A 144,179-nucleotide genomic window follows, 5' to 3' on the forward strand; every position below is an offset into this window, starting at 1 on the left:
GATTCAGTGAATTTTAATCTTTTGGAAAAAATCAAGTTTATACATAAAACTTTTCAGTTTTAGAATTTTAAATGAGATAATTTGAAAATTATCCCAGTTTTAAAAAAATAATTATAAGCAGCAAAAGATAGTCCAGTAATTTTTCTTTAATGAAGAGGCTGGAGCGATAGCACAGCGGTAGGGCGTTCACCTTACAAGCGGCCAACATGGCCGACCCGAGTTCGATTCCTCCGCCCCTCTCGGAGAGCCCGGCAAGCTACCGAGAGTATTCGATATGCCAGACACAGTAACAACAAAGTCTCCAATGGAGACGTTACTGGGCCCGCTCGAGCAAATCGACGATCAACGGGAGGGCCTTTAATGAGCTAGATGAATTTATTTGAAAGAAAATTACATGCTGAGAAGGAAGGTTATTATCTTTTTTTCACTTAATTCACTACTTCTATTTCAGGCTTAAGTTCAAGGAAATGAGGAAAAGAAATTTGTTCAAATTGGACAAGCAATCTGCAGCTTAGTGAAAATCTCACTATCCTTTGAAAATTCCTCACCTTCAGGTTTTTCTCCATTGAAAGAGTAAAACTGCATTGAAGCTGCACGAATGATGCTAATTAATATTTAATCAATGGTTGACCAAATGCCAACTGTGAACCTACCATGACCAAGACCAAGGAAACCTCATATATTGGTTTTCACAGCTAAAGTCTTCTGGGAATCATTTTTCAAATAGGTCTTTAAAATATTCCTAGTTTGGGGCCCGTAGTGATAGTACAGGGGATAGGGTGTTTGCCTTGCACGCGGCCGACCTGTGTTCAATTTCCGGCATCCCATATGGTCTCCCCAGCACTGCCAAGAGTAATTCTTGAGTGCAGAGGCAGGAGTAACTTCTGAGCATCGCTGGGTGTGACCCAAAAAGCAAAAAAAAATATATATATATATATATATTTCTAGTTTGAATAATCAGGCCTCTATCCTTTGCTTCTGTATTTAGGTGGAAAGGAAAAATCTACACGTAGACAAAACCCAAATATAATATCTCATTGAAGTATTGCATGTGTCAGAAAAAATGCTGAAAGTACACAAATAATTTTGCAATTTTACACTACCATGCCATTTAACCTGCTGTGGAGAAGCAGTCCTGCAGTACGTGAAGCTCTTCTATTTGTATCATTTCTTTTTTCACTCTTTCCTCATTGGCAATTGCCGCTTGTTCTCTAACCAGAATGACACAATCAGTCTCACAGCTAAAATTGCGTTCTTAGGTGTTGAAACTTAGTTATTCTCTATGACACTTTGTCTCTCCTAATTTTTCTTTTAAGTCTTCTTATGTTTGTATTTTCTCTCTTCCTCTCAAGCATCTTTATCTTATTCTATCTCATAGGAAGGGGCTTTGGAAGATGCGATTGGCTGGTCCCTGAGATGCAGAGTCTATCCAGGACATAATTAGAAATTGGGATTAAAGAGTGTGTAAAGACCCAAGGAGAGTAGTGACAAGAGCCAGGAAGATACTTCCACAGTTGGAAGCCTGCCTTATGAGCTGGGGGAGAAGGCAGCTGGGATGGAGAAAGGATCATTATGTCAATGATGGTTGGAGGAATCGTTCGGGATGGGAGACGTGTGCTGAAAGTAGATAAAATACCAAACATGATGTCCTCTCAGTATCTGTATTGCAAACCATAATGCCCAAAAGCAGAGAGTAAGAGGGAAATTGTCTGCCATAGAGGCAGGGTGAGGGGTGGGATGGGGGTGAGGGGGAAGAATTCTTGGAGACTTTGTTGTTAGAAAATGTGCAACTGGTGGAGGGTTGGGTGTTCGATCATTGTATGACTGACCGTCAAACATGAAATCTTTGTCACCGTATCTCATGGTTATTGAATTAAAAAAATGTATTTGTATCCAAAAAACCAAAATAAATAAATAAAGAGTGTAGAAAGAAAATGAGGGAAGAAGGGAGGGAGCTGAGAAGAATGAGAATGTGTGTGGTAGCACAGCAAGACAAAGACTTCAACCCAGTAAAGTGACCCCACTGGGAGCATGGGGGTTTAACCTTTTAAAGGTTGGTGAGTTCAAGTGGGGGTCAAGGTGTTTCTAGGTCCCCCATGGATCCGACTTTATCTGTGGAATGTCCCTAGAAGGAGAGCAGGACTTGGTCCAGGAGATTCTCTCCACCTGAACCTATTCCAGGCGCACAGATACGGTCAGTGGCTAGGAAAGAGGCCAGTCCTTCCTAAGTGGGTCTTGGTGACCCCGTCCAGTGCTCACTATAAGACAGAACTGGTTAAAATGAGTCTTTTTGCAAGGAAGGCTTAACAAAAACTCTGTATGAGAAAGTAATGACTTCCGCTATGAACTTTATTTTATTTTGTTTATTTATTATTTATTTTGTTGTTGTTTTTTGGGTCACACCCAGCGATGCACAGGGATTACTCCTGGCTCATGCACTCAGGAATTACTCCTGGTGCTTGGAGGACCAGGTGGGATGCTGGGAATCGAACCAGAGTCCCGCATGCAAGTCAAACGCCCTACCCACTGTGCTATAGCTCCAGCCCCCCACTATGAACTTTGGATAACGCCATGATAAATGACATGAGAACTTTGGAAAACAAATCAATGTGAGAGACTGAATTAGGCAAGAATAGGAGCAAAAAAAGAATGGGACGGGAATGAAAAGGATTAAGTGAGATAGTTTGAGGATGGCACATTCTGGAATTGGTACAATGAGAAATTCCTAATGGCATGGCATCCAAAAGGATCATAAGGACTTGGATGCCAAGGGCTGACTGAATGTTGTTGGGCTTCTTAAATGCTCCTCCTAACCTCCCTCATGATCTCGGACAAGATGACCACGCCAGTCCTGCCCACGCCCGCGCTGCAGTGCAGCCTTGTTCCTGACGCCCCATTCGCTCTCAATGGAACGACTATCTCCGAATGCAACAGCTATGTGTACCTAGGTCGAGAGGTCAACATGACAAATGACCTGGCACCCGAGCTGCGCAGGAGGAAGAGAGCGGCTTGGAACGCCTTCAAGAACGTCGAAGAAATAGCTAAGAGGACGAAGAACCTCCGGCTCCGGGCACATCTCTTTGATTCCACTGTTCTTCCTGCATTAACATATGCCTCAGAGACCTGGGCCCTACGCAAACAAGATGAGAACGCCATTCAGGTCTCCCAAAGAAGAATAGAAAGAGCTATGCTTGGAATATCACGTTTCACTCAAATGAGAGAACGAATCCGGAGTTCTGACATCCGCCGACGATCAAGGATCAGGGACGCTGTCTCATTTGCCAAGGTGTCGAAAATCAGATGGGCTGGTCACGTAATGAGATTTAAAGACGACCGTTGGACTAGAGCTGTTACTGATTGGATTCCACAGGATGTCAAGAGACCGCGTGGCCGCCCACCTACCAGATGGTCAGACTTCTTTGTCAAGATCATGAACGATCGGTTTGAGGCCCTCCATGTTCCCGGAGCGAAGAGATGCCATTGGGCTACACTAGCACGCGACAGGGACAAATGGAGACGTTACTGGCGCCCGCTCGAGCAAATCGACGACTAACAGGAAGTTAAGTGATTAAGTGATTAAGTGAACCTCCCTCAGCTCCACTTTTCCCACCAAACTCTTTACATTTACTTCTTTCACATGACTTATACCAATGCTACCATTTTAGTGAAGATTCACTGTCACTGTCACTGTCCTCTCGTTGTTCATCGATTTGCTCAAGCGGGCCCAGTAACATTGTGAAACTTATTGTTTCTGTGTTTGGCATATCGAATACGTCACAGGGATCTTGCCAGGCTTTGCCGTGCAGGCGCGATACTCTCCGTAGCTTGCCGGGCTCTCTGAGAGGGGCGGAGGAATCGAACTCCGGTCAGCAGTGTCGGCTGCGTGCAAGGCAAACGCCCTACCTGCTGTGCTATCGCTCCAGATTAAATAGACAAGTTTGAAGATTAATAGACAAATTTGGGATTCTAGAAAAGGAATAGATGGGGTAGGAACCATAGTGCAGAGGGGAGGGCATTTGCCTTGCATACAGCCGATCCAGGTTTGATGCCTGCACCCCATATGGTCCCTGGAGCACTTTCAGGAATGATCCCTAAGCGCAGAGCCAGAAATAAGCCCTGAGCACAGCCAGGTGTGGCCAAAAACAACCAAAATACAGAAAAAAGAGTGGGTGTACTTAGTGTCCATGAAAATAATAATAGAAATGGTAAATAACACTCTGAATAAAACTCAGGAAATTTTCCTTAAATCTTAGCAAATGTAAAGCAGTTAAATTTATGAATTTAATTTTTAAAAGGGCTGGAGTGATTGCACAGCGGATAGGGCCTTTGCCTTGCACCCGGCCGACTGGGGTTCTATTCCTCTGCCCCTCTCAGAGAGCCCTGCAAGCTACTGAGAGTATCTCGCTCGCACGGCAAAACTTGGCAAGCTACCCAAGATGTATTCGATATGTCAAAAACAGTAACAACAAGTCTCACAATTTATTGTGAGACATTACTGGTACCCGCTCGAGCAAATCGATGAACAACAGGAGAACAGTTCTACAGTGTTAATTTTTAAAAAATCTTAGCAAATGTAAAGTTTTTTATGCATATTAGCAAATTGTACAGATTTAATTAATTTAAAGATATTTGTTAATGGGCATGAGAGAATAAAATTTCTTTTGTAGCTAGCTAATTGCACAGCTCTATAACTGAAGATACAATTGTCGTGTTATCATAATGACGTGCTTTATTTAAACTAGTTCACTAAGAATTAATACAGGTAGCATGTATGTAGAAGGTTATAAATTAATTCCAAGGACTTTTTCTGAAGAGATAGAACAGCAGATAGGGCACTTGTCTGGCTCACAGACAACCAGGTTCCATCCCTAGCACAGTGTATGATCTCCTAAACCTCACCAGGAGTGAACCCTGAGCATGGAATCAGGAGTGAGCCCTGAGCATCTCTGGGTGTGTCCCTAAAGCACTGTCTGTCCTCCCATTGTTCATCGATTTTCTTGAGCGGGGCACCAGTAACATCTCCATTGTGAGACTTATTGTTATTGTTTTTGGCATATTGAATACATCACAGGTAGTTTGCCAGACTTTGTTGTGTAGGCAGAATACTCTTGGTAGTTTGCTGGGCTCTCTGAGAGGGGTGGAGGAATTGAACTCAGGTCGGCCGTGTGCAAGCCAAATACCCAAGGCCCAAGGCTTAGTTTATTTATTTATTTGTTATTTATTTATTTATTGCTTTTTGGGTCACACACGCCGATGTACAGGGGTTACTCCTGGCTCTGTACTCAGGAATTATCCCTGGCGGTGCTCAGGGGACCATATGGGATGCTGGGAATCGAATCCAGGTCGGCCGCATGCAAGGCAAATGCCCTATCCACTGTACCATCACTCCAGCACTAAGGCTTAGTTCAAAATTACTTTTATCAGCCAGGTCCTTCCTGACCACTAATCTAAGGTAGCTATAGTGTCAGCTTTATCAGAGCAAAAACATGGAAACTTTCAACAGGCAACCAGACATTTAAAATCTTATCTTTGAAACCCTCCAAGCCCAAAGACAATAGTGAAATATACTGAAAAAACTCAATGAAATGAACGCTTCCCCAAGAATACTTGATCCGGCTAAACTGTCACTCAAAATAGGAGGAACGATACACTTTTCCACGGATAAACAGCAGCTCAGGAACTTCATAGACTCAAAACCAAACCTAAAAGAAGGACTAAAGGGGCTACTGTAAGACAAGAAAAACCCCTACAAGCACAACAATCCCCTAAAACCTTATCTTTCCCCAAAGAATTCAAGTGTCAAGAGAACAGTCTGCCAACTTTTGTATTTCTACATCTACAAATAATGTCTTAAACACAGGAGGAAGCAATAAATTTGTGGAGCTGGTTAGAAGAAATAATGTTAAGATGTATCAACTTTATGACAAAGTTGGTACTGCCCCAGTTGCCAGGCATCATGAAAAATTTCATTTTGCAGCACCAGAAAATGATAGCAATTAACAAAGACTTGTGTTCTAATGGCATGACCTAAAAATCTTACTGATAAGACTTTTCTATTAGAACTTCCTTTCCGCACACAACTGCAGTGATAAAAATGTAAATGAACAAAGGTAAGAAATCCAAAGGTAAGAAAAAATAGGTAATAAAAAGAATAAAGAGGTAATCTTTTTTTAAAAAAATTTTCATAAGTGAGACATCATGAGGTACAGTTGTAGACTTAAAAATTTTTGTGCTTGGGTTTCGATTATACAATGATCAAATACCCATCCATCCGCCAGTGCCCATTTCCCACCACCACGAGTTCCAGTATCCCTCCCACCCCCATCCCCCCACCCCACCCTGCCTCTATGGCAGGGCATTCCATTTGGGTCTCTCTCTCTCTCTTCTTTTGGGTGCTGTGGTTTGCAAAAGAGACATTGAGTGGCAATCACGTTCGGTCTATAGTCTACTTTCAGCATGCTTCTCCCTTCCTGGGAGGATCCTCCCAACACCCTTTACTTGGTGCTCCCTTCTCTATCTGAGCTCCCTTTTCCCCTAGCGTGTGTGCCAACCCTGAGATTTTAGCAGCCTCTCCTTACTCGTCTTTCCTAATGCTGCCATACTGGAGGTTCTTTCAGGGTCGGGGGAATGAGGCCCGTTATTGATACTGCTTTTGGCATATCGAATACCCCACGAGGAGCTTGCCAGTCTCTGCAGTGCAGGGAGGATACTCATGGCAGCTTGCCAGGCTCACCGAGAGGCGCGGAGGAATCGAACCTGGCTCAGCCGGGCTGGCTGCGCGCAAGGCAAATGCCCTACCACTGTGCTATCGCTCCAGTTCAAAAGAAAGAAATAAAAGCAAAGAATTAGTGGCAGGATGTCTAGTATTAGAGGATACCCTCAAACTTTGACGTTCCTTTTCAAAAAGGTATTATTAGTAGGTATTTGATGCTTTGTTGGCAAATACCTCTTGATTTTTATCCATTTACCATCTTTTAGCTTTCTGAGAGTTTTTATTCACCTCCAAAGAGCTACTCAGCGCTTTCCCCCCTATATTCAGGGACTTTCTTCACAGCTACTCAGCCTTTTTTTATTACTATTATTAAAAAATTTTTTAATAGTGAGACATCATGAGGTACAGTTGCAGACTTACACATTTTTGTGCTTGGGTTTCAATTATACAATGATCAAATACCCATCCCTCCACCAATGGTCCATTTCCCACCACCACGGATCCCAGTATCCCTCCCACCCCCCATCCCACCCTGCCTCTGTGGCAGGGCATTCCCCTCTGTTTTCTCTGTACTTTTGGGTGTTGTGGTTTGCAAAAGAAACATTGAGTATCAGCCTTTTTTTTTTCTTCAACCATGAACTTTCTATCTCCGTGACTTTTTCCTACCTTGTGTTAGGGACAGGCCCAAAATGGACTACCACCAGAATTAATTTAGCTTAGCTTAATAGGAACCTGCATTGCAAAATAACTTGTTTTTCAAGGAACAGGTCTAGATAAGCTTTTTCAGATCCGCTTTATAGGAGCCTGCACTGCAAAATAACTGGTTTTTCTGCCCCTGAGCAAGGAATTCAGACACAGGTACTCGAAGGGTGGGGGTCAGACCAGATAACCGGATGTCTCTCACAAGACCCATGTTGCAAGACCCAGGACTGCCTTAAAAACCTGTCAGTTCCTAAGCTCTGACGCAAAATGCTGATCTTTAAACTATAGGCTAGGAAGTGATGTACCCTTAATTGGATTGGTTAGGAAAGCATATGTTGTTACAAATCTATTGGCTATGAAATGCGCGGGCTTTGCTGTAATGGCCAGTGAAGGCCTATATAAGATCCCCTTTGAAGAAGTTTGGGGTCTTGCCTCACCTAACTGACCTGCGTGTCTGTGTAGGCGGCTTGACCCTGGCTAGCCAGTCTTACGATAAACCTTGCTTGCTGTTTGCAGTCTCTGGAGTCTCTTTGTCGTTAAAGGGAGATCACGATCCGCGCCCTAACACCTTGTTCTATTCCAATACTCACAAGTGTCAGGTGAACAGGAGTCAAACCATGGATAAGTTTGGATGGATATCTCCAGGTTCAGAGTCTCCCCCATGGGGTTAGGACTGAGTTTTATTTACCAGCTGACGCACAGCCTTTGCTAGTGAATTCCAGTCTCACTAGAGCTTCGATCTTCAATTTCTGAGAGTCTTAGCTCTGCTTCGCTTCTAGGCAGATTTTCAGTAACAGATCCCGGGCCACAAGACTCACTCTTGGACAGGCTCAAGCACAAGCACACCTTTGTCTTCCTCTAGAACAGGCTTCCAGGCAACAACCCCGTTTCCTTGGCTTGCAGATCTCACCCGCCCCCTCCCCGCAGCTGTTCAGTGTCACAGGAGAAAGGTGAGCGCACCCAGGGTCCTTCCACAGAACTCAGCCTTAAATTGAGGCGAATCTACTGGCCGTTACGGCCTCCTGAAGTGCTGCTCACAGTTCTTCACAGGGTCTTTAAAGGAGTCACCATTGGGCCAAGTTCCTGCCTGCTGAACCCCTGGAAGCACTCAATCCCCACAGCTGCCTCTATGTCTCTAGTCTGGACTCCAGAGTCTCATGCTGAGTTCTGCAGAGACCCCAAACTGCTGACAATTTCAGGTACGCAGGGATATTTTTGCTGAGAATGCCCGACCTTCTCAGAGGGGCAGTGGGCGACTTTCCCCAATCTCCCCCTTACTTCCAGAAGCCACGCCCACATTCTACCACCTTCTAAGCTAGCTATCCAGTTAAATATTCTGAATTTTCTGAACAGCAAGGCCCCATTAGTGACTGCCTGACATCTCCAAACTCTACACTACTACCACCCCAGCAGGAGAAGAACAGATTGGATGGGAATGTGACAAAGACGCCAACTGAGCTCAACTAAAAAAACATTAACACAGAAGGCTCAGCTAGCAACAACAGCTTAGTAACAGGCAACCTCAGACAAGACTTATTGTACCCATGATGAGACAGAACAATTTTCACAGTTTCTTTTTACTGAAGTTTTATTGATTGATTGATTATTCCATTAGGCATTTAGTTGTAACGAGCAATAAAAAATAAACTATTGTAGGTCAGCCACGGGGGCAGGTGTTTCAAAAAATAGAGAGAGGGGTGAGGAAGGTGTCAGTGGTGATGGAATTTGTGTTCGAATGTTGAATGCCTGTAACATATGCAGCATGAACATCTTTGTAAACTATAAATAAAGTTGGGGCGAACAAGAAATAATCTATACCTTGGTTATATTTAAATGATTTACCTGTTGTTTCCTGTTACCTATATCATGTAGTACAGGCCCATTAGTCTCAGAAAGAGCAATTTGGGATTATTCACAAATAATTAATACATTCTTTTTTATACTTGATGTTATAGTGATAGCTCAGCGGTAGGGCATTTGCCTTGTGCACAGCCAGCCCGGCCAAGCCAGGTTTGATTCCTCCACCCCTCTTGGAGAGCCTGGCAAGCTACCTAGAGTACCTCGCCCACATGGCAAAGCCTGGCAGTCTACCTGTGACGTATTTGATGTGCCAAACACAGTAACAACAAGTCTCAAAATGGAGACGTTACTGGGCCTGCTCAAGCAAATCGATGAACAACAGGAGGACAGTGTTTGTTTTGTTTGCTTGTTATACATATAAATATGCTATGAAATAAGTCTTTTTCTGGCAAAGCCAAATTTTTTTTCAAGCTCTTAGAAATACACAGTTACAGATGATGATGGGGATAAAAGTAAACTTGAACACGAAAGAGTGTGTTATACCAGTGAAGTATGGCCACTGGGAGTTAGAGTGTTTTTTTGCAACTTGTATTTCATTGTTTCTGAAACCCTTGACTTTACTTACATCCTTCCAACTTATTTAATAGTACTTGCCAAATGCTATGTGTTCTCCAATTTGTTATTTTCTAAATTTGCTTGTTGACTATTTCTCTTACTTTGCTCATAACCCAATGTGTTCTTTAGATTTCTCTTTCTTCTGAAACTATGTTCTTTATCTTCTGTTTCTCTCTCGTGTTTATGTTTTTATAATGCTTCATCACTTGCCATTTTTAAAAGGTTTTATCTGCTCTTAGTCCCTTTTATCCTCCTCCTGCTCTTTATTTATTTTTTGATTCTAGCTTTTAGATTTATGTTCTCGGACTCTGATCCTGTGGGCAGCTGCCTGTTACTAAGCCCTCCCCCGACCCTCTTGGGTGCAGTCGGTCAAGATGCTCTCCTCGGTAACTGGTCACCGTGCCTGGCAGTCAGCATGTGACTGGTCACCTCGAGCAGAAATGTATTAAACTGATATGTGACCACATCAGAGTCACCTAAAAAACTGATTTCAGGAGATAAGGTAGCTAGAGAAGAGAAATAAAAGTGCCTGAACAAAAAACATATTGACCAGTGACATTACATTCGAAATGGTAAAATGGCCAAAGATGAGCTTAAACAGACACAATTCTATTGTCTGAGACTGTTTTATGAAATAATCTGGTGTTCATACTTAAGCTGTGATTTAATCTTTATATCTTGTGTAGAGCTTTATGTTTCTGTTCTCTGTTCTTCTCTAACATTCAAGATACTCAACACTAAAGGCATTCATTCCGTAGAAAACATATGGCATTCAGGAAACAACGTACAAAGCTACAAACACTACTAGGATTGTTACCTGGGTTATAAATTGATGTTGGCTATTTAAAAAAGATGGTATCCACAGTCTATGATATAATGTTCTACGTTCGGATCTTCACAAAATCAGAAACTAACTATTCTTATATAATTCCTTTCTGAATTAAAAAGTAAGGAATACAATTTGAGGAAATAGTGAAGAAACTATAAGGAAAAAGAAATTCTCTTTTGAATAATGAATGCATCTCCCTTTGAAGCCAATAATTATATATACTCCTGGAAACATAGAGCTGAAAGACAATCAAAGCAAAGGCAGTGGTTTCGAAAGCAGAATGCCTGCTCTGCCAACAAAGATTCTAAATTCAATGCTCAGTGACATGAAAAGTAAACACCACAGCCAGGTCTCTGTGTGGCGCTGAGTCATTGCAACAGAAACAGTGATGAGAAAGGAATTGATCATTGGAAATAAGAGAAACAAAGGGAAAACAACATGCCTCAGAAATATAATACTAAATGAAATAGATTAGGTGCAAGAATTACACATCGCATGATTCCACACATAAAAAATATCTAGAATAGGTAAATCTACTTATTCAGAAAGCAAATTCGTGGTTGTTAGGAGAGGAAAGAGGAGAATCAAGGAGTGATTACTTCTTGAGTATGGATTATTGGAGGGATTATGGAAACGTCTTGGTATTTCATGACACTGTGAATGAGGTGAATTAGCAGTACTAAATGTCCACTTCAAGTTGTCAACCAAAAGTAAAATTTTTCCTGACAATATATGGAAAGAAATCTTTATAAAATTAGTAAAAATATAAATTGTAAATGGGTAAAATTATGATTCAATATATTCTCTTGAGACTTTATCCATTATTTATTTATTTAACAAATATTGCTAGTCTTTTTTTTTTCCTTTTGAGGTCACACCCAGTGATACACAGGGGTTACTCCTGGCTCTGTACTCAGGAATTACTGCTGGTGGTGCTCAGGGAACCGTATGGGATGCTGGGAATTGAATCCAGGTTGGCCGATTGCAAGGCAAATGCCCTTCCCGTTGTGCAATCGCTCCCACTGTCACTGTCCTCCCATTGTTCATTGATTTTCTCGAGCAGGTTCAGTAACATTGTGAGACTTGTTACTGTGTTTGGCATATCGAATACGTCATGGGTAGCTTGCCAGGCTTTGCCATGCAGGCGAGATACTCGGTAGCTTGCTGGGCTCTCCGAGAGGGGCGGAGGTATCAAACTCTGGTTGGCTGTGTCAGCCGCGTGCAAGAAAAATGCCCTACCGCTGTGCTATCGCTCCAGCCCATGTCACTGGATTCTTCCATGGGAGCAAACATTTCCTAATTCTAAAGAAGTATTTTATTAGTCTTTTAAAAATAATCCTAGCCTATGTAAAATCTTTTTTCATGTAGTCCTAGACTTTAAGGAAAATTGTCAATGAATAGTTTACCCCAAGGATGAGTACGTTGAAACTGAAATCTATAGCAGCGTTTGGTTTAATACCCTCTCTAATTTAAAATTTCTTCATATTTATATTTTTTAAAAAATATTAAAATATTTAAATAATGACACTTGCACAAGTTTTAAATATTAAATACAGAGTCATGTTAAATGGTATATATAAGTACAATTGTGGTGTATTTTAAATGTGTTCCACTCTTTTTAGCCTTAGAAAATCAATATTACTTACATTTATTTTAGAACAGAATCTTGTTATAAATTTAATGTGACATAGAAGCTCAATAAATGAAACATAAAAATGTGGCTGGTTGGGGTTGGAGAGATAGCACAGCGGGTAGGGCATTTGCCTTGCAAGTGGCCAACACGGGTTCGATCCCCAGCATCTCATATGGTCCCCTGAGCACTGCCAGGAGTAACACCTGAGTGCATAGCCAGGAATAACCCCTGTGCATTGCCAAGTGTGACCCAAAAAGCAAAAAAAAAAAAAATGTGGCTGGTCAATTTAAAACTATCTCTCTTGACCTTCTGCTAGCGAACTTTAACCTTAGAATGCAATCTGAAAACCAGTACTTCAACCAGTTCAATATGTTTAATGACATTTCTTTCCCCTTATTTCTACATAATCTGTTGGTCTGATATACTACAGAAAAGAACAAATTGTTTACATTCAGGGATATGTATATTCAGGGATCCCTCCAACATACTTTAGGAAATTACTTCTGGTGATGTAATTTGTGATTTAACAGTCTTAAAAAGACCATGAATTGCAAAATGAAAGCAATATACCTTGCATGTAATTTTCTCTGTTAGGTTCTGGGTATTCTATATGGTTTGGACATTTTCAGTCTCTTAAATCCAGATCAGGTTAAATTAGGAACCTCCTTGCTGTTCCCTGTTTGTTTCTTCACACAGTTTCACAAATCACATGCCAGCTAATCTTTATCACTTCCAAACTCAATCTTGGGAAATGACCAGACGAAATATAGTTAATTATAGCAGGACAAGTCAGAGGCTGAATTCATTGATCTAATTACAGCTATCAGAGAGATTTCATGCTAGCAAGATGCATCGGGTCAAGGCTTAAAGAAGACAAAGATTGAGCTTATCATGTCACTTACACGACTATATGTCAAGGTGTCCGACATCTAGGCAATTCCATATTAATTAGGAATTCGTAGGTGCCGAGTGAGCTATTCTCCAGACCCTCAAATGCATCTGCATTCTGTAAAGCTTCTGTGTGACTCTTTCCAGAACACTATATACCAAGAATACGACAAATAATATTCCTTGGCGCCCATTTGGTTAAGGGTTAACCACAAATTCAGTTATTCAATATAGAGTTAGTGACTGTTTGCATGCCTTCTTCACACTTCTCTTAGTCCATGTTGAACATACCACTTTGGATAGCAGTTCTGGAAAAACTTATTTTGACAGGATAATGTTCATTTCATTTTCATTTCATCATCCTGTTAATCGTCGATTGCCTCGAGCAGGCCCCAGTAACGTCTCTTTCATCCTAGCCCTGAGATTATATTCACGGCTCTTTAGGAGAATGGGACCCATCATTGTTACTGGTATTTGGCATATTTGGTAGGCCACGGGGAGTTTGCCAGACTCTGCCCTGTGGGCAGGCTACATTCGATAGCCTGCAAGTTTGTCCAAAGTAGGAATGAGATAATAAGATGTCAATAAAAGATGTCCTGATAAGATGGTTCCGGGAGCTGGATTTTATAGTCTCTGAGTCTTGGCCGCTGATGGGATTACATGGCGCCAGGGGGCCAGGTGGTGGGTGTGACCCCCGCCTACTGGAATTTGGAGGATCTGGGTGGAAGATGCTCGACTCCAAATCGAGTAGGCTTGGAGGTCTCGGCCCCGGAACCCGCGTGGCTTTGTCCCTCTGCCAGTACCTTCAGGTGTGCGGAGAGTGGTCTCAGCATGGTGGTGGCTGGTCCTGGAGGTCTTCGGCTGCCGTAGCCCTGGTCGGGGCGGGGAGGAAAGCTCAACCCGCTCCCCTCCAAGGGACTCCGGGAAGGAACACCCAGGCGCGGGGGCAGAGACTGCACTTTTCTCGTCCGGGATCTCGTCTCTGCCCCCGCGCCTGGGTGTTCCTTCCCGGAGTCCCTTGGAGGGGAGCAGGTTGAGCTTTCCTCCCCGCCCCGACCAGGGCTACGGCAGCCGAAGACCTCCAGGACCAGCCACTCAGAGGATAATGTTATATAATAACATATTCTATCCCTTCTCTTCCATGCTATACCCCTCCTCTCATGCCATCGTCTTCACGGCAAATATACGTAGTAACTCTAGCCTATTCATTTTTGTTGCATGATTTTGGCAAAATGAAAACCCTAGACATTTTCCCATAGCAGAGTTGCTGAATTTTTGTGAGTGCATCGATTATGAACCCAGGTTCATGCTGTTTGGTGTTGGCAGAGTAGGTTTCCTTTGCTGGCTCTCCGACTTTCCCTGAGTCATCTCCAAATAGTTACGAGAGTCGGCACTCTGTGCCAGAAACGGTCTGTGCTCTGTGAGGTAGCTTCAGCAGAACAAAGGCAGCCCCTTTCCTGGTGACACTTACTCTTCCTTGGCGACTCTGAGGGAGGACCAGAATAGCAGCAGATCATCTCATCCCAGCTACTGTGAGCGGTAAGGGATGAAGTCACCAGATGAGGTAGAGAGATACGTGGACAGGGTGACTTTAGTTAGTGGTCTAGAGTGTCCTGCTCTCAGCAGGGGTGACATTTGAGTAGAGCCAGAGGGCAAAGCACTCAGGGAGGTCATCTCTACAGGAAGTGACTGAATCTGCAATAGAACAGGGCCTTTCAGGGGAGGAAATAAGGACAGTGAGCTCAGAGGGCCTCACAGAACACAGAGAGCATTTAGATACTCATTTGGTTGTTTGGGTCACTCCAGTGCTCATACTCTTGCTCAGGGCTGACTCCCGGTTATGTGCTTGGGGCTGACTCCTGGCTTTCTCCTCAGGGCTCACTCCTGGCTCTGCTCGGGGCTGTCTCCTGGCTTTGGGTTCAGGGCTGACTCCTGGCTCTGTGCTCAGGGCTCACTCCTAGCTCTGCACTCAGGGCTGACTCCTGGCACTGTGCTTGGGGCTTACTTGAGTGAGCTCTCTGCTCAGTCCTTGGGGATCATTGTTGGAAATGTCAAATCAAAGCAGGATTGGTTGCCTGCAAGAGAGAGCAGTGTCCAGGATGGAAATGTGGAAATTGTAGCTCATAAAAATGGGGAAAAAGGAACAAAAATAAGGCTTTCCCTATCAGAAAAACAAGTTACAGATCATCACAAGTGCAATATTGGAATGAACTCTGTGGCACTGAATTAGACTGACATCAGTACAAATGATTTCAAACATATCTATATGTAGTTATAAAAATAAACATGCACATATATGAATGACAAAATGTAATGTTAAGAGGGGCTTCTTTGTCTAAAAAGAATTGTGAATTGAAACCTATCATTTTGTTAGTGTACTGATTGTATCAGAAACTTCCAGTGTACTGTTTAGTAAAAATGGTTTTACAAAAGTTTTTTTTTTTTTTTTTTTTTTACAGAAGAGGTGAGAGGAAGTACAGATGTTTGGGAATTGAAATGTTTTGAAATTTTAATGTTTCTATGACCATATAAGTTCCTGTGTGCAAAAGAGAACATGTGTAAAAAGTAAACTTATTTTTTCTATTCTCACTGAAAAGAAGCCTTCCCCAGCTTTTCAGCTGAATAAACCAACAGCTTTATACATGCTGAAAAAAAAATAAATAAAAGAGGGGCTTCTGACTGGCAAAAAGGTTTACATAATTGAGGATTATTAAAACTCTTAGTAAAAAGAGAAAAATAGAGCAAGCATACATGTGCTCTCAAGGGGTTAAGTGATCTTATGTATCTTCCTTCACTCCCAGCACCAAGAGGGTCTAAAGGCTCTGCCTTGCTGATTGCCTGCAAGCCTATTTGGTTTTTGTTTTTTCTTTTTCAGTCACACCTGGCAATTCTCAGGGGTTCCTCCTGGCTCTGCACTCAGGAATTACTCCTGACGGTGCTCGGGGGACCCTATGGGATGCTGGAATCGAACCTGGGTCGGCTGCATGCAAGGCAAATGCCCTCCCCACTGTAATGTTGCTCCAGCCCCTGCAAGCCTGTCTGTATACTGACTTTTGTGCCTAAATGTGTTCTCTGGTGAAAAGAACCAGAACTCCTTGGAGAAGCCCTAGCTTCAGGGTTGCTGAGGCACAGGAGAGAAGTACAAGAGAAGACTCGGACAGCCTATGGAGCCAGGCTGCGTGGATAAGTAAAACTAAGGAAAAAAAATAGAATCGGGGGAGGGGGGCAGGGGCGACTGGATTAGACCCAACCTGGAAGCTTCTACTAGACAAAGTCACTTCTTAAAATTTCTTTGAGAGATTTAAGAACTAGTATGAGATAAGTTGTTTTATATCTTATTATCTAGTTCTTACTCTGGAGAACCTGGCAGGCTACCAAAAGTATCCTGCCCGCACAGCAGAGTCCGGCAAACTCCCCGTGGCATATTCAATATGCCAAAAACCAGTAACAAGGATGGGTCTTATTCTCCTGTCCCTGAAAGAGCCTCGAATGTGGCACTTTCTAAAATATCAGGACTAGGACCAAGGAGACGTTACTGGGGCCTACTCGAGGCAATCGATGAACAACAGGATGACAGTGATACAGTGAAGTTGCTTGCACAAGCACTGCCAGGGATCCCTCCTGAGGACAGAGACAGAGGCTGGAGGAAGGCAGGGAGGGTGGGAGGGTTGGTTGAACACAGCCTGGTGTGGGTCTGATTTCCCAGCCCACCGTTAGAAATTTTTTGTTTCTAAATAAATTTCGTTGTTTGTCATCAGCAAAGCCTGGCAAGCTCTCCGTGGCGTATTCGATATGCCAAACACAGTAACAAGTCTCAAAATGGAGACGTTACTGGGCCCCCTCGAGCAAATCAATGAACAATGGGTAGACAGTGACAGTGACAGTTATCAGCAAATGTTTGAATCGTAGGCTACTGTATATCATGTGTGTACCTAGCGTCACAGAAAGACCTCTCTGACCAAAAGGGAGGGTGAGTGAGAAACTTGAGAAACTCTGTTCTGAAGACTGGACAGTACCACATCCTGCTCACTGATGGTCAGAGCTCACACTCGCCATCTCACTTCCGGTCTGTTCCTTTGAAGCCTTTCATGCTTGACTTATGCTCAAGCTGATTTTCACTGAGAACATTTCCGTGCAGATTTCTACCTGTTTATCAAACACACACACACACACACACACACACACACACACACACACACACCACAGCTTTAAGCTTTGAAGAACTCTATGATTTTTGTATGGCTGCTACAACAAGTGTTAAAACGCCGTTGGTTTGAAAAACCAGAAGCAACTAGATGCTCTTGCTCCCCTCGAAGCCACTGGGCTGAAATCCAGTGGGGCGGTCTGACCCTACCCCTGCGGGCACTCAGGAGCACGGGGCTCCTGGTGTTCCTTGGCCTGTGGCCACACCATTTTGTGATCTCATCAGTTTCTCTTTTTTTTTTAATTTAATTTAATTTTTTAAATTGTTAGGTCACACTGATGATGCTCAGGGATTATTCCTAGCTCTGCACTCAGGAATCACTCCTGGCAGTGCTCAGGGGACTGGATGGGATGCCAGGGATTGAACCCAGGTTGGCCACGTGCAAGGCCAATGCCCTACCCACTGTGCTATCGCTCCAGCCCGATCTCATCAGTATTTATACAACCATTTCCCGTTGACAAATTTACAGGAAAGAAACTTAGTAAATTTTTACTGATCAACTTTATTAGTAAACAGAATCAGTAAAACTTCAATCCGTATTTTTTTAAGTGTGATGACACTTTCCCCCTGAAGCTGCTTTTTCCTCTCCAATTGTCACTTGAGAACTGTGAGGAGCCCTGTTACAGATGGGTTTCTGGGATAGTCTCCACACCACACCCTCACCAGACCCACAGGGTCTCTTCGCCACAGCTCCAGGCTTCCCTCGGGAAACACAGCTCTGTGGGCTGACTCTGGCTCTTGCTGCCATTGGCCATTTGCTTCCTCTTCTGTTTCTTTGCAACCCCCCTGAGACCACTTTTGCATAAATTAGACATCAGTGGCGTGCAGAGAATGAGGAATAAAGATCAAAATCATAAATTGTGCAGTTTTAGTTCAATAATCAGCTTAAACATTAGTATTCTTTCTCTTCCTCCTCTCCCTCCTCCTCCTCCTCCTCCTTCTCTTCCTCCTCCTCCTTCTCTTCCTCCTCCTCCTCCTCCTCCTCCTCTTCCTTCTTCTTCTCTTCCCCACCCTCCTCCTCCTTCTTCTCTTCCTCCTCCTCCTCCTTCTTCTTCTCCTAGTCCAGATGACTCTGCATTTGGGTGCCTTGGCGCCTAGGAACTCTTGCTGGTGCCTTGCAAGATGATGATGATGATGATGTGTGTGTGTGTGTGTGTGTGTGTGTGTGTGTGTGTGTGTGTAATTGGGCCTGCCACCTGCAAAATGTGTTTACACCATCAAATTCTCTCTAACCTCTAAACATTATATTTTTTGGTGGTCATAGAGACAAAACCCATTTGCACTGCCAATTCGCAATTTTAAATACGAGATTAAAAATTTAGCATCTTTCGCTGAAGCGCTTCGATTGCATTTTGTAGGCCATTTTCCTGAGGATCCTGGGGAGTTTTATCTTGAAAGAAACAATGTTGAAAAATTTTGTATGAGCAGTGTTTCCGTGAGTTAGTAATTCAGAGAAACGGTATTTTCCATCAATCACCCCGGGGAGACAGAATTAAACGTTGTGGGGGGAGGGCGGAGAGATGAAATTGCTGTAGTGGCTATCCTGTGCATGACTGAGCTGGGCTTGATCCCCGGCTTTGCATCCCTGCCTGCTGTCGTCTCTGAGCACAGACGCAGGAGTAAATCCTGAGTACCACTGAGTGTAGCCCACCCACCCTATCCCCTCAAAAAAAAAAACCCCATAAAACAAGCAAACAAAAGAACAAAGCACTTTGTGGCCAGGTTCTTTTCTTCTAAAGGAAGAGTAAGCTGGTCGAGTTGTCTCCTTCCAGAACCTTGCCCCAAGCAGGCCAGCACACTGGTTTACCTTTTATTTGTACACATCGGGGTTCCTAGAGAGGAGCGGGGGATAGCGCCCTGCAGTAAATGAGTACATTGTACCAGAGAGGATGTAAGCACGGAAAAATCTCTGTTGTTCTTCAAGATCACTAACTTTCCCAAGTGTCACATCAATCCTATTCGGTGGTAAAAAACATGATACAGAGAAAAACACTCAAGTTCAAGTTGATTATTCACAGTTATACACAGTTATTCCAAGGAGAGAAGATCAGTATATCTTGTAAATAACTGGGTCGAGGCCAGCTGCTGTTTCAAAGGCTCATCTGTGCAGGCAGATCTGTTGAGGGATCTTTTCATATGTTCAACTCCTCCGTTACTGTATCACTGTCATCTCATTATGCACTGATTTACTCGAGCAGGTGCCAGTAACGTCTCTATTCCTCCCAGTCCTGCGATTTTAGCAGCCTCTTCCTACTCGTCTTTTCCCAACAATTGGAGGCTCTTTCAGGGTCAGGGGAATGAGACCTGTTGCCATTACTGTTTTGGGCATACCGAACACACCGTGGGGAGCTTGCCAGGCTCTGCCCGTGCTGGTGGGATACTCTCAGTAGCTTGTCAGGCTCTCTGAAAGGTATACATTTATATATTTTTCTCTATGATTTGTTGCCTACTGTCTGAACCCCATCAAATATGGCATGGTAATTATGGGTAAGAAGTGTCATACTCACTCACCCACCCCCCCTCTGGGGTGGCCTGAGTGAAAACAACCTGGCACAGAGTCTGGTGGCATGGCTATGGGGGCCTCATTTTATACTCCCATCTGAGAGGAGCAGCCTGAGTTCTGGAGGGTGGTGGATGAGGAGATTATCTGGTGCCAGCAAGGTGTGGCGTATGGGTGTGATCCCTGAGTCACTGGAGACTGGGGGAAGCAGGCAGAGGATCTCTGTTCCCGGGTCCCATTGAGTCCAGAGTTCAAGGTCATAAAATTCCGCATTATTTGGGTCCGTGGAACTTCATTCATGCGTGAGGCTCGGCCTGAGCGTCCGGAAAGCGGCCTGGAGTGTGGCAGTGGTTGGGTAGTGGAGGTTGGCTTCTGGGAACGGATCCTTTGTCTGAAAGATGAGGTTTGACAAATTCAGATTCTTTTTTTTTTCATTTCATCATCCTGTTATTCGTCGATTGCCTCGAGCAGGCCCCAGTAACGTCTCTTTCATCCTAGCCGTGAGATTATATTCAAGGCTATTTAGAAGAATGAGACCCATCATTGTTACTGGTATTTGGCATATTTGGTACGCCACGGGGAGTTTGCCAGACTCTGCCCTGTGGGCAGGCTACATTCGATAGCCTGCAAGTTTGTCCAAAATAGGAATGAGACAATAAGATGTCATAAAAAAAAGTTCTGATGAGATGTTGCGCGGCCGCGAATGTGGCCGTGCGGTTCCGGGATCTGGATTTTATAGTCTCTGAGTCTTGGCCGCTGATGGGATTACATGGCGCCAGGGGGCCAGGTGGTGGGTGTGACCCCCGCCTACTGGAATTTGGAGGATCTGGGTGGAAGATGCTCGACTCCAATTCGAGTAGGCTTGGAGGTCTCGGCCCTGGAACCCGCGTGGCTTTGTCCCTCTGCCAGTACCTTCATGTGTGCGGAGAGTGGTCTCAGCATGGTGGCGGCTGGTCCTGGAGGTCTTCAGCTGCCGGAGCCTTGGTCGGGGCGGGGAGGAAAGCTCAACCCGCTCCCCTCCAAGGGACCCCGGGAAGGAACACCCAGGCGCGGGGGCAGAAGACTGCACTGTTCTCTCAGATTCTAATTGCTGATTTTATATTTCAGGATAGCTGTAGCTTCTTCTACGTTTAGCAACACCTATTTATGATCATTGGATTCAAAGCACTATTTCCTGCTCACTCCATAATGCTCCTATTTTTCATTTTCTGGTACTATGCATTTATCTCATCAAAAATCCATTGCTCAGTTGAAAATTCTCTTTTGTAAAGTTCCTATAGAAGAACAGTGATCCTTTTTTAAAAGCTATGGTTCATAGATTTTTAGTGCTTTTTAAGTTTCAAATAAAAATTATCACTGTATCACTGTCATCCTGTTGTTCGTCGATTGCCTTGAGCAGGCCCCAGTAACGTCTCCTTCGTCCTAGCCCTGAGATTTTAAGAAGTGCCACATTCGAGGCTCTTTCAGGGTCAGGAGAATGAGCCCCATCATTGTTACTGGTTTTTGGCATATTGAATACACCACAGGGAGTTTGCCAGACTCTGCCGCATGGGCAGGATACTTTTGGTACCTTGCCAGATTCTCCAGAGTAAGAACTAGATAATAAGATGCTTCCAGGAGCAGGGTTTTATAGTCTCTGGGTCTTGGCTGTTGATGGGATTACACGGTGCGGCTGGGGGCAGTTGGTGGGTGTAACGCCTACATACTGGAAGATGGGAGATATGGGTGGAGGAGGTCCAGTCCCAATCTGAGCAGGCTTGGAGATCTACACCCCAGATCCCGCACATCTGGGTTTCTCTGCCGTGAGGCTTACATAAAAAAAAAAATTAAAACCACGTGCCACATTTACTCAAGAATTAAATCTCACGTGTGAGGCTCATCCCAATGTGTGGAGAGTGGTCTTAAGCACGGCTGTGGCTGGAATCATGTGTAGGATATATGTATTTAGAATACCTTCCTTTTAGTATACTTTCTGCTTTATTCCTGTGAGTTTTGCAATAGACCTGTGATTAGTTTTACTGTTGGACAGAATTTCAAAAATTTCTATTAGATACACCAGATAATCTCCTCATCCACCACCCTCCATATAACTCACATAAAACTTGGGAAACATTTTAAGGTTCAGTTTCAATTACATAATTAAGCAGCCATATGAATTAAACTGTTTTGAAACACTCATTTTATTAAATAACATTAGTTTTAAGTTAATGAAGCTTTTGAATCAGAAATCATTCATAAATATTTTAATGAGTAGTGTGTGTTAACCCAACATCATGCATTAGAGAGAATTTTGATGTCACACTTAGTTTATATCCTTGCTTCCTCTGGCCTCTCCTTCATACCAGATATAAATATAGTTTCAGAAGTTTCTGGGGTTTAGTAGAAAACAATAACTACCTGCCAGGCTTCTTTGAGGTTTCAAATTTTTTATATGTAAGATAGTTTCATATGCTGTTGTTCTAAGATGCAACCTTTTAAACATTTACCAAATGTTTTCATTCTGAACTATAGTAGGATTCAGTGTAGTTTCTTGGGATACTAAATATATTCACCCAAACATTCTTTTTTTGCTATAGAATAAATCAAATTATATAAAAAATAAGTGTTATAAAGTACCATTCAGGAGACAGATGGATGCTCTCAATTGTACTTTGCAAATGACGCTCAAGTACTGAGTAATTTTTAGTTGCTTTTTGAGAAATGAAAGTAAATGCACATGCTGTCAATATGACAATGTTAACTAAAATTGTACTTCCAAAAAGCTGTTTTTGAAAAGAAAATCAAACTCAATTTCAACAATTCTGGTGCCACGTTTACTCAAGAATTAAATCTCATGCATTTTTCATGGTGTTGTTTTAAATAAATGGGGCTTCCTTGGAAATGTTAACCGCAAGCATTCCAGATACCGCACAAGCAAAGAATAAGCCTCATTTAACGCAGTAACATAGGCTGGATAAGAGAGGGAGGACACACAATCAGGTGTGTCCAATACAACGCTCCGGTCCAACAGTGTAGAAGTTGACAGCTTGCTGATATCAGCAAGTAGAGGGGCAAATGATTGGTCCGACGCTTGCATAGGGGAGCAAATGATTGGTCCAACGCTCAGTGAGAGGCAGCCATCATGCTGTGTGGAGATCAAAACACAGAGAAAAATTTCTTGTTAGGCTATTAGGTTTTAGGCAATGGGTGGAAGTGCGTTGTCAGCACTTTTTGATATTCTCTTGAGTAGAGAAAGCAAATTGCTTGGTTGGAAAGTAGAATTACGCATCTCTCATGAACTTACTATGAGAAATTATTCCTATATTCTGTTACTCTTAACAAAAAACCCCCACAATTAGTATTTTCCAATACAGGAAACACTTGTAAAAATTTACTTGGTGGCACAAATAAATCACGTAATATATGTAAAGTAATATCAACTTTTGTATCATCTCTTCTAAGGAAATTCATTCTGTTGTAGTGTTTATTGCTATTGATAAAATTTAAATGATATAAATATAGATATAATGGCATCAAATTATTTTACTAACATAATTAAGAAATATATCAATGTTTTATTAACTTATATTAGCATACTATAAGGGCTGGAGCGATAGCACAGCGGTAGGGCGTTCGCCTTACAAGCAGCCAACATGGCCGACCCGAGTTCGATTCCTCTGCCCCTCTCGGAGAGCCCGGCAAGCTACCGAGAGTATTCGATATGCCAGACACAGTAACAACAAAGTCTCCAATGGAGACGTTACTGGGCCCGCTCGAGCAAATCGACGATCAACGGGAGGGCCTTTACCTTTACCTTTACCTATATTAGCACACGAGTTGCTATAGTTGCATTAACTCACATAAAACTGCACAGCGGGTAGGGCGTTCGCCTTACAAGCGGCCAACATGGCTGACCCGAGTTCGATTCCTCCGCCCCTCTCAGAGAGCCCGGCAAGCTACTGAGAGTATTCGATATGCCAGACACAGTAACAACAAAGTCTCCAATGGAGATGTTACTGGGCCCGCTCGAGCAAATCGACGATCAACGGGAGGGCCTTTAATTTATATATGTATATAATTTATATATGTATGTAATATATAATTTATATATGTGTTCCATGAGATATGTCATTAGTAAGTATATATTGGGCCAGAGAGATAGTACACCAGGTGAAGGACCAGCTTTGCATACAGATAACTCTGTTACAGATAACTCAGGATGAATCCCTGGCGCCACACATGGTTTCCTGAGCATTGTCAGGAGTGATCCCTGAGCTCAGAACCAGAATTGAGACCTGAGCAAGAATATATCATTAAGCTACTTTTCTGTTTAAATTAGTTCCTTCATTTTAATTCATTGATCATTCTTTGAGTTTGTTGAATCCTTTTCTGTTTGGGGGACACATCTGGCCATGCTCACGGTTTACTCCTGTCTCTGCACTTGGGACTCTCCTGGTGGGCTCAAGGAACCATATGGGATGCCAGGAATTGAACCCAGGTCAGATGCCTGCAAGACAAATGCCCTCCCTGCTGTACAATTCCTCTCACCCTAAGTTTATTGAATCTCTTTTTCCAGTGATTTTCTAAGTTCAGTGGATATCAAGATAATTATTGCTCTGAGATCATCCGCAGGCAGTGTTGAAAGCTATGATGTCACATAATCTCTCTCTGTCCACTGATGGGACTGAACTTCTATGATGTTTGGTCATTCCTGGCGGGAGTTTTGGTAGGTAATGTTGAAGTTCCAAGCTGTAGGTGATCCCTGAAACAATCTTTCTCTCCCATTCACAGCATCAGTCCCAGATGCCTTGTGCTTCCTAAATGTTTGCAAGACCAAACTTTTGATGGTGGCTTTTATTTGTGTTTGTGTTTACCTGAATCATAACAGTGGATTGGTGACACCAGCACCTGCCTCCTCACTGGTACGGCAGGTGTGGCTGGCTCCTCTCTGTCCCTGTGTCCCACTGCTGGAGTCTAATAGAGGATGTGGCACCATAGTCTAACTGACGTGGGCTGGAGACCTTGGTCACATATACCTAATTATGGTCATTTAGCAAGCTGATCTTTGCGGTCGTGGGAAAAACATTTGTACTTCTCACTATTAATAAGGGGTTGGCGCCTCCGACTAAGTGTCTGCTGTGTTGGGCTCCCACGCAGGGTGTGGTGGGATGCAGGTCCCAGTTACTTTCTCGGGAATGACTGCTCCGAGCTGGGTCTGGTGGCCGATGCAGCCTATTGTGCTGGGGACGTCCGGCTCAATTTCTCCCAGGGACACAGTTGGTTCAGGCACGAGACAAGTCTTATTGGGTCCTTTGTGCTCAGTTTCTCTGACTTAGCTTGGAGGGTGTACCTGCTGTGCCCACTTTAGGGTAGCATCCTTCAGAACTGGGCTGGCTGCAGTGCCAATGTCAGATTGCCCCAAGGTGGAGCAGACACCGTGAGCGTCCTGGGCAGAACAGGGCTTCCACCCCTGCTGAGCAAACCCGGGATGGCAACCCTGCCGGGAAGGGCCCAGCTCAGAACTGGGCACTCCCGTCAGGTCTCACCTTGAGTCCATTTAACAGGAGACTCAGCTTGAAGACGCCTGAGCTCCAGCTCCTGAATCTCGTCCTATGATAGCCAAAATTCTCAGCACCTGAGAGGGCCCAGGGGGGCTGTGGAGGACCAGAGCAGCACCAGGGCTGAGACTTCTCCCTTTGGGGCAGGCAGCCTCTTGCTCCCGCTGGAGGGGGGTGGAGGGCGTGTTTGACCCAGCAAGAACCTGCATCCAACAGATATTCTGCACGTCCTTTGCATTCAGCTTCTTCTTGGCACTTCCTGTCTGGTACAGGCTGGCTGGCCCCTCACCCTCTCAACCTCTGTTCTCCCTTCCCCATCACACCTCCGGGCCGGGTCTTCCTGTGGCGCTGTCTTCACTGGTGAGACTGGCTGAGGCTTCCTGATGGGGTAGCTTTTCACTCCACTGGACCGGCTCAGTGAGACCCTCCAGGATGCTGAGTTCACTTCCCGTCTGATGCTTTCTCTGGGTTGATGCCCCAGACACCCACCTGGAACTTCTCCTGATTGGTCATCCTGGGTAGACCTGCCCCATTTCTGTTTTTCAATCCTGGGATTCTTCTCATTTTTTCCCCCTCTGTAGCAACTCTGCCTCACTGTACATACTAAACACTAGTGGGTTTTTTGGTAATTAAAAGTACTATGTTTATACACACACACACACACACACACACACACACACATATATATATATATATATATGCATCGTTTTAGAAATCTTTCCTTATTGAAACAATTTCAGTCATTTGCAAAACTATATTTGATTTTTTGGGGGAATCAATGCACTTTTTTATTCAAGATCACTGTAATTTTAATTATGGTAGTCTAATTGTAGGAGGTTGTAAATTTGAAACAAGAAGAAGAGAGTCTGACCAGATGTTCTATGTGACATGTGATTTCATCTGAGTCAATCAAGCGTTCATCATGCTTAATTTCCATCAGTTGAAGTGTACTGATTTTCAATAATGTGAGCACTGGACACTAAAAAAAATTGATACCTAAAATAATTTTTTAACTGGGTAATTTTTTAATACAGCATCCAATTTACCTCATGGATTTCTTCTGTCTCTATTATGAATAATTTTTATTTAGTTGTGTATCATTTTCAAATCATTTTAAAATCATCTGCATATTTTGTCACATCACAAATATTTAATCTAAGTAGGTAAAATGTCACCTTTGCTTAAATTGGATGCAATTTGTATATAATATCATCAAGTTAGTTTTTTTGAAATTTGCCGTGCAGATGGCAGTTTAATTTCATTTATAGCTACAGGATACTTTTCATATAAAAATACAATTTAAACCTATTTCAGTAACAACATTGAATACATACTATATAGCCCTTTTTGGACAATGTTTGAATTACTTCTAACCAGAAAAGACGAAACAAACATTTAAAGGGGACAAAGGAAGACGAAATGCTATAATGCATGTATTCTTTCACTGATATTTTATTCCAGTGTGTGAAAGAGAGGGATATCTGACTGCTCCCCTTTGGCGGCTCGGTGGCCGCCATCTGCCAGAGGCCATTGGACAGTCAGGTTTGGGTCCACAGTCACGAGACACGTGGGGCCTCGTGGGATGGGAGTGGAGGCGGCCCTTCCTCCCTGTCCCAGTGAGACCCCGAGTCCCCACCCATGAACAGCCTCTCTGGCTCCCGATCAAGCTGCTTAACGGCCATGATCCCAGAGATTCAGGAACAAATCTCGGAACCCAGCAGGTTTTGGCAGAAATCCCTCCGGATTTAAGTGTTAAAATTTTGAAATTTCAAAATCACGTGGCTACTACTGCAGCCACGTGACATTGTATGTTATTAATAACCAGCAGTAGAAAACAAATTGTCTACTGTTGCCTTTTCAGCAGATCTGAGAGTTCAGGTAAAATCCCAAATAATAATGGTGGGTCTGGTGTCAAAATATTGAATGTAATCAAAGTAGAGAGATACTGTGGAAATCATCTGCCCCACAGGTAGGGGGAGGGCGTGGGATGGGGGTATACTGGGGTTGTTGGGGATGGAGAATGGGCACTGGTGAAGGGACGGGTGTTTCATTGTATGACCGAGACTTAGATCCGAAAGCGTTGTGACTGCTCTCACGGTGATTCAATAATTAAAATTATAAAAAATGAAAAAAAAGAAAGAAAGGGATAATTGAGGAGAAAGCAGGAGAGAGATCAGTGATTGAAGCTTGAAGGAAGAAGAAAGTAGCATGAGGGAGTGGAGGAATGAGGCAGGAATGAGGCAGGAAGGGCTCCGTTGGCGTGGGGCCTGGCTTTGCGCCAAGTAGAATTCCGTGTATGTGACATTCTACACAGCACTACTGCTCGGCCTTTCTCTTTTTCCCTTTCTTTCCCCTTCCCCCTTCCTCTTTCCTTTCCTCCCTCCTCCCATCCTCTCTCCCTTCCTTTCTCCTCCTTTCCTCTCTTCTTCCTCCTGTCTGGATTTTAAGTCAAGTCCGGAGGTGCTCAGGGCCTACTCCTGACTGCACTCAGGGGTCAGTCCTGGCATGGCCGGGGCCCCTATAGGGTGCTGGGGTTTGAGCCCGGTCAGCCTCACATGAGGCAAGTTCTCAGCCAGCTGTATATGGCTCCGGCCCCTCTGAATTACGGCTGAAGCTTGAGGCTTGTGGTTTCCATCTAACATGCATCCAATATCCTCCCAGGCACACAGTGTCAGAACTGAGCTGAGCTGAACTGCCAAACACCCTCCTTCATAATATTGAGAGCCTCCAAAATTTTCTGGGAACTCTAACTGAATATAAAGTAAAGGCCCTCCCGTCGATCATCGATTTGCTCGAGCGGGCCCAGTAACGTCGCCATTGGAGACTTCGTTGTTACTGTGTTTGGCATATCGAATACGTCATGGGGAGCTTGCCAGGCTCTGCCGTGCGGGCGAGATACTCTCGGTAGCTTGCTGGGCTCTCCTAGAGGGGCGGAGGAATCGAACTCGGCTCGGCCATGTTGGCTGTGTGCAAGGCAAACGCTCTACCGCTATGCTATCGCTCCAGCCCAACTAACTGAATATAAGTTGTTTTTTTTGGGGGTGGGGGGGGGTGGGGCGAGGGGTGTTGTTCACACCCAGCTGTGTTCAGGACTCACTCCTGGCTCTGAGCAAAGACATCACTCCTGTCAGTGCTTCGGGGAAAATGTGGTGTGGAAGGGATCGAACCTGGAACCTGGGGACGTTCTGAGCTGTTAACTCTCTCACGGGTCTTTCTCTTCCTTTCCCTTTGCTATTTCTGTATTTAGACGATCCCTCTTGCTGTTACCCATTATTTTATATTCTTTTCCCGTCCTTCTACTTACCTTTTCTTTCACAAACTCTTCATCGTAGTTGATAGCTCGTATTTTGCCCTCAAGGGTAACTCTTTCAATTTCTTTTTTATGAATTCTTTTATGCTCTGGATCAAGTATTCTTTAAGCTGCTTGAATTTCTCTTTCAGTGATTCCTTAATTCCCACTGCTGTTGTATGGAGTACTGATCTGAGATCCACCTCGACCAGAACGGAGGATTCTGATGAACTCAAAGACCTACTCTCAATTGATTCCTGTCTATAATAATAAACTTTATTCTAGTTTAAGTAACATGGTTACATAACATTAACCCATATAACTTTCATCCGATCACAACTTCATTGCCACGAAAGTACCCAAGAACCTTCATACTCAAGCAAAACAACAACAAAAAAAACTACATTTTTTAAAATGTAAATTTTTTTCAAGCCAATTCTAATCTACCTTTTCTTCACTCTCTCCACCACCCCTCCAATTGCCTTCTGATGTCAGTTTTGTAATCAATCACGGTCCGGTATCACGGTCCTCCCGTTGTTCATCGATTTGCTCGAGCGGGCCCAGTAACGTCTCCATTGGAGACTTTGTTGTTACTGTGTTTGGCATATCGAGTACATCACGGGTAGCTTGCCAGGCTCTGCCGTGCGGGCGAGATACTCTCGGTAGCTTGCAACGAATTAATAATCTCCTTTCTCTTGCTTTATTCCTGTATGTGAGAGAGATCCAACCTGGCATTTATCCTCCCTCTGACTTTCTTTATTCTGATGCCCTTGAGTGCCATCCACGTTGCAGCAAATGCCAAGATTTTATCCATTCTTATAGCTGAGTAGTAGCCTATTGTGTGTATGTCAAACAATAGGCTGATCTGGCATTGGGCATTTGGGTTGTTTCCATTAGATATCACATTGTAATTGTATAAATCATGAAAAAAATTCATAAGTCTTTAGATTTGTTAGAGATTTGAATAGCGTCTTTAATGTGAGTTAAATGAATCTCACTAGGATTTTTCTAAATTTCTAAAATCTAATTGATGAATTTAAGACATTTCATTCTTTCCATATTCCCAGTAAGTTCTCTTCATTACTAATTTAGTTTTCTTTCAGTAGCGACAGTGCCAGTAAATTTATGGTTAGGCAGGTGGTACCTGAATTCCTGAAATATTGAGGTTTTCTAAATATATCTTAGTCTGCTTGATTTTTAGAAGAGTGCAAAATTAGTTTTCCGATGCCAATATGCTTCCAGTTGTGTCTGTCGCATATATTTTTCAATTTTAAAAAATATGGATTCTCAATCTCAATGAGTAAAAACATTAACACAGAAGGCTCAGTTAGCACCAAGCAGTCCAGTAAATCCTCAATGACTTCAGCTCCACCATTGTGAGATATAACAATTATCAAAATTGACTTTATTGATCTAAGTTTTGATAATTCCTTGTGGCTTTGCATTGTGACAAATAATATTAGATAACTCTGTTGGTGCCTGCTAAGGTGGCAGGTTGGGGTGGGTGGTGGATGAGAGACTGGGACAGGGATGGAGGGGAAGGGCACACTACTGGTGGGACTGGGTGTTGGAACATTGAGTGTGAGAGACAACTGGATTATGAACAGTTTGGTAAATCCTTGGAGTGATAGCACAGCAGTAAGATGTTTGCCTTGCATGCAGCCAACATGGCTGACCCAAGTTCGATTCCTCCCCCCTTCTCAGAGAGCCCGGCAAGCTACTGAGAGTATCTCGCCCCCACGGCAAAGCCTGGCAAGCTTCCCATGTTGTATTCCATATGCCAAATACAGTAACAACAAAGTCTCCAATGGAGACGTTACTGGGCCCGCTCAAGCAAATCGATGAACAATGGCAGGACAGTGACAATTGGTAAATCCTAGAATTATAATACCTTTTAAAAAATTAAAATATGGGTTCTTCTGTCATGCCAACAATGTATATAGGCAAATAAATGTTTTGTTGTTTATGATGCTAAAAATGATGATGAAATTTTTGTTGACTTAAACATCTCCTACTTTGCAGATGTAATATGGGAAAACAGAAGGTAAATTTATAGAGAAATGTAAAGATTGTTCTAACTTTTTACTTCCACAGCCATGCCTAAAACCACTCTCCACACCAACTGCCCCTGGCAGCGTGTAATCCCATCACCGGCCAAGAACCAGAGAGTATAAAACCCAGCTCCCGGAAGAGAACAGCACAGAGTCTCCTGCCTCTGTGCCTGGCTGTCCTCACCAGGGCCCCTTGGAAGAGAGCGGAGTGAGTTTCCCTCCCCGCCCCGAGCAGAGCCCCGGCAGCTGAAGACCACCGGTCCCAGCCACAGCCATGCCTAAGACCACTCTCCACACGTTCGAACGAGCCTCACCCATGAAGGAACCGGCAGAGGAACCCAGATGTGTGGGACCCGGGGCGTAGATCTCCAAGCCTGCTCATATTGGGACTGGGCCTCCTCCACCCAGGTCCCCCATCTCCCAGTATGTAGGCATTACACTCATCAACTGCGCCCAGCACCACGTAATCCCATCAACGGCCAAGACCCAGAAACTATAAAACTCAGCTCCCAGAAGGGCGCGGCCACATCTTCTTATCTAGTTCTTACTCTGGAGAACCTGGCAGGCAACCAAAAGTATCCTGCCCACATGGCAGAGTCTGGCAAACTCCCCGTGGTGTAGTCAATATACCAAAAACCAGTAACAATGATGGGTCTCATTCTTCTGACCCTGAAAGAGGCTCCAATATGGCACTTTCTAAAATCTCAGGGTTAGGATGAAGGAGACATTACTGGTGCCTGCTCGAGGAAATAGATGAACAACAGGATGACAGTGATTTACTTCAACTTATTGTATGGCATGAATTCATATTTTGGTTAAGCAAGGAATTTTATGATAGGTCAAGATTCATGATGACTTGATAATGTGCAGACTATTTAAGGAAATAAAGCATATAAAATATTTTGATTCAAAGAATTAAAGAGAAGATTCAGAAAGGGCCATAAAAGTTCTCCTTTCATTGCAAGATTACTCTGACAGTTACATGTGGACATATGTAAGAAACAAATAATATTTTCTCTTATCATTTGGTTTATAAGAAGCAACTGTCTTTTTAAAAGAAGCTGTAGCACTGTAGTACTGTCCTCCCCTTGTTCATCGATTTGCTCAAATGGGCCCAGTAACGTCTCCACTGTGAGACTTGTTACTGTGTTTGGCATATTGAACATGTCACAGGTAGCTTTCCAGGCTTTGCTGTGCGGGCGAGATACTCTCGGTAGCTTGCCAGGCTCTCCGAGAGGGTCGGAAGAGTAGAACCCGGCTTCTTACATATATCTTCTAACAAATTACTATCATCCTTAACTTACAGATTTCAGAGATGAGAAAATAGACATGCCTTTTTAAAAAATTTAGCTATTTTATTGAAGCACTGTGGCATAGACCCTTACAAAGCTGTTCATGATTGGATTCCCATCACACAGTGTTCCAACACCCATCCCTCCACCAGTGTACATTTCCCAGCACCAGTGTCCTCAGGTTCCTCCTATGACAGGAGGTTTTCTTCTCTGTCTCTGTCTCTCTGTCTCTGTCTCTGTGTCTCTGTCTCTGTCTCTGTCTCTCTCTTTCTCTCTCTCACTTTCTCTCTCTCTCCTTTTTGGGCATTGTGGTTTACAATATTGTTACCGAAAGGTTATCAAGAATATTCCTTACCTACTTTTAACCCTCAGATCTTGTCCAGTGTGATCATTCCGAGCTGTTATTTAGAGATACCTTTTTGTTGGGTTGGGTTTGAGCCACACCTGACAGTGCTTACTCCACACCCTGCGCCCTGCGCCTTACTCCTGGACTGTGCTTAGGAATCACTCCTGGTGGGCTCAGGGGGACCCTCTGGGTGCCTGGGATGGAACTTCAACCACATACAGGGCAAGCACCTCCCTGATGTACCAATATTTCTCTGGCCCCAGACGTGACTTCTTTATACCTAATCTGCACAATCAAGTGCTTTCAGAGAAATGACAGCAGCAGCAATAATAAATAAAAAGTAAATTTAAAAAATGTTAATTATTTGTTATTGCCCAAGTCCTGGTAAGAGGAACACAGTGAGTCAGTTTCTTTATTAGAGGCTAAAGAGAGCAGAGTCCAGTCGTACAAGCCATCGGTGTGCCATGCAGCATACTGGAAATACAGAGGTCTTGGGTATGTTACTTATCTGGATAGAACAATGTGGAACCACCTAGAGCTAGAATTTTCAATGGATCGATTTTTTAACCCATGGAAATAGTGTTTTAAAATATTATAAATATTCATAGATTGAACACTTGATATCTGGAAAATGTTTTGACTAAAACATGAGGCAATGAGTAAAAGTAATAAAAGCTTCCAATTTTGGATTTTTTCCAGAGTTTGGGATTGTTTAATGAGGATGTCAGCTGAGAGGAATGAGCGCTATTTTGTTGTTCTCTCGAAGCACAAACACAGAGTGGCTCGTTGAGGTTCTCACTGAGCTGCGAAAAAAGCTCTCAGGGGAAGAGCTTCATAACACTCCTTGACTTATTTATGAAAAGCTCTGGGCGTGAAGCTAGTGGGGCAGCAAATCTCTCTCCTCAGAGGGGGCGGGCGGGCCTGTCCTTTCTGCTTCCATTGTGTCCTATGCCTGCCTTGCGTTTGCAAGCGACAGGCTGTTGTGAAAGACAAGGAAATCACATAAAAAGTGCCATCAATAAAGTCCAAAAACACTACTGGTGTCTAATGTGAAAAATATGACACTAATAAGCCACAACAATAAAAAAAAAGTCATCAAACTGTCAGTTCAGGAAGAGCACTCAAGGAAGTAGAGCATCTGGTTTCTTGGGATCTGCCCTGGCACTGCTGGTGTCTGTGTGGGATCTGCCTCAGTCCTGGCTGGGTACAGTCAAAATCTCCCCTTCCCCCAAATGCTACCAACTCTTCTACCCGTATTCTTTGGAAATGGTTAAATGTACAGGACAAAAACTGTGTGTTACGTGGCACTGTATAGCACTGTCCTCATGTTGTTCATTGATTTGCTCAAGCAGGCACCAGTAACATCTCCATTGTGAGACTTGTTGTTACTGTTTATGGCATATGGAATACGTCACAGGGAGCTTGTTAGACTTTGCCATGGGGACCCAGTACTCTCGGTAGCTTCCCAGGCTCTCCAAGAGGATGGGCTTGAGTGATAGCACAGTGGGTAGGGCATTTGCCTTGTATGCGGCTGACCCAGCCAACCCAGATTCGATTCCTCCACTCCTCTTGGAGAGCCCAGCAAGCTACCGAGAGTATTCCGCCTGCACAGCAAAGCCTGGCAAGCTCCACGTGTTGTATTCAATATGCCAAACACAGTAACAACAATCTCACACTTGAGACGTTGCTGGGCCCGCTTGAGCAAATCAATGAACAATGGAAGGACAATGTGTTACATACAATTATATATACATAAACACATAGATATATGTACATACATATGAAATTAACTAATATCATACTTATATTTGTATTCGATATTTATATTTCTGTTATATATCTAAAATAAATATCATATTTATATTAGCTATATCTCAGATAAATTAAAAACAAAGTCATTTGTATATATACTACATTGACTATATAATGGATATAAGTGGTAGATTTATGTGAGACCTTTTTTTAAATTTGTTTTTGAGCCACATCAGCTGTGTTCAGGATCTATTCCTGTCTCTCTGCTCAGGGATCACTCCTGGTTGGCCTTGAGGGACAATCTGAGATGCCCAGGATCAAACCTTGGTCAGTCAAGCATAAGGCAAGTGGCAAACTTGTTTCATCTTTTTGGCTCCTACTTATTTGAAATTTAACTGATTATCTACATGTTTGAAGTTCATTTGATACAGTAAATTTTGTATTTTGAAGTAAAAGAATAGCAGCAACAAATTCTCCTCCAAGATGATTAAATAAGCTAGTCAGCCCAAAATTAGTGTGACTTATTTTAATGTTTTCTCTAATTGAGATAAAATGGACAGATAACATTATGCTAGTTCTAGTTGTATAAGATAGCAATTTGATGATCATTTATTTTTGATTTGTCATTGCGTTATAACAGGGCGGAGCGATAGCACAGCGGGTAGGGCATTTGCCTTGCATGTGGCTGACCTGGGTTAGATTTCTCTGTCCCTCTCAGAGAGCCCAGCAAGCTACCGAGAGTATCCCACCCACACGGCAGAGCCTGGCAAGCTCCTCGTGGCTTATTCGATATGCCAAACACAGTAACAACAAGTCTCACAATGGAGACATTACCGGTGCCTGCTCGAGCAAATTGATGAACAGCTGGAGGACAGTGCTACAGTGCATTGCATTATAATAGTATGGAATTTGAGATATTTCATGTCACACTTCTATATATGAAATACCACAGCTACCATGAAAGTTGCAACATCAGTCCACCACAAAAAGAACCACCATTCATCCCACCCACCCTCCCATCCCTCTGGGACCTACCACAGTTTTTACTGAGTCTAGGAATTAGATTTTTGTTGCAGTTTCCAGTTAATTTGCTTTAGTCATTCAAATTCCACATATAATTGAAATCTTCTGCTAACAGTCTTTCACTTCTTACATACTTCACTTAACATAATCACATCAAGACCCAGTCCTAAATGTCCAAACGATAGTATCCTTTTCTTCCAAAATGAGTGTTGACAGATAAATAGGAGTAAGAAAAGGAAATTTAGGCACACAGGTTTTGAATACATAGTGCCTCAATTTTGGCGTCATCCAAAACTGGTCATTGAATTTTGGCCAGAGATGCGAAAAAGTAGGTATTAAAGAAGTGTTTCCCATCTTCACAAACGCTGCATGGTTTTATAGGTAGTCAGTGCCAATGCAATTCTGTTAATTGTGTTTCAGTTGCAGTATATATGTACAGGATTCTTTGGTATTTATTTATATTAATTTTATATACAATAGCCCAGTCTGTTAAAAACTATTAATGAATATCTGGATATGAATTTGTGTTCGGCAGCTGGGTGATACTTCAGGATGCCTCTTCAGAAATGTGCTAAGCAAGTGGAATTTGTAAAATTATGCATTCTCTGAAGGGGAAATAAAGATAATCCCGGTGTTTTATTTTTCTTTTTTGGGTTTTGGGAGTTACATCTGGTGATGCTCAGACCTTAATCCTAATGGTACTTGGGGAATACCACCCGTGGGGTGAAGGGTCAAACTGGGGCTGGCTGTGTGGGGTAACTCCTGAGTGCAGAACCAGGAGTAACCCCTGTGCATCGCCAGGGTATGTGAACTTATTTATAGATAAGTTCACAAAAACATAAAAGTTGCTTCGATACTGTTTGACTATTGGTGTAGTAATTTACAAACTAATTGGTATTTTAAAAAAATATGAAAAGAAAAAGGTGTATTAAAATTCCAAACATTTCAACAACCAGAGAACCATTTTATGCTAGGGTTTCTTTAGGATTTGATTTCAAAATCAGTAAAGAAATGACAAATACGGTAGAATGATTTACTTCCTTCTGTTTTGCTAATATTAAAGACAGTTGAAATTATTGGACAGTATCCAATATGAAATAGGACAAGTGTGCTGGGAAGTTTAAGATTTTATTTAATTAGTGATTCTCCCAATAAATAAATTTAAAATAAAAGACTAATGTAATTTTAAACCGTCAAAACTTTCCAAATATTTTTTAAAATGACACATTCACACATCACTGAATTGAATTGTCAGCCATCCATTCTCCACTTCTCAATTTCTAGCTCAGATTCCTCTTGCTATTTGAGTCTAGTGAAGGGAATCTAGGATATGAAGGAGGACCCAGCTACTTCAGCTCAACGTCAGAGAATATGGAGGGTAATGTTAAAGATATAACACTGTATTGTACATTTTAATGTTGCTTATAGAAACTTGCAAGGCTCTAATTGCAACAAAAATGCAATTGTGAAATGTAGAAGTTAAGAAATTATTGTGGTAATCATTTCATAACATTTTAAACCATCATGCAATACACTTAAAACTCAGACAATCTTATGTCAGTCATATGTGAAAAATGCTTCCCAGTTTCCTGTAAGAATGGTCAAGGCTCATTCATCTATTATCTTAATTATTCTTCCACTTAATTTTTATGAGATACATATGATGCAGTGTGTTTATTCATTTTTATTGCTTGCCAGTCCTCTGTTGTATTTGTGTACACACATACACACACACACCCACACACACCGTATATATTGTAGTTGGTTTAGTCTATTCTCAGTCATTGAGTATTAGACTAGTTCCTAGTTTTTTTACTATTAAAAACTGTAAATCTCATGCTGGAGAGATACTATAGTGGGTAGGGCTTTTGCCTCACAAATAGCCAATGTAGGTTTGATCCCAGACTATATATTTACCTTATATAGTCTTCCAAGTTCCACCAGGAATGGCTCCTGAGTGCAGTCAGGACTAAGCCCTGAACATTGCAGGTAGAGCCCCAAAACAAAACAAAACAAAACAAAAACAAAATAAAGAAGTTGAAAACAAAAATAGTCTGATGAAGCCCAATCATTACATAATAGGCAGATAGTACTTGAGGACAAAAAAATAAGGACAAAGAAATAAAAATGAATATTAAGGGGAAAAGGAAGCTCAGATAGAGAAGAGAGCACCAAATAAAGGGTGTTGTGAGGATCCTCCCAGGGTGGGAGAAGCATGCTGAAAGTAGACTATAGACTAAACATGATTGCCACTCAATGCCTCTCTTGCAAAACACAGTACCCAAAGGGAGAGAGAGAGAACAAAAGGGAATGCCCTGCCACAGAGACAGGGTGGGATGGGAGGATGGGTGTGGGAGGGATACTGGGATCCATGGTGGTGGAAAATGGCACTGGTGGAGGGATGGGTACTTGATCATTGTATAACTGAAACCCAAGCACAAAAATTTATAAGTCTATAACCGTACCTCATGGTGTTTCACTAATAAAAAAAATAAAAATAAAATAAATGAATATTAAACAGACACTTTTCCAGAGAAGACACATAGATTGCCAATAGGCACATGAAAAAAATGCTGATTGTGACTTATTGTTAAGGAAATGGAATCATAGTAACAATGAGATAACCTCTCAGACCTTTGAGAATAACTGTTGGGGAACAGTTTTCCCCTCAACGGCACCTGGACACGTTGTGCACCAGGACCAGGCAGACGTGGGGTGAAGGATGACGGGAGCCCAGAGAAACACCCTCTGAGAGCTGCTGATGGCTGTTCACTTTATTGCCAAATACACACACATATTTTATAGGGGGCCTCGGCTTAAGAGGATGGTTCAATCACAGAAAGTTTAGCATTCTTGACCTCTCCAACTCTGCTTTGCGCTGGTCCAATCCCAATCAAGAATAGATGCTGCAGTTAGGATGACCTGCGAAGCATACGTAACAGTTTCTGTGTCTAGGGCTCATGTGACCAGGAGGTCGAGTGAGGCTCAAGGCTGAACACCCGGTGCTGGATGATACCCTGTTCTTGCCAACTTTGCCCAGATACTCCCTCTTGTGAGGCTTTGCTTCTGGGCTGCTTTGCAAGGTCTTATCTGCAACAGTGTCTATCACCATGCTCCACAAATTACCTACATCACGAAGACCAGAAACAGCAAACGGGGATGTGGAGAAATAGGAACACCCATTTATTGCTGGAAATGTAAGCTGGTTCAGCCTTTAGGGAGAACAGTAAGTATGTTTCACACAAAAAAAATAAAGATAAACTACCGCGATATGCAGCAATTCCACTCGTAGTTATCTTCCACAAGAACATAAGCACTCTAATTTTAAAGAAATAGGCACACCTCTGTTTATTGAAGCACTCTTTATACTACTCAAGATTTGGAAACAATTCAAGTGCATAATGACAGATTAGTATATAAAAATGTGTTTATCCAAACAACGCAGTATTACTCAGCTGCATGAAAAGATGAAGTTTTCAATTTCTTCCAATACAAAATGAAATGGAGGAGATCTTGCTAATCAAAATATGCCAAACAAAACACAAACACTGTCCTTCCATTGTTCATCGATTTGCTTGAGTGGGCCCAGTAATGTCTCCATTTTTTGAGACTTGTTGTTACTGTGTTTGGCATATTGAATACGTCATGAGTAGCTTGCCAGGCTTTGCTGTGCGGGCAAGATACTCTCGGTAGCTTGCCGGGATCTCTGAGAGGGGCGGAGGAGTTGAACCAGGCTCGGCCGGGCTGGCTGCGTGCAAGAGAAACACCCTACCACTGTGCTATATGTCAGAATGAGAAAAATAAATTCATGATGATCTCACTTATAGGTAGATATAAAGATGAAGAGCAAGAGAATAGACTATCTCCAGTGAAAACATATTTGTAGACTCTGACAATAGAACCGAACTTACCTATTTACAGTGCAGATGGTGTGACGGGGATTGGAAGGGCAGGATTTTACAGACTATGGTGGAGAGTTATTGACATTTTGATGGTATAACATATACAACATTGTACTTTTTCTTTTCTTTTTGTTTTGTTTGGGGGGCGGGGGCATACACAGTGGTTCTCAAGGCTTACTCTTGGCTCTACACTCAGGACTCAGGGATCACTCCTGGCAATGCTCAGGGGACCGTAAATGACACCTGTGATCGAAATTAGATCAACTGCATACAAGGCAAATACTCTACCACTGTACTATCGCTCCAGCTATACTTCTTAAACCTAGGAACCGTTATACTCTCATAAACTAATTTTACCTCAAAACAAAAATAATTTAAAATATTTTTTTGTCCATGGAGAAATTTATTTAATTTGTGAATTTGGGACATATACACAGGCGTAAAAGAAGATAAGTTTTTATAGGAAATATTATAGCAAACTGCCAACATTGTGTGATTATAAAATAATATTCACTTTATATTGAAATAATAATATTAAATAAAGAAAAATAGGAAGGAGTCTGCTAACAAATGCAACTTGTCTGTTCCAGTTTTAGAATAGAGAGTTTCTTCTTCTTCAGGCTGTCTAAAAGATGTCAAATGATTTAATGAAATTTATGTCTTATTCAGATTTAAAAAAATTGGTTCTAAGCTCATTTAGAAAAACTAAAACAGAGCAGATGTGCATGCAAAGATACATAAAAATTCTACCTGCTTATCAGCAAAAGTGTAATCTCTCTTTCATAGAAATTTATGTACGATATAACAGATAACCACTGAATGTAGTAACAGGGGGGAATTTGGCTGGAATTGTTCCCTTCACAAGTCTCAACCACACTTCCTGCCCGTAATTTAATTCTAATAAGGCATCTCCAGTCAAAACCCGATCACAGTGTGTATCACTGTTAATATTCTCAGACTCAAATGTAAGCTTGTCTACTCCATCAACCACCAAAAACCCAGAGACGTGAGCGCTGAATGACTCAATGGTATACTTAAACACATACACCCCAAGATAAGGAACTCTGAATTTTCCAGTTCTTGGAGTGTAGGAAGCTCCATAATTGACATCCAAATTATTAAACAGGATAGGACCAGGTGTCGTCATTCCATACGTATGAGATGCAAAAAATGCAACCATGGGTGCATATCTGTAAGATCCTTTGGAAAAATCTGTTAGAGAAGAAAAATGCAGTTAATTTTCTTGTCTTTACATCATGAAATATTTTCGTATATGCTTATCACTTTTTTACATAAAGAATTAGTAAAAATTCAATGGTTCTTCATCACCTTAGCAGGGAAGTGTGTTCGTCAATTTTGGGGGGCTTTTACCCCCATGTCTGAGTTCCTAAAACCTCTGTCTTTCCATTAAAATCTGGCTAGGATATTAATAGCACTTGGTGCCTCCTTCATAGTTAGGCATCAAAGATTAATTTGTAAGTTGCTTTGATCTCCAGAGATCAAGAAATTTAAAGTGCTCTCGTGATTATGATGGTATGCCAGAAAGCTTTAAGGGCCCTTGCAGGAATTAAAGTTGACATGATGTAGAGACAATTTTTCCAGTACATTGTCAAACATTCCAAGAGTCTAAATTGGGAAATAAATCTATATGCATTATAGGAAAGTAAACAAAAACAATTTTCAATGTAACTAATGCCAAATTATTTACAAAAGATGATTTTAAAGTAAGCTAAAAATTACTCTTCACTATGTAGCATTTTTATTAAGAAATGCCCCACACACAATGAGGTATCACCTCACACCACAGAGGCTGGCCCATATCCACAAGAACAAAAGCAACCGGTGCTGGCGCGGATGTGGTGAGAAAGGGACACTCCTTCACTGTTGGTGGGAATGCCGACTGGTTCAGCCCTTCTGGAAAACGGTATGGATGATTCTCAATGGTGGTGGAAAATGGGCACTGGTGGAGGGATGGGTGTTTGATCATTGTATAATCGAAACCAAAGCACAAAAAATTGTAAATCTACAACTGTACCTCATGGTGTTTCACTAATAAAAAAAAAACTAGAAATTGAGCTCCCATTTGACCCAGCAATACCACTCCTGGGAATATATCCCAGAGAGGCAAAAAAGTATAGCCGAAGTGACATCTGCAATTGTCTGTTTATTGCAGCACTCTTTACAATAGCCAGAATCTGGAAAAAACCTGAGTGCCCAAGAACAGATGACTGGTTGAAGAAACTCTGGCACATTTACACAATGGAGTACTATGTAGCTATTAGAAAAGACGAAGTCATGAAGTTTACATATAAGTGGTACTACATGGAAAGTATCATGTTAAGCGAAATGACTCAGAAAGAAAGGGATAGACATAGAAAGATTGCATTCATCTGGGGAACATAAAGTAACAAAATAGGAAACTAACACCCAAGTATGGCAGAGATTAGTATCAGGAATTTTACTCAATGACCCGGAGGACAACCACACATGTTAGGGGAAGGGGGAGCTCAGAAAGAGAAGGGAACACCAAATAAAGGGTGTTGGGAGGATCCGCCCATGATGGGAGAGCATGCTGAGGGTAGACTGTCGACCAAGCATGATTGCCACTCAATGCCTCTTTTGCAGACCATGGCACTCAAAAGGAGAGAGAGGGAAATGCCCTGCCACAGAGGCAGGGTAGGATGGGGGCTGGGGGGGAGGGGATGCTGGGATCCGTGGTGGTGGGAAATGCGCACTGGTGGAGGGATGGGAGTTTGATCATTGTATAATCGAAACCCAAGCACAAAAATGTGTAAGTCTACAACTGTACCTCATGGTGCCTCACTATTAAAAAAAAATAAATATATATAAAAAAAAGAAATGCCCCACAGATTTTTTTTGTCATAAATGACAGACTGTTAAAATACTACACATGTTTTATTTTATAAAAATTAGGTACGATTCAGGAGGATTACTCCATGGCTTAGAGAACAGCCGGGCATTCTAGGGGAAAGGGCAGCTCAGATAGAGAAGGGAGCGCCAAATAAAGGATGTTTGGAGGATCCTCCCAGGAGGGGAGATGCATGTTGAAAGTAGACCATGGACCGAACATGATTGCCACTCAATGCCTCTTTTGCAAACCACAACACCCAAAAGGAGAGAGAGAACAAAAGGGAATGCCCTGCCACAGAGGCAGGGTGGGATGGGGGGATGGGTGTGGGAGGGATACTGGGATCCATGGTGCTGGAAAATGGGCACTATGGAGGGATGGGTACTTGATCATTGTATAACTGAAACCCAAGCACAAAAATTTGTAAGTCTACAAATGTACCTCATGGTGTTTCACTAATAAAAATATATAAAAAAAATTAGGTACGATTATTTCTTGAAGTAAATCTCTAGTATCTTATGAAATTATGAAAGATATTTAAAAAACAATGTATTATGAAAAAATTTAGTACGTTTAGTAAATTATGAAAAATCAATAACCAGCAAAGGTATCTTATTCTCATCAATACATCTGAGAATATTGTAGCAATATATGGCCAACCTTCATGGAAAACATACAACTAAGCACTTATTAAAGAAGCACATCTAGTATGAATCAAACTATGCTCAGTTGTTGGAGAAGAGTTTATAAAGTTGTGCGTCTATGTGTTTTCATTTGCGGTGCACCAAAATAAATAAATAAATAAAAAAGCTGGGAAATGGGGACTAAACAATAAACTTCCTCTATAATACTATCATTGAAAATTTTTGAAAACGTGTACACCAATTAATTTTCTTGTCCAAAAGACATTTCGAGGCCAGAGAGATGATAGTATAGCTGGTAATGCACTTGTGTTGCAAATGTGTCAACCCAGTTCAGTGGCCTGAAAGGTACTAAAATTCAGAAGCAAGGTGAATTCTTCCATTGGTCCAGAGTCAGCCCTCATGTTTTAATAAGCCCATATATCTATTTATGACTCTTCTCAAAAATGATTTCCGTGCGTGCTGGTGAGGGAGTCTCAGCGTGCTTGTGGGTCCCACCTGGTGCCAGCGCGTTGCCCTCCACCAGCTTGACTGTGCACTGCTCGCCCGAGAAAGGATGTCGGCAGGCGCAGGTGAAGCCGATTCTCCCGTTGATGCACGTGCCTCCGTTCTGACACGGGGACCTGCTGCAGTCCGAATTCTCATCCAGCACTGAGGAGAAAAGGGGGAAGATCGTAAAGGAGATGCGTCTCTTGCAGAAGGAAAGGAAGAACATCACGTTGGAAGTAAGACAAAAATAGAGCCCCAAACTCAAGTTGCCCGCCAATGTCATTGAGTACCAAATGGGCTCAAATACCCAATGGGCTCAAATACCCAATGTGCTCTTTCTGCAGAATTACAGAGAAGCAGGACAAGAGAAAAAAAAAAACAGTATTAAATAGTGAAGAACTCTTGGACTTTGACCATGAAATCAAGGTTAGGAAGCAAAGGGCAGAAGAAGCAGGGGTATATGGAGGAGGGAGAGTGACTAGAGGTGGGGCAGGGGTGTGGGGAGGAGGGAGAGTAATTAGAGGAGAGGCAAGGGTGTGGGGAGGAGGGAGAGTGATTAGAAGAGAGGCAGGGGTATGGGGAGGAGGGAGAGTGACTGACTAGAGGTGGGGCAGGGGAGTGGGGAGGAGGGAGATTGGCTAGAGGCGGGGCAGGGGCGTGGGGAGGAGGGAGAGTGACTAGAGGTGGGGCAGGGGTGTGGGGAGGACGGAGAGTGAGGTGAGGTTGGGCCAGTGCTGAAAGGTCTTTGGCGTTTGTGAAGGTGCAGTAACTTTTTACACCAAAATCACAAAACAGCAGCTGGTTAATAGTGCTGTAACCATGCTATAAAAGTTTAAGAAGTCATAACAAATATTTGGGGTGTGAGTGACACCCAGGAATGCTCAGAGGCTACTCTTGATTCTGTGCTCAGGGCTCACGCCTTGAGGGTGATCTCAAAGCACCATATGTGGTGACAGGGATGGAACCCATCTCACTGGTATCTACCACCCCAACCCCTAAACTAAAATTTTAGACACAAAGGAAAGTAACTAAAGTGGATCGGGGACGTGGTTTCGCAGTAGGTAAGTTGATTACTTATCTCTGGAACTGATCTCAGAACCACACATACAATAAAATAGAATAAAATAAAATCAAAGCACGAGATTGGAGACGGACTACAGTGGTAAGGCTTGAACCTGACCCAGGTTTGGTCCCCGGCACTCCCGGTGATCCCTTAAGCCCTCCAGGAGAGATCCCTGAGCACTGAGCCAGGAGTAAATCGTGTTTTCCAAACAAACCAAAGAAACACTGGAGAAAGAAAATGCCTGTTCATTATATGGCGCTAAGATCATTGAATATTCAACAAAGCATATATTCCATAGTTACAAAATATTAAATTAAAAGATATGATTATATTACAATGAAATAAATGGAAATCTTTGTGTGCTTCAATATTTTAAGCTCTTTTAAAGTATAGCAAAATAAAATTTGAAAATAATCCTGACGCTTGACCGCCTAAGAATTAAAATTCTCTTGAAGTAAAGCACCACTGTCAAAATTCAAATATATGCTATATTAAGAGAAGCTATTAATGTGAGAAACTATCGTGTTCAATGATCTAATGATTAATAGTTGAAATACTGAAAGCTCTAAAAACACCCCAAATAAGTGATTTATTTAAAAAAAAAGGGCAAATGGCATGAGCTAGCAAATCTTTGAACAAAGACAGAAAAAGTACACTAAATTTTTTAAGACAGCCAATCTCACTACTAATTAAAGAATCATAAATTGTCAAATAGAAATATTTTTACATCTGGTGTCAGCATAAAGTTGTACAATGAGATAAAATGAGATAAAATGTGTATTCTTATGCAAAGTTAGACTTTAAGTTAGAATTTTATTTTATTTTATTTTATTTTGCTTTTTGGGTCACACCTGGCGATGCACAGGGGTTACTCCTGGCTCTGCACTCAGGAGTTACTCCTGGCGGTGCTCAGGGGACCCTATGGGATGCTGGGAATCGAACCCGGGTTGGCCGCTTGCAAGGCAAACGCCCTACCCGCTGTGCTATCTCTCCAGCTCCCTAAGTTAGAATTTTAAAAATAGAACAATTCAATCACATATATCACATAAACAGAACAACGATGTTTATTTCCCTTGAGACATAAACGTTTCCTGGCATAATGCATGCTTATATATGCTCAGATAAGTATTAAAAAGTGTGCTTTAGGGGCCAAAGAGTCAACATAGGTGTGAAAGGCACTTGCTTTAAGTGCAGCCAGCCCCAATTCTATCCTTGGCACTACTTATGGTCTTTGAGCACTGAGTCAGGAGCAGTTCCTGACCAGAGAGAACCCTCTCCTCTATCCCAACAAAAGGGCAGTAACAACAGCACATCTGCTTGACCACATGCTCCTCGTTAGTGCAAGATTGTGGACCGTCATAGTGTACTTGTTAAGTGAATTACAGTATATTCCCACTGGGGAATCTTAGACCACGGCTAAAGGGTGAGAAAAATTCCCCAAACATTTGCTATGCATAGAACTGGTTCCAGGTCGCTTTTAAACACAGAATAAATTCATTTAGAAGACTTTCCATTATGAGTATGATTAAAAACATAGTACACACTTACATAAATACAGAGTGAATGTTGAAAGAAGACTTGCTGGCTATAATCACCACTAGGGTGCTGCCCAAGGGTAATTGTTTAGTTCGTGATTTGTTTTCCAAGTTGAGGTTGATGTTGAAATTTAGTGTTCGACTTTTCTTATCAAGAAGCAAGATCAGCAGTACAGGGTGTAAGGCATTTACAATGCATGCCGCTGACCCAGGTTCTATCCTCAATATCCCATATGGTCTCCTGAGCACGGCCAGGAGTAATTCCTGAGTGCAGAGCCAGGGAAACGTCCTGAACATCATCGGGGGTGGCCCAAAAGAACAACAACAACAACAAAAGATATATAAGTATTTCACATTCATCATACTTTATATTTTTGAAATTAAATTTACATTAAATGTGAAGGAACTGCATACCTGCAATTTTACCATTTTTTAAAAAAAATTGGTAAAGAAAATATTTTATTTATGTAATTAGATATTTCAGTATGCAACCTCTGAAATATTACATAATATATTTTCCACATTAACATGCATATGAAAAATGCTATGGGCATGGAATATCTTTTAAGAAATATTCAGAATGGCCCACATTTATTTAACATAATTTCTCAATCACGTGATACATTATTAAACCCTTCCACTTGCTCTTGCTATTATTATGAAACCTAGCTTTTACTTGCTAAATTTAAAATCTCTAAATGACTCATAGAAATTGCTCTCTATTATTCACAGAAATGTGAATTCTTTTTCCCGGGACTTTATCTTTTTTTCATAGCCTATGAATCTTGCATAATGATAAATTCACAGAATAGTTTTAATTGAAATGCTTCATTAAGAAAGCATCAACTGCATGCTGGAACTGGGGGCACACTGAATTATTTATGAGATCTTTCCTGGGAAATACATTTCTCAGATTGGTTTTATCATTTGTCTGATTCTACAGAAAGAGAGTCTTTTCCTACTATTTCCCTGACATTTACATTTTGTCCTTAGTTATTTGTGGGAAAGGGGGTCTTAATTATCTATATGACTGGACCTGACTTATTATCTTTCTATGGAAAGTCTTCTTTCTTTTATTCATATAGAATGTTTCGATCACCTCTTTCAGTGTTACTGCCATTTGTGAATTTATGCTTTATGTGTCATTAATAAAAATACTGAATGAATCGGTATGGAGCAGAACCCGATAATAGATGTACAAATAAGGATTGCTTCTGATTTATGACTTCAAACAATATGCTGTTATTTAATTAGTATCAATCTAATTTTTCACATCCCCTTCTGCGTATTTTGTATTTTTGTAATTACTAGCATAATTAAAACTGTTTAGGCACCTGGGTTTGGAGAGACAGCACAGTGCACCTGACTGGGTTCATTCCCCGGCATCCCATAGGGTCTCCTGTCTCCTGAGCACTGACAGGAGTAATTCCTGAGTGCAGATCCAGGAGTAACTGAGCATAAAACAAAACACCTTACAGAGGAGAGAATAACTGAAATTCTAATTAAAGTTCTAGTAGAGATTCAAATGGAAGAGGAGAGGAAAATAGGTTAGGAAAAGCGAAAACACTAAAAGAACTATCAGACAGTATTACAAAAGGTAATTATTAGAATAATGTGTATACCATCAGGTGAAAAGAGAGAACGGAAAGATAATTCCTAATCAAGAAAATAATAGCAGAGAACTTTGGAAACTGAAGGAAAGAACGACCCATTGCCCAGGTAACAGAGAGAACACCAAAGTTACTAAATGCAAAAAGACTTAGACCAAGACACATTAGAATTAAATCATTAAAAGTGATTTATTTAGAAATTTAAAGTTATATTTAAAGGTCCTAATAAAAGAAATAACACACAAAGGAACACAGTCAAGCTATCAAAACATTTCTCAGTAGAAACCCTAAGGGACAGAAGAAAATTGAGTGTCAGATTCACAGTTCTATTTTGGAGGGCTGCACACCCCGTAGTGCTCGGGGTTTACTCCTGGCCCTGTGCTCACGAATCAGTGCTGGCGGTGGTCAGGGGTCATATGAGATGTGAGAATCACCTCTAGCCCCAAATAACCACAGTTCTGAAAGATTAAAAAATTCCCAGCTAAAAAAACCCTTTTCTACAAAATCAACTAAGATAGAAAAATAAAGGATTTGCCCAATAAACAGAAACCCAGACCTAGATGGCTTTAGCAGACAATTCTACAAAACTTTCATAGAAGAATGCTATCCTGCTAATATTCACCCCAAAAACGCTCCAAGCAAGAACATTCCCTAGCAACTCAATGAGACCATCATCACGTTAGTTCCCAAACTAGGAAAGTACACCATGAAAGAAAATCACAGACCATTATCTCCCATGAACACAGATACAGAAATTCTTAGTTTTGACAAATAGAAACTTAGCTACACAACAGTGAATAATTTATTGTGACTAAGAGGTATTATATCAGGGATCTGAGGTTGGATCAACGTGCAGAAGGCAATTAATGTAACAGACCAGATCAACAAAATAGAAAGATTATATTATATACAGTTGGGCCACACAGAGCCTGCCTGGATTTGATCTCCAGCATCACAAGTGGTCCTTGAGTCCCATTATGAATAATCCCTGGGGGATAGAGCAATATTCCAGCGGGGAAGGCATTTGCCTTGTATATGGCCGACCAGGGTTCAATCCCCGAAATCCCATATGGTCCCCTGCACACCTCTAAGAGTGATCCCTGAGTGCAGAGCCAGGAGTAACTCCTGAACATCAAGGGATGTGACCCAAAAAGCAAATAAATAAATAAATAAATAAATAAAATCATTAAAAAAATAATCCCTGAGTGAACAGCAAGGAATAACCCCAAGTACAGCTGGGTGTGGGTCAACCTCTCCCCCACAAAAATTAATTTTTTTAAGAAAAACATGATTATAAAAACTCTCAATAAAGTGACGATTTCCTTGTTTTATGGAAATGATTATATAGCAACTATCTAGTTAAATCTTTGAAAAAATATAGACACTGCACATGGTTAGGTAAATTGCAACACAAGATAATCATTAATTTAATAATTAAAATATATGCGTATTATACCTTTGATGTTTGTAATATGTTTGTAACACAGGCATGTTATTCTGCTTTTATCAGTAGGACTTAGAAAAAAAAATAAATGTCTCTAAGCTAGAGAGATAGTATGGGGATTAAGGTGCTTGGCCGGCAAGCGAACATTCCAGGTTCAATCACTGTTAACACATTTGGTCTCTTGAGCACTGCTGGGAGTGACCCTTGAGCACAGAGACAGGAGCAATCCCTGAGCACTGCTGGGTCTGATACCACACCAAAACTAAATGGATAAATAAATAAGAGATGACTCATAACAAACAAATGGATTGCCAGGAACGACTTGAACCTTGGTCTTCTGACTCCAAATTCAGTGACACTAGTCATCACTGTTACCTCTGTACAGAGAAAAGAAATTATCAGATTTTTAAGAAAGAGATATAAAACAGTAGAGCACTACGCATACTTTCTCTTCTTTTAAAAAAATGCTCTATTTACATCAGTGATATTTTTAAAAGTTGCATCCTTTACATTACAAATATCTTCTAACAATGTATGATTTTTCTTCTCTTTTTTTTTCTCTTTGTCAGGGCTTGCTCCTGGGCCTGTGCTCAGGAATCACTCCTGGTGGTGCTTGGGTATCACTCAGGGTGTAAAGATTGAGCACCTGCTGACTGGGTGCAAGACAGGGCCTTCCCTCCTGGGTTATCTCTCTGGGCCCTGGATTATTTTAAGAGATATAGTTAATGGAACAATTACTAACAAAATAGATTTATGAAGTAGAAACGTGTTAACTATTGGGAAAATAATTCCAATAAATTTGTCTCAAAGCCAGAGACATATTCCCAGTAGGATGCTGAGACACTTCATGATGTCTGGCCTGGAGTCTTGTTGGAAGGCCAACAGCCACACCCCGTCTGCAGCATCAAAGCTGCCAACTGCTGCACAAAGAAAATCTTCAGAAGTAAAATACACTCTCTTAGTGGCTATTGGAATACTGTTTCCACACAAATCGATGATTTGGCAACTCTACCAGAACAACTCCTTCACACAGGGCGCCTCTGAGCAACCTTAATTAGCCTGATGAATATAGAAAGACTAAAAAGGAGGTGGTGGGACTGTGTCTGTCTCAGCATTCTGCCCTTCTACTGCATCCGTTTAAGGAAGATACTGTGAATTATTGATGGTGCCTTTCAATGACAACTGCCGACTGAATACATCACAGAATAGCTCAATTGGAAAGAGTCGCCTTTATGCCTTCATGGGTAGGGCAGAGCAGGTGACAGTGTTTAGATTTTTGAAAAAGGAAACCTTGAGTGTATCAAGCCACGGGGTAGGTTCAAGAGTGACCCAGTTCTGAAGGAGTCTGATGCTTGGCACTGAAGCAGAGGAAGGAAAGTCCCAACAGTTGGGAGGGGAGGGGACAGTCAAGGCCAGGCTGCTAGTAGGCCCCCCACAGACCCTTTCACATACTAACTCGGGATTTTAAGAAGGTGACTTTAGCTCCTCTCCTTAAAAATAAGAACAATGATAACTGTTCCAGAATGTATTGTTAAATGCAGTAACACTTAGGGTATAATTTGTATAGTGCCCAGGGTACAGTATTAAAAACAATATGTAAAAACAAGGGCTGGAGCGATAGCACAGTGGGTAGGACTTACATGCTGCCGACTCGGCCGACCCAGGTTTGATTCCTCTGCCCCTCTCAGAGAGCCCGGCAAGCTACTGAGAGTATCTTGCCCGCACCACAAAGCCTGGCAAGCTCCCTGTGACATATTCGATATGCAAAACACAGTAACAATTGTCACAATGGAGACGTTACTGGGCCTGCTCGAGCAAATCGATGAACAATGGGAGAACAGTGACAGTGACAAGATTAATTTAGAAAAACAACGTTTTAGTGGCTGTTGTGGTACTAATTCAGTTATTCCACAAGTCATAACAGCTGTAATATGAATATATTAATGTTGTGTAAACAAATATAGATCTATAATTCATTTTCAAAATATATAATGTTAGAGTGAAAGATTCGTTTAATAAAAAGTATTACCAACTTCTATATTTCCTATGTGAAGATCAAGGTTATTACAGTATTTCTAATACAACAAAAATTATAGGTCAAATGAAATAACCAAATTTAGCCAGTTTGTCAAGTGTTTCACCACTCGTATAATATTAGCTAGCAAGGAAAATAGTTTATTTTGCTAGTCACTTTTTCTAACAGTAGCAAAACTACTCAAGTCTTCTGGTTGGACTGCCTTATCTAGAATTTAGAGATATCGTTGTTTAGCTATTCAGTGAGGATCATCAGACATCAGCCCCCTCATGTGCTGTTTAATTATGGCTACTTAAAAGGGCCCCAACATTTATTCTTGGTCTTGTCTATCAAGAAAAATTTGTAAGTCTACAACTGTACCTCATGGTGTCTCACTAACAAAAATTTAAAAAAAAAAAGAAAGAATATCTATCTCCATACGTGAAACTAAGCCAATGATCTTTATTAACCTGACATGGCTATTGGTTATCTAAATGAAATAAAAGGTTTTAAAACTTTTAATTATTTATGTTTTTAGGTTGGCTATAAAATTCTACTTATGCGCTATAAAGAAACAGAACATGATTCTATAAGGCATAATTGGAACAAATCATTAAGGCCGAGTTATTAGCATATTAACTCCAATGTCTATTCCGTTGCTATAAAAGTACCTAGGTGCCATTATGAGCTCCTGATATGCGTTCTTTTTACTACGAGAGCTTAGTACTTCTAATGTCCTATTAAACCTTTAATTTCAATTAATTTTGAAACAATTTAAATTTTAAGCTTACTACATACATTCAGGTTTGGTTTTTTTTTGGTTGTTGTTTAGGATAAAAATATGACATGGTATGGTGGAGTTGGTGTTTGAGCACACATGCTGTGGAGCTTAACTAAAACTAATTTTCACTGTTCACAGGAAGACAAAGGATTAAAATAGTGTGAGGAAAACTCCATTATGTTTCCTTTAAAATATTATTATAAGAATATCTGGTATCGACAAACCTACTTTCTCTTGGAAATACATAAGTTTAACTGATTTGTCTTATGTGGAAATATTATTCCCCTGGATTTAGATTAATGTGGAGGAAAAAAATATACTGTCTTAGAAGCATCTATGGTCAGCTTTGACCCTTCTGGACAAGCCCTTGTTCTCTCTTGACTACACATCTTTCACTTTTTCTCTCCTCACATCATTCTCAACTTTTTCTTCCAAAAAAAACTCTTCTGACAAAATAAATAGAAACGTAAACAGTCAAGAGGTATTTCAGTTCTGATTAAATATTGCTATGATTTTTTAAACGATAGAAGTAGCCACTGTAAGTACAGTCCTCCCATTCTTCATCGATTTGCTCGAGAGGGCACCAGCATCATCTTCACTGTGAGACTTGTTGTTACATTTTTGGCATATCGAATACGCCACAGGGAGCTTGCCAGGCTCTGCCGTGTGGGCAGGATTCTCTCGGTAGCTTGCCAAGCTCTCCGAGAGGGACGGAGGAATCAAACCTGGGTCAGCCACGTGCAAGGTAAACGACCTACCCACTGTGCTATCGCTCCAGTCCAAATTATAGAAATATTGAAAATAAAACATGTGACACCCACCAGCCCTGCTCTTCAGATTCATGACTTAAATCTCTGAGAAGATGCCAGCCTGGCAGCTGTGGTTCATGGGCATGCTGCACTCCTCTATATCGGCTGAAAACTCTGGGGTGCCCTTGGAGAGGGAGGGGGGCTCTTTCTCCACCTGCCTGGCATCTGTGCCCATGTGCCACTGCTGCCATCAGACCAACAGCCTGTGGCCTAGCTTCACGGGTTCACTCAGAATCTCTGCTGACGAATCCTAGTCCTACAGGTCCTGAAACTCTGGATTGCGAGGCCCAGATACGTACAACTTCTGCAGGACTGAAATTGCACTAGGAGCGCACCAAAGTGAGTAAGAAAATAACGTAGAAGCCAACAAAAACAAGCAATAACACAGAAGGCTCAAGCAGCAATGGACAACTTAGTAAGTCCTCAGACAAAGATGAGATATAACAATTATCACAATTTTTTTTATGGAAGTACTATAGTCATTTGGTTGTAACAACGAATACAAAACAAATGATTGTGTGTCTGCTAAGGGGGGGAGGCTTGGGGTTGATGGGGAAAATGAAGAGAATAGTGGAGGGAAGGTCACTCAGGTGGTGGGTCTGGGGCTGGAACAACAAAAGCCCATGACAACTCTATTAGGAACAACTCTATAAACCATAGTATTTAAATAAAGTAAAAATAAATAAATAAAATGTGGAAAGTCACCATTTAGGATTATGATACCTCAGTCAAGAAACTGTCTGTAGCACTGTCCTCCCATTGTTCATCGATTTGCTCGAGCAGGCACCAGTTAACATCTCCATTGTGAGACTTGTCGATACTGTTTTTGGTATATCGAATCCGCCATGGGCAGCTTGTCAGGCTCTGCCATGCAGGCAGGATACTCTCGGTAGTTTGCCGGGCTCTCAGAGAGGGACGTAGGAATTGAACCTGGGTTGGCCATGTGCAAGGCAAACGCCCTACCCACTGAGCTATTGCTCCAGCCCATTTTTTATTAAAGGGATAACGTTTAATAGAATGCTGGAGAATACAGCCATTTCTTATAGTCAAGATGAGGTAGCTATTCTTTGCATTGTTAAAATATTATTTCATATTACTGATATGGCCAACACACTCATCGAAGCATTTCTTTAACCCAGATTGTTAGTACTCAGCATGCGCCATACAGAGTTGCTCTTTTCTCTCATGTTTATGCTCTCTGTTAAGGTTTATTTCCCTTATTCAAAGTCTTAGAATATTGTAGGTGTCTATCCTCCCGAAATGCTGCCTCAGGCTGTGAGCTGCCCACTGTGTTTTTTACAGGGATGCAGTTGATGACAGAATTTACTCATCGGATCAGTAAGATATCTATTGCCATAATGTCACTTAACAGAAAGGAACTGACATGTGGAGATCATCCTACTCAAGTTTTCACATTTACCAGAATAGGAGAAGCAGAACCATGATGTGTCATATCTCAGATCCACTATTTTTTTTTTTTGGTTTCTGTGTGTTTTACTTTGTTCACATCTGTCTCTGTTTCAACTTCCTCTTCCCTAGCTGTGTCTGGCACTGCTCTTGCCACGATCCATTTATTAATGTTCTTACTGGTTTTTCCAAATGTATTCCCCGTCCTCAGAGCATGGTTTTCTAAGACACAGTTTGATCATACTTGCTTCCAGTGTTCCGAGATCTTTACAAAATCAGACTGAAAGGTCTCAGTGCTATCACCTTCTTGTGCCTAGTCCCCCAATCCCAAAGCTGATGATATGAAGGAGGGCTTTTGAAAGGTGCCATGAGGGTAGAGATTTCAATACTTGGATTAATATTCACACAAAAGAGTTTCCAGAGAGATCCTTCGCCTCTTCTGCCGTGCCAGGCACTGGCTATGAATCAGGAAGAACATTCTCATCAGAAACATTCAGACTGGCACCAAGATTTTAGACTCTAGCCTCCAGATGGTGAGAAATAAATTTTGATTGTTTATAAGCTGCTCAATCAGTGATGTTTAGTTATAGTTAGAATGGACTAAGATGCTTTCGTTGCTATTCATGGTCTCCTAGGACCTAATCAATTCTAATTTCTGTTCACTTATGCATCATCATATAAATAGATATAAATTTAATTCCTATTGCATACCAAACATTTTTTAGGTAATGCAGTTGGGTCTTATTCATCAAGGAGCTCACTGGTAATTGATGTCTTTAATGATGTATGCAAAGAAAAACATCCTACGGGAGCAAATTTGATAGTTTTGTCATGATTCTGACAGAAAACAAAGGTTAAAAATATGTAGACAAATACTGTTTGTATTTTCAATACTTAACTTGATGTCTAAATTCAAAAGATAGAATCAGATTCCAATAATATATCACTGCTGTCTGAAGGACCTGAACACCGACATTCAATAAGCACTCTTATTTATGGTCTTGCTGAATAGTATAGATCTACAAAATATTATTTAAATTAAATTTATTTATATTAAATAAAAAGAGATTAATGGTGGCCGGGGGCTGGAGCGATAGCACAGCGGTAGGGCGTTTGCCTTGCGTGTAACCAGCCTGGCCGAGCCAGGTTCGATTCCTTCGCCCCTCTCGGAGAGCCCGGCAAGCTACCAAGAGTATCTCGCCCGCACTGCAAATCCTGGCAAGCTACCCATGGCGTATTCAATATGCCAGACGCAGTAACAAAAAGTCTCAAAAAAATGGAGATGTTACTGGGCCCGCTCGAGCAAATGGTGGCCGGAATGGTAGCACAGTGGTTAGGATGGTTACCTCGCACGCAGCCAACCTGGGTTCAATTCCTGGCATTCTATATGGTTCCCCAAGCACCACCAGGGATGATCCCTCCGTGCACAGTCAGAACTAATCCCTGAGCACTGCTGAGTGGGGCCCAAACCCAAAATAAATAAAGAAAATAAAAGGAAAGATTGAAAGTTATTGGAAGGAGTAGCTTACCAGGAAATTGAATGTCATTTGTGTTTCTTTGGGTCCGACCTGTTAAGATGGTAGTAAGATTCGCCGTTGATTTCTTAAGCGTGTTTGGTTTCTTCATGAACGGTTTGAATTGCTTTTGGAACTTGACAGGGTTGACGAGACCACTAGACAACGATCGATTTACATACCAGGTTAAATTAGATAGAACAACTTGAGTTTTCATTTCAATGACTGATTCCACAAATTCCCTCATATCTTTCTGGAAAAGTTGAATATCTGGTAGGGAGCCTCTTATCCACTCAGGGATGGTAGCATTCAGTTCTGATGTCTGTGCAGAAGCATCATGACACATCATCAGAGCTTCATGGACAGTTTTGTTAAGCAAAGAGAGATTAACTGAAAGGTAAATGGATTTTGCTTCCAGCGCCTTAAATCTGGAACTTAACACCTGCAGCTGAAGAGCCTGGTCTTTCTCTTTCGTAGCCTCACTGACTTTTTTAAGTGAAACATAATAAGGTATGAGCACTTTCGTCAATTTGGACTCAATGTCTTGTAATCTCGTTTCAAACCTAGTTGAATTCTTTGTGGCTGAGAGTACTATTTCCTCCAAATGACTCACATTTTGCTGATATTTTATCACCTGGGAAGTAGTTTCATTCAACAGTTGATAAATCTTTTGAAAACTGAACCCACTTAGTTTCTCATCTTTAGGAACGTCTGCAAGGGCTTTGGCAAGTTGCAAGATGAGATTGTATCGTTGATTGTCATTGATCAAAATCTGAATGGAATCATTCAGATGTTGGAATTGAGAAATAAATGTCAAAATCGTTTTCATATTTTGGTTACATTCATGATGAACCCCAGAATTAGTCTGTATTGTACTGAAAGTTTCTTTTAACACATAGTTATCTTGAACGAAATCAATAGCGTTATTCATAATTGTCATTGTTTTATTCAGACCATCTTCCATTTCTAAGGCATAGTCATTGATACGTCTGTCTAAGGAATCACTGCGACTCTGTACTTCACTTCTAAGCAAGTTGTGGTTTTTTGAAAGTTCTTTGAGATGAAAATTTAAAGTATTCACAGCACCAGTCAGATTGTCCAACTTTTTCCTTGTAACTGCATCTTCTTTTGATTGCCCGTTTGTTATTCTTTGTCTAAGAGATGGTCCTTGCTCAAGAAGAGGCTGAAGAATCTCCATATCATAAATCAAATCATTTATTTGCTCTTTCATTTTTTCCATCTTCTTGTCCATTGGGAAGACAACCTCAACCAAAGTTTGGTTTAAAACTTGTATGTTTTCTTCTGATTCCCTAATTTGCATTTCCAAATCACTTCTGTGCTTGGATAACTTGTTTTCCCATTCACTCCTGACAGATTCTTTCTTCATCTCCAAAGAGATGGTGAGGTTGTTAATCTTGCTGTCTTGGACCTGTATTTCATCAAACAGTTGTAACATCCTTAAGTCCTGCCTCTGTATCTTCTCATGTAGAGTAGACAAGTCCTCAGAGACATCACTGCCCACTGATTCAGTTCCCAGAACGCTCTTCTGAGCTGACACTTGTTCAGTTGATGAAAGATGATCATAACCCTCCTTCACTTCAGACAGTGTCTTATTGAATGATTCATAATACAAAATGCGCTGCAAATGTTCCTGTTCTAGAGCATTTTCTAGATGCATCTGTTTTGCTTCTAGTTCTTTCATAGGCTTCTCACATGTAAAATTCATTTCTTGTCTTATATTCACAACATGTTTCTTTAAATCTAGTATGTCGGTCAAAATTGGTTTATTTTCTTGCAGTATGAGAGACTTTTGCTGAACTTCTATTGAAACCAGGGATTCATTCACTTGTCGAATTGTTTGCCTTGTGCTTTCAAGTTCTTCTGATACCCGCGAAACAGTCTTGAAGAGTTGTGCCACAGTCTCTTGTATGTCAGTTTGAAAAGTTTTAAATTGTTCTTTCACTATGTCCTTTACTAGATCATTAAAACTTTTGGATTTTAGACCTAGGGAGACAGATAATAAACAAAATTGAGAAATTATTTTAATTATATATGAGTTCAGATGTCTTCTAGAAAGACACAAGCTTTTAGATCAAGCAATAATATGTAATCATAAATACATCTTGACTATACTTAAGAAAGTTGAAAAAATATTGTTACTCATAGAAGGTGATTACCTTCCTAATCCATATTGCTAAGAAGAAAAACTAATTTTGTGATGTAGATCATTAAACTATGGTTCTCTGGATAAAAGACAAGAAAAAACTTCTACTAACTTCAGTTAATAGACACAAATGGCATAATTCTAGATTGACTCTCTTGTATAAGAAGAAAAAACTCAGTGAATGGGGATATATTGCAGAGGGTAAGGCTCTTGCTTTGTAGGGGTCTAAATTGGGTTTGATCCTTGACACCCATATGGTGGTTTTCTCTGATACTTTGGGATCAAGGGCTAGAGCAGGTAGAATGTTTGCCTTGCACACGGCTGACCAGGGTTCGATTCCTCTGTCTCTCTCAGAGAGGCCGGCAAACTACCAAGAGTATTCTGCCCACATGGCAGAGCCAGGCAAGCTACCATGGCGTATTCAAATAAGCCAAAAACAGTATCAACAACATAATGACTACAATATGAAACAGTGATGTGAATGAAGCACTCTAAAATAAGAGGTTTTGTCATCACTAGATGAGTCCCTTCAAAAAGCAGGATTATTTGGGGAGAGGGGCACACCTGGTGGTACTCAGGGATTACTCCTGGCTCTGTACTCAGGAATTCCAGCAGGCAGTGCTTGGGGGATCATACGGGATGGCAGGGTTGGAACCCAGGTTGGTCTTGTGCAAGGCGAATGCCCTACCTGCTGTACAATCTCTCCTGCCCCTCAAAATTTATATTCTTAAAATATAAAAATTTATATTCTTAAAATATCAGCTTTGGGGGCTGGAGCGATAGTACATTGGGTAGGGTGTTTGCCTTGCCCACGGCTAACCCAGATTCAATTCCCAGCATCCCATATGGTCCCCCGAGCACCACCAGGAGTAATTCCTGAGTGCAAAGCCAGGAGTAACCCCTGTGCATTGCCATGTGTGACCCAAAAAGCAAAAAACAAAAATACAAAAACAAAAAACAAAAAAAAATCAGCTTTATGATTAAGGTGTTAGAAGTATTTGACATGCATGAAAAGCTTATAAGAACAATATTGAGAAGAGAAATTATACCCAGGAGAATGGAACATTGCTTTAATATCTTGTTATTAATTAATCTGGTACAAAATTGTATATATTGTTTAGATGGACAAATATTTCCCTAGAAATTCTAGGTCATAAAGATCAGTGCTGCTAAATGTAGAAAGAAGGAACATTGTATATCTAAGCCTAATTGAAATAAATATATTTGAAACTATAAAAAGCACAAGTGAAAATCAGTGAAATTATAGTGAAGCTATAAAAAGTACAAGTAAAAAATAAAATGTGAAGTTTCGGATACTAATCAATGACACAGAGCACAAAATTACTAAGGAGAAGCTAAACTAACTAGTCATAACTAACAAGTAGTATTCTGAAATAGTACTAGTTTTTGAAGCATCATGTCAGAAAGTTTCAAAGCATCTTTGTTTTGTTTGGGTGCTGCACGTGACTATGCTCAGTGCTTACTCCTGGCTCTGAGCTCAAGGATCTCTCCTGGCGGTGATCAGGGGACCAGATGGGCTGCTGGGATTGAACTTGGGTTGTCTGTGTTCAAGGCAAATGCTGAACCCACCATACTATTTCTCTAGCTCGAAAGTGTCTTTGTTTCATTAAATTCCCTTGGCAATTAACCAGTAAGGATTTATACCGCAAGCATTACTGAGTACTGAGCATTATATTTTTGGGTGTGTGTCGGGCTGAGGGAACAAAGCTGTGCTGTGCTCTGGTGATGTTTATGGGGACCACAGGATGCTGAGATGGAACCGGGGTGCTCGCATGCTTGTATCGTGTGAAGGTCAGGATAAAAATGACAGAATAAAAATGACACTGAAAGAGAGAACAGGGGCTGGAGCGATAGCACAGCGGGTAGGGCGTTTGCCTTGCATGCGGCTGAACCGGGTTCGATTCCCAGCATCCCATATGGTTCCCTGAGCACCGCCAGGGGTAATTCCTGAGCGCAGAGCCAGGAGTGACCCCTGTGCATTGCTGGGTGTGACCCAAAAAGAAAAAAAGAGAGAGAGAACAGTATAGGCTCCTGAAAAAAGAAATAAAGGGAAAAAAAGTAAACAATGAAAGCAAAAAGTAGTTGCTGCCCTGTAGTTAGAAAAACCTAGTCTGCAAAATAGAAAAATTAGGTTGGGCAAAATCACAATAATGTCTAAAATACATTAGACTATTTTTTATTTGGCTTTTTGGGTCACACCCCGTGATGCCCAGGGGTCACTCTTGGCTCTGCACTCAGGAATTACTCTGGCAGTGCTCACGGCACCATATGGGATGCTGGGAAATCCAACTCAGATTTATGTGCGAAGCAAATGCCCTCCCTGAACTATTGCTCCAGTCAACATCAGATTATTTTTAACAAGTTAAAAAACTCATTTCAGAAAAAAGAACCTTTTTAGATAAAAATCACTACACTTTGTTTAAAGAAATATTCATGATAGAAATGTATTTCACCATAATACATCAAAATGTTTTATTTAATAACTGAGATCACCATTTTAACTAAGTTTTATCTCAATGATAGTCATGTGTTTCTGCTTCTTGGGAAACAGAGTGTAATAATTGTGAGCTCATCAGAAATGCTTGCTATCAGGTTCATTGGCACATGGACATATGGCCGATTTAGAAAATTCAAGATCTTTTACGAGTTGGGACATTTGATTTTGCAGTTCCCATGGCTACTGGCAGAGAAGGAAGGATTTCTCACCTTGGATTAGAGGGTGAAGAAGGGATATCTGTGGTTTGCCAGAAAAGTGTTTTTCTGACTAGGTGAGAAGTTTCTGCTCAGAAGAATATTGGGATGCAAAATCAACTACCGAATAGGGAGGAGACAAAGACCAGACTGGAAGCTTTGGTGGGGATTGGTGGTGGAGGTTGGTGGGCATGTTGGTATTGATGGGTTGGTGCAATTCTGAACAACTAAACTACAGAGTTGAGCTCCCCTGGGGGTGGAGGAAATGAGAGGGACCCTGGGACAGGGTGAGAGGGTCCCTGGAAAAGGTGAGGGAAATAGGCACTCTGCTGGTGAATGCAGCGTTGGGGCAACTTATGCCTCAAACGGTCATTAACTATTGTAAATCACAGCACTTCAATAAAAATAGTGAAAAAAATTTAAAATTAAATAGCATTCTTAATTCTTAACAGTGAGCTCTCTGAATTTCATAACTGATTGTTTTTTCTTTATGTTTCAGGAAGAAACGTTGCTATTGACGGTCAGAATTGCTGGATTTTTTCTTTGTCAGTGCTAGATTTTCAGATAAAGCAACTGATAGGTTAATTCTCTCAAATTGTGCTTAAAAAGTTGCCAAACAAAATTTACTAAAGTAGTTTTAATAAATTATATATTATATCTATTTTATTTCTTTCTTCCACTGTTACTTCAGGGAAGTTATGTTCGCCAATGATTCCTGTGTATGAGCTCTGACCAGAGGACACAGGTTTATATGCACAATATGGTCTTTTAACAATGGCTTAATATCATCAATTTTTACATGATAAAAAAAAATCTTATTTTTGGGCTGGAGCAACAGCACAGCGGTAGGGCGTTTGCCTTGCAAGCTGCCAGCCCGGCCGAGCCAGGTTCGATTCCTCCACCCTTCTTGGAGAGCCGGGCAAGCTACCAAGAGTATCTCATCCACACGGCAAAGCCTGGCAAGCTCCCTGTGACATATTCAATATGCCAAACACAATAACAAGTCTTAAAATGGAGACGTTACTGGGCCTGCTTGAGCAAATCGATGAACAACTAAACTACAGAGGACAGTGCTTCTCAAAAAAAAAAAATTATAGTTTCTGGTGTGCTGTTATATGTTACAGAGACTTCCAACTTAAAAACAAAACAAAACAGGGGCTGGAGAGATAGCACAGCAGGTAGGGCGTTTGCCTTGCACGCAGCCGACCCAGGTTCAAATCCCAGCGTCCCATATGGTCCCCTGAGCACTGCCAGGAGTAACTCCTGAGTGCAGAGTCAGGAGTAACCCCTGTGTATTGCCAGGTGTGACCCAAAAAGAAAAAAAAAAGTCTACCTATAAACACCAAAGAAAAATAGGGCTAAAAATGTGAATGATAAAAAAAAAGTTGTACAGATGACATTTTATAAACATATAAAACGAAGCAAAAGAGATCAGTAATCCTGAAATTTGAAACATACAATAAATCCAATGAGTTGAAGAATAAACCCAATGAATCCTATGAAGCAAAGTTCCTGCCCAGAATAGGAAGTCCTAAAATCTTTTAGATAAAAAAAAAATCTTTCCAATTGAGATAGATTATCCTTCTAGAACATTTGCTGTTCCCCTTGTATTGATTTGCTGGAACTGCCTATCATCATACTGGGCCCTCCTCCCTTAGACTCTACGCCCTGGATCTTTGGAGCTGTGAGTACATTAGCTAATGTGGCAAAAAAGGCTTGGCTTTAGGGAAGTAACTTGAAGATTGTCCTGGTTATCTGGGGGTCGGAATGCTTTCAGCAGAACTTAAATAAGGAAGAGGAAGCCAGAAGCCAGCTTTGGAGACGCCCTGAAAACTCCCACGAGGAGGAAGAAGGTCCTGAAAAGGACCAAGGAATGCAGTGGCCTCCAGAGCCGGGGTGGACATCTACAGAACTGGGCTCTCAGACCTAACTGTAAGAAAATAAATTCTGAAAACTTCAAATTTTCAGGAAATATTCGATGACCCTCAAGAACCTCTGGAATGGGATAAATCATGCAGTCACCTTCTTTCCTTCCTTCCTTCCTTCCTTCCTTCCTTCCTTCCTTCCTTCCTTCCTTCCTTTCTTCCTTCCTTCCTGGGTTCTGGAATATATTTTATTATACTTCAAGAGCAAATTTCTGGAATAATAATGCTCAGATTTATCCTCGGTGATTCCTTCAATATAATTAAGATGTCCATGCATCTAGCTGCCTTAATAGTCACCCAGTTACTTCACCACTATTCCTCCTTATTTTGATTTTTATTGAAACACCAGGATTTACACTACTGTTAATGATAGTTTCACGCATATGATGCCCTCCCCAACACCCTTCACCAGTGTGTTCTTGAGCTATGAACCATAATCTAGCAGTTCAGCACAGCTCACTTTAACTACAAAGAAAATATGTCGGACTGTAACTAGGTACACAATGTGAATAAATCAGATGAGATACTAAAAACCTACTACAAAATAAAAATATCTAGAGTATTCGAATCATTTAAGATATTGAGTTGATTAAAAGTATCCTATGAGGAAAAAAATATCCTATGAGGGGTCAGAGTGATAGTATAGTGGCTAGGGCATTTGTCTTACATACAGCCAACCAGGATTCAATCCCTCCACATCCCACATGGTCCCCCAAGCCCAACAGAAGTACTTTCTGAGTTCAGAGCCAGAAGCAACCCCTGAGCATCACTGGGAGTGGCCCAGATCCCACCACTAAAAAAAATATCCTATGAAAAAATATGTTAGTTTTCTCTCGCCACCTCACTGCAGTGTGTACACAACATGTTTGAAGAAATGAGTCATTTGTCTTGTGTCTCAACTGAACGAATGATTTATTCTCCCTTTACCTTTCAGAAAATATTGAAATTCCCCGCCTTTGTCGTCGTTGATTTTTTCTTCCAGGGAAGAGTGTGTGTTCTTTACCTCACTCACGGCCAGGGAGATATTGTCGATCTTCTTCTGAAGAAGGTTCAGTTTTATTGCCTGGTGGCTCAGCTGCTCAGTAATTTTTTGTGTCACTGCTGTGTAAGAAGAGACAATGGTACAAATGAAATATAAGCCTGGTGAAAACTACTTGTTATCATGAAAGAATTCAAAGGTGCAAAACTCATGTTTGCACGATGTGTTTGAAAGTATACAAGTCATTGAGGAAATGGTGACATAGATTCTGTCCTGTGTATAGGCGCAGATTTATTTTGGTAAGTATTATAATATATTTGACTTTTAAAACATTTCAACTTTGCCCAAAATCTTCATAGTCTTTTTTCCGCTGATCTCAGTTACTGTGATACCCCCAACAGAGGAAACTAAGGGTCAGAATCCCAAGACAGGGCCAGGGTGGTAGCACACCAGGGAGGGCACTTGCCTTGCATACACCAACCCAGGTTCGATCCCCAGCATCCCTGATGGTCACTTGAGCACCATCAAGAGCACTTTCTGAGTGAAGAGATGGGAGTAACCCCTGAGCATCACCAGAGGTGTACCCTATTTTTCCCCCCAAAGAAAACCAAGATAATTTGCTGAGAATAAGAACTAAGGCCTCATCAGATTTCAAATCTGTTGCTTTAGCTAAATATTTGCAAATACATGTATATATGAATATACCTTAATATGCGTTATGAATCTATAGTTGTGCATATTCTGAAAACTTTTTTCCTTCCTAAGATTTTTCCTTTTCTTTTCTTTCCTTCCTTCTTACTTTCCTTCTTTTCTTTCTTTCTTTCTTTCTTTCTTTCTTTCTTTCTTTCTTTCTCTCTCTTTCTCTTTCTCTCTTTCTCTCTTTCTCTCTTTCTTTCTTTCTTTCTTTCTTTCTTTCTTTCTTTCTTTCTGTCTTTCTCTCTTTCTTTCTCTCTCTCTTTCTCCTTCCTTCCTTCCTTCCTTCCTTCCTTCCTTCCTTCCTTCCTTCCTTCCTTCTTTCTTTCTTTCTTTCTTTTTTGGCTTTAGGATCATACCCCGAAGTGCTCAGGGATTACTCCTGGCAGTGTCAGGGTATCATATCTGGTGCTGGGGTCAGTTGTCAGCTACATGAAAGGCAAGCACCTTACTTCTCTGGTCCCTGAGATTTTTTTTAAAAACGTGAGATAATGAGATTCAAAGTTTAGCTGGAATCACTTCATATGGCAATACTGGTTTTTGTGCTTTTAATAGGCACTTGAATATTTCAGAGCACCTTCTGAAATTTATAACACTGAATTCAAGTTCTTGAAAAATTAGGGGACAACACTAAAATAGATTCCCCTGCTTTGTAAAAGAGATCCCTTCATCAGGCTTCTTAATTTACTTGCCTTTATTTGCATAGCTAGCAAGAGATCACCATCAGATGATTTTTGCAGTAACTAACCTGACATTTCTAAGAGGCAGGTAAGAAGCGGTAAAGAATTTATGACGAGGCAGGTGAAAATATATGTGACACGCCCAATTTGGATCAACACAGATTCTTGCTGATTTTCTGAGTCATAGCTATTTTGCCTGGGCAGTGATCAATACCACTCATTTTTTTTTCCCAATGAGTCTGTGCCAAAGGGCCTCTGAGGTCCCTTACAAAGATCAGATCATCCTTTCTGTGTCGATTCCTTGGTGATTGCAGCCCTCGCAGGATAAAAGCTTGATTTTTATCTGAGAAACCTGTGATTTCCTAATGTGTTTTTATTCTCCTTCTGGAAACTTCTGCGCGCCCTTTAGCCTGGGCACCTGCAACTCCTCATGCAACAACCCAAGAAGACACGGAACTCCGTGGCTGTGCCCCCTTCAGACACTTGACAGCTACAGGACTTCTGTTTGGAAAATGGTCATTAGCGGCACTTGGCAATCCCTGGGGGGAGGATGGTGACAATGACAGTTGTGACCTGAGTCATCGCAGTCTTGCTGTCGCTGCTTCTCCTCCCTGGTCCCCTGGTCCACAGCTGCATGACTCTCTGCCTGGGCGCTGTGTATCAGCTGACGCTGTTCCTGGGCTGGACAGAAACAAAAGAGAAGGCGGTGAGGCAGCAGACCGCCCGGCCTCCCCCCAGCCCTGAGCCATCACGAGCTGACATTCATTTTCCTGGGCACCGAAGCATGATACTTTGCCATGATTGCAGAATGAGCAGCGCCAGCCACATCTGCATGGCAGCCCGCCACCACACTGGTGCTGGAAGGGCCAGCTTCTAATCTGTTTCAGGAAAAAAAAAAAAAAATATATATATATATATATATATATATTCAGTTCTCAGGTAGGTGAAAATGGATGGTAGTTTGGTGGGTCCCTGCAAACCCAAAGGCTGGAAGTGCCCGCATAATTGAGGAGGAACTCAAAAATCAGCCGTGTTAAGTGCAATTTCTGCTTTGGAAGTGAATTGTCACCCAAGTTGCTTGTTTAACAATGCAATTTCCAGCTGAGGCCGACTGGCAAATCAGGGAGAAAGAAGGACAGTTTCCTCCGGGAAGAACATCTGTTTGAGTCGTAAATGCTATTTAAATGAGTAGTTCCAAGATTTTAAAGAAAGGCGGGGGCTCAAAATGGAATGAAATGAGAGTAGGATGATCGGGCCGGGTCGGAGGGTCAGCACTGCATAAAAGCAGTGACATTTCAGAAAAATAGGAAATCAATGCATTCTCTTAAAGAATCGCTTCTCATGGTCCATGATTTATGTCATATTTTAAATGACGATGGAGAAAAAGTTACTGTGTCAAACAATTTGGAGGGAACATTTGTTTAAAAATATGGAAAACATTAAGTAACGCATGTCTAGAATTTGCAGATTTCTAATGAACAAATTAGTCCATTGAAGTTCGCATGTCAGAGAAAACAAGTGTTTAGTGCCTGGCTGTGTTTCAGCCCATGTGAAATTATGTGCCAATGAAACTGTCCTGCTGACACCTTTTGATTATGTTCCCCAAGGCGCATATGGCCGTGGTGATAACACTAACGTATGCCTACGCCATAGAAAATATATGTGGCATTAATTTGATTTAGTCTCTGTTGTAAGAGAATTTTGAAATTCCCTTCTTCAGGGTTTAAGCTAAAGTATTGAATTCCCATCCATATTCAAGGGTTTTTTTAAATGGTTTTGTTTTGATTTTTTTCTTCCACCATTTTATAGGAAGTTCTGTCTAATCGTTTATTTATTTGGTGGAAGAAAATAACCCACGGCCTAAGGAGAAGTATATCTAATTTTAGAAGCAGTGATAATTGGTTGAAATTGCTCACTTTGAACAAGCCCTAATAAAAGGTTCTCATAACCTAAATTTAAAAAACTCAAAAAAATTCTATTAAAAATTACACATTTTAATCAGCTTTCTTCCTTTGATATGGACGAAAGGGTTTTTATGGCAGCAAAAACTTACACCAACGGCAGCAAGTGGAGTGAAGGACAGTCTCAGAGCAGAATCAGTACTAACCAGGAGTGTTAAAAAGTATTTCTGGTGCCCCTTCTTGACTTCTCAGTTTTATGTGGGGATACTGCCCCCCATAGGGCCCAAATGCAGTACAGAGAATGGACCCAGGCTCAGCACCTTAACCCTGCGCTATCCCTCTGGCCCCCATGGAGCTGCTCAACTAAGCACTTTGGAGCAGTGAACTGTGTTTGCACAAGATCCTTGGCTGATTCACTGCACATCGCCATTGGAGAGCCAGCAAATCCTCTCTGGGCAGCTCCCACCCACCTCATTCCCTGTACCCCTTAACAGGGGAGGGTGTCTGGGATAGACTCTGTAAATATTCCCACAAAAGAAACCAGTGGGGTTAAGAGGGACCACAGTCCTTCCATTTTTCTGACCTCTTGCCTCTTTAGATCCAGAGAAAACAAAGAGAGCTGGTCTATTTAGCGTACATCTCTAAACCATTTGGAAGCGGTGTTTTGGTATAGGGAAAACAAACTTTCTCTTTGTGGCTGACAGATAGAGTCCTTCAGATTGAAATCTATTCAGGTTTCCTTTATTGTCATTAACATGTTACGGTTTTTTTTCCTTTTTCTGTTGGAGGAGTGATTTTTCAGCACTGTGTTTGTTCCGAAGCCCCTCTGGGAGAGTTTGTTTTCTTTCTATCAGCTTCCTTGGGGACTCGAACATGTGTACCTATCACTCCATAGCCTCTAATCTAATGGAGAAGTCACCAAGAGAGGCTGACGCAGTTCCCTATACTAATTCCCCTATCGGAGAGGGGCATCTGTATGTAAGTATAGTTCACATCAATAGAAAGCACACACCAATAATGGAAAGAAATTAATAAACTGTTTAGAAATTATTATGGTAATATGAAATAAATGAAATATGGTAATATAAAAATAAGTCATTTTCATTATGAGTTCTATGTTATGTAGTTCATAATATATGATCAATTATACACTAAATTAAGAAAATAGAATTTAATATATTCTTATTTATTGATCTTGATTTTATATTAATTGGCATTGCCAAATTAGGTGGTAAAGGTTTGAAGACAGCCTATGCCCCTTCTCAGCCAATTCTCATATAAAATCACACTATTATATTATAAAGAAATCATGCCTTCATCTCTTTATCAAATATGACATCTTGTATGTTTAATATAGAGATTTAAAAGTGTGTTTCATTGGTATCTTCCATTTGAGGAAACAGAGTCACAAACACACACAAACACATTCAGATCATTTGAAATCTTCTAGGATCAGACCTGGGTTTCTTTCATCAAATCACCTCTTTGTAACCTAGTTCAGGCAAGATCCTGAATGTCTAAGAAATGAAACAACGCGGTTCAGAGATAAAGTGTCAGTAAAAGGAACAGAGGATATGAAAAGCATTCAAGTATAGCTTTCTATTTATCTCAGGGCTAAAAGAATTTCAAATAATTTTTATTGACAGTCTGGGAAAGTGTTACTGCATTGTAAACAAGAGAATAGAAAATGAACTACTAGAGAAAACCAGCACATTATAAATATAAACGAAGAAACCCAGAAAAAGAAATTAAAATCAGTGACAAGTGGAAAAAAGGAAGTAAATCAAGTATACTGTCAGAAAGATCTGAAAGAGATAAAAAAGAAAATAGTGATTATTAACCAGAATAAAACATTGAAGTATTGATTAAAAACCATTTTGTTGTAACTTGCAGATAAACCCCACATATGAGGAAATCTTCTGCATAAAATTAAAGAATGAAAATTTCCCCATATTTTCCTTTTAAAAGACTGATTTCAAAGAAAATGTAAATCGCAAAAGACTTCAAAAGTTACGTGACAAAACTGACTTGATGACTGCACCTTGTTCTGTTTCCTCTTAGAGTTGTTTTGAAGTGGATTATTAGGGGCAAGGAAGGGAGAGAGAATTATAGCCCTTAAGACGAAGGACAAACTTGCAGGCTATCGAATGTAGCCTGCCCACAGGGCAGAGTCTGGCAAACTCCCCATGGCGTACCCAATATGCCAAATACCAGTAACAATGATGGGTCTCATTCTCCTAAAGAGCCTTGAATGTAATCTCAGGGCTAGGATGAAGGAGACATTACTGGGGCCTGCTCGAGGCAATCGACGATTAACAGGATGATTTGTGATTTGTGATTGATTTTGAAGACGAAGAAATAACCATGGCATATCACACAAAGATCCTTATAACTCAGTTGGCATTATTCACCTATTTTGTCTGCAATTCATCCCACGGGGTCCTTGTCAAGGTGGTTAACAACTTGAAGTACCCGTTTAACAAATCCAGCAGCTTCTGCTCTCTTTGCCCATCTGTGTGATGACTTGGGTTCAATACTGGCCTCTTCCCACTTTATTGCTGGAATTTACCTACCTGTGGAGAAAGTCCCAGTAGCTGGCAGCTTGGCTGACTCTCTTGGCTTTTCCACCTAACAATCTCTTCCCAAAAGCATTCTCTACCCACATGACTGCACATACTTGCCGTGTGCCTGGCAGTCTTATTTTGCTCTTTAGCAAATATCTTTGCTTTATTTCCTAAGGTATAGATTTCTCTTTTTCCTGCTCTTTCTGAGAACTAGGTGCTGGCATAGAAGGAGGTGTTTCTTTTTTTTTAATTTTTATTACTGAAATCCCATGAGGTACAGTTGTAGACTTACAAATTTTTGTGCTTGTGTTTCGATTATACAACGATCAAATACCCATCCCTCCACCGGTGCCCATTTTCCACCACCACAGATCCCAGTATCCCTCCCACCCCCATCCCCCCATCTCACCCTGACTCTGTGACAGGGAATTCCCTTTTGTTCTCTCTCCTTTTGGGTGTTGTGGTCTGCAAAAGAGGCATTGAGTGGCAATCATGTTCGGTCCATAGTCTACTTTCAACATGCATCTCCCCTCCTGGGAGGATCCTCCAACCACCCTTTATTTGGTGCTCCCTTCTCTATCCGAATGCCCAGCTGGCCTCTAAGCCATGGAGTAATCCAGAAGGAGGTGTTTCTTTAAGTGAAAAACTTTGAAGTATCTATCAACATAACATGAGGCTGAGTCCTAAGGACAGTAGATACATGGGACAGATAGATTGCTCCATAGCTGGAAGCCGGCCTCATGAGCAGAGGGGAGAAGGCAGCTGGAATAGAGAAGGGATCACTAAGAAAATGATGGCTGGAGGAATCGGTCGGGATGGGAGATGTGTGCAGAAAGTAGAAAATGGGCCAAACATGATAACCTCTCAGGGTCTGTATTGCAAACCATAATGACCAAAAGTTGAGCAAGAGTATGGAGAATATTGTCTGCCATGGAGGCAGGGGGAGGGTGGGAAAGGGGGGTATACCAGGAATATTGGTGGTGGGGAATGTGCACTTGTGGAGGGATGGGTGTTTGATCATTGTGTGATTGTAACCTAAGCATGAAAGTTTATAACTATCTCACAGTGATTCAATAAAATTAATTTAAAAAAAGGGGGAAAAACCCCAAAACTTTGAAGTATCTATTTGCACTTTAGATTTTTTTAAATGCAATATATTAAATTGTGTATTTTTTGATCTCCCCCTACCCCAATATCCCCGACACATTTCCCCTACTCTTCCCTGCCCTACAGATGATGGAAATGGGGTTCCAAGAGCAGCAAGCGGAGGAAGCAGAGTCCTGCCACGCCCCTGTTTCTGTTTCTCTCAATTACCCGGGTACTATCTGCGATTTTCACTCCAGGCCCTTGAAGCCTATAGAAGTAATTAATGGCAGCTCAGAAGTGAAGAAGCACCTGGCTGCCTTTAGACACCTTCCTGGGTGAGTGGGATAGACGCGTTTCCCGCTACAATTCCAAGGGGATAGTCAGCACAAACGTAAAGGGTCACTAAGATTTAACTCTTACATCAAAGAAGAAAGTTGGGTGCTTCCCAGGGACTGAAGGTGATTCCTTTTGCTTTTCTTAAGCTAACTGCATTGTAATTATACTGATTCACATGCTTCTAAGAGGTAAGGTTGTAACTCAAAATGGAGAATATTAGTCCCTCCTGGAAATAAATATAAGAAATAGCTTTTCTGGGGCTGGAGCAATAGCACAGCTGGTAGGGTGTTTGCCTTACACACGGCCAACCCAGGTTCAATTCCCAGCATCCCATATGGTCCCCCAAGCACCACCAGGGATAATTTCTGAGTGTAGAGCCAGGAGTAACCCCTGTGCATCGCCAGGTGTGACCCAAAAAGAAAAAAAATAGAAATAGATTTTTCTCCATTTAGAATGTTATAACTTTTGTTCATATCAGATTTTTAAGAATAATCCTTTCTTTTTCCCCTTTGGTTTGGACCACATCATATGATCTTTCTGATATGTAGAATCTGACTAAAACTGACTGAATATTCTAAAATAAATTTGCTGACAAGGTTTTTTTATTCTTCTCTAATATAATATGATTTGAACTGAGATGCCAGTGGTGCAAACCACAAATTTCCTTGATCTATTTCAGAACATTTTAGAGACATCTACTGGAAAAGTACATTATTGCAAATTTTATAAAGCATACCAGAAGTATGTTGCGACTGGCATTTCTAAAAATGTCTTGAATTTCATATCAAAAATGAGTTGCACTGTAGCACTGTCCTCCCATTGTTCGTCGATTTGCTCGAGCGGGCACCAGTAATGTCTCCATTGTGAGACTTGCTACTGTTTTTGGCATATTGAATACGCCACAGGGAGCTTGTCACGCTCTGCCATGCGGGCGGGGTACTCTTCATAGCTTGCCAGGCTCTCCTAGAGGGATGGGAGAATCGAACCCGGGTGAGCCACGTGCAAGTCAAACACCCTACCCGCTGTGCTATCGCTCCAGGCATTGATATGCATTGTCAATATCATTGTATCACTATATCACTGTCATCCTGTTGGTAGCATATTTATCTTATGGTGAAAATATGTTGCAAGGAAACTTGTAGAAATCCGGGTTTGAAACATCACGTTTTCTAAATGTTCTGTGAATAAAATCATGTCCCAATGTTGTAAGGGATGAGTATTGAAGTTGCTGTCCTGGTAGCTATAAATCCAGGTCATTTAAAATCTTGTGAGGATTCAGATGAGGTTTAAAGAGTTTATCAATCACAATGATTATTCCTGCCATATTTGGGGTGATTGTCACATGATACGGTATAGAATGTGATGTCACAGAAAACCTGGCAATTTTTTTCAAGAGATTAAAAGACTTGTGCAGTATAAAGTGAGAAGAAGGAGAAGGAGGAGGAGGAGGAGGAGGAGGAGGAGGAGGAGGAGGAGGAGGAGGAGGAGAAGGAGGAGGAGGAGGAGGAGGAGAAGGAAAAGAAGAAGAAGAAGAAGAAGAAGAAGAAGAAGAAGAAGAAGAAGAAGAAGAAGAAGAAGAAGAAGAAGAAGAAGGAGGAGGAGGAGGAGGAGGAGGAGGAGCAGGAGGAGGAGAAGAAGAAGAAGAAGAAGAAGAAGAAGAAGAAGAAGAAGAAGAAGAAGAAGAAGAAGAAGAAGAAGAAGAAGAAGAAGAAGGAAAAAAGAGACTTGACTTGTGATTGAGTATGAATTAGAAAGGAAAAGAATGTGTAACCCTCCCCCCACCCAACACACACACACAAAATACACAGAATAGACAAAAGAATAATAAAAGTCTCAGGGACAAAGGGACACAATGGCTATTGATGCCACCAGGGTAGCAATCGGACTAATAAAAAATTCAACAGCTTTCGTGCACTGTCATAAAGATGAAAAGTAGGATGGTCAGACTCGTACAGGAAACAACAGTCATCCCTGGAGGAGTCACAGCTGTACTGGAACTGAATGTACCACAGCGGGTACAAGGAGGGTGTTTCTGATGGGAGACGATCTGGAAATTTTTCCTTCCCCACGTCTCAAGAGGATAAGCACATCTTCACAGCAGTCTAATCAGAAGACAAGTCATCGACGGCTAGTTCTGATTAGAGCATCTTGACAGAGGGCATAACCATTTGGGGGGCACTTTTGTTAATAAAGAGTTAAGATCACGATCACGACCATCCTGCTATTCGTCGATTGCCTCGAGCAGGCCCCAGTAACGTCTCCTTCATCCTAGCCCTGAGATTTTTTTTAAAAAAGTGCCATATTCAAGGCTCTTTCAGGGTTAGGAGAATGAGACCCATCATTGTTACTGGTATTTGGCATATTGGGTACGCCACGGGGAGTTTGCCAGACTGACGTGTGAGCAGGTTACACTCGGTAGCTCGCCAGTTTGTCCAAAACCAGAACCAAAGAGTTAAGATAATGAGTCATAAATCTGACATCAAGGATACCCGCAGGTTGTTTCCAATTAGAACACAATTAGAACATTAAACAATCAAAGCCAGGCTATTTGGACTCCACTTAAGTATTTCATTTAATACCTGGAAGAAGGGGGGAGGGGGAAGCACACAGTAGATCGTCAAAACCATCAACGACTCTTGTTCCTTGTTTCTTTCATTTTAATGAAATTTGTCATGGCCCTCTACCCCCCTCATTTACACGTATCTATCACTGCAGAGATCAATAATTAATCAGTGGGTAAAAAGGTCAAAACATACGGCATGAACTCATGATGTGCTTTGCCCCTTCACATGTTTCATTCAGCCCTTTATATGGAATTGAGTACATGATAACATTTTAAATTTCTGGAAAGCAGGCACTTAAATATCTTAAAAATAGAATGAAGTTCATCTTTCTAAGGTAGCCCTTTATGCTAAAAGATGAATGTAAAAACTAATCTTATGCTTCAGACGGATTATTCTAAATATCATCAGAAAATTTAACTGCTAGAAAGACTAGAAATAAACATGCTTTACCCTGTGGTTATATCTGTGTACCTCATGAAAACCAAATGTGCTTTGAAGGAAAGATCATATTTACATTTTTAGGGGAATATGCCAATTTACCTTGTTCTAGATATTTTCGGCATAGATATTGTGTGTAATTGTTTAGCTGATTATCTAGTACATAACCATGTGACACTCTGAAATCTACTAAAGTTTTATAACATCTCTGAGATTTAGGCCATACTCAAAGCAAATAACATTGCAGTGTAATTATCCTACAGATTTGCATTGAATAAGCTGGAAGAACCATATATAATTTCCCTTACTGAGCCTCAAGGTTCCTGGAGGTTTGGTATTACAATTTTCTTTTTCTTAATGTGAATCATAATGGTTTCTTCACACTGACATTAATTTTTAATCACAGTCTCTTTCACTGCTGATTGAATTCCCCACCACTGCTAATGGACTTTCTTGTAATATTCATTCATTTAAGATGTATGCTGATGCCATATCTTATTTTTCAAAGGAAACCTGTTTAAAGTCAAAAGAAAAATAATAGTCACATGGATGTTAGGGCGCAGTGGGTTACCATGTATTTGATCAGTCTTGTGAACAGAAAACCTTAAAATCTTGGTAGAAATGATGGCTCTATTACAATATTTTTAGAAAGCAGAATTATTCATGCGCCATTTATATATTCTTTAATGTTGAATTGCACTCATAGGCATAATATTTCAAATAATTGAACTGGAGAAAAATCTAGACGGTAGTCTTATTTTTGCAAAGGGTTACTTCTCATGATAATTAAAAATATGCAATTAAGATTTTGACATCTTAATAAGACGTATCTCTAGAACAAAACATTAGAACAAAAATGATAATAGTCATATCTCCATTTGCTCATATAAAACCAACAAAAAAGTGGAAGAAATCAGAGAACAGTGTGTAGGATTTTAGGGGGCTATAACGGCAAATAAGAACCTTTCAAAAAGTTAACAGTTCCAATAGTTTGGTGGCATGTTCGTGAACCTTACTTCAAAAGAGAACATGCATTTATTTCTTCTCTGAAGTCAATTTTTCCTTCTTTAGAAGTTTCGTAGTTTTGATTATGATTATGACATTAGTCAGCACATACCTTTCATCTGACAGTTGTGACCACTGAAACCCGGGCAGCACTTCCATTCCAATGAGGTGACGATTTTATGTTGCATCTTATAGACAGGACTCGAGACCTGAGATCTAGAGACGAGAGAAATTCAGGGGAGGGACTGGAAAACTGTCTCTCATTAACTTAAAGTAATTGGGGAGATGCCTGAAATATAATAAATAGAAAGTATATCTCTTATGATGATGATATGACTTTCATTTATATTACTATTAAACTTAAATTCCTTTAAATATATATGTATAAATATATATATATATATATATTTTCCTTTTTGGGTCACACCCAGCGATGCTCAGGGGTTACTCCTGGCTCTGCACTCAGGAATTACTTCTGGCGGTGTTGGGGGACCATATGGGATGCTGGGAATTGAACCCAGGTCTGCTGCATGCAAGGCAAATGCCCTACCCGCTGTGCTATCACTCCGGCCCCCTAAATATATTTAAAAAATTAGGGATTTTATGTCTTTATACTTTTGGATTTTGTAACTTTACCTGTCATATTTTCTAATGATATTGTAGCTTTTCTCTTTATAATGCTTTTCACTAAGCGAATATTAAAAGGTGTTTTAATTTCAACATTGAAATAGTTAGCAAGGATAAAGTTTTTGCTTTGATTCTCAATATTTTCTTATACCCTAATGGTAATCTTTATAGACCTGCTTTTTATCCAATTCGGTACCAAACAACTTAAAACAAATCACTTATCAATGATTCTAATTGAAACGAAGATAACCTATCATTTTCAATCTGCATTTCTTTCTCTCCCAAGTTGTAAAATGATACTACATATGATTTCATATAGTATTTCTCAGGGAGAGAAAGAGAGGAGGGTGAAAAAGGGAAAGGGAGGGAGGGATGGAGGGAGGGAGAGAGAGAGAGATCTGAGAAAATATTATTTCAGGAGAGAAACCATAAAAGGTAAATGAAAATATTAAATTCTGAAGGTAAAACTTTATGACAAGTAGTGCATCTGCTAAATTGCAGACCGGGTATATGCTTTAAATTGTAAACATATTGGACCATATTATTTTTATACCCGTGACTTTAATTCTTAGCTAATATGGAATGGGTAGGTATTATCTTTATAATTCTCATATTAGTTCCATCAAGAAGTTATAATCATAGTGCTGATTTGTTGTTTAGGAGTGAGAAACAGAAAGATGAAAATACTTAGGTACTCTTAAAAGTGGTAGATATGATGTTTTAATACATACTCTGTGGGTTAATCTTTATTTTTATCTTAGGATTTGTCACATACACTTAAGTGGAGAAAGCAGTGCAGTGCTTCATGACTAGGATTGTTTATTGTGAGAAGAAAATGCATTATCATAGACTAGACTTAAGGATATCTGGATTTTATCTTCTTTAACTTGATGTGTAAGTATGTGTGAGGTTACTCCTAGATAAAAAAAAAAAAGATGAGCTGGGGCTGGAGCAATAGCACAGTGGGTAGGGTGTTTGCCTTGCACGCGGCCAACTTGGGTTTGATTCCCAGCATCCCATATGGTCTCCTGAGCACCGCCAGGGGTGATTCCTGAGTGCAGAGCCAGGAGTAACCCCTGTGCATCACTGGGTGTGACCCAAAAGGCAAAAAAAAAAAAATGAGCTATCCAATTCCTTCCAACTCTAAGAGTAGGCTAACCATTTATATGTGGTTTGCTTTTCGTGGTTTTCATTTCTTTTCGGTCCATTATATTCAATAAATAGCTCTGTCCGTAAAATATCATCTCAACTCAAGTAGCTAAAGATAAGCTGCTTTTTTTTTATATGTGGTATATGTGGCTTGGACACCAGATAGAATAAAAGATGACATACTGCTTAAGCACTGAGAAAGTGACTGAATGAAGAGACCCATATAAAAAGAGGTTAAAAGATGAGAATAGAAGACATACAATTCTGAACTGCTTGAAGAAAACGAAAGCTCGCCTTGAATCCAGAAGGTCAGAAATTGTAATCGAGAAACGTTTCATGACTGAAAAATTAAGAATTCGTTCCTTGTGTCATGTGTCCACAAGGAAATTGTCCCAAAGGGAGTAAATGAAAAAAAGGGAAGTGAGGATCAGGTCTCCCTAAGCCCTGGGCTGTGCTTATATCTCTGGACCACGCTCCTTACTTATCCCTCAAAGATAACAAAACACCTGGATTGAAGGTAGCCTTACTGCACACTGTTCTGGGCTGCCAAGGTGTCAGATTCACTGCCGGGCTTTTTCTGTCTGACAATTTGCTTAATATCCACATCATGTCCTGAATAACAATTTTAGTTTTTATTTAAGCTTCTTTTGAATCAGCATCTGTCCCTCGCTGAGCTACAGTGAATATATTCAGAGAATTTATCAATTGCTAAATCATATAGTCCAGGATAATTATGGAGGATTTTTTAAAGAAATGAAAGCCACGAGAAGCAATTAAAATAGACATTAGAAGAAAAATTCCACTCAAATGCTTTCCCATGCATAACTGCAATTAGAGCCTTGTTTTGTTACGGGTTTCTCTCTGTGCTATAGCATAGCCTATGCCCACAAAAAAAGAAGTCATTAATAAGATTTTAAGACTCTGTATAAATTTCACAGTGAATTAAAGGAAAGGATGGCTGATTAGGTTACAGGATAGGAGTAATTATAATAGTAAAAGTAAAAACAAGCATGAAGGTTGACATTTATTGAAGACTCACATAAGTCCCAGGCACCAGGCTAAGTAGATTACTGCTTTATTACATATTCTAAAACCTACCATGTGTATCATTAGTGTTGTTAGTGTCTGTCTTTAACTTTCTCAAGATCACTCATCTAGTTTGATAGGGTGACCTTCCTCTGACCTTACCATGCATATGTAACCGGGGGTGATTAATTTACTATATCATAGGTCATATATGGTTATGGTGAAAGCAGTGATTATTTCCAAGAAAAATATTTACCTCTGAGGGCAGGAGCCTCTGAGCCAGCCACAAGGTGCTTTTCCACTTGGAACATGTGTGACCTGGTGATCCAGTACCACCGTAGGAGACAATCGAGTGTGTACATAAGCACACCAGTTCCTAGGGGAGAAACACGCTTGGTTAGGAAAAAGTAACCATGAAGAGGAATTCTTTTTTTTTTTAAATTTTTATTAGTGAAATCCCATGAGATACAGTTGTAGACTTACAAATTTTTGTGCTTGGGTTTCAATTATACAATGATCGAGTACCCATCCCTCCACCAGTGCCCTTTCCACCACCATGGATCCCAGTATCCCTCCCACACCCATCCCCCATCCCACCCTGCCTCCGTGGCAGGGCATTCCCTTTTGTTCTCTCTCTCCTTTTGGGTGTTGTGGTCTGCAAAAGAGGCATTGAGTGGCAATCATGTTTGGTCTGTAGTCTACTTTCAACATGCATCTCCCCTCCTGGGAGAATCCTCCAAACACCCTTTATTTTTATTTATTTATTTATTTATTGAATCACCGTGGGAAAGGTTACAAAGCTTTCAGGTTTAGGTCTCAGTCATGCAAATATCAAACACATTTCCCTTTACCAATGCTTATTTTTTACCATGAAGAACCCAATAAAAACCCACCCCCCACCCCTCCCAGTCCCTGTGAGGCAGATGAATTCTAGTTAACACTCTATCGGCTTTTATTAGATTCATTGTTTCAATAAAAGATTCACCACTATTATTTAGAGTTTACCCCCCCCCCCCAATCAGACATGCTGAAAAAGCATTGTGAAGTGATTTGCTTTCTACAGCTGGGTTCAAGAATTAAATGTTGGTTTTGGATTTCTGCTATTTTACTTATTGACCCTGGAAGTATTTCTACTGAAAGTCAGATAGTTAAGAAATTGGTTTCTGTGCTCTGGAGTCGTGGCCGTGCTGGAGAGCCGCTAATGGGGGGCAACTAGTGTCCTCAGTAGGGCGTGAAGGGCGGACCGAAATGCCCCCCTTCCCATGAGGTTTTAGTTGCCCCCACACCACAGGCTCATACCTGCTGTCCACAAGGCTCCCATGCGGCTGCCATCTTTCTTTCCAGAGAGGAGAGGGTGACTGGGGCAACACCCTTTCCCCTCCGGACAGACATGATGGCCTGGATTAATGCATAGTCCATTCACTTTTCTGCTCCAAGCTGCTGGGTTCTGCATTAAGTCCTTGTGCTTCTGGGGCCGTGGCCGTGCTGGAGAGCCGCTCGCGGGGGGCAACTGGTGACCTCGGTAGGGCGTGAAGGATGGACCGGAACGCCCCCCTTCCCATGAGGTTTTAGTCGCCCCCACACCACAGGCTCATACCTGCTGTCCACAAGGCTCCCATGTGGCCGCCATCTTTCTTTCCAGAGGGAGGAGGGCAGAAGGGAGCAACACCCTTTCCCCTCCGGGCAGACATGATGGCCTAGATTAACGCACCAAACACCATTTATTTGGTGCTCCCTTCTCTATCTGAGCTGCCCAGTTCCCTAGAATGCCCACCTGGCCTCTAAGCTATGGAGTAAACCTCCTGGTACTTATCTTGGCTATTCTTGGGTATTAATCTCCTATTTTGTTACTTTATATCCCCCAGATGAATGCAATCTTTCTATGTCTATCCCTCTCTTTCGGACTCATTTCGCTTAGCATGATACTTTCCATGTAGTACCACTTGTGTGTAAATTTCATGACTTTATCTTTGAGGAATTCTTTTTATAAAAATTATTTCATAACCTTTCCCTCCAGAAGTTAGTTAGCATTTGCTTTGTAATATTTTGGACACTTAAGGACCTAATGTTCTTCTATGAATCCATCTGACTCAGTGATTAATCAGTCCAAAGCAGATAAACATCCAGTTTCTTGCAAAGGAGTTTTTTGAATGAAAAGATGAAATATTTGGTGCCATAAAGAGAAGTCAGTTGCATAAACAGAGTCTTTGGCACATTTTTTGAAAGCATGGTGGAATTTGAGGCCAAATGATGTGAAACAAAGAACTGGAAAACCAAGAAGAACTAAAAGAACTAGAAACCCCAAAGTATTGGCGACCCAATAAAAACAAAAAGATTCAAAATTGATAGAATTACAAAAAAAGGATGTTTTTAAAAATTAGGTTTCCCACGTAAATCCACTGATTATTCTAATAACAGAGAATGACTAACTTCAACAAATGCAGTTAAATAGCTAAACATTGGTGAATGATGAGAAAGCGGAGTGAGTAAGGGACAGAAAAAAAATTACCAGTCTATATACTCTGGGCTTTGAAAAAGAGAGATGGTTGATAGATGAATACTTTATGAATATATAAATATTATTTGTGAGACTAAGTCCACTTATTAAAATCCTAACCAGCAAAATAATTTCACATCTAACACAGTTGAGTAGGGGAAAAAGCAGGTCTGCAGGCTGTCTATGAGTCAAAGCAAACTTTGATCCAGAATAAATCAGATCTATAACCACAGCTAACAAGTACCTGGTAGGATTCAGAATGAAGTTTGTGCTGCTAATGAAATATTCTTATTAATGGGATATCAAGCAACATTTCAAAACCAAATTATCTTCCAAAATTAACTTTAAAGTAGAACATTAAGCTTAGAAGAATATCAGACAGTATAAAGGTGAATGGAGTGATCCTTTGCAAGCTTTTAGCTTAAATCAAGAAGTTGCGGTGCCTTCCCAGACCGATGACCATGGTTGGGAGAAGGCCATCGCTTTCCAGTGTTCCATTTTCCACATGGCTGTAACCCTTAAACTTCATCTGCATTTGGGATTCTCCTTAAGGGTCCTAACTCTGCTTGTGCACCAATATGGACTAAAAAAAAAGAAAGAAAGAAAGAAAGAAACTTGCATGATTTCTTGGATGTTCCAAATGAATAGTTTATTCTAGGAAAAAGGCAGAAAACATGTTCAGTTATTGATGAGCAAGAGATCAACTTTCAGAACTTGTAAAATAAGAGAGTTGGCGGCAGGTGAGGTAGCAAGGTGAGGTCAGGGAACTGTCTCACCGTGGCCCATCCAGGCTCCATCTCTTCCACGACATACGGTTCCTGAGGCCTGCCTGGAGCAATACCTGAGCACAGAGCCAGGAGTAAGCCCTGAAAACAGCAGGGTGTGGCCCCAAAGCCCCCCAAAGGGGGATATTTAATTTTCACTTACATAATTACATCTTGCAGATAATAAATGAAGGAAAGTGTAAATAATCAGGGTTTTTTTTTGGGGGGGGGAGGGACAGAACCAGTAGCGCCTGGGGTTCATGCCTGGCTTTATACCCAGGGGTCACTGCTGGTGGTGGTCAGGGGACCGTAGCCTGTGCCAGAGCACAAGCGCTCCCCAGCTGTGTGCAGGGCCAGCGAGCACCAACCCCCCTGGACCACCTTTCTGGCCCTCTTTAATTTTTGGGTCACACCCGGCGATGCAAAGGAGTTACTCCTGGTTCATGCACTCAGGAATTACTCCTGACGGTGCTCAGGGGACCATATGGGATGCTGGGAATTGAACCTGGGTCAGCTGCGTGCAAAGCAAACACCCTCCCCGCTGTGCTGGTTTATCTCCCACCCCCCCCCCCCCAGTGGCACTTTTACCCCATACTGACAATTAAATTCTTTAGAGGGTTCAGTCTCACAGGGAGTAAAGATTCATTTAAATAACTGAATTTAAAGACTACATCAAAAGAATTTGATTAAATTGTCCTTTGAAGCACACCCTGATCAGATCATGACCCAATAATACCCATTTTTAATCTGAACTGACAATGGTCTAAAGCAGAAAAAAAAAGCTAAATAATGACCAAAAGAAAGATGTTTTCTTTAAAAAATAAAGGACAGGGTGGGAGAGATAGCGCTGAAAGTAAGGTGCATGCCTTACCAACCTGGGTTTAACCCCAGGCACCACATACACTTCCCATGAGCACCTCCAGCACTGCTGGAGCACAGAGCCAGGAGTAAGCTCTGAGCACTGCTGGGTGAGCCCCCCAGAAAAAAAACAAAAAGAAGAGAGAGAAGGGAAGAAAGGAAGGAAAATCAGAAAAAAAGAAAAAGAAATAAGAGAGAAGAAAGAAAGAAAGAAAGAAAGAAAGAAAGAAAGAAAGAAAGAAAGAAAGAAGAAAGAGAAAGAAGGAAGGAAAGAAAGAAGAAAAGAAGAGAGGAAAAAACCCTAAGAATTGCTATCATCACTACAAAGCTCTTTATATTACAAATTAATAAATTTCATGTCATGCATTTTGTAAAAGACTCAGCCTAACTTTCCATACTGATAGCCTGAGTGTCAGGTCACTGATAATCTATCACGGAACTGACACAAGAACACAAAAACTGCAAATCCTGGGGATGCTCACTGAAATTAATGAGAAAATGGAATGCAATTTTTTCTCAGGAAGAGATTTCATGACTGGGTGGAGACTTGATTAATTGGAAAGTTTTAGGACTTCATTTCTTATAATTTCTTCATTTTGGTTTTGGTTTTGGGCAGCACCTGGCGATGCTCAGGGCTTACTCCTGGCTCTGCTCCTGGCAGGCTCAGGAGGCCATAAGGGGTGTCCTGAGTAGGTTGCTTGCAAGGAGAGTGCCCTACTCACTTTACTATTGCCCCAACCCTATTCTTATCATCATTTGTTGATATAACCTTAGGTATTCACAGAGGAATAAGAGGAAAATGGAACAGAATAGAGCAAACCTTGGGACTTCTAACAATTAGCACATTTTTATAGGGAAGATCTCTCTCTCTCTCTCTCTCTCTCTGATTTTATACCATACCTGATGATATTCATAAGTTGCTCCTGGTGGATCTGGAATTATAGCACAGTGGGTAGGGTGTTTGCCTTGCACGCAGCCAACCCAGGTTCGATTCCCAGCATCCCATATGGTCCCCCCGAGCACCGCCAGGAGTAATTCCTGAGTGAATGAGTAACTCCTGTGCATCACCGGGTGTGACCCAAAAAAGAAAAAAAAAAAAAGAAAGAAGTCGCTCTTGACTCTGTGCTCAGGGATCACTTCTGGCGGGTTCAAGGGCCTTATGGGAATCGAACCCAGGTTAGCCAAGAGCAAGACAAATGCCCTACCAACTGTACTATCAGTCCGGCCCTGCCTCTTTTTTTGATGGGGCAAATTTAAAAAATGTGACCCCAAACCAAAAATAGCTTCACCTGGATGATCTTAGTAAGTCATTCTTTGAACAACGTGTTATGTTTTTCCCTCTAACTATATAGTTCACTCCTTTTTAAAATTTTTTCCTTTTTTTGGCCTGGGGATGGGGTGGGGCAGACCTGGCAGTGTTCAATACTTACTCCTGGCTCTGTGCTCAGGGATCACTCCTGGCTGAGCTTGGGGACAATATAGGGTGCTGGGGATGGAACCCAGGTGGGCTGTGTGTGAGGTGAGGCAAGTGTCCTACCAGCTGTCCAATTGATCACGCTCCTCCTTTGTCAAATACTAGAAGATATTTTAAGTGGAAGGGAAGAATTTGTTTTCTAAAATAATCACATAAAACAAATTTTCAAAGTCAATCATACTCCGGTCATTTTCAGAGGAAATTTATGCTACTTTAATTTTCTGGTTAGTTGAAGCTAAAAGAAAAAAAAAAAAACTTTTACAGACCAACTTTTGCGATTAAAAATCTTGTCATCCAGCCTCATTGGTTTTGCTTTTCACACTGGGTACAGTGGGGTGAGTTCTGGTGCGAGGGGACTACAGATGCCCAGCGCTGCCATTCTTGGGCATGTGCAATGCCAGGCTGGTAGAGCTTTAGGGGACGCAGATGTGTGTGTCCCCATGCCAACGCGGGCACGGGTGTTGATACATCTCTACACCAAGTCTCATGGCCAGCGGCAGCACATTTTAATGAACTGCACTGAGCCAGGGATGTGGAACATATATAATTTATGAGCAATGATTCTTTAAGTTACTTTGGTGTATCCATGTTACCTAATTCTTGGTGGTTTTTTTTTCTTTTTGAGTCCCACCCAGCAATGCTCAGGGGTTACTCCTGGCTTTGCACTCAGGAATCACTCCTGGCGGTGCTTGGGGGACCCTATGGGATGCTGGGAATCGAACCCGGGTCGGCCGCATGCAAGGCAAACGCCCTCCCCACTGTGCTATTGCTCCAGCCCCTTGTTTTGGTTTTGACCTTTTCCCCACAGCACTCAGCGTTTACTCTTGGCTTTGTGCTCAGGATTAAATCTTTTTTTTTTTTTTTTTTTGCTTTTTGGGTCACACCCAGAGATGCTCAGGGGTCACTCCTGGCTCTTCACTCAGGAATCATTCCTGGTGGTGTTCAGGGGACCCTAAGGGATGCCAGGGATCAAACCCTGGTCGGCCGCGTGCAAGGCAAATGCCCTACCCACTGTGCTATTGCTCCAGCCCCAAAATTCACTCTTGACAGTGCTCAGGGGATGTATGTGTGTATGTTTGTGGCCCTGGGGATCCAACTGGACTCAACCTTACCCTTTGTGTATTATCTCGGGGGACCACTAACTTATTTATTTGCCCTGCCGATCACCACCCCCCCCCCCCACACACACACACACAAACAAACACACAAAACACACACCGACTTCTCTGATATCCAGGACAGTGCAAATTACTTCTATTCCAGTAGATGTCAGTCTTCTCCAGTGCTCAGACCGCAAAAACACTTAAAAGGCAGACTAACTGTGATGTTTTATGTTGTTTCTGTAAACAAATGCTTTTAACATGTTTTTTCCCAAATAGCAATTTTTTAAATAACACATTTTCCTGTCTAAAGGTAAAAACAGCGGGTGTGAAAATGGAAAAACTTTTCATTTAAACTTTATGCAAGCATACTCATTCAAACTTATATAAGTTCATTGTATAAACACTCAGTCACTTTTGGTATGTAAGCAAACTGAATCTTTATATATTCAGCAGTGATCTACTGTGTAGAGATAGCAAAAAAATAAAATCAAAGGAAGTTATTCGTAGGGAAAAAATGAGATGCAGAATATATTTGTTTATTATTGTCACTCGTAATAATGGAACAAATACATTTAATTCCAAAGGAAATTCTTTTAAAAATCACTCTTTAACATTAAAGGGTGTTTTCTGCAGGATTACTGTTGTTGTTCTGTGCTCAAACCACATGTTCAGGGCTTAACTCAGGGCCGTGATCAAGGATCACTTTTGCCGAATTCTAGGGACCACACTGGGTGCCCAGGATTGAACTTGGGTGAGCCACAAGCAAGCCATCTGTCCTATTCACTTTACTACATCCTTGGCATCATTCTCTGTAACTTTTTTTTAAGAATGTGAGGATAAGCCACTTCACATGCAATTATTATTATTATTATTATTATTATTATTATTAGTTTTTATGAGTCACACCTTGAGATGCACAGGGTTTACTCATGGCCCTGCACTCAGGAATTACTCCTAGCGGTGCTCAGTGGACCATATGGGATGCTGGGAATTGAACTCGGGTCGTCCACATGCAAGGCAAACGACCTCCCCACTGTGCTATCTCTCCGGCCCCTTTAGATGTATCTAGACCTTCTGAAAATAAAATTGCAGTGTGCATGTTAAGTATTGAATATTTGTGGATCATTTTCCCCAGATTGCAAAGGCTGGAGGTAAGACTGGCCTTTAGAAGAACAGTACAAGAGGGCAGAGCTTCGGAATAAGAGTCCAAAGGGGAGGGGCGTGCCTTGCACAGGCTGACTGGGTTTGATCCTCGGCCTCTGATATGGTCCCCTGAGCACTGCCAGGAGTGAGCCGGGAGCATCCCTGGTAGCCCCTCCCAAAGAAAAACCACTCACCCAAGATTAGTGCCCCATCAAAGAGACCCAGGCATCTTTTCAGACATAATGAGCGTAGAGACAAAACAGACAAGACTTTCATCCATCCTCAGACAAACTGCACTAGGATTTTCAGATTCTGGAGCTGCTAGAAACAAGTGTTGCTGTTTCTAAGTGGCTCAGTCTAGCGCCTTTCGTAACCAGCGACCTGAACAGGGTACAAGAATACATCAGATTTTTCACATCTGAAAATCTCCCTGTTGTTTATTGTCAACTAATTGAATAGTACGAAGGCAGAATTACTTTACCAATCTTTGCAATTTAAGAGTTAAAAATAGTTAGGTCTTTGGGGCTAGAGCAATAGCACAGTGGGGAGGGCGTTTGCCTTGCGCGTGGCTGACCCGGGTTCGATTCCCAGCATCCCATGTGGTCCCCTGAGCACTGCCAGGAGTAATTCCTGAGTGCATGAACCAGGAGTAACTCCTGTGCATCACCGGGTGTGACCCAAAAAGAAAAAAAAATAGTTAGGTCTTTTTATAAGTGTTCCACTGAAAGTATTGAGAACAGCTCATTTAGTTCAACTTGTCTATTTTGGGGGTTGTAGTTTCCTGTGGTTTGTTTTGTTTTGTTTTTGGTGTTTGGATCATATCTGGCAATGCTCATGGGTTATTTCTTGCTCTGTGCTCAGGAATTACTCCTGGGGGTGTTGGGTGGGATGCCAGGGGTTGAACCTAGGTCAGCCATATCCAAGGCAAACCCCATACACGCTGAGTTATTGCTCTGTATCAATAAAGCAGCCTGTCTGTACATAAAGCAAAATTATGTGGCTTTTTGAAAAATAAAAAGCAACTAAAATGATATATAGCACTGTAGCACTGTCCTCCGCTGTTCATCGATTTGCTGGAGCGAGTACCAGTAACGTCTCCATTGGAGACTTTGTTGTTACTGTGTCTGGCATATCGAATACGTCACTGGGAGCTTGCCAGGCTCTGCCGTGTGGGCGAGATACTTGCTGGGCTCTCGGAGAGGGGCGGAGGAATTGAACCCGGGTTGACCGCATTCAAGGCAAACGCTCTTCCTGCTGTGCTATCGCTCCAGTCCCAAAAGATATATTAAAAGAAATTATATTATCAGATAGCAAACATTTGTTCTGTTTTGTTTTCTACCTTTATTTATCTTCTGGCTTTTTTAAATCTGGCCCCACACCCAGAAGTGTTCCAGGCTTATTCTGGGCTCTGCACTCAGGGATCACCCCTCCTAGGGCTCAGGGGACCCTATGGGGTGCCCGGTTGGAATCCTACTTATCCGCATACAAGGCAAATGCCTTTCTCCCTTTACTATCTCTCCAACCCATTCTTCTGTCATTTTAAAGTAACATTTTGCCAGATTTTAACTATCCTAACCATTTTAACACTAAACAAAATGAAACAATAGAAGAAGTGAAAAAGTTGGGCTACCCCAAGTTTCTGCCTTACTCTCTTCCCATTAAAACACAACAAAACTGGGGCTGGAGAGATAGCACAGTAGGTAGGGCGTTTGCCTTGCACGCGGCCTACCCGGGTTCGATTCCCAGCATCCCATATGGTCCCCTGAGCACCGCCAGGAGTAACTCTTGAGTGCAGAGCCAGGAGGAACCCCTGTGCATCGCCATGTGTGACCCAAAAAGTAAAAAAAAAAAACTGTATTTCCCAAATAGATATCTGCAGTCTTGATTTCTGCTTTGAACTCTAAAAATAGACCCAATAATGGGTCATTTTTCTCAAAAAAATTTTTTTTTTATTTTTCTCAATTTTGTTGAGATACTTTCACAACTTTCCAAGGCTAAGAAAAGGATACTATTTACAAAACTGAGGTTTCTAGGGGCTCAAGTCCCGGCCCTGGCCCCCACCCCAAGGTTTCTAGGGCTCAACACAGTTACTGGAAGGTACCCTGAGGTGAGTGGTTTGGCTGCTTTATTCTCTGGGCCACGAGCAGTGTCAGGGCTGATTTCAGACTCTGGGAGGCTCAAGGGTTTGTTCTTGGTTCCAGCCCCGAGCCCAAGTGGCAGGCCAGGCCCCACCCACCAGACTTTTGCTCCTCCGCCCCTCTCAGAGAGCCCGGCAAGCTACCAACAGTATCTACCACATGGCAAAGCCTGGCAAGCTAACCCTGACGTATTCATATGCCAAACACAGTAACAAGAAGTCTCATGATGGAGATGTTACTGGGCCCTCTAGAGCAAATCCAGGAACAATGGGAGGACAGTGCTACAGTACTTTGTAGGAACCTATTTAGATGCAAACACTGAGCTCTTAGAGATGCAAAAGTGTGGCACTTCCAGGGGCTGGGTGGATGCCCTCAGGAAAGGGACTCTCTCAGAGATTTAAAAAGCTGTAAGAAGTCATGAAATTTACATACAAGTGGTACTACATGGAAAGTATCATGCTAAGCAAAATGAGTCAGAGAGAGAGAGACACAAAAAGATCGCATTCATCTGGGGGACATAAAGTAACAAAATAGATTAATAACCAAGAAGAGCCAAGGTCAGTACCAGGAGGATTACTCCATGGCTTAGAGGCCAGCCGGGCATTCTAGGGGAAAGGGCAGCTCAGATAGAGAAGGGAGCACCAAATAAAGGGTGTTTGGAGGATCCTTCCAGGATGGGAGATGCATGTTGAAAGTAGACTATAGACCGAACATGATTGCCACTCAATGCCTCTTTTACAGACCACAACACCCAAAAGGAGAGAGAGAACAAGCGGGAATGTCCTGCCACAGAGGCAGGGTGGGATGGGGGAACGGGGGTGGGAGGGATACTGGGATCCATGGTGGTGGAAAATGGGCACTGGTGGAGGGATGGGTATTTGATCATTATGTAATCAAAACCCAAGCACAAAAATTTGTAAGTCTACAACTGTACCTCATGGTGTTTCACTAATAAAAATTAAAAAAAAATTTAAAAAGGCTGTAAGAGTCTGACAAAGGCTGGACCCAAGACTCTTCCCTTGGGACAACACCCAGGTTAATGGCTCTGTCTATAGGAACCCCAGGACTAGGAGAAAATGCATCTCGAACCCATTCCCCAAACCCACTGGGCTTTGTCCTCTGAGATGAGTTGTTCTCTCTGGAACAGTATCCTTTCTCTCCCTGGGGCCGTGTCTCTCCCCTCTGACCTGGTTTTTCTGGAAAGAGAACTTTTTTGTTGGTTTGGTTTGGTTTTGTGGACACAACCAGCGATGCACAGGGGTTCCTCCTGACTCTGCACTCAAGAAGCACTCCTGGTGGTGTTCTGGGGACAATGTGGGATGCCGAGGATCAAACCGGGTCGACTGTTCACAGGGCGTTAAACACCCTACCTGCTGGACTATCGCTCCAGCCCAAAACAAAACTGTTGGACATCACTTTCTATCTCCTCCTGAAACTATTCTACGAGCGCAAAGGGTGGGGGTTAGGAAGAGGGATTCCTCGATGCCTGAGTCTCGTTGCTCACCCAGAACTCAGGAGGTGGGAACCAGTTCCCACACAGTGTAGACGCCAGCGCGGCTGGTGGGGACACTCAATCTGCCAGTGACTCACACGTCCCCAGCCTCACTGTGATGGGGACAGCAGGAAGGTGCTTCCTCTTTCCTCCTTTACTCACAGATGTTGGGCATTTGCCTTGCTGGTGGCCAACCTAGCTGACCTGAGTTCAGTTCCTTCACCCCTGTTGGAGAGCCCAGCAAGCTACCGAGAGTATCCCGCCCGCCTGGCAGAGCCTGACAAGCTCCCCGTGACGTACTCGATATGCCAAACACAGTAACAACAAGTCTCACAATGGAGATGTTACTGGTGCCCGCTCCAGCAAATCCATGAACCGCGGGGGAGGACAGTGACAGTGAACTAAACCACAGATTGAAGGGAGCTAGGAGGAAGAAGGAATGTCAAGGATGGACTGCAGATTCCTTCTTAGCATGCACCAAGCTGGTGGTGAAGGTTGAAGAACAGATATACCCGGCTAGGAACGTGGGAGACGTTAACAGCAGGTTGGCCAAGGTCACTCTTTGTTCATCCTGGGGAACACAGAGCCTCCTGGCCCTCTGCTGTTACTGGATAAGCTTCATGCCCAAGGTTTGCACCATTTTTGTTCAATATCGGTATTTGTGTGGACTGTTCCCCTCCAGGGCTTTAGTGAAGGATAAGATCCCCGAGGGCAGGACAGGTCTTTGCTACTGTTGTTTATAGGTTCATCCTGAACAACAGCAAAGTGGGAGCAGATGAGTTCTTCAGAAAATAAATGTTCAATGCACAGTTACGTTCAGCCTAGTTTCTTCTTTTTTATCCTGCCTGTTTTAAGTTGCTGGGTCACTAACCAACTGTCATTCTGCCAGAGAGCAAACCACAGCTCTGAGATATGCAAAAGTTCCTGCAATGCTAAAACAAGAAAGGGGACAAGATGAGACCAAAATATGCCAGAGAAATCATATATAATATAAATATTATACTATATATAATAATAATTTCTTCTAATAAGAATAACTATGAGGGCCTGAGAGGTAGTTTAGCAGGTAGGGCACTTGACCTTGCATATGGCTGACCAGGGTTCGAGCCCTGGCACAATGTATGACCTCTTGAGCACCACCAGGAGTGAGTCCTGAATGCAGAGTCAAAAGCACATCTTAGCAGACAGCTTGGTGGCCCAAAAACAGAAAGCAAAAAACAAAACCAGCAAATACACAACTATGAGATATCAAGAACAGTGAGAAAGATAATAACAACAAAAACATCACAAAGTTTATCCCCCATTAATTAGAGACGGGGCCATACTGGTAGTGTTCAGGGGCTGTCCCTATTTCCGGGTTTAGGAGCGACTCCTGGCAGTGCTCAGAGAACCTTACACAACACCAGGGATCAAACCCAGTTCAGCTGCACGCAAGGCAAGCACCAAAAGAAGGCTATACCCTGAACTATCTCTAGGGATCTCAATCAGTTTTCTTTAAAAGAGAGAAATGCAATGATTTATTTGGAAAAACATTCTTGACACGCCCACAAACCGATCTATGCTTACATTCTGCTTACTAATCTTTCACTGGGTGCCTTCTCGGAGACAGAGACTTTGCAAGCACAGAAAATATTTATTTCTCTATCTTCAAGGTCACATTTTCACTATAATTATCATACACTGTTGTCAGTGTAGTGGTAGCATTAAAGAGAACTGTGGTAACACAAGTGATACTTAAAGCCTGAGAAAATTTTTTGAATGCATTTTTATTAAGCGTGAAAGAAATGAATGAGAAGAAAAGAAGACTCTGGCTGGAGAGATAGCACAGCAGCTAGGGAGCTTGCCTTAAATGTGCCTGGCCCAGCTCGAGCGATAGCACAGTGGGTAGGGTGCTTGCCTTGCATGCAGCCGACCCAACAGATTCGGGTTCGATTCCTCCACCCCTCTTGGAGAGCCCGGCAAGCTACCGAGAGCATCTGCCCGCACGACAAAGCCTGGAGAGCTACCCGTGACGTATTCGAGATGCCAAACACCATGGAGCCAAACACCCAGTCTCACCATGGAGACGTTACTCGGCCCGCTCGAGGAAATCAATGAACAACAGGAGGACAGTGCTAGTGCTAGGTCCACCTTCAGCCCCAGACACTGCATATAGTTCCCTGGAGGCCTTCCAGGAGTGATCCCTGAGTACAAACCAGGAGTGACCCGTTGAGCACTGCTGGACGTGGCCTAACAACAAAAACCAGGAGAAGAGAAATGAAGAGAGGGCAGGGAGAGAAGCTCCAAGAGGCAGGCGAGGAACAGAGGCAGGAACCAAACAGCAGGGTGCAGTCAGAGAACTTTGACAGCACAGGGCCAAGAGGAAGATGAAGCTGCCGACACAGCAGGGGCCTGATGCCAGCCAGGCGGGATCCAGCTGGATGTGAGACTCATCTGCTGAAGAGACTCAGAAACTAGACAGTGAGCTCAGGGGTCAGGCTCGTTTGCCCACTTGGGTCCTAGGCTATTCCTGATGAAGGCGTGGGGAGGAGAGCGAGCTCCCTGATGCCAACCTCTCTGGGTTTAAATATTTACACTGGTATTTACTCATGAAGTGACCTTAGTTACTTAATCTTTCTGCAAAGAAATGATAACAGGGAAGATAGCTCAAAGGCCGGGAGCGGCCCCATTTGATTCAGCATCGCATAGACCCTAGAGAAACACCAGCCTAGGCAGGACTGAAACGGAGCAACACACCACTGATCCAGGGAACAGCAAACCATCAGGCCTGAGTCGTTGTTCATGGGTCTGTGGCTCTCGAGACACCCTTGGCATACTGGGGGAGCCCTCCTTCACCCCAAGAGTGCTAGAATCTTCCTAACGGAGTTACGGAAATGATTAGTCGCAATACGTATTTAGTTGAATGTGTGTATGTGTTCATCGTACTAACATCACCAAGAATTAACCCTACGAAGTATTTGTTACTAATCTTTTCAAATAAAGTGACAATATTAAAAAACAAAAACATAAACCTTCTTTGCATCAGCACTAGGTCCGGAAGAGTTAACTTTTCTCTAACACCATAATTAGTTGCATGGACATACTGAATAAGAAGTCTTAGACTTTATGGAGAAGATTACCAAAAGGGAATTTCAGACTGTCTCTCAAGATCTCAGCTTGGGGAATCTCTATGTGTGGTTGGTACTTGCATCTAAAATTAAGTTGGAGTTATTGGAAATTTCATGGGTAGAGTTCTGTTTGACAGCAGGTTACACCTTAAACATCTGTTTCCCCTGAGTATGTATGCAATTTGAAAACATCTGTCAGGTATGCTGGTGCTTTAGTTATGTGACATTATTTGGAAGCAAGAACTATTCTTATTTTGAAAATATCACCCATTTCTAGATCCTAGCAAGGTGCTGGGCACAAAATAAATATGAATAAGCAATCAGAAAGTAAACTGAGTGGGTTCTCAGATTTTGAGAACGAGACCCTTGAAGAAGCCAGCTAACATTTGAAATGAGTATTAGATTATTAACTACCAACCCTAAATGTAATTCTAAATGAACCTTTATACTTGCATTCTTCCCTTGTCGACAATAGTATTAGTAAAATAGTGAATAGGGAAAAATTCACTATTACTATAAATCACTTGTTTTACTATTTGACTCAAACTATATACTTCATATGTGCTATATGAAATTTGAGTGACATTTTTATTTGAATTGCCCCTTTTTTTAATCACATTTCTTATTTCATGAAAAACCTTTTGACAGATATCTCTAAACATTTCACAATAATTTCTCAAGTGCCCAAGAGTTAGATGTAATTGGTTTAAAAATGAAATGACAAACACTAACACAATGTGATGAACAGAAATGACTATTTGAGTGACTTAGGTTCTCAGTAATTGGCATTTGTTATTATTTTATAGACAAAAATCCTCTTATTTTTTAATGTGAGGTTTAAATTACATGAAAAATATCTGTTGTAGATAAAAATCTACCAATCTCAAGATAAACCTTTTCTAAATTTGTAGCATTTATTATGCAAATTGGGATTGTTTCAAATTCTACCCGGGGAATATGCTGTTTTAGCTTAATCAGATTTATTGACTTATTAAAAAGTTCCATCACCTTTAACTATGATAAGAATGGATTTGGAATAACTCAAATACACTGAAATGAACCTACATACTTGCATTCTTTCTTTGTCAACAATAGTTTTAGCACAACAGTGAATAGAGAAAAATTCACTGTTATTATAATTGACCTTTTTTTAATATAACTGGTATCAATGCTTACCTCAGTTGCTTAACTGAGCTATTACTATGCATCCTATAACTATTGTCCAATAGGCAAAAGGTACTTGAAAAGCATGGCTTTATAAAACTAAGCTGCTACTATTCTGAACATACAGAAAAATCTGAACATTAAAATAATAAGGAATTGCCCTGTGCTTTTCACAGGTGGTTTTTATTTGTGTTGTTTTGAAAGTCTTTTTGTTTAATGATGCTCTTTTAAGTGCCATTTCACTAGTAGTCTCCAACAATTATTCTGTGGAATTTTCTTGAACTTTGCATCAATATCCCTCTAAAAATTTCTTTCTTCCTATTCATCACCTTTATGATCACGGCAAAACTCAACATAACAATACTAGCAAAATTTGATTTCTTGTACATCGATTCTGTGAGATGTCTGCATCTAAACACATTCTGTTCATTTGAGTCTAATATTTCAACCCCACAAAGTTGATGCATTTTGTTGGTATTCTCTATATCAATATGTATTTTATATATCAGGAAACTAAGAAACTTCCACAGGTTTGAAGAGATCAATTGATTTGTTCAGTTACTGAGTTAAAAAGTTAACCAAGGCTGGATTCCAACCTAGCTCTTCTCGATATATGCTTGATAAATGTAGTTTCCTCAATATCAGGGGATCTCATTTTAAAAATCTGCTCAAGTCTCAATAATATCAGCATGTTTTTCCCTTTCACACTGTTGACACAGTTATGGGCACAATCGATTTACCCTTGAGTTGAATTACCTCTATAAACAATTACTGTGGTGATATGTCATTTGTTAGTGACTCTCTGTTACAAGTGCCTCTGAAAGTGACTTTGACTACTCCAATTAAAATAAAATTGCTGCCTTTTATTTGTTCATCTTTTCCCTATTAAACAAGGCAACACTTAATTATCTTGTCTAACTGGAATGCCATTCAATTTCATCTTGAGCATGAAATCATTTTCTGAAAGTGAGCTAGTTTAGCTGTGCGTGTGCTCCTTTCATAACCCGTATAGTTAGAGGGGAAAAGAGAAAAATAACGTGTCTTACTTTCCTCTAGTTGTTTCAAAACTGGATTTTTGAAAGTTGGTTCTTTGCCTTCCAGGGTTGTCTCCTCTGCTGAGGTAGGTTTCCCGTGGGGCTCGATTTCCCTGGCCTCCGGTTGAGTTGAGGGAGATGGCTTGTTGACTTGACTTTCTGGCAAAACTCTGAAGGAATTCCAACGTAGCATTAGAAAGGACAAGTGACTCTGCTCTGGGTGTCAACTGGGCACTAGGTTTGCTCAGAGGGGCAAGAGTCTTCACCTCTTCTTTCTTCCCTTGGAGGGTAAAAGTTTGGCTTCTCCTAGACTCAGGAGGTTCTTCAGTCTCAGTGGGAAGCAAAGTTGATTTTAGGAGATTGTCTTCAGAAGCTCTTTCCTCAGGAGGCTGGGTTGTCTCAGGTGTCATGATGTGAGTGGTTGGCAGCGTTTGGAGACTTTGATTCACGGTGTAAGAAGTTGAGGTTCCGTTCCTCTGGAAGTTTTTCTCCTCAGGTGTTGTAGTCCTAGTATGTGTGGTATTGTGAAGTCCCACACCTGCACTCCATAAACTAGAAAGCAGGACAAACAGCCTTGCCCCCTTCATCTTGGTAGTGTGAAGTCAAGTAGAATGTGTAACAGTCCTTCCAACCCTTTTGACAGTTGCTTCCACACTGAATCCACTAGGCAAGAACTTTGCCAATTGGAGATGTGTAGAGGAAACAGGTTTCTGTGTTTTGCAGTGGACTCAGGAAGTTTGATTTCCTGTTTCTGTAGGTTTTGTGTGATCTATGACCTCCGGTAGGATGGATCTATGGGTGCGGTGAAGGTTCTCTGACAGAGCTAAGGGCAAATTATTATCAGAACAATCTATTAGAAAAACATGAAGTAACTTTTCTCTCTTGTTTTAGGTATTGCTCATTTTGAAGGGAAACTGTCATATTGATGACAGAGAATATGGAATTTTGTTGGGATGGGCTGAACTGGGAAATTAACATTTTGTTCTTCTATAAGGATATTGTGAAAAAAATTTTGGGACACATTTCCACTCCCTCCCATCCAGAGAATAACTATTTGTTCAAAGGCATTTATGCATGCATATACATAAATAATAAAAACTTATTTTTGTGGTCTCTGCATTTTTATACATCACAGGTTGAGTTATTAAAAAGATAAATATGAAAAAGAAAGCTTAAACACCAGAATCAGTTTACATAGAAATTGTTTACTTTTGATTTTTGATGGCCTACAAACGTTTATTAAAATTTTACATTAACTTTAAAAATAAATAAATATGTGGTTATATTTTATAAATGTACTTTAGTTATAGGATTACTTGAAGCTAATCTTAATCGTCATGTTATAACAAAAAAGAAAAGTATAGGGGGTGGGAAGGATACTGGGATACGTGGTGGTGAGAAATGGGCACCGGTGGAGGGATGGGTATTTGATCATTGTATAACTGAAACCCAAGCACAAAAATGTGTAAATCTGCAACTGTACCTCATGATGTCTCACTATTAAAAAAATTTTAATAAAAAAACATAGTTTGGAAATAGAAAAAAAAAGAAAAGTATATGCAAAGGAATTATGTAGACATAAAAGGTACACACTTTGAGTTGTGCCCTCAGAACTTATACCAGAAACAATATTAAACAATATTAAAGAGTTAAAATAGAAATTTTTACTTCCTTTTTTTACCTAATCCTTACCTTGTCATGGTTGAGAGTAATTAGTATTTTACTACTAAGGGATAGTTGGAGAAAAGTGGAGTTACATAAAAAATAAATTAAAATAAAATCCTATATATAATACTTTTATTATATTTTTACTGAAGTATGACTATATAAGAGCTGTGAAAAGTAGGAAGTTAAATTGATCAAAGACTTTCATATTTGTCTTTCATTGTAGATATACTTCATGGGTTTTATGATCCTGCACTTCTAACAAATCTCTAATTCTTGGACTTTAATTAAGCTTTTCCAACCGAAAAAAAATAGTTCATAGGCGAGTCATTAAATACATAAATAACAAATTGTACAATTTCGTTCATGAATTAACTTTTTCTTTATTTAGCAATTATCCAGCCCCCTTATAAGCTTCAGCAAGGTGCTGATGCACATATCAGCACATATATTGCTGATTCTCAAATTGTTTTACTCCTCTATGTAATCTGAAAACTAATTCTGTGTAAATAACTTTTCTGGTAACTCCTGTGTTAGGCATTACACACTTGCTAAATATGCAGTTTTCTTTTAGAACCGGAAAATTAAAAAGCGTTTCTCTCCTGGCTTTGTATTATTGTAGGAATTACTCTAGTCCCTAATCCTGGGTCTAATTTATCTTTGAATTACTAACTACTTATTGGTAATTCTTTTCTTGGCATTCACATATAAGAACACCTCCTTGATGTCTAAGAAGGTACATAAGATAAGATGATTTAAACCAGAGATTTAAACCTTTTTCAAATGTATATGGGGTAATAGTTCCTTTTCAGGAAAAAAAAAAAAGTCAGTGTCCCAATAGAAATCCACCTTCTTTAAGTGAATCCAGGAAAGCAGCTCCAACTGCACCTGAGGCTACTCCTGCCCCTATTCCAGAGTCCTCAGGGTTGATCTCACCTACTTTGGGAAATCCAGTTTAAGCTAATGCATGCTAATCACCAGCAGCTCAGGCTCCCATTGGAAAGGAGAGCAAGGCCTCTGCTTTTCAGCTCTACCCCAGAACAATCTCAGCGTTTGGCATTCGTGAAAAAGGCGGAGACAATCCAGGCAGCAGGGCTTACTAAAAAGAGTAATGAAACTGCATGATTTTAATAACAGGTATAGAATTTAATAGTATTGCAAAAAATATTTTATAGGTTCTCGATCTGAAAAAGACAAAGGCAATTCATTTGGCTTAGAGCAAAATGGTAATTCAGAAAAAAACCAATTAAAATCTCTCTATATACTCTATAGTTTAAGTATCATCCCTTTCAATTTAGTTAAAAGAGATGCATGAGCATTCTGAAAACTTTGAGACACAAGTCAAATAATGACAACATAACTTTTTTTTAATTTTAAAATTTAGAGTTTATTCATTTCAATAGATCTTTATTTTATGCTGCTCAATTTATTTAGAAGGACTGTGTACTTTTCATTGTCATTATGCTATAGACATTTTGCTTTTTCCAAATGAATTCTTTCATTCTCTCTCTCTCTTTTTCTTCTTTTCTTTCTCAAAGAAATTTCTCTGAGAATGTATACTTCATTCTCAATACAAGTTCAATAGAACTTTGCTTAGAATTTGCGAATCATCTTCAGTAAAAGTGAGGATTAATTAGTCACACATGAAGCATGCTTAAATTTCTTATTGCTCTTGGGTGATTTCTTTTATTATTTAGATTCAAAAGCAAGTATTCCACTTCCACTCTACATCTCAGAGTTGATGGCATGAATTAGTATTCATGCCAAAAAATGGACTTAGACCTCAACTTGACACACATAACTTTTTTCCCCTTCTACAGTCTGATTGAAAAACAAAACGTGGACTCCTTTAGGACATTTAAGTGATAATGTGTTACTCATTGATCCGATAAGATAACAAATGCCTCTCAGTGGTAATGAAACTGACCTGAGCTAAGCTATTCATTTGACCTCCTGTAAAGTATTAGTCAGTGGTGACCTTGATTACTGCCATCCTCGCTTACAAGAGACTTTGTGATTAAAAGGCTAAAAGTTCCTTAGCTTATTATAAATCTACTAAGCTATCTTGCTGTTTTACTGCCCAGAGAACTTTCAGTTCACCTGATGGTTTTAAGTGAATGGAGAATTCTTTGATTGGAAAAACAGAATATCTATCTGTATTCCAGAAACAATCAGAGGTGAAAGTCTGAAATTCTTCCTGAGAACTTACTATTCGTCGAGAAAGAACTTAGAAAAATAATATTGATGGAATTCCTGCCTGAAGAATACATTGTCCTTTCTTCTAGCTACTCTAAAAACTATCCGAGGATTAAGGGTTGGAGAGATAGTACAATGGGTACATCATTTACTTTGCACCTGGCTGATTGGATCCTATCCTCAGTATTCCATAGGGTCCCCTAAGTACGTCGAGGAACAACTCCTGGGTGCAGAGGCAGGAGTGACCCCTGAGCATTTCTGGGTGTGAACCCAAAACTGAAAATAAATAAATATGTAAAATTAAAAATATCCTAGGATTATTATAAAATTAAAAATATCCTGTGCTTTCAGAATTGTTTTTATTCCTGGATGCCCCTGTTCTGGTATACCCCCATTTCCCATAGAATAATGTTTTATTAATTTTTATTTATTCACTTTTAAAAATTTTCTAAGAAACCATAAAATTCATGAGTCTATTCACTATAAATCTGGTATCATGAGTTTTTTTTATGTTGTTTTTATTGTATCATTAATATATAATGAATATGTTTATTGAATAATTTGTTTCTGGTGATGAAATGATCTATTTGTTTTATTCTTTTCACTTAAGATGCACATGCATTAATTTTGTATCCCAAGAATATGCAAATTTTTATTAAATTGAAATAAAGATAAATGCAAGCATAAATAAACTTAGGTTGAAGATTTCTCTGTAGATTATGTTCTGCATTACTTAAAAGCATTTTATAACTGTAAGATTTACCAGTCTTTGTAAAGTGTTAGTAGTATTTAGAAACTTGCACTAGATTAATACGAATTCTTAGCAGCTTCCTTTTCTCCCAAGACATTCTTAAAATAGTTTAAATATTTAAAACAAGATTTTATTTAACCCTTACTTATAAAGTAACACTGTAGGGCCAGAGAGACATATAATAGGTAAGGCTGGCTTTGCATGCAGTCAAGCAAGTTCAATCCTCAGCACCCCTAGGTCTAGGAATACCACAGGAAGTGACTCCTGAGCGCAGAGCCAGGCATAAGCCCTAAGTACCACTGGGTATAAACCCCGAAACAAAAATCTGCCCAATTATTTAAGCCTTTTTCAATTTTTTGTTAGTTAAGTAGTATTCAAAAGCTGTTCAATGTTTATGTGGATAAATGGAATTTATGAGCATACAGTAAAATGACTAAGAAGAAATAAAGAGAAAGAGATTGGTATGACTTTGATAAGCCATAAGAAGTGCTAGAAAATTTTAATTTGGCGTGTCATTTAATTTCCCCAATAATTCTAAATAACTATTCTATTTTATTTTACAAACAAGAAGATTAAGCTTAAAGGAATTAAATAGCCTCTTAGCATAATGCAGTGGTTATGAAAAGAACAAATATTTGTGCTAATTAACTTTGATAGTTTCCACTGTCTCCCAAAAAGAAATAGTAAGGAGCTGGAGCGATAGCACAGCAGGTAAGACGTTTGCCTTGCACGCGGCGGACCCCGGTTCGATTCCCAGCATTCCATATGTTCCCCTGAGCAGCATCAGGAGTAAATTCTGAGTGCATGAGCCAGGAGTAATCCCTGTGCATCACTGGGTGTGACCTCCCCCCCCGCCCCGCCCACAAACAAAAAAAAAGAAGAGAAATAGTAAAATAATAAGCATCTAAGGTTGCATTCACATAGAGAAGATCATTTTCAAGTTTTCTTACATTCATTTGTTTCAATTGCCTTAATTTTTTTTTACTTTGAAACAAAAATATGCATTGAAATATTGCTTAATTTAATGATTTCTATTGATTGGATCAAGTTGATTTAGAATCGGAGGGGAAATTTTGTGTCATTACACATTTGCTTTTGGTCTAATAATTCTTCCTCCCCCTTTAGGTGTCCTTTTCTATTTTTGTACACCATTGGAAGAGATAGTATTGCTTTATCCTTGACAACAAATTTGACTACTTGGCAACAGCGATGGCACAAATAAAAATCTTGAAACAACCAATCATAAAAAAATGGTTGGCCTAACCAGAACACCACAAAGGAGAGAGAGAGAGTAAAAGGGACTATGCCTGCTACAGAGACAGGGGGCAGTTGGGGACGGGGTAGGGTTGGTAGGAGAGAGACTGGGAATACTGGTGGTGGAGAATGGGCACTGGTGGAGGGGTGGGTACTCGATCATTGTGTGACTGAAACGTAATCACAAGCGTTTGTAAGTCTGTAACTATCTCACGGTGATTCATTAAAAATTTTTTAAAAATTTTAAAAATGGTTGGCTTAGAAAGAACACTTTTTAGGCAGCAGTAACTTCTTTACTCCCATTTAACACTAGAGGGATGGGCTGGAGCAACAGCAGAGCGGGTAGGGCGTTTGCCTTGCACGCGGCCGACCGGGGTTCAATTCCCAGCATCCCATATGGTCCCCCGAGCACCACCAGGAGTGATTCCTGAGAGCAAAGCCAGGAGTAACCCCTGAGCATTGCCGGGTGTGACCCAAAAAGCAAAAAATAAATAAACACTAGAGGGAAGACTGCTTTATTAATCCATCTCTGGCAGCTAAGCCTGGGTAGAGAGTACAGACTTCTACCTGACAACACGTCTCCACTCTGTTAGTCAGAGAAGTTTCTCTGCGGGCCTCACAGGACATTTCCCATCAGTCTTTTTTTTTTTTTCTATTTGGGTCACACCCGGCAATGCACAGGGGTTACTCCTGGCTCTGTACTCAGGAATTACTCCTGGTGGTGCTCAGGGGACCATATGGGATGCTGGGAATCGAACCCGGGTAGGCTGCATGCAAGGCAAACGCCCTACCTGCTGTGCTATTGCTCCAGTCCCTCCCCTCAGTCTTAACCACCAGACCCCTCCAAAGGCTGGAGCCAAGGCCAAGGATTGGATAGTTGTCTTCCACCATGAGGAAATCTAGGGGCAGGAAAGAACTCATCAGAAAAGTTGGAAAATTGAGTTTGCAGAGTAAAGGAAGAAATCTCTCATATGGTTTTAGTCAGGAGGTGATTCAACGCTCATCTTACCCCTGCGGAGGAGGAAAAACTCTCAAGCTAGGGTATGAGGATGACAAGGCAGCAGGAGGAGGTGCACTGTCACCAGGAAACTGGGACAATTTATACCGTCCTTGAAGCTCAGAGAAGAGGATGCCAGACCAGGAGGGGCCACACTCAAGGACAGAGGAAACAGCTGAGGTGGGGGGTAGGGGTGGTCAGAGGAAGGTTCCATAGTGTTGGTGGTGGGTCGCTTGTGTGGGGATGGAGATGAAACCCATCCCTCCTTCTTGGGAGAATTGCGCCTCCCAGTGAGCTTCCTATTTGGCCCTGCGACTTTGCCACACCCACAGTGTAGGGCTTTGTGATTTCAAGGATGCCTTTGCTCTAACAGGACAGTGGGATTGGTTTGTTTCAATAATTTTACAGGCTGGGCCGGAACTCACTGTCTCTACCCAAGAGTCAACGGGAAGTGTGCCTGGTTGGCTTGATAAAGAGGCCCATTTGGCTGGGGGAGCCTTATCCATTCTCGCAGAGAGCGGAAGGAACTTGTGGTTAGTCTGCTCCGGGCCTTCTCTGCTACAAACTCAAGGCAGCAACGGTTAGATCTTCATTTTCAAGTCTTCTTTCACACTAAGCGGGCGGTATTGCTGGAAACAGAAAAAGTAAACAACGCAAGGAAATAGTGAGTCCAGGAAAAAAATACATGCCAAATTTGGATAAAAACACCAAGCCCACTTTGTTATAGAAAATATTCTTATTACTGTTAGGGCCTAATGAAGTAGTTATAGACACTTTTTAAAGGACCTTTCCTGTTAATAATATTCCCCAAATCCAAAATCAATTTCTCATAGATGAAACATGTAAACTAAAGTCATGTTTAGTTCAGGAAGGGTTTTTTTTTTTGATCTTGGGATAGAGAATTATTTATTGGATAGCAGAAAGCATAAACCATAAAAATTGATATACTGAATCTTTTCAAAACTAAAAACTCCAGTTCATCTGAAACACAATTGAAAAAAAAATAGCAGCCATGCACTTGTACAAAAGGAAGTTCAATATTTGAGCAAATTACATATCTGGAATACAAAATAAATTCCGAGAGATTAATACAAAGGGAAAACAATCAAATTACCGAAAGCCTTGAATAACACAGTAAAATAAAACAGAAAAATGTCCAATGAACGCATGGAAAAATATTTTACGGTCTTGGTTTTTGGTTTCCTGCCTGTGCCCAAGGCATACCCCTGTCTCTGTGCTCAGAGGTCACTCCTGCAGGGCTCAGGGGACCATATGGGATGGCCAAGGATTGACCCTTTGGTCGCCTATAAGGCTAGCATCCTACTGGCCTTACTTTCACTCCAGACCTGGGGGGAAGGGCATTTTAAATTATTAGAACAACTGAGAAAAGTAAACTTATAATTAGATACCACTTGACAATCATTGGCCCTGAAATTATAATTTTAAATTCAGGGTATTTTTTTTGCTTAAATTAATGAAGGGCAATTCAGGTTATCTATTGATTTCTTCTTGAGAGCTTTTTGATAATTGATGTCTTCAAGGAATTGATGCGTTAGTCTGAGTTGTTGAAATCATTGGCAGGAAGCTGTCCAAAAAACTTTTCTCATTATCTGGTTCATATTTGTAGACTGCAAAAATGCCATATTTTTTATTTCTAAATTTTTCTACCAATTGTTCAAACTTCATTTTTATTATTTTATAATTTTTATTTTATTGTTCATTTCTTGCTTAGTCTGCATCTTGCATACACTTATCTCCCTCGCTTAATTTTTCTTTTATTGTGTGGGTACTTATTCTTGAAAAGTCCTCAGTTCATATATAGTTCCCCAACTTTTATGTCTCTCTTTCTCTCTCTCTGGTTTCATGTACTTCCAAGCTCAGTTTTAGATAGCATTGATGTGCAGAATTCTAAGATGACCCCAAAGATTTTGCCCCTGCATGGACTTGCCCTGTTTTTATCCGATGAGCCTGGAGAGAAACAAACCTCCTCACTACAGAGATTCAAACTAGGAAAAATATTGTTTTTTAAATATTCTTGATCTGGCCTTGAAGATGGAAGGGTTCATGTGACAAGGAACTTAAGCTTGGCCTCCCTCCAATAGTCCACAAAGTAAGGAGGACGCCAGTCCCAGGAGCACAAAGAAGTGATTCCGGCAGGATCCTGCCTTCAGAGACTAGCATCCCAGCGTGCAGGTTAGGACACCACCTATTCTTGATCTTATCTTTGCTTAAACTGAGTGTGGATCAATGTGCACGGACCCATGGAAAACAGTCATGGATGATTTGAAATTTGTTTCTCACTTTGGTCCATCTACACAATGGTGTACCATGTAGCTGTTAGAAAAGATGAAGTCATGAAATTTGCATGCAAGTGGTACTACACGGAAAGTATCATGCTAAGCTAAATGAGTCAGAAAGAGAGGGGTAGACAAAAAAGATTGCATTCATCTGGGGGACATAAGGTAGCAAAATAGGAGATTAATACCCAAGAATAGCCGAGATCAGTACCAGGAGGATTACTCCATGGCTTAGAGGCCAGCCGGACATTCTAGGGGAAAGCGCAGTTCAGATAGAGAAGGGAGCACCAAATAAAGGGTGTTGGGAGGATCCTCCCAGGAGGGGAGATGCATGTTGAAAGTAGACTATGGACTGAACATGATTGCCACTCAATGCCTCTTTTGAAAACCACAACACCCAAAAGGAGAGAGAGAACAGAGGGGAATGCCCTGCCACAGAGGCAGGTTGGGATGGGGGATGGGTGTGGGAGGGATACTGGGATCCGTGGTGGTTGAAAATGGGCACTGGTGGAGGGATGGGTACTTGATCATTGTATAACTGAAACCCAAGCACAAAATTTGTAAGTCTACAACTGTACCTCATGGTGTTTCACTAATAAAAATTAATAAAAAAAATTTGTTTTTCTCTTATAGTGACATTTATTTCATGTTAATTTAGTGTTAAGAGCATTAAATTAACACTTAAGATCTGGAAAAGTTAAAATGCAAACTATCGGTATCAATTGTAACTACAAAAAAGCATATATTCTTGTAACATACAAATCAATGCTGCATTTATATTATTTAGTAAAATTTTATATTAAATTATAACTAACTTTATATTGATCAAGATAATTTCCCATTGTGTCTACCCTTACAAGATTAATTTGAGCATTTGATTTAAATAAAATTTAATTTAAGATCTTTGATTTAAATAAAATGTTGAGTAATTTGCATTATTGAACTAGTTGGATAATTTAAAATAATTTTATTCTTCCAAATCCTAGGTATGTGTTTATATGTTACCATAGTTACATATTTATTTATAGTTGATTATCTTCATTGTTCAGAACTAAAGCTCTTCTCATCTTTAACATTTGTATACAAATTAAGGTGAAATATTTTTGAAGCTGAAACTTTCTTTTTTTATCTTCTATGTAAGCTATTGTATTACTTAAAAATAAAACCTGAACTTGCAACTAATAGTTGCAAGCTTTTATATGGATCCCTTTGTAACATTTAATGGACTGGAGTGATAGTACAGGGGTAGGGCATTTGCCTTGCACGCGGCCAACCCGGGTTCGATTCCTCCGTTCCTCTCAGAGAGCCCAGCAAGCTACCAAGAGTATCCCGCCCAAATGGCAGAGCCTGGCAAGCTCCCCGTGGCGTATTCGATATGCCAAAAACAGTAATAATAAGCCTCACAGTGAGACGTTACTGGTGCCCGCTTGAGCAAATCGATGAACAATGGGAGGACAGTGCTACGGTGCAGTGCTAACATTTAATAATTTCTAAGACATAAGACATGACATAAAAAGATGACATGCTGTTAAGTCCAAATTTAAATTTGGAAGTACAGCATGAATAAAGCATCATCTTTGTTTTTTGCTTTTTTTGATGTAACAGTAATGTGAGCCAAGATAGTTTTATTCCATTGTTCTTTGAAAATAATCCAACTTTCTGCTTACAAGAAATGCAATTTTGAGTCTAAACAACAGATGGCAGTATCAAATTCTAAATGACAGTTTTTAAAATTTGTCTTTCTCATTTTTTAATTATTCATAATGACTGCATACACCTCAGAAAATATGATTTTATCAACACTCAATCCTGAAGGAAAAATTTTTCTACTGTATTCAACAAAATACTGTTTGATTTAAATAAAATTTAATATTTAACAGCGCTTGAAAAGCACATCAGATTTCATATTAAAACAAATGAAACCGTGCTTACAACTGAATTGATTCACGCTAACAGGACTGAGGTGCTCCACTTGAAATTGAGGATAATCTCCTTTGAGCATCGGCAGAGACAAGAACCAGTTCCAGGGAGGTAAAAGAGTGAACTCAGCAGTCATTTGATGTCTGATGCCTGACAATCACCCTAATTCTGAAAAAATAAAACAATAAAATAAAGCGGATCAATTTTTCTTAAATTTTTTTCTCAAGAACTATACTTTTTATCAAGAATTATAAATAGTGACTTCCTTTGGCCAGAGTGATAGTCGGCAAATAAGGCTGACTGGGGTTGAATCCCTGACACCACACAGGTCTTTCTGAACTCGATGGGAGTGATCCCCGAGCACTGAGCTAGGAATAGGCCCTGAGCACCAGCCGTACGGCCCCCAAAACAAAAGCCAAATGTGATTTACATTTATCCTGGTTCTTAGAAAAGCATTTAATCATTCATTTTCCCATTTTATTACTCATTTTCAAATGCTTATTATACTAACCAAAATTTATTTTGAAACTGTTTCCATCTTCTTTCATATGAGTTTTCTGTTAGCTGCAAGAACAGACTTCAAAGAGCCTCTCACCGCGGTTTATGCTCTTAGCATTTCACTTTTCTACCAAACCGTTAAAATGGATTGCACAACTTTTTCATTTGCCTGGTAAACTGTAAATTTTACTTTGCTAACTCAGTAACCTGACGTGTAAAGATTTACTCATGGTCTATTTTCCTGAGACACAAAAGCCAAAAGCCTGAAGTGGGTTGTCCTCTGTTCTTGGGGGCCGGGTTGTGGGGGTGCAGAATTTCAGGGTGCCATTATCTTGAGAGATCTTATCACGCTTTCAAAATCAAACAGATAAGCTGTCATGAAACTCAGTAGGGGCTTAGGTTGAATGAGCGCCCTGATGGGTCTCAGCAAGATTAGAACATTCCGGATTTCAGCCAGAGAACCAGCCACAGAGAAGCTGCAGAAGTAGCAGACTTAATTGTTCACAGATGACAGATAAGTTTGTATATGAATGAAGAAAAAGAATTTTTTTTCCTTGAGAAAAACATAGAGATCTATTTCCATCTTTCCAATTTCCACATCTCATTGAACTGAGACTGCAAACAATACAAATAATGTAAAATAGCAACTCCTAAAAGAAAAAGTAATTTCTTGTGGAGAAATCAGCCAACAATGATTTCATCAGTTAAATGTGAAAATGGCAGCTCTGCTTCAGAGAGTTCTTTTTTTATTTTTATTTTTTTTTAAACCCAGCTCCAGGAAGTGACATCTTATTATCTCATTCTTACTTTGGACAACCTGGCAGGCTACCGAATGTAACCTGCCCACACGGCAGAGTCTGGCAAACTCCCCGTGGTGTACCCGATATGCCAAATACCAGTAACAATGATGGGTCTCATTCTCCTAACCCTGAAAGAGCCTTGAATATGGCCCTTTTTAAAATCTCAGGGCTGGGAAGGAGACATTACTGGTGCCCGAAGGAGGCAATCGACGAACAACAAAATGATCGTGATTGTGATCGTGATGTTTTAAAAAATTTTATTGAATCGCCATGAGATAGTTACAAGCTTTCATGTCTGGGTTACAGTCACACAATGATCAAACACCCATCCCTCCACCAGTGCACATTCCCCACCACCAATATCCTCGGTATAAACTCCCTTCCCCCCGTTCCCACTCTCCTCTGCCTCCATGGCAGAAAATATTCCCCATACTCTTTCTCTACTTTGGGGCATTAGGGTTTGCAATACAGATACTGAAAGGTTATCATGTTTGGTCCATTATCTACTTTCAGCACACATCTCCCATTCTGACAGATTCCTCAAGCCATCATTTTCTAGGTGTTCCCTTCCCTATTCCAACAGCCTTTTCCCCTTTGCTCATGAGGCAGCTTTCCACCTAGAACAGAGGGCTGGTTAAAGAAACTTTGTTACATCTACACAATGGAATACTATGCAGCTGTTAGGAGAGATAAGTCATGAAATTTGCTTATAAATGGATAGTCACGGAGCGTATCATGCTAAGTGAAATGAGTCAGAAAGAGAGAGTTCTCAAAGATCAAAGTTTATATAAATTCCTGCTCCTGCCTTCTCTAGTGGAAACGCATATCATCTTTTTCCAAAATGTCAGTGAGAACTCTGCCCTCCACACCTAATTAGAAAATAGAATGAAGAAATGTGAGAGAGAGAAAAGAAGAGGAAACAAAGACAGCAACTGTCTTTTTTTTAAAAAAATCCATTAATTTTTTTATGGAAAGGTTTTGCCTTTTTAAAAAAATTTTTATTAGTGAGACATCATGAGGTACAATTGTAGACTTACAAATTTTTGTGCTTGGGTTTCAATTATACAATGGTCAAATACCCATCCCTCCACCAGGGCCCATTTCCCACCACCATGGATCCCAGTATCCCTCTTTTAAGGTTGATTCTAGAAGCTCTCTTAGGACATTCATGTCAACATTTAACTAGTCAAAATTTATCTCATATCACACCAAACACCAAAAGAGGGATAGAAAATGTACCAAATGTACCTTTCTCTAGTCTTCCTGTGCAGTATCCTAGACTATTCATCAACATAGATACGCATACGATCAGATTAAAAAAATCACAGAGTGGACACAAACCTACATTTTCATCTGAGACTGGTTGCACAAATCCCTCTCTCTCATCCTCTCTTTTCTCTCTATTTTTGTATATGAATGTGTGTCAGTCTCTTGGCTGTGACAATCAAATTAATGACGATGATGGAATCTAAAATAAAGAAAATGTTTTATACTTGTTGTCATGGTAACCAGAATGATAGAAATGCATGTGTTATTTTCACAACATAAATGATAGATTTAGAGCCTTGTATTTAAAAAACATTGCTGCAGGGTTTGATTACTAGCCAGAGTACAAAGGAATATTTTTTTCCCACTTGGCAAAAAAAAAAAAAGGGAAAAACAAAACAGTTTTGACTAATTTGACAAATTTTAGCAGCTTTTTGACTTATTTGATTTGATTAAATTTCCATCTTTTCATGATGGGTAATTGGAAATAAAATACAAAAGCATAAACAGAAGAAATTTGAATGTATGGTTAAGTGACTTATAATTTTAATTTGCTATTTTCTAGCAGAGTTGAAAAAAATCTCCTCACTGCGTGTGAGCACAGAAATAGAATAGAGCCGGTTGCCATGTCCTTAGGTTCAAGGTAAAGTATTCAGCAATGTTGCGTCCGCACAGACTACAAAATGTTACAGTCCATAGGTACTGAAAAATGTTTAAAAAAATTTTTTTTGTTATTTCGTTTTGGGGTCACACCTGGCAATGCTCAGGGGCTACTCTGGGCTCTGTGCTCGGGGATTGATCACTCCTGGCAGGGGCGCAGGGAACCATATAGGGTGCCGTGGACAATACCCAGGTCAGCTGTGTGTGAAAAGCATGCAACTGACCGGCTGTTTGATTGCTCCAGCCCTGCTCCCCCCATAAAAATATTTTATCATTGCACAAACCCGTGAGATGTGCGTCGACAAGGTGCACATTTTTGACTTTTGTTCTTGAAAGACAAGAGTGTTTGACTTTTTTTTTTTTGGTTTTTGGGTCACACCCAGAGATGCTCAGGGGTTACTCCTGGCTCTGCACTCAGAAGTTACTCCTGGCAGTGCTCGGGGGACCATATGGGATGCTGGGAAGTGAACCCGGGTTGGCCACATGCAAGGCAAATGCCCTACCCACTGTGCTATCGCTCCAGCCCCAGAATGTTAGTCATTTTTAACCAAAGTTCATATTTTTCTTTTCTTTTTTTTTTGTTTTATTGCTTTTGGGGTCACATCCTGTGATGCACAGTGGTTACTCCTGGCTTTGCACTCAGGAATTACTCCTTGCAGTGCTCCGGGGACCATATGGGATGCTAGGAATCAAATCCGGGTAGGCTGCGTGCAAGGCAAACGCCCGACCCGCTGTACTCCAGCCCCAGAGTTGATATTTTTATCTTCCAATACCAAAATTTAAAAGATGTGCTTCTTTTAAAAATGCACCATGGTTGTACAAGATACAAAAATTAGGGAAAGCTGATAGGAACTCTTGATGCTTTGTATCCTTCTTTTGTAAGTGCTCATACTATTTCAAAATTAAAAACATTCAGGGGCCAGAGGGACAGTAGAGCAGATCGGGGCGCTCGCCACTAATGCAACTGACGCATGTCAGACCTCCATCAAGCCCCACCAAGAATGATCCCTGCATGCACCGCGAGGAGTAAGTACTGCGCACTGCCAGGTAGGGTCCCAAATTCACACAAACAGACAAAACATCCATAGAATACCCAGTCTTGGAATAGAACTCAAACTAAAAATAATTTTAGCGGGATGTGAGGGGTGGGTTTTAGGCCACGCCCTGCTGTGCTCAGGACTCCCTTCTGACTGTGCTCGGGTATCATTACTGGTGGTGCTGGGGTGGGGGGAGGGGCGGTTGTGAAGGGTGTTAGGGATCAAAGCAACGTTGAGTCAAGCAAGGACTCCACCGAGTGTGCTCTCTCTCTCCTATCTCCCTAGCCTTAATGCTTTACTGGATTTGTTGCTGACATTGATATTATTCACTGAATTTCTTTTTCTTTTTGGATCACACCTGGCGATGCACAGGGGTTACTCCTGGCTCTGCACTCAGGAGTTACTCCTGGCGGTGCTCAGGGGACCCTCTGGGATGCTGGGAATCGAACCTGGGATGGCCGCATGCAAGGAAACACCCTACCCGCTGTGCTATCTCTCCAGCTCCCTCACTAATATCATTATGTATAGGGAAAACTAGAAAATATTTACACTGGGAGAGTCAGCTCACTCCCCTTCATCCAGGCCCAGTGGTCCTGGAGTCAGCCCTCGTCCCCTGCCCATTCCCACATGGAGCTGCACTCGGTTTTAAAGCCAGGCACACCGCAGGGTCCTTGCCACAGTGCAGCTGGGCTCTGATGAAGTTCCAGTCTCTTGATAGCGCAGTGATGTGCCACTCTGGCAGTGCTCAGACCTGCCAACTCAGGATCATGGCTGATGCAGTGAGTTGAGCCTCCTGCAGCTGTGGGCAGTCAAGGCCAGTCCCTCTGGGGCCCCGGGCCTGTGATGGGGGTCAACTCGGAGCCTCGCAGCCATGCTCTGCCTTGGACGTACCTACAGCCAGTAGGGCACTTGCTTAGTTACCGCTTGTGTGATTCCTGGCATCCCTTACGGTTCACTGAGTCCGGTCAGAGAGATCTCGAGCACAGAGTCAGGTGTAAGCCCTGAGCAATGCTGGGTGTGTCCCCTCCCCCAAAAAAACAGACAAATATAACAATAATTTAAAAATTAAGTGCTATGCGTTAGCAGGTGTCTGCTCCAAAAACATAGCAGAGAACATAGCAGGAACATAACGTAAACCAGCATTCTAACTCACAGTTTAACACTAAAAATGCCTTTTTTTTCTGCAAAAAATGGTGCACAGGAAATGCTGGCTTCAGTTCATTACCACTTACTGAGTTCCTAATGCCTCCTCGACACCCAAGAACTAGCAGGTTTTTCTCTATGCACTAAATAGTGTGCACATATGCAGAGAAGAACACCATGCATACACACAATGTGTGTGTGTGTGTGTGTGTGTGTGTGTGTGTACACACATATGTATCACAGAGATGGTAATCAGAGACTACTAGCTTACCCATCCAAGCATGTCAGTGTTAAGGTAAACTTCTTAGATCAGGAAGGCTTGTTGTTGGCTTATCTGTTCGATTGTTTGTTTTGGGGTCACCCCTGACTTTCCTCAGGGTCACTCTGAGTCTTGCATTCAGAGGCCGGGGCTTGTGGAGACTTTATGCCACGCCGGGATTTGAACAAGGTCCTGGCTACTACCACATACATGCCACTCAAGCTTGTGGACCTTTGTACTCTCTCTCAGACGTCAGGAAATGTTGCTGTGTTATTTAGTTATTTCGTTTTTCAATGAGTGGTCTGGGGGCCGTGTCGGGCTGTTCTCTGGGCAGACTCAGCTTCTGAGCTAAAAGACCACGTAGGGTAGGGCTCAGGGAACCAGTTGTGGTGTCAGGAGTCAAACCACGTGGGCTGCATGGAGGTCAGCACCCTCCCCACTGTCCTACTTCTCTGTCCCAACAGAAACGGTTTGGGCAACAAGGAGAAACATAATCTACTTTAAAACCGCTGAGCCAGCAGGGGGCAGACACTCTTCCTGCTTGCACAGAGAGGAACCTCTTAGCTTGTTTTCCTGCAGTGTGTGTGAGGGCCCAGCAGCAGCTGGTTGACTTGGCTTCTGCCTTCACTTGACTCAGCTGACAAGTGCCCCATACCTGAGAAATGTCTAGTCCGGGGGAAGAAAATCAAAGGACTTTTTTGTATTGCCAGCAGTAAATAGTTGTTAAATTCCAAAGGAAGTATTTGAAAGGGGCGGAGGGAATCCTAATTCTAATGCAATGGCTCCTTTTTTTCATTACTTAGAAAAACTGAATTTTGGTTTCAGTGGGTAAAGATAATCTAATTTAGTCTTTAGCTTCAGATCACCTGATATGAGAAATCTAAATACTTGTACAGAAAGACTCATGCTGAATGTCTTAAACATCCCCCCAAACCATATAAAGTCTGTTTTGTTATCTTTGTAACATTGGCTCAAAACTATTTTAACATATATTTTCTTTTTCAAGTTAAAATATGTAGAGTATACCAAATGCATATGCCTCTATTACCTTACTAACTTTGTGTCATGACTTTTGTGATAATTTCTTAATGCTGTCGTTCTTAAAATGCAGAATAAGGAAAAAAAATTCCTCTTGAACAATAACTTCTCAGGAAAAAAAAATCTTCAGTCAATATCTCTGCCGAATCAAAAAATTAAATATATGTATTTTATAAATATATGCCTCTCAGAGAGCCCGGCAAGCTACCAAGAGTATCCCGCCAGCACGGGCAGAACCTGGCAAGCTCCCCATGGCATATTCAATATGCCAATACCAGAAACTATAACACGTCTCATTCCCTTGACTCTGAAAGAGCTGCCAATCGTTGGGAAAGACAAGTAAGGAGAGACCGCTAAAATCTCAGGGCTGGGAGGAATAGAGTTATTGGTGCCCACTTGAGTAATTCGATGATCATTGATGACAGTGATATATATATATATATATATACATATATACATATCACAACAATCACAACCATCCTGTTATTCGTCGATTGCCTCGAGCAGGCCCCAGTAATGTCTCCTTCGTCCTAGCCCTGAGTTTTTTTTTAAAAAGTGCCATATTTAAGGCTCTTTCAGAGTTAGGAGAATGAGACCCTTCATTGTTACTGGTATTTGGCATATTGGGTACGCCACGGGGAGTTTGCCAGACTCTGCCATGTGGGCAGGCTACATTCAGTAGCCTGCCAGTTTGTCCAAAGTAGGAATGAGATGATAAGATGTCGTGCGGCCGCTGGATCCTGGCCGTTGTTGGGGTTACACGGCAGTTGGTGGGTGTAACTGTCTAGCTACTGGCAGGTCCAGTCCCAAACCTTGCAGGCTTGGAGATCTCAGCCCCAGGTACCACACACCTGGGTTCCTCTGCCAGTTCTTTTATGCATGAGGCTCATGCAAGTGTGTGTAGAGTTGTCCCAGCATGGCCTTGGCTGGGGCCCGGAGTCTTCAGCTGTTTGGCCCTGGTGAGGACAGTCAGGCACAGGGTAGGAGACTCTGCCTTGTTCTCTTCCGGGAGCTTGGTGTGATAATCTCTGGATCCTGGCTGTTGTTGGGGTGTTGGGGTTACACGGCAGTTGGTGGGTGTAACTGTCTAGCTACTGGCAGGTCCAGTCCCAAACAGTGCAGGCTTGGAGATATCAGCCTCGGGTCCCCCCCCCACACACACACATATATATAGTCAAAGGCTGCTACATGGAGGGTGCATTGGTGGTAAATGGGGAGGGCTCAATGTGTAACAACTTCTGCCATCTTGTCATCAATCACAGCATCACAGAACCCATCCTCCAAGAGGCCTTGGGGATTCTGGAGCCGGGTCTCCCCACAGACCTGCCCTGGAACTTCAGCTTCTGCTATTGTGCATCTAACTCCCTTTGTTTAGGCACCATCTGGGTTTCCAGCTTCCTTCTCCCTGTCCTGCCAGTATCAGTGCCTCAGTCTTCACCTGTGTGTTTGGATTGATAGGGAAGCCTCTGCTGATAACCCCCTAGCAGCCGTAGGAGATGATCAATACTTCCTTCCCTTTTCCCCCCAAACCCCATGAAGATTTCTTTTATTTTTTTCCTTTGCTAAGATCTCAGTGTAATTTGGGTATGTCCAAGAATATTATTAAACAAACAACCTCTTCTGACTCTGTTTTGTAAACTGGATCCAAGTATTGGGATAATGTTGCTTAGCTTATCCAGAAATGTGTCTGTGTATCTGTGAACTTGGGCCATCAGGGGGGAGTTGGTCCTCTATCAAGCTCATTTCTTTCCCGGGATCAAATGGCTCTTTGATTTCTTCATTTCTCCCTTGTTCGTCTTGGTTATTGCTGACCATGCATGGGTAACTCAATGAGAAAATTACGGTAAGATCCCAGGTCAATTTCCAAAGGCAACGGGCAAGCTAGTTCTCTTCCTATCTCAAAAATTCCCCGAAGGTACTGAGTGTCCAAATGGATGTCATAAATCCCCTCCGAATTCAATTACTTAAGGGCAAGACAGGCAACGTTCAGTAAAGGACATAAAAGTGTCCCGGAGGAAGGCTGGAGACAGAACCAAGTCTCCGCCATGGGCCAGAAATGAACAGGAAGTGGAGAGGCTTCTTTTGGACATGAAGAAAAGAAACCTCAGGCTAATGAAGAATTGGGGGTTTGTCTATATACAACCTTAAGGATATTCATTATATGTTGTTAGGGAAACTCCGAGTTGCTACTCTTTCATGGTTGGGACAAAAGCTGCAAGGAAAGACACTGTGACAATGAGCTAAGAACAGGCCCAGGTTATGCTTCGAAACGCTTTCTCATTCTGAGACACGCGTGTTTTTATTTACTCTGAAATGAGAACTGATGCTATTAGTAGGAAAGATACATAACAATCGACACAGTAATATGGATGTGCTCCAATGGTCGCAGTTAGATATCATTGATGCTAAATAAACTCAAGAACAAAAATGACAGTGTTAAGAAATTGATGATAGGAAGAGAACACTAAAGAGTAACAAGAGACTGTCTCCCTGGGGAAGGGGTCTTGGAAGTCAAGTGTGAGTTCTCTGGCTCCCCCTCTGCATCAAAGAACACAAACAGGGAGCACGGGAGTGAGCACATTCATCAAACTATTTTACATCACAGGAAAAGCAGTGCGTGGCTGTGGTACTGGCTTTTTATCCTGCTGACCTAAGTTTGAGTATACTCGCATACTGACCCCCGAGCATTGTCAGGGCTGACGACTGAGCACAGAGCCTGTAGAAAACCCCGAGCATCGCCGGGTAATATCCCCAAACCAAAATATTGAGATATTTTATAAATTCTTTCTCCAGGGGATAATTCAGTGGCCCGAAATAACCTTCCCCTCTCCTTCCTTCCTTCCTTTTTTTTTTTTTTTTTGGCTGGAGTAAGAGACCTACCTACATATCTCTTAGGGTATGAATATACTGATGACTAGAATTGCTTTGTAATCATGAGATCGAAGCAAGTTTTGGAGAGGTTTGTTTCGTTGTTGTTAATTTTGGATTCCTCCTGGCTCTGTGCTCAGGGATGACTCCTGCCAGGACTGAAAGACCAATATGGGGTGTTCATATTGACCAATATGAACCCAGGTCAATCAGGGTCAAGGCATGTGCCCTACCCTCTGTATTATTTCTCCAGACCCCAATTTTAGAGAAACTGTGTGATTTTGCCTCCAGTTTTTATTAGTGACTGTGACATCAATCATTTCCATCCAGCCTATGAGACCCGTGGAAAGTCATGCCTCAATGAGAATTAGCCTCTGTGACCAGCAGAGAATAAGAAACCGAGTCAAGGTTCCACCTTTCGCTCTGTGGTTCAGAAGAATTGTGAGCACATTAATTGGTTCTTAATACAGGAGAAGCCGACAACCCTCGACTAGATAATAGGATTTCACACCTGGCCTCTCTGAACCCTTCTGTAGGGAAGACAGCAATTGGTTTTACTACATAGATTTAAGCTACTGTTATTGACTGGTTATCTCACTTGCCTAGAGTAATATATAAATCTGCAAATATTATCAGTTTAAAGTCTTGCAAGCATTTTCTGACATTTTAGTTATTCTAAATTGTGTGTGTGTGTGTGTGTGTGTGTGTGTGTGCATGTGTGTGTTACCCAAAGAATAAGGCTTTCCCTATGGGCATACATTTTTAAGGCTGATTAGTAAACAAACTGATCTAGACTGATCAGTCCGTGTCGAAATTTAGGATTTGGTGAGACGGGGAAGGGTGATGATGTCGTCACAAAGCTGTTGAATCCAAATGAGAGAAAATGATCGAGTACTTTTACCTGGAGTTATTCATTTGGGAATGACAAATTCAACCTTATTTTAAATACACTTTCTTTTTCTTTATTTTTTTTAAATAAATTATTACAGGGGCCAGAGCAATAGTCCAATGAGGTGGGTGCTTGCCTCACACCTGGTTGACAAGCGCCCCACAGCATCTCCTGGCCACTGGCAGGAATGATCCCTGATTCAGAGCCAGGTGTAAGCTCTGAGCACTACCGGGTGTGGTCTCCAAGCAAAACAAAACAAAATTAATACTAGAAGAAATTAGAACTAGAGACTATTCAGCATTTACTGAGAAGATTTCTGTAAATGGTCCTTCGTGATTTTGGTGGCTTAGTTTCTAGTGTCAAAGCCAGCATTCTGCAAGGAATAATCCTTCTGCCAGTCTCTCTCCACCCAGCATTCTCCCTAGATACCGTCTAGCACTCTGTCCTGTAAGAAGGCTCCTCTCTGAAGTCAACACTGAGTGTGAATTCAGGTCAAGTCTCCTTTCCACAGGCTAAGATTTTTAACACCTGCTCCCTCTGACACTTAAAATGTTATATCAGGTAAAAAAAATCACTGCAATATTTTAAAATTTGAAATATCAAAAAATTCAAGCTGTGTTTCCATAATGTAATAAATTCTGTTGTTTTTTACAATAAGCGATAGAAAATCATTTCTTGCTTGTAGGAACAAAAATAAGTGATGTGTGAGACTGCTAAGCTTTCAAACCACGGCTCGATTAAATCACAAAATCAGTTCAAAGAAGCATAAGACACTCATTTTAGTATACACAATTGCTTCCCCAAAGGGTTTAAGTTAAAATGTTCTCATTAAGTAACATTAAACAAAATGTTTGTTCAGATACAAATGAGAATGTAATTGGTATACTTAATTACAATCATCTGCTTTAATTTACAGTGCATGTCAACTTAAAAAATCAAACAGTTGACTATGAGATTTACCATTTTAAAACCATGAAAGGCGATGAATGTTACGGCAGTTGTTATGAATTTCTACTGGTCACTGAGTTGGCCAGATAGGAAATAGATAATTACATATATTTGATTAACTAATAAGCTCATCATTAACTATTTTAGGTGTCACCCAAGGTTGATACTCTAAAATTTTGTTTATTCAACATTTTTACTGTTAAAATAAGCTTTTTAATAATTTATACATTTTAAAAGAAAATGTTATGTAATTTTACTTTAATTGCAACAGAACGGTCTAATCTCTTCTGTCCAAATGGCTGAGTATATCAATTAATTTTTGATAGAGTCAGGAAATTAGGAACAAGAGTAGATTTTTCAACAAGGATAATTTAGGCATTGTTTCTACTGACACGGGGACCATGTGGATGGCGCTGATGTTCCCAGCCCATGAGATGCACCCCGCAGGGATGGCCTGGCTGAGTATTACTCAGGACAGGTCCTATTTTAATAAGGAATGGTTAAATCTAATTGAAACGGGTTGAACAAGGGGATAAGAAAGGCTCTTAAGTGCCGGTAACAGGAACCATCCCACCAAACTGGGTCATCAAAGCTCAGTGTGACTGTTGGCAGAACTCAGTCTCAGAGCTGGACTTGCCGAGTTGGTGTCTCCCCTTCTGAGACAGGATCCCAGCCGGACCCAGTTGAGAACTGTGACCAGACGCAGGAGGAACGGCCATTTCCGGCCTGATCCTGCAGATAGTTCCCGGGGAAGACCCACAGATGCCCACATCAGGGCAGCTTGGAAGACCAGCTGTGCATCCGAGCCCCGGTCCCTGAGAGAAAAGAGTGAAAAGATGGGCTTGGTCGTAGGCACTGTAGCTTTGTCTAATGGGCAGTGAAATTTCCAAAGGAACATCTTTGTCATTGTCAGTTTTGTTCTGTCATTCACTGATTCAGACACTGACAGGGGCTGGGGGCAACAGTACAGTGGGGTAAGGTGTTTGCCCCCCAGACCTGCCGGGAGTGATTCCTGAGCACAGAGCCAGGAGTCATCCCTGCTAATCACACAGCCACATGTGATCCCCAAACAAAACCAAACCAACAAACCCAGACACTCACTATTTTGCGATAATCTATAAAGAAAAAAAATTAAGTATCTGATGTTTATGTAAAGCTAGTTAATCCTCAGTACAATTTTTAACTTACTTTAGAAAGTCTCGATTGAAATATTAAACAGATGTTTCATTCTTATCTTTTGTTCAATAATCCAAACATAAGGACTTAGTTGTTTAATTGGCATCAATTCTTAAAAATTATTTTATTTATCAAAGCTCTAAAAGTTCACTAGTAAAATGTGCCTTCTATTCTAGGGCTTTATAAAAATTAATAAGTGAGATAGAATAGTTATTATTGCTATTGCCTACTGTACAAATGCTTTGTTGTGGAATTCATTCTTTGCAAATGATATCCTCGAACATCTTATTATCTCATTCTTACTTTGGACAAACCAGCAGGCTACCGAATGTAGCCCGCCCACACGGCAGAGTCTGGCAAACTCCCCGTGGCGTACCCGATATGCCAAATACCAGAAACATTGATGGGTCTCATTCTCCTAACCCTGAAAGAACCTTGAATAGGGCACTTTTTAAAAAATCTCAGGGCTAGGACGAAGGAGACGTTACTGGGGCCTGCTCGAGGCAATCGACGAACAACAGGATGGTCGTGATCCTGATCGTGATCCTCAAACACTAAATCAATGTCAATGCTAAGCTCCTGTATTTATTCTGGGCTATGACAGTGATTTGACCAGCATCTAATTCTTCATACTGTCATCCCTCATGAACCCCCAGCCTATGTGGTCATTTCTATGCCTTGTGCTTCTTTTCAGCAGTTTTGAGGGAATTTATTCCAAAGTTCCACTCACACCACAGTTTTGTCACTGAGTAGTGACACCAAATAGAGAATAAGGTATGGGCATATGTAATATACATGGTGTGTATAGAATATGAACATTCTATTGCAATTGCTCTGACCCCCCTACACCACTCACTCTCCCTCTTTTTTTTGTCTAAAAAGCCAGTGTACAAGGTGTTTGCCTTGCATGCAGTTGACCCAGGTTTGATCCCCAAGCCTCTCGGGATATAATACCTGAGTGCAGAGACAAATGGAAGCCCTGAGCACAACTAGTGTGTAGCCCTCAAAACCCCAGAATAAAAATTAATATTTTTTTATGTATAAAGTCGATAGCACAGAAGGTAGGGTGCTTGCCTTGCGGCTGACCTGGGTTCGATTCCTCCGCCCCTCTCGTAGAGCCCGGCAAGCTACTGAGAGTATCTCCCCTGCACGGCAAAAGCCTGGCAAGCTACCCATGACATATTGGATATGCCAAAAAAACAGTAACAACAAGTCTCAAAATTTGTTGTGAGACATTACTCGTGTCCACTCGAGCAAATCTATGAACAATGGGAGGACAGTGCTTTGTATAAAGTCATTGACCTTTTTGAAGAAAGAGAATTGAAGTAATACTATTTATATGATATTGGAGAAACTGTTGTTGGGGGTTCAAATTCAGGATTTTAAATACTATTTTTAGTTGCTAATATTTATTTTAAAATATTCACGGGGCTGGAGCAATAGCACAGCGGGTAGGGTGTTTGCCTTGCATGTAGCCGACCCAGGTTCGATTCCCAGCATCCCATATGGTACCCCGAGCACCACCAGGAGTGATTCCTGAGTGCATGAACCAGGAGTAACCCCTGTGCATAACCAGGTGTGACCTCAAAAAAATAGCAAAAAAATAAAAAATAAAATATTCACAACACCAATGTTTGCTCTATGTACCCTGCATCCTACAGAGAGCAAAGTCGATCCTTGCAAAGCAGAGGAGCACCTGGGGCTGCCTCATGTTCTTTATTTTCTGGCATATTTGGTCGAGAGTGGACAAAGAGATGAGTATAAATGATAAGCATATGTAGAATTTACCTAGTATATAAGATTGTTGACTTATAATGCTATGCACTTGAAGTTTGCGTAATTGTGCTAACCGATGTTACTTCAATTAAAAAAATGGAAAGAAAAGATGCTCTCTCCAAATAGGTGTATTTTAAATATTTGGAGGTTAGGACTTAAACATATTAATCTGAGAGGAAGACAGTTTATCCCATAACACTTGAGAAGTTTACTGGTTATTATGCCTTTATAAATGAATGTATACTATGGAACTTAAGATAGTGAGGGCAAAACTAATGTCCTGACAGGCTGCAACCAACATTAAGTCTCAACCAGGCCTCAGTTTCTGTTTCCCCAGAGCAGACTTGCAGTTTCTGGTAAACTCCCAATTGAGTAATTTGCCAAGATAAGGAATTGGGCAGTTGGGTCTGGCTGGTCATGAGGGGTCGCTGTACCCTCCTTAGAAACTGTTGCTAATCATTGCCTAATTGCTGACCACCAATGTAATAGGGCCGATGCTAAAAATAGACCAGTATATAAATATTTATTTTAAAATATTCACAGGGCTGGAGCAATAGCACAGCGGGTAGGGCGTTTGCCTTGCATGTAGTCGACCCAGGTTCGATTCCCAGCATCCCATATGGTACCCCGAGCACCTCTTCACTCTGAACCCTATAGAAACTGCTTGTGACTTGGATTCGGGGTCCCTGTCAAGACTCTACTGCATTGGATGAGGCTTCGACCCTAACTCGAGCTAGCAATAAAGTTCCTTTGCTTTTGCATTATCGTGTGTGGACTTGGTCTCTTTGCAACTGGGGATCTGAAACTTGGGCACAACAAGACAACAATGTTTTTTAAAAAACAACAATGTTTTTTAAAGAGTTATCATGAAAGAACAGAAATACAGAAAGAAAGGAAGGAAAGTCCTGGCTATATATATATATATATATATATATATATATATATATAGGCTTCTGTAACTAGATAGGACGTTTTGAGTTCTATCCTTTGTGCCTGCTGTCCTTTCTGCATTGCTATTCATTTCATCAGCAGTCTCAATGTCAATCATTTGTATACGGGATGTTTCCTCATCATGACTTTTCTAAATTCATGGGAAAAATAATTTGCATATTTGGCAAGGTGCAAATGCTTAACACCACTCTGACAATGACAGGATAATTCAAAAGGATTTCAGATGGGACTTGTCACAACACAACTGACTCTAATTAGAACTCTGAGAGGTAGAGTGTTTCTATGAATTAAGCTCTGTGAGGAAAGGTGTTCAATTAATTTTTTTAAGGGAAAAGAATGTGGAAGAACCCTGGTAAATTAGAACTGTAGTTATCATGAGAATATAAGTAAACAGACTAAATAACCAATGATCTTGTGGAAAAAAATCATACATAAAAAATGCCATGGATTTTGTTAGCTAATTATTATGAAGAAAAATCAATAGAACACATATTCTGAAACGCTCTCTTGCTTGGGTAGGCTCCTCTCTCTGGCCAGGACAAATGACTCATCTGGAACTTTCTCCTCAGAGAGCTGTCTCTGGGATGCAAAAGCCTTCCTCAACAGAGAGGCTCATGCTCCAGTGCTCTGCTCTGACATTTTGCAGGTCATTTTCAATTTCTGATAATACGAGATGGCCATGAGCCTCTACCCACTTCAGCTTAATTCTCTCTGTTCTGTTGCAAGATGCCTCCTGAAGCTTTTTGTACAGGGAAACCATGGCCCTAGCAAAACTCACATTCAAGGAGCTAAACTTCATGGGGCAAAACTTTATTATTTCTTTATTTATTTATTTGCTTTTTGGTCACAACCGGAGATGCACAGGGGTTACTCCTGGCTCATGTATTCAGGAATTACCCCTGGCAGTGCTCAGGGGACCATATGGGATGGTGGGAATCGAACCCGGGTCGGCCGTGTGCAAGACAAACGCCCTATCCGCTGTGCTATCACTCCAGCCCCAAAACTTTATTTTTTTTAACACAGCTAAAAAATGAGTTAAGTTAATAGAGTTATGATTAACTAAATGGGTACACATTGAAATATTTCAGTGACATTAGCGATGACTTCCAAGAAGAACCTGGTAGGACTAATACCAATAGATTGTTCCAGAAGCTATTCTCATAGAGCTCTCTTTAGTTATTTAATTATTATTTATTTAAAAAAAGCTTTATTGGAGTACATTTTTCATGCACGAATCACCAGAGAGCCCCTGTCCCTTTACTTGCATCCCAAGAATTCCTCCCAGCCCTCCCTTGGAAGTTCAGTTCCTAAAATGCAAACTATAAGTGTCTCATATCTTTAATGCTGGGGCTGGAGCGATAGCACAGCAGTAGGGCGTTTGCCTTACAAGCAGCCAACATTGCTGACCAGAGTTCGAGTCCTCTGCCCCTCTCGGAGAGCCCGGCAAGCTACTGAGAGTATCTCGCCTGCACGGCAGAGCCTGGCAAGCTACCCGTGACATATTCCATATGCCAAACACAGTAACAAGTCTCATGATGGAGACGTTGCTGGGCCCGCTTGAGCAAATCAATGAACAATGGAAGGACCGTGATCTTTAATGCTAAGACAATGGTAAACTGAAGCATTGGGAACGACTGTGTAACTTCCAATGGCTTCTTGATAAGATGTCAATTTTAATCAGTGTAAAATCTTCATATTTACCAAACTTTATAGTTAGTTGCATGGTTTGAAAAAAGAATCAAATCATTTATTTTAACTTTATTTTTGGAGGGAGCCATATCTGGTGGTGCCTAGGGCTGACTCCTGGCTCTGTGCTCAGGGATCAATGCTGGTGGTGTCTTGGAGCTCTTTCAGTGAGAGAAAGGGAAGGAAAAAAAAGTTGAGAAGAATTCTATTTTATTTTGATTCGTGGGCCACACCCAGCAGTACTGTGAGCTTGCTGTAGCTCTGAGCTCAGGAATCACTCCTAGTGGTACTTATTAATCACATGCCAATAAATACTATAGGTTTCATATGAGTACATGCATGTAGCTGTTATTGAACCTAGGTTGGCAAAAGCCCTTACAATTGCTCTGGCCTCAAGAAATTTTAATAGTTTTCAACTACTTTCATCTCTAACTTTTGACACTTCTAATTCATTTAAAATTTTCACCTCATGGAGTTCATGCCCAATTCAATCAGCTAATCAGTGACTGAATAAATAGCAGTACTCCTCACTGTCACTGTCCTCCCGTTCATCGATTTTCTCGAGCAGGCCCAGTAATGTCTCCATTGTGAGACTTCTTGTTACTGTGTTTGGCATATCCAAGACATCACGTGGAGCTTGCCAGGCTTTGCCATGTGGGTGAGATACTCTCGGTAGCTTGCCGGGCTCTCCGAGAGAGGCAGAGGAATCGAACTCGGGTTGACTGCGTGCAAGGCAAACGCCCTACCCGCTGTGCTATCGCTCCAGCAGTACTCCTACAATAAAAAATTTTAAAAATTTAAAAAAAATTTTTTCACCTCAGGGGCCAGAGCAATAGTACAGCAGAGAGGGAGATTGCCTTGCATGAGGTGGACCCCGGTTCGATCCCCGGCATTCCATATCGTCCCCTGAGCACCGCCAGGAGTCATTCCTGAGTGCAGAGCCAGGAGGAACACCTGAGCGTCACCAAGATGACCCAAAAAGGAAAAAAAAATTTGTTTTCACTTCTAACTTTTGATACTTCCAATTCATTAAAAATTGTTCACACTCATTTGAGATACATGCAGGGAGTTAGAGAGACAGCTGAGGAGTCAAGGTCTGTGCCTTGTCTGTGGCTCTCGAGGGTCTGACCCAGGGCATCTCCACCCTGCAGGTCCTGAGAACTGCCATGCAGGGCCTGGGTGCAAGGAGTCAGAGGAGCGCTGTGCCCTCAGGCCTGAGCACCCAAACCCAGCAACCCCCATGCCTAAGAACTGTCAGTGGGTGCCTCAGGACTCCTGAGCACTGTTTGGAAGATGCTCCCTCAAAAACTTATTAATCACATGCTGATAAACCCTATAGGTTTCATATGAGTACATGCATGTAGCTGTTATCCACAATGTATATATACGTATGTATATATATATGTGTGTGTGTATGAATGTGCAAAAATATATGCTGTATGTATATACTTGCGTACAAATTTTCCATACCAAGAAACGGTTCACTTATCTGCTTTAGCTTCACATTCTTATGGCAACCACTTCATGTGGTGCTGAAAAAAATTTATTTATAGGGAGGAGACGCAGCTGGTAGTTCTGAAGAGCCGCTCTCAGCTCTGTGCTGGGCTTCCTCCTGCTGGTAGCTGAGGGCTGAGTGCAGTGGATGGAACCTGAGACTCAAACGTTCAGAGCATGGGCTCAAGTTGAGCCATCCATCTCTCGGGCCCAGAGGTCCAAGTTTTATAGACAATGAATCCAGTGATTTGAAACCCATTAATTTGAACATTGGTATTAAATACAAGACACACTTGGGTCAACTTTGCTTTTATTTTTTTTTCCTGAATCTTTTGAATCTTTATTTTTTTTTTTTGACACTGGACTCAAACTGGCAGGCTACCGAATGTAACCTGCCCACATGGCAGAGTCTGGCAAACTCCCCGTGGCGTACCCAATATGCCAAATACCAGTAACAATGATGGGTCTCATTCTCCTAACTCTGAAAGAGCCTTGAATATGGCACTTTTTAAAAATCTCAGGGCTAGGACGAAGGAGACGTTACTGGGGCCTGCTCGAGGCAATTGACGAATAATAGGATGGTCGTGATCATAATTGTGACACTGGACTATTTTTTTAATGTTTTTCTGCCTAATTGGAGAAGTTTTGACAATCTGACTTCCTTCTAAAAAAAAAGAGGCAGCAGAAGAAGATTGTGGAAAAGCTTGAAAACAGATGCAATAAAAATAGTTTCGTAGAACAACATAAAACATGGAGTTAGATACTAATAGTCGCTAATTTTATTGACAGATTGTACTCAGCTGCTTTTTTTTGCTGAGAACCATATTTTTAATTCCTTACAGAAGCTGCATATTCCAAATAAAATATCTTCACTTCTACATGATGTGATTTAGAGATTGAAACAGATACTTTCTCTAAACGGTAGATAACAAATGGAGGCTCTGTAAGACTCTGTAATTAAGTTTATTTAGTACCACCGTTGATAATACTACTAGGTAGAATGGCAGGATCATTCTTCATGCTAACCAGGAATGAGAGGCTTTCTTTATCTCATCAATATGTTTTTGCCTTACAATTTTAGAGTCATTTAAGCTTCATAGACCTGAAATTACTTAACTATCAGTTTTGTCTGGCTTTTAAAAATCTTTCATTATCTTTCTTAGTATTATAAAACGCAGAGATGGAAGATGAAATCACAGCACATTTATCTTGGCACTTTCCTTTTACTAATATTGCATCTTTCTTTTTGGAATTCTTCCTTTGACTTATTGTTATTTAACAATCTTTTGACATATCAGAAGCTTGACATCACATCTTTACATCAGTGTATAAATTACCATCTTGCCACCACAGTTCAAGAAAAAAACCTTCCATCAAAAGACCCTTGGCTCATTTCTCGAACCCTGTCCCTACTTCTCCCTGGTGACAACCAAACTTTTCCCTGTGTCAAGGAGTTCATGGTGCTGTTTCTTGACTATTTGCTGTTGCTTTCTTATGGCCACGTTGGAGCATCATTCACATTTGTTCAGGAGAGTCCACAGCATGAGTAACTATAATTAACTGGGCTAGAAGAAAAGTTGGTTCATACTTAAAAATATATAGCTGCCTTTGGAAGTGTAGAAACAAAATAACTTGCCGATGGGGACAAATTAGAGATTATATTTTGAAAACTCTAACCTTCTTCATTGCTCTTAGTAACTCTTTAGTGTTGTTCTGCAGCTTGGCCTCAAGCTCACGCCTTTCTAAGACCTGTTATACCCCAACTGTAGGTGTTAGACTTTCTTCCCTCTGCCCACTGGGAATTGACAAAAAAAGCTGGCTAAGATCTTACCCCCACAATTTCCTTGCATTTAGTAAAGAAGAAAGAGCATACAGAGAAAAGTAACAGGTTTGCCGAGAATCAACATTACTAATCAAATCCCTTGTGTTCACACTAAATACGGAATATTATTCTAAGAGAATTAAGTATTTTGGCCACTTAAACACATGAAAGTGAGGCCAGAGGGATATTATAGCAGGTCCAGGGCCTGTCCTGTAAGAGGCCAACCTGGGTTTCACCCTGGCACTTTACAGGGTCCCCTGAGCCCTAGGGGTGACTCCTGAGTACAGAGCCAGGAGGAAGCTCTGAGCACAGCCAGCTGTGGTCCCCAAACAAAAACAAACAAATAAACAAGCTCACATGAAATTTATTCTTTCTCCAAACTTAATATTCAGTTCTGGTCAATGTCTTCATTTCTCTGGCAAAACCTTACTACACAAGGCCTAAGTAAAAAAAAAATCATATTTTAAAGGGGCACATAAAGTGTCTATATGAACCATGTACTTCAGAGCATGTCACTCTAGAGTTGGATTGGTGTATTAAACTCAAATAAGAAAATCTTACTAAAGAGTAGCAAAATGCCCAGATTTCATTTATCAAAGAGCAAACAAACATGTATAGAGTACAGATGATTTCAAATAGGCTAGGTTTTTGAAATTTTTGTGAGGTCCACACCATCCAGAGTATTTATTCTTTAGGGTTATTTATATCCAGAGAGACTTGAAATTTTTCTTAAGGCCAGGATGTCAATCAACTAACAAGATGAGTAAAAATGTTATTAACATCCAGGGATCTTCTTCCTCTTGAGTCATCCTTTCTCTGCAAGAAAAGACAGTTAAGAAACTTCAGAGGAGGTATTACCAGAAACTAATAATTTCTGAATGTTCGTGTGATCAAGCCCCTAGGAGCAGTGACAGGAGGAGGAAAACAGTTATTATTATTAAAAAATGACGCACAGGTCAGAGGTATAGTATGGGGCTAGGACCATTTGCCTTGCATACAGCCAATTCTGGTTTCGTTTCTGCCACCATACAGGGCCCACCACCACAGCAGTACCAGAAGTAATCCCTAACAGAGCCAAAAGTCAGTCTCGAGAGTACTTCCTTCTTCCTTCCTTCCTTCCTTCCTTCCTTCCTTCCTTCCTTCCTTCCTTCCTTCCCTCCCTCCCTCCCTCCCTTTCCTCCTTCTTTTCTTTTTTCTTTCTTTTCTTCCTTTTCTCTATCCCTCCTTTCTTTTCTTTCTCTTTCTTTCCTTCTTTCTCTCTCTTTCTCTTTCTCTCTCTCTCTCTCTCTCTCTCTTTCTTTCTTTCTTTCTTTCGTTCTTCTTTCCTTTTTCTATTCTTTCTTCTCTCTTCCCTCCCTCTCCCTCTCCCTCCCTCCCTCCCTCCCTTCCTTCCTTCCTTCCTTCCTTCCTTCCTTCCTTCTTTCCTTTCCTTCCTCTTTTTCTCTTTCTTTTCTCCCTTTTATTATTTCCTTCTTTCATTCTTTTTCTTTTTACTTCCTCTGCACTCAGGGTTAACTACTAACTGGACTCAGGGACCATCTGTGGTGCCAGGGATCAAGCCAGTGTCCAGTGAAGTGCATGAAAACCCCCTACAACTGTACTATCACCCACCCATTTCTTGCTTTGTCCACGGGTAGTTCTTCCGGGGGGACTCTGGGGCCTGCAGGGAACTCCCACGCTGGAGGCATAGGACCTGCCATTCAGTGTCTGTGTTGGCATAGGATGTGGGGAACCCTAGGACTCCCTAGTGGCACTGGGGGTTACATCTTTGTAAACTTTAAGAAGTTACTTCTTCATTATTGAGAATTGCCTACATGGAAAAAACAAAGTTTCAAACAAAATTGCCCTGCATATAAAATAAGTTCACACTCCATGACTTCATTTCCATAAAATTCTAGAATAAGCACATAAGACAGTACAAGGGAGCTTTTGAGGAGATGAAAATGTCTGTGGTGTCGGAGCCACGGGGGTTATGCTGATGCACATTTTCCAAAACAGATGGCAAGGGCCGCAGGATCTGAGCATTCGACGACATGCAAGTCAGACTGTAACGAAAAAGATCTAAATGCTATTTATTTATTTATTTATTTATTTTTGTGTGAGGCAAGATGATTTTTACTGAATACAGATTTTCCTTATTACTCTCCTCTTCCATTATTCTAAATCAGTTTCTAGAGAAAACACAGGCTTCTCCAGAGTGGAAATAAACAAGCCAAGGCAGGGAGAGACAAGCGATGGAGATGCAGGTTCAGGAGAGCACAGGCCTGGAGTGCAAGCCTAAGTGTTCCTGCGGGATTTAAAATAGAAATTTTGACATATGAAAAAATACCGGTGATTTTTGGAATTCAGAAGTTATGGAAAAATGGGAAGAGGACCTCCTCCAGATGAAACACAATATCTGCACATTGACAATGTGACAATACCTTGGGTGGTATTCATTCATACCAGAGAATACCACTTTTCTTTCTCTATTTCTGTATACGTGTGAACATTTCCCATAGTTAAAAGTTGAAAAGAAAGGAGCCTCAGGAACAAGAGAAAACAGTGGACAGAAAGATACACTCTAGGGGTAAAGGCAGCTCAGATAGAGAAGGGAGCACCAAGTAAAGGGTGTTGGGAAGATACTCCCAGGATGGGAGATGCCTGCTGAAAGTGGACTATAGACCGACATGATTGCTACCCATTGCCTCTTTTGCAAACCACAGCACCCATAGGGAGAGAGAACAAAAGGGAATGCCCTGCCACAGAGGCAGGGTGGGCTGGGGGGAAATGGGGGGGTGGGAGGGATACTGGGATACGTGGTGGTGGGAAATGGGCACTGGTGGAGGGATGGGTACTCGATCATTGTATAACTGAAACCCAAGCACAAAAATTTGTAAGTCTACAACTGTACCTCATGGTGTTTAAATAAAAAAATAAAAAAAAGAAAGATGATATAACTTGTCCGAGCTCAGAAAATGCCTCAGCCACCCAGCCCTCAGGCTCAGCGCCCTTTGATTCCCTGGAAACAGAAAACGCTTTCTGATAAAGCTGATTTTAAACAGAACCGATCAGCAGTGGGCTCATATAAGGAATGTAAATAAATATACACCGCCTATCATCTATAAACATGCTTCCTTTCTGTACTTCGGACCGTGAAATGGCTCTTCTGTAGATTTAGACTGGGTCTCACTCCAGATTCCAGAACTCGGCTGAGTGATTAGAGGATAAGAGAAAACGTTCTTCCCCTCCACATCCAAAACAAATGCAACATACAATTAAAAAAAAAAAAAAAAGGACAACCTGGGGCCTGCAGGTCCGTTAGCGGGCTAGCTCCCTGCTACAGGTATTGACCCTTGGATCCACTCACCTCCGGGAACTGCAAAACTAAAGGAGCAAACAAAAAAGTGAAGGCTGGCGCCAGGAACCGCTCACTCCCTTGCAGCGCTCAGCCCCGGGGCGAGGAGAGCAAAGTCGGACCCCAGGGAGTGGGGGGAGGCAGGCGACCCCGCGCGCGCGCGCGGTACCCACGCACAGCCCCGAAAGGTGCCCCGAGGCTGGGTGGGCCTGCCCAAACCCAAATAATTACACCCTCAAACCCACCCCCCCATCAACCCGGCTACCCACGGCGGCTTGGTCCGCGCGCCTGCACGCACGCGGGTGGGGGTCGCAGGGGCGGGTGCGGGGTGCGCGGGTTTCCCCTCGCCCAAGCTCCTGCGCCCCGGCCCTTCCGAGAGGGGTCTTGGAAAGGCGGGCAGCCCCCACTTCCGACGGCTGGCGGGGGCATATCAGGCTCGCCTGGCGCCGGGGAGCGGGGGCCGCAGGGGGGATGCCGCGCCTGGCGGTGTCTGATTGGTGCAAGGGAACGTGGGGAGAGAGAGCGGGTGGGTGGGAGAGGATGGGCGAGCCCCTCCGCCTCCTCCACCTGTGACTCACGCGCGGGCGCCCCCCAGCCGGGGACCACCACCCCAAGCATCCCCCCAAGGCCTGGCCAGCTGGAAAGCTGGAGGTGTTGGGAAGCCGCGCGCCCACCAGCCGGGGGACCCCCACCCACACTTAGCATCCCCGGAGCCGGGCCGGAGGGAAAGCCGGAGGCGGTGGGAAGCCGCCCCCCCCCCCCCCAGCCGGGGACCCCACCCTTAGCATCCCTCTCTGTCTGGGGGTCCGCGGGGATGCTCCTTCGGGGCGCGCGGGTCTCCCCCAGAGCGTAGAGGGCCCTGGGGTGGGGCGTCGTGCCAGCCCCCCTCGAGCTCCTTCTGCCCCGGCCCGCGGGTGCGCGCTCCCAGAGGGGCTACAGGGACCCCCTTCCTGCACGTTGCCCCCGCGCCCGGGCTGTGGAGCTGGGGGGGTCGGGTGGGGGAGAGCGGGGATGCTGGGGGTGGGGTGGGGGGAGGCGAGGATGGGAAGGGGGGATGGGAGCGCGCGCGCAGCAGCTGCCCCTCTGGCAGGGGTCCCCCTGGACCCGGACTCCAGGGTCCCCGCGACGCTCCGGGTTCGGGGCGGGCCGGGCTGCGGCGGCGCGGGGCGGGGCGCGGGGCGGGGGAGCCGGGGAGGAGGGAGAGGAGGAGGGAGAGGAAGGAGGAGGAGGAGGAGGAGGAGCGGGAGGAGCGGGAGGAAGGGGAGCGCGCGGCGAGCCGGCGAGCAGGCGAGGCGACGCGGAGCGAGGTGTGTGCGGGCTCCGGGGTGCCCCCCTCCCGGGCTCTCTCTGTCTGGGGGTCCGCGGGGATGCTCCTTCGGGGCGCGCGGGTCCCCCCCCCCCCAGGGCCGGGCTTTGCCCCCCTGAGCCCTCTCGGGGTGGCGGGGGGTCGGAGGCTGAGCGCGGGGCCGGGGGAAGGGGGTCGCGGAGCCACCGGCGGGGTCCCAGGTTCGTGCCCTACCCCGGGTCCCCTCCCCGGGCACGCGGGGCGCGCGCCTACCTGCCTGGCACTGATGCGCGCGAGGATGCTCGCGGAGCCCCAACTTTATCCCTTGGGTCCCCAAACGCCCAAACCTCAGTGTCCCCCCCGCCTGGTCCTTCCGCGCGAGCCTGCGACCCGCCAGTGAACAGGTGGTCGCGGGCTAACAGGTGCGCGCGGGGGCCGCGGCGGGGGCGACCCGAGGGGTGCGGGGCAGGGCGCGGAGAGCCACACCCAGGCGGGGAGCTGGAGGGCCTCTTGCCCCCACCCCCACCCCACCCCCCGGGCCCGGCCGCCCCCCAATCCTCCGGGACTGGGGCCCAGCCGCCGCCCGGCCCGGCTCTCCACTCCCCGGGTAGGTGCTGGGACCCCGCGCGCCCCGCCTGGGCACCCCGGGGAGGGCGGACTCCGTCTCCCCCCCGCCGCGACTCCACCTCTCAGTGCTCACGAGCTGGCAGATGATTCATCCCCACCCCGCGCTCAGTGGGCTGAGCTCGTGGAGATGCAATTGGGGGGGATGCTTGATTTTTCACGCAGAAGCTAAAAACAGCCTGCCACGGCTTGGAACAAGGATTCTTTCCTTTTTTTTTTTAATTTTATTTTTAAGGGTCTCACTCTTTGGGGGAATCTGCTGAACTTTCCGCGTGTTTGGGTTGGTTCTGAACTCGTGCGGTGGGTGCTGAGGACGCGATGTTTTGCCCAGAAAGCCTCCTGCAGGCTGCGTTTGCGTCCTCAGACAATTGCGCTTGTGTTCTAGGGTCGAGGCATTCACCAGCCATGGACGTGTTCATGAAAGGACTCTCCAAGGCCAAGGAGGGGGTCGTGGCCGCCGCCGAGAAAACCAAACAGGGGGTCGCAGAAGCAGCGGGAAAGACGAAAGAGGGTGTCCTCTATGTTGGTAGGTGACTCCACAGGCTTGCTAGCTCATCATTTGTTTGGGACGCATCCTGGATGGTTGGGGTTATCCATGCTGTCAGCGTTGGCTCATTTTTTTGCATGCCTCATAGCTTATCCACACGATGAACTGAGTCAGGCAGGGGTAGGTGAATGTGTGTGTTTGCATCTGGAGTGAAAGTGGGCCTCATTTTCACTTCATCCACATTCTAATTTTGCGATCGCATTTAAGGTCTTTTAAGAACCAATATTTCTGTGCATGAGTGACTGGATCTCAGGGGACATTTAAAATTACTCTGCCTTTTAAGAGTAATCAAGACTTTTGAAGAATCATTTGTGAGTCATTGAGTTTTGGTAACCTCATAAAAGATATTTGGTCTTTTTTTTAAAAATTTTATTAGTGAAGCACCATGAGGTACAGTTGTAGATTTACAAATTTTTGTGCTTGGGGTTCAGTCATACAATGATCCAGTACCCATCCCTCCACCAGTGCCCATTCTACATCATTTACATTTTTTTAAATTTTTGTTAGTGAAACACCATGAGCTACAGTTGTAGATTTACAAATTTTTGTGCTTGGGCTTCAATTGTACAATGAGCAAACACCCATCCTTCCACCAGTGCCCATTTCCCACCACCATCACGGATCCCAGTATCCCTCCCACCCCCATCCCCCCATCCCACCCTCCTCTGTGGCAGGACATTCCCTTTGGTTTTCTCTCTCTCCTTTTGGGTGTTGTGGTTTGCAAAAGAGGCATTGAGTAGCAATCATGTTTGGTCTATAGTCTACTTTCAGCATGTTTCTCTTATCCTGGGAGATTTGGTCTTTTTTTGATGTAATCTGATTTTAAAATAGGACATAGATTTGATCCTGGGTTTTACAAAAAGTGCCCCCCGCCCCAGCCCCAAAAAAGGACAGAAAAATCTTTGGTGATATTTCTTCAAACTGGGTTCACTTGGTAAACTGGCAACTGTAGATGTAAAGCAATTAAGGATTTATACTCATACCTCTGAGCATTTTTATTCTTAATTCACTTATCCATAATCAACTGAAACTTGTTTCTACTGGTTTCTAAAATCTCATTCTGACTATGCATGCTAACTCTCTTTTATTCTTTTTTTTTTTAAATCTGAAAACATGTTGTTAGTTTGAGTGTTAATTTAAACCACTTTAAATTGGAATTAAAAACCACTTTAAGGGGCTGGTGCAATAGCACAGCGGGTAGGGCTTTTGCCTTGCACGAGGCTGACCCGGGTTTGATTCCCAGCATCCCATATGGTCCCCTGAGCACTGCCAGGGGTGATTCCTGAGTGCAGAGTCAGGAGTAACCCCTGTGCATCACCAGGTGTGACCCAAAAAGCAAAAAACAAAACAAAACAAAACAAAACAAAAAACAAAACAAAAAACCACTTTAAACAGTCACCGGTATATTCACTTCATTCCAAGGTCCATGCCCACAGTCCCCCTACTCTCTGCCTCTCTCCTCTGTGCTCTTCCACGTTTACTGCTGAAGGCTGTAGCAGCAGGGACTCAGAAGGGGCAGCTGGGTGGTCTGAAGTGCTCTGCCTTTTTGGATTGAATGGAAGCTACATCAGGGTCAGAGCCACATCACAGGAGGCAGAGCACTAGCCTTGCACACAGACTACCAGGGTTTGATTCCAGCATCCCATATGGTCCCCCAAGTGCTACCAGGAGTAATTTCTGAGCACAGAGCTAGGAGTAGCCCCTTAGCACTGGAAGGGTTGGGGGCCACACACCCCTCTCTCACTGCTTCCCCCTGGGGTCATGCAGGCGTTGGCGGGGGGGAGGGGGGAGAGAAAGGGACATCATCTCTCCAACATCAATGGGCTGGAGAAAAGTTCTCCTTGGAATGATTTTTGTGGATGCCCCATGACAGTTTGCGTTTCAGAAACTTCCGTTGACTTGATCTTACCAAAGATCATCACTTTAATTGCAATTTCTCCATCTTCAGGCACACTTTCAGAAAAATCATAGGTTGAAAATTGATGCGTTAATTTTGAGTTTTTTAGGAAGTGTGGATTATGTCTGAATTGGTGAGGGGGGTATTAGGTAGATCTTTATATCCACCCTTAGTTGCATACAATCCGTGTTAGTACCCTTGGATTTCAGTTTACACTTTAGTAACTTCAAAAATATTTTAAAGATAGCAATAACCTATTAGTCTGTATAGTGAATAAAAAAAAAAGCACTGGTTTTTAGTGAATATAATTTTACTACATTACTCTTGTAGGTAATAAACAGGTTTTATTAATTATATATGTTTTATTTATTTGTTTTCATTGTCAACTACAAGTTTGGGTAAATAAAAAATTTCATTTTTGGGAGGGATGAACTTTGTTATTTTGTTCTGAGATTATTATTTGAAACTATGATTTGTCTGCATGTCACCCAATTTTAAAAATCCCTTCCAGTGTCTGTCACAGTATTTAATTAACACTTCGTATGTTTTCTAAATTATATGTTGATTATGTTCTGTGGTCTAAAACAAAGATGAACTTAAACACAGGATTTAATGATGAAAACTAGGTGTTTAGAGGGTGGTGAAATTTTCTCAGTAAGAAGCTAGCTAGTAAATATTTTAGGTTATGACACTGGTTACAAGGTGTGTTTCAACTACTCAACACTGTCATTGAAATGTGAAAGCTGCCATAGGCAAGAGTTAATATTGTTTGTTATAATAAAGTTTTATCTAGTAAAACAATCACAAATTCATCTGGCCCGTGTGTTGTACTTTATTGACTCTTGGTGAAGTGGAACATTTAGAGGCTTGATGTCAGAGAAACCTAAATTTATTACCTCTAAGTGGAAGTTATTCAGGTGTCCTGAGCACCACCTCCCTCATTTGTAAAATATAGGGTTCAGATGACCGCAACTAAATATCTTTAAAAGTTGTGATAAAACAAAACACTGAGTAATCCAGCAAAATTCTTTTGTGGGGGAGAGGTTGACAACCACAGGCAGTGCTTGGGGCTTCTTCCTGTCCCTTAGTGTTCAGGGGTCACTTCTGGCAGTGACCATATGCAGTGCCGGGGATTGATTTGGGGACTGCCACATGCCAGACAAGCTCCTTATCCCAAGTACTATCTCTCTGATACCCCAATTTCTTTTTTATTTTTAATTTTTATTAGTGAGACACCATGAGGTACAGTTGTAGATTTACAAATTTTTGTGCTTGGGTTTCAATTATACAATGATCAAATATCTATCCCTCCACCAGTGCCCATTCTCCACCACTAATGATCCCAGTATCCCTCCCAGCCCTCATCCCCCCCATCCTACTCGGCCTTTGTGGCAGGGTATTCCCTTTTGTTCTCTCTCTCCTTTTGGGTGTTGTGGTTTGCAAAAGGGGCATTGAGTGGCAATCATGTTCAGTCTATAGTCTACTTTCAGCATGCTTCTCCCATCCTGGGAGGATCCTCCCAACACCCTTTATTTGGTGCTCCCTTCTCTATCTGAGCTGCCTTTTCCCCTAGCATGTGTGGCTGGCCTCCAAGCCATGGAGTAAACCTCCTGGTACTTATCTCGGCTATTCTTGGATACCCCAATTTCTTAAACATTTAAAGACTAATTTTTGAGTAGTCTGAGATTCACAGCAAAATTGAGAGGAAGTTACAGAACTTTGCCATGTACTCCACCTCCAGATGCATAACCTCCCCTAATTTCAACATCCCTCATCAGTGTGCAGTTTTTGTTGTAATTGATGAACCCATATCAACACATTGATCACTTGATCACTTGTCATCCTCTTGTTCATTGATTTGCTCAAGCGGGTGCCAGTAACATCTCTATTCATCCCTGTCTCATGAGAGTGTAGCCCAGTGGTATATATGTGGGCTCTTTCAGGGTCAGGGGAATGAGACCAGTTATTGTTACTGGTTTTGGCATATCAAATTCGCTACTGGTAGCTTGCCAGACTCTGCTGTGTGGCCGGGATACTCTCCGTAGCTTGCCTGGCTCTCCGAGAGGGCCAGGAAATAGTCAACACATTATAATCACCCAAATTGCCTTGACTGGATTGACAAAGATGGTTTAACTGTGGTTATGAGTAGATCCACCTCACGACACTTTCTTCTATTCAAGTCTCTCTATTCAGCTGTTTCATCTGTTTGCTCCTTTGATGGCCAATGCCATGCTTTCTTGATTACTGACGCTCTCAAGTCTTGAGGTCAGAGAGCTTCAGTTCTTCAGTTTATCTCTCCTCTGTGAATTTTGTCTTGAGTATTGGATATTCTGGGCCTTTAGAACCTGCTTGTCAATACTGATAAAATAACGTGTGATTTTGATTGATATTGTATTGAGTCTAAAATTCAAACTGGGAAGAATTGATGTCTTCACAATGTTGAGTCTTTCTATACCTGGACATGTAACAACCCCCCCCCCTTTTAAGCTCTTTGATTTCTTTCATCAGAGTTTCTAAATTATCCTCATATTCTTTCTAAATATTCTGTTAAAATATGGCTAAATATTTTTTTTGGTACTAGTGTAAATGACTTTTTAATTTCAAATTCTACTTGTCCGTTGCTAATATAGGAGAGGGAGTGACTTATTTCTATGTATCTTCAACTTTCTGTAGTTAATTGCTAGTTTCAGGAGTCATTTGTCAGTTCTTTAGAATATTATCCATAGATATGGTGTCATTTGTCAATTAAAGCAAAGTTCTCTCCCAGTATGTGAGATTTTTTTCTTAAATATTACTCTTTCTTATGTAGCCACATGTTCTGCAATGAGACAGAAGGTTAATAGTAAAAGGAAATGCCCTTTCTCATTATTTCTATTAGTAGGAAACTTAGTTCCTTTACAAGAGATAGGATGTTAGCTACAAAATTTTGAAATTTTAAAATCAGATTAAAGACAATCCTCCTGTTTTCCTAGTATATCGGGCATTTTTTAATTAGGAGAGAAGAAATAAAGCTGCCTTAATTGACAAATGACGTCTAAATTAAGGTAATCTTGTTTAACACGGGCTTGCCTGGGTTTTGTGGGCAGGCTATTTCCCATAGAATTGATGGATTAAATTTACTGTTTTCACATATTGAAATAGACTGCATTTCTGGGATAAATGCCTTTGGGACCTGGTGCATTCTTTTTACATATCGTTTGATATAATATGCTAATTTTCATTGAGTGTCTTGGTAAAGCATACTTTTATATAGAGGTTATTGTTATCAGGTAAACTTTTTAACAGGCTGACTGCTTGTCAACATACTAGAAGCAATTGGGTTTTACCCTTCGTCCTTATTATTAAAACTGCTATCAATAATTAGCTTGAAAGACTGAGATTAAAGAAAAGTTTCTAATTTCACTATGTCAATGAAGTTTGTCACATCATTTTCAAAGACTCATTTTTCATGAGAAAAATAATCTGCATCCTTTATAATACTCTCTTTTGTTTGTTTTTGGGGCTCACTTGGCAGTGGTCAGGGCTTAATTCTGTCTCTTCACAGAGAGATCACTTCCGGTGGGGCTTGGGGCGCCATATGGGGACCAAACCCAGGTTGTCTGCATGCAAGGCAGACGTCTTTCTTGCTTTAGCCTTATAATACATATTTGAACATTATTTCTTAAACTATTAGAAGAATTTCCATAGGAATAAGTATTTTTGTGATTTTCATATATATATATTGCTTTTGGGGTCACACCCAGTGATGCTCAGGGGTTACTCCTGGCTCTGCACTCAGGAATTACCCCTGGCAGTGCTCGGGGGACCATATGGGATGCCAGGGATCGAACCCAGTCAGCCACATGCAAGGCAAATGCCCTACCTGCTGGACTATTGTTCCAGTCCTGATTTTCATATTTTTGTAATAACTTTGTACATAAATGTACAATTAACATACTTCCATGTAATAGACACTGTCAGTCAAATTATTGAGGAATTATAAATTGACATCAAATTCAAAAGGGAGAAATGAGCTTTCTTTACATAATGCCAAATATTCTCGTGGGAAAGGCAGGGAATTGGTCTTCCCGACTTTACAATCCTGTGGTCCTCGGTCAGCAGTGTGGACCCAATACGCTTCGCCTGCACCACGTCGAGAACATTCTCTTAACATGCAGCACCACAGACATCTAGGTGGCTTCTTTGAACTTCCAGGTGTTACTTCTTCAGAGATCCACTCTGAATCTGCGTGAAGTCATGAGAGATAAAATAAAGTCATCACAGAGCAGGAAGCTCTGTCAGCTCTTCGCTGTCTATATCTCATGGTCACGGAGTCCTTTGGTCACTGTTCTGTAGCTCTGTTTCTTCCAGTTACAGATTGCTCACTAATTAAAGGTCAGTCATTGATTACTGGCACTAATGGACAGCAAACAACAGGTGATCAGTTATGATGCAAATGAAGGACCAAAGAGATAGTTTAGCTGGTAGGTCATGTGCCTTGTGAGTGGTCAACCTGGGCTTGATCCCTGGTGTCCCATATGTTTTGTTGGACTCCACCAGGAGTGACCCCTTAACACAGAGCCAGGAATATGCCCTGAGCACAGCCACGTGTGGCCCCAAATCCAAAACAAACAAACAAAACCCAAATATGAAGCAAATGCTTCAAGACCCACATATATCCTTTTGGAAGGTCTAGAATTTCTTCAAAAGAAAACTCTCTTGGGGTTGGAGTGATAGCACAGCGCGGAGGGCATTTGCCTTGCACATGGATGACCCGGGTTTGATTCCCAGCATCCCATATGGCCCCCTGAGCACCGTCTGGAGTAATTCCTGAGTGCAGAATCAGGGGCAACCCCTGAGCATCACCTGGTGTGACCCAAAAAGCCAAAAAAAAAAAAAAGAAAAAAGAAAACTCTTTCTCTGTCCCTCTCTCTGTCTCTCTGCCTGACTGTCTGTCTTTCTCCCTCCTCTCTCTCTCTCTCTCTCTACATATATATATATATATATATATATATATATATATATATATAAACAGTTACGGCAAACTTCACCCTCTTTCTTTTGAACAGACATTGCAATTTATTTATTTATTTATTTATTTGCTTTTTGGGTCACACCTAGCAATGCACAGGGGTTACTCCTGGCTCTGCGCTCAGAAATTACCCCTGGTGGTGCTCAGGGGACCATATGGGATGCTGGGAATCGAACTCGGGTTGGCCGTGTGCAAGGCAAACACCCTACCAGCTGTGCTATTGCTCCAGCCCCAGACATTGCAATTTAAGAGTCAAAATTTATTTCTTTGATTGAGGCAACATTGCTGATGTAGTCAAAATCAAATTCCCAGATACTATTGACCCATCACGACCACAAACCAACTGTCAACCGTTCAGGAGTATTATTGGGTGGCAGGATAGGAAATATTTTCTTTATGGCAGACTGTTCTCAGTTTGGATATTCCAGTACACAAAGATTTCCATGACCACAGTTAGTTAAATAAACCCAGTGCCTAACAACGCAGTTCAAATTTCTGTTGCCACAGAACATTAACTCTGAGTGATGATATAAAGTATATTCTTCTCTCCTAGCTCTTTAGCCTGTCACACACTACATAAATAATAGGAAGCCATTCTGACGCATGATCGATTCACATCACTGCTTTCCAAGTTTGTTGGCCATTAGTCACTGCTAACACACAATATATTCCACACTTGTGTTGTGACCTTATCTCCCAGTAATAAACCCATGTGATATTTTACTGAAATGTATAAATAAAAGAAAATTATCCAGTAAATGGGGAAAAATGCGGCAAAGAAATATAGAGTGGTGCAGGTATAATTTGAGTCAAGCATATATCGATTGGCAGAAGATGTCTGTGGGAATGCTGATACTGAGATAGTTCAGGAAGTAGCTATGCACAGTTTAGGGTAAATTTCCGTGTTTTTTCTCTCTCTCTCTTTTTTTTTTTTTTTGCATTTTGGGTCACACCCGGCGATGCACAGGGGTTCCTCCTGGCTCTGCACTCAGGAGTTACTCCTGGCAGTGCTCAGGGGACCATATGGGATGCTGGGAATTGAACCCGGGTCGGCCGCGTGCAAGGCAAACACCCTACCCACTGTGCTATCTCTCCAGCCCTACTGTTTTCCCTTTTTAAAACTAGCATTACTAACACTTAATAAGAAAATATTTCATTCTGCCTAAAGATTTGGCTTAATGGAAACAGTATGGATTCGGGTCACAAGAGGACTAAGTTGGGCTGCGTTTGTAGCCGGCTAAGACCTGTGGGGTTTTAGGCAAATTCTTTAGCTTTTATTCGCATATTCCTCATTTATAAAATTGACATGAGCTGCCTTCATTTAAAGGCTCTTGGAGGACTGTAGAGGTGGTACAGGGGTAAGATGCTTGCCTCGCATGTGGTTGATTCTGGTTTGATCCTCGATATCACATCTGGTTTCTGGAGTCCTGCCAGGAGCAATTCCTGGGTACAGAGGTAGGAGTAACCGTTGAGCACCTCTGGGTGTGGCTTCTCTTGCCCCCATAATTGTTACAAAGCTTAAATGAGACGAAATATAAAATGCTTTTTACACAATAGGTGTTTAGGAAGTGTTCATTCCTCTTCCTCCTCCTCCTCCTCCTCCTCCTCCTCTTCCTCCTCCTCCTCCTCCTCCTCCTCTTCCTCCTCCTCAGTTTTGCATTCCATAGGTTTTCTGTACTCTTGTACAATAAAGGTTCTGCCCTCTTGAATCCCAAATCAACTACCACCAGCCCCAGTGTTAACTTGTCCTTCCCCCACTGTCTTACTGTGTGTCCTAGAGTACAAGGGCATACACAGTCATTTTGTGTACCAAAATCTTTTTTTTTTTGTTTTGTTCTGGTTTGTTCTGTTTTATTGTGTCATATCTGGAGATTCTCAGAGCTTACTCTCGTTTTTTCTCTCAGGAATTATCCCTGGCAGACTCAGGAGACCATATAGGGCACAGGGGATAGAATTTGAGTAGGTCTTGGGCCAGGCCAGGCCCTACTCGTTGTACTGTTGGTTTGACCCCCTGAACTAAATCCTTAATTATAGGAATCTCCTGTTACCTTTGCTTTCTGCATTTTAGTTTATATTCTAAGGGGTTCTGAGTTGTTTTTTACTTACTAGGTTGATTTAAAATGAGCTAATTTGACTCTCATGTCTTGAATTTGATTTTGTAGGTTCCAAAACCAAGGAAGGAGTGGTGCATGGTGTGACCACAGGTAAGCTTTGTGTGCGTGTGGATCCAATAAAAGCATGGAAAATGTCTAATAACTAGCAAAGCGCATCATTGAGCTCTCAGAGTATAATATCAACAACCACCGCGCCCACAGAGACAATCCGGTGGAAATCCTAGCTTTGTTTAACAACAGTTCTTTATGAAATATTTCAAGTATGTAAATATTCACTATTAAAAAAATAGAATGCAGTTTGTCAAAAATAGTGACTGGAAATGATCAGTCAAGTTTAATTTGTAGCACTATTGAATTTGAGTATTCTAACCAAATTAATGTTTTGGCATGAAGTAAGGCTTGCCATTTTTTCAATTGATTAAACTTGAAAAATATAATTAAATAGTCATTAAAATACAGTAAAATAATCTAATCGTGACATTCTCTTGGTGGATCAGACATTTTAAATATGTGGCTGATTTCATCAAGAGTTATCAGATAACAATGTGCCAATAGAAAAATGAAGAAAATTATGATAGAGCGATGCTAATAAGAAATGTGGTAGTGGTAGAAGTTACATTAAAGAATGCAGCTTGCCCTTAAGTGGTAGAATGTATATATTCCAGTGTATACAAATTGGATTGCTCAGTTGCAATAATTAAGCCAGTAAAAGCATTTACTTCAAGGGATCTTGTATTAATGTGATCGTTTTAAAACTTAATTTTTATAAGAAGTGGATAGCAGATAGTTGGAGACATACTAATTACCTAGATTAATGGCATTTGAATTTAAGTCTCAAAGGACAATCTGTTTGGTTTAGAAAATGGATAAAGCGTTAAGCAAAAAACAGAGTTTGTGTTAAAAATCAGAGAACACAAAAGATTATCTAATAGAGAGAATAGGATTGTCGTGCAAGGATGGGGCAAAGTCAGAATATAAACATAAGAAACGTGTGTGTGTGTGTGTGTGTGTGTGTGTGTCTTTTAGCTTGTTATACAGCCATTGCATCATTCAACCACGATGGCTAGTATAGCATCAAAAATCTTGTCATAAATCACCTGGCAATGAGAATGCATTGGACAAATCAACTGCTATAAGGTCTCCTCAATCTCCCCTGTCAGATAAATGAATTACTCAATTTAGTGAGTGGGAATATTCAATACAAAACTCCAATTTCAGATTAAGAGGATAAGTAAACTTAATGTGGTTACCTCAGTGATTAGGGAGAGGGAAAATCGATTGTTCATTATACTTCATTCAGAATATTGATTATGTGTAGGTGATACACCTAGATAAAGGCTACTTAGCATTGCTTAAAAGAAAAATCTATGATATATGTGTGACATGTGATATCATCAGGTAATATTGAAATGTAAGTTTTAAATTGATTTCACTACCTATCTTGGCAGAAATACAGACTTCAGTGTCTTATGCTATGAACTTGCTATCTGTTTGCACTTTGGTGGAGGGTGTGATGCGGTATTATTTTACCAACAAAAACTAAGCAGTTACACAGTTATAAATAAATGTCACCTTAATAAAAATGAATCTAAGAAAAACTAATTATGCCAGTTAGGTAATCTTAAACTAGAATCCTGAAAAGTTTGCCTGAAGTTTGATTATTTGACCTCAGGATATTATCAGTGTACTTGCCAGATTTATTTTTCAACTTCTTAAGCAATTATTAGTAGAAAATCATGTATTTGAAAACCTTTTCCACAACTTTTTTTTGCATATTGTTACAAGTGGTGAAAGCAGAAAATAATTTTTGTTGAGATATTGTTGCATAATAACATTATATAAGTTTCATATATGTGAAAATCAAAATGTCTGTGCCTTCCTCCTGATTGGTGCACCTCATACTCCAGAGTTCCCCCTTCTTCTTCCTGCAACCACGGGTTGACCTTTGAAAGTTTATTAAAGTGACATAGGACTAGGGTGGAGGGTTGTGAACACTTTGGTGGGGGTGAAGATGCAACAAGTTTATACATTAACATCATAAATGTTAGGTAACTCCTGAGTACCACTGGGTGTGACCCAGAAAAACAAATAAAAAAATAATACAGACTACCCTGTAAAGTCCAACAGGTTCTCCCAAATAGCATGATTTCACCTTTCTCTATAACTGTATTCCATGTTGTGTGTGTGTGTGTGTGTGTGTGTGTGTGTGTTTGTTACAGTACCCAGATCTTCTTCACTGCTTTGTCAGTTGATGGGAGCATGTTTACAGTTCTTGTAAATAATGCTGCAACAGATGTGGCATGCAAATATTTCCATACATATTTTTGTATGTTTGGGGTATAAAAACACACAAGTGGGTTAACTGAATCATATGGAGTGGATTTCTTTAGTGTTTTGAGATATCATAAATAGCTAAGTAGCTATTTATGCCCAGATAGCTACGTTGATTTGCATTTCCAGTAATTCTTTCTCCATCCTTTCCTCCACTTCTTTTCTTTTTTTTTCTTTTCTTTTCTTTTCTTTTCTTTTCTTTTGGTAATAGCCATTCTCTGAGGTGTGAGATGTCTCATTGCTGTTTGGTTTATATTTCATTAATAACGCATGCATAGTTAGGTGGTGAATTCTCACTTGTTGTGCACTGTAGCTTTATGTGTCATGTTAGATAAGAACATGAGAATATATTTAATTTGAATTTTCTGAATGGCCTGTCTGTGGATGGAATTTAAAAAGTGAATGTTGATTACTTACTTTTTTTCCTCACAAAATGGTCTAAAGTAATTCTTTAAAGTTTATCAAAGGTCTGATTCTTAAGCAGATTTATTACATAATGTACATGTTATAATTAAAGTTTCTAATTAAACTATTTATAGTGCAAATTCCTTTGTTTTTATCTAATCTATCATTTGAATGTTCATTCAAGATTAGATATTTTTGTTTTGTGATTTAAGGTCAAGATTCAGATTTTCTATATGTATCTAAAGTTGATGGAATATTTTTCCATTCTGGAATTTTATTTATTTTAATATTTTTTTACTTTTTTGGGTCACACCCGGCAATGCACAGGGGCTACTCCTGGCTCTCCACTCAGGAGTTACTCCTGTCGGTGCTCAGGGGAACATATGGGATGCTGGGAATCAAACCCGGGTTGGTCGTGTGCAAGGCAAACACTCTGTCCGCTGTGCTATCTCTCCAGCCTCTGGAATTTTATTTTTAATTGAAGTCAATATAAATCCAGTTATTGAAGTTCAGGTTGAATGCTCTTCACTGATATACACAAAATTCTTCTTCGTTCAGGTCCTGAGCATCTACTATGAATCAATGTAAAGAAAAATAAGCCAGGGTCTCTCATTCATGCACAGTGCATCTGAAACCCTAGGAGTTTATGGAGGACGAACAAGGGCACTTCCCTGGGAAGAGATGCTGTAATGTAGCCTTTAACTTTAAGATGGAGTTTAGCCAAAGGTTGGGAATTGCAGAGTAAAAGAAGGTGGAAAAAGTGTTCTTAATACATGGGTCTTTCCTCACAAAGATGAGAAACGCTCACACATTTGGGCAATGGATGAGTGGGTTGAAAATAGTAGAGTATCAATTCTCTGGAAGAAGGAAGTTTCTTTTTTAGCCTGATTATAAGGTCTTTTCCCTTAAGTAGTGTGGAGTTGATCCAGAATGTACTAATTTGAGAGTGCTTCCCTTCCTTCTCTCTTTTGTTTGGAAGGCCAGTGAGTGGAGAAACTGGTTATGATATCACAGTGGAGAAAAAAAGGCTTCTGGAGCAGCCGGTAATCTGGGCGAATCAACTCCCCACACGGTTCTCGGGGTCTTAAATATTCCAGCACATGCACTGTGGTTTTGTAATGAAAATCGTTTACTGTTTTTCCCAAAGATAATGAAGTAGTAATAAAATGGAAACTACATTTTATGTGCAGTTTATTTGCATTAAAACTAGATGAAAGTGTATTCATATATCAATGCATGGAGTGCATACTTTACCTAAGAAGGCCCAGGTTTGATTCCTGGTAATGCCTCATCCTCTGAGAACTACTAGTGATGCCAGCGTCCACCTGGGAGTAGCCTCCTAGCAGGACCAGGTGTGACCCCA

General features: G+C 41.5%; 2 protein-coding genes across 2 annotated transcripts in view; one reads left to right on the forward strand and one right to left on the reverse strand.

Annotated features, from left to right (window-relative positions):
• Positions 1–39,518: 39,518 nt before the first annotated feature.
• MMRN1 (multimerin 1) lies at positions 39,519–94,461 on the reverse strand. The gene is made up of 8 exons (XM_056111322.1): positions 93,887–94,461; positions 77,357–77,476; positions 74,411–74,514; positions 64,978–65,085; positions 62,980–63,153; positions 55,267–57,255; positions 43,084–43,236; positions 39,519–40,287 (listed from the first exon to the last, which is right to left on the reverse strand). Exons 1-8 carry the CDS (start codon positions 94,459–94,461, stop codon positions 39,866–39,868), a joined length of 3,645 nt encoding a protein of 1,214 aa, XP_055967297.1. The 3' UTR covers positions 39,519–39,865.
• A 35,350-nt stretch (positions 94,462–129,811) lies between these two features.
• SNCA (synuclein alpha) overlaps positions 129,812–144,179 on the forward strand; it is a 106,565-nt gene continuing 92,197 nt past the window's right edge. The window contains exons 1-3 of the mRNA XM_056111290.1: positions 129,812–129,909; positions 130,897–131,037; positions 140,129–140,170. Of these exons, the coding sequence (XP_055967265.1) occupies positions 130,917–131,037; positions 140,129–140,170 (163 nt within the window). The 5' untranslated portion in view covers positions 129,812–129,909; positions 130,897–130,916. The remainder of the gene's footprint in view (positions 129,910–130,896; positions 131,038–140,128; positions 140,171–144,179) is intronic.

This window comes from Sorex fumeus, unplaced genomic scaffold (assembly GCF_029834395.1).
Source record: "Sorex fumeus unplaced genomic scaffold, SorFum_2.1 ptg000013l, whole genome shotgun sequence".
NCBI classification, from domain to species: domain Eukaryota; kingdom Metazoa; phylum Chordata; class Mammalia; order Eulipotyphla; family Soricidae; genus Sorex; species Sorex fumeus.

Coding starts and splice junctions, on each gene's coding strand:
- MMRN1 (XM_056111322.1), bottom strand. CDS start 94,461: ATGAAGGGGGCAAGGCTGTTTGTCCTGCTTTCTAGTTTATGGAGTGCA. Junction 63,154..64,977: donor GCAAGACTGCGATGACTCAG/GTCACAACTGTC, acceptor CTTCTTACACAG/CAGTGACACAAAAAATTACT. Junction 43,237..55,266: donor AAATGACATTCAATTTCCTG/GTAAGCTACTCC, acceptor TTTTCTCCTCAG/TGCTGGATGAGAATTCGGAC.